At 36.0% G+C, this 144,179-nt stretch overlaps 5 protein-coding genes and 3 long non-coding RNA genes across 13 annotated transcripts; 4 read left to right on the top strand and 4 right to left on the bottom strand.

Annotated features, from left to right (window-relative positions):
• Positions 1 to 23,936: 23,936 nt before the first annotated feature.
• On the bottom strand, positions 23,937 to 53,467 carry LOC127876392 (uncharacterized). Of its 3 annotated transcripts, XM_052421586.1 has the most exons (9): positions 51,325 to 53,467; positions 43,264 to 43,560; positions 42,500 to 42,750; positions 42,165 to 42,301; positions 41,655 to 41,775; positions 31,176 to 31,235; positions 29,017 to 29,130; positions 26,696 to 28,521; positions 23,937 to 26,508 (listed from the first exon to the last, which is right to left on the bottom strand). In XM_052421586.1, exons 2-7 carry the CDS (start codon positions 43,308 to 43,310, stop codon positions 29,060 to 29,062), a joined length of 687 nt encoding a protein of 228 aa, XP_052277546.1. In that variant the 5' UTR covers positions 43,311 to 43,560; positions 51,325 to 53,467; the 3' UTR covers positions 23,937 to 26,508; positions 26,696 to 28,521; positions 29,017 to 29,059. The 3 variants fall into 3 exon arrangements, with proteins under 3 accessions (XP_052277546.1, XP_052277544.1, XP_052277545.1); XM_052421584.1 differs by having other exon boundaries at positions 26,696 to 29,130; XM_052421585.1 differs by lacking the exon at positions 51,325 to 53,467 and adding an exon at positions 45,223 to 45,573 and having other exon boundaries at positions 26,696 to 29,130.
• On the top strand, positions 31,403 to 35,534 carry LOC127876393 (uncharacterized). The gene is made up of 4 exons (XR_008047846.1): positions 31,403 to 31,617; positions 32,010 to 32,096; positions 32,602 to 32,775; positions 33,555 to 35,534. It is a non-coding gene; the product is annotated as an uncharacterized LOC127876393 (long non-coding RNA).
• Positions 36,374 to 39,869, bottom strand: LOC127876394 (uncharacterized). Its single transcript, XR_008047847.1, has 4 exons — positions 39,463 to 39,869; positions 39,231 to 39,302; positions 38,406 to 38,488; positions 36,374 to 37,767 (listed from the first exon to the last, which is right to left on the bottom strand). It is a non-coding gene; the product is annotated as an uncharacterized LOC127876394 (long non-coding RNA).
• On the top strand, positions 46,454 to 49,786 carry LOC127876390 (homeobox protein AKR-like). The gene is made up of 2 exons (XM_052421581.1): positions 46,454 to 46,628; positions 47,880 to 49,786. Exons 1-2 carry the CDS (start codon positions 46,610 to 46,612, stop codon positions 48,731 to 48,733), a joined length of 873 nt encoding a protein of 290 aa, XP_052277541.1. The 5' UTR covers positions 46,454 to 46,609; the 3' UTR covers positions 48,734 to 49,786.
• Positions 53,468 to 53,611: 144 nt separating the features above from the next.
• LOC127876391 (ATP-dependent Clp protease proteolytic subunit-like) lies at positions 53,612 to 68,594 on the bottom strand. The gene is made up of 6 exons (XM_052421582.1): positions 68,471 to 68,594; positions 67,681 to 67,845; positions 66,906 to 67,002; positions 61,498 to 61,685; positions 57,663 to 57,768; positions 53,612 to 53,802 (listed from the first exon to the last, which is right to left on the bottom strand). Exons 1-6 carry the CDS (start codon positions 68,501 to 68,503, stop codon positions 53,693 to 53,695), a joined length of 699 nt encoding a protein of 232 aa, XP_052277542.1. The 5' UTR covers positions 68,504 to 68,594; the 3' UTR covers positions 53,612 to 53,692.
• Positions 68,563 to 111,555, top strand: LOC127876389 (amyloid protein-binding protein 2-like). 4 transcript variants are annotated; one of them, XM_052421577.1, is made up of 14 exons: positions 68,563 to 68,707; positions 70,141 to 70,349; positions 71,297 to 71,594; positions 72,531 to 72,666; positions 74,066 to 74,758; positions 81,443 to 81,567; positions 94,112 to 94,217; positions 95,462 to 95,666; positions 96,621 to 96,801; positions 97,159 to 97,188; positions 102,575 to 102,747; positions 103,420 to 103,440; positions 107,743 to 107,828; positions 109,134 to 111,555. In XM_052421577.1, exons 1-14 carry the CDS (start codon positions 68,664 to 68,666, stop codon positions 109,329 to 109,331), a joined length of 2,505 nt encoding a protein of 834 aa, XP_052277537.1. In that variant the 5' UTR covers positions 68,563 to 68,663; the 3' UTR covers positions 109,332 to 111,555. The 4 variants fall into 4 exon arrangements, with proteins under 4 accessions (XP_052277537.1, XP_052277539.1, XP_052277538.1 ...); XM_052421579.1 differs by lacking the exon at positions 97,159 to 97,188; XM_052421578.1 differs by lacking the exon at positions 103,420 to 103,440.
• Positions 111,556 to 120,722: 9,167 nt separating this feature from the next.
• Positions 120,723 to 132,085, top strand: LOC127877919 (uncharacterized). Its single transcript, XM_052424239.1, has 10 exons — positions 120,723 to 121,078; positions 123,232 to 123,454; positions 124,280 to 124,566; positions 125,236 to 125,373; positions 125,890 to 125,991; positions 127,070 to 127,290; positions 127,588 to 127,833; positions 127,967 to 128,911; positions 129,163 to 129,424; positions 130,865 to 132,085. The coding sequence occupies exons 1-10, from the start codon at positions 120,917 to 120,919 to the stop codon at positions 131,432 to 131,434; spliced, it is 3,156 nt and encodes a 1,051-aa protein (XP_052280199.1). The 5' UTR covers positions 120,723 to 120,916; the 3' UTR covers positions 131,435 to 132,085.
• Positions 132,086 to 132,499: 414 nt separating this feature from the next.
• LOC127878000 (uncharacterized) lies at positions 132,500 to 136,667 on the bottom strand. Its single transcript, XR_008048707.1, has 2 exons — positions 136,016 to 136,667; positions 132,500 to 135,866 (listed from the first exon to the last, which is right to left on the bottom strand). It is a non-coding gene; the product is annotated as an uncharacterized LOC127878000 (long non-coding RNA).
• Positions 136,668 to 144,179: the final 7,512 nt, after the last annotated feature.

Raw genomic sequence — 144,179 nt, 5'->3', positions numbered from 1 at the left:
TCCTGAACATGAGCTATAGTGACTTGTTTGTGTGTGCGTAATTTATGTTCGAATAGTTGGTAGTTTGAAGACAGTGTTCAATGAGGCAAATGAGCATAAACTAGTTAAATACTAGATTGAATTGTGTTGATATGCTGATTTTTACTTTAAACTTTCGTAAAATGTGTTGTGTTGTCCTCTTAAATGTTAGTGTGAAGGTCAGAGTAAATTACGCTGTTAGCTGTAGATTTTGTATCTTAAAGTTATGTTTACAGTTAATGCTTGCTTCTTTGAAACATAAAATATAAGTGACTAAAATGTATGTCGTTATATCTTATTAACTTCTATAAATATAATGGCAACCACTTTAATGACTTTATTACAGTTTTGTTATCTTTTTACTCTTTTTTTAACTCGAAGATTGTATACAACATGTTATATTGTACTCAATACAATAAACTATAGAGTCGATTACATGTGAGCATGAACAGAAGAACGTGTGAAAACTGCGACCTGGACAGAAAAAAAAGTTCGAGCCATCCGGTAATCACGGCCGTTAATCACGGGAGCCATCTCTTTTTGCGATGCATTGATAAATGAGCGCATGTTACTTCCGCGGTGGCGCTAATGACCGGATGTTTTGAAATGTCACGGATACTTCTACAGAGTGTGGAGGTTTAAATGTTTTGACTTTTGTTCAACAATGTAGTGCGATCCAGCGAAGATTTATTCATCCACACATGTACCGAAACATATAATAATAACCCATTTTGGAAATGGGATGACCTTCAACAGTTGTTGCATAGTGAAGTTTTTAACAGAAAATCGATGTATTTTGCCTGTGTGACGCGCACATTTTTTACGTATTGAAATCACTAAAATTATTGCTTTGAACATATATAAGTTGTTCCATACACGCAAACATTGGCTTCTTTACGATCTAATAGATAATTCGGCATTGTTTCAAAAGAGAAGGAGCCAATGCCAAGGAGGTGACGCTAATGACAGGAGGTGGAGTCAACGCACATTTTCAGCTATTTTAATTTTCGGTTCCCACCACACACGTTGTGTGCCGTATTCCAGGTTGAGCTTGATAGTTTTTTCTTGATTCCACCATAATGAAATATAATTAATAAGTAAAGTCTACATAATTATGAAACAAAATATGTTGAAAAGAGATTTTGAGGAATTATGTCACTGAATATACTATAAAACTGGAAAGAAACTTTAGTAAAATAAAACAAAGTTTCACTTTTAAAACCAGAGCTATCCTATTTTTTCAAATGTAAGTAGGAACAAACTATCTATTTAAGCCTAATTAAGATTCGTTGATCTCTTTCTGTTATTGAATTAATTAAGCGATTTGAATAGGGGATAAAACTAACCGTTTCAAGAAGACGTAACATCTTTTAATTATTTCGTGAATTATGTTACTACATAAACACACTTGTTGTAGAAAACATTTTTTTGAAACTGTTGAGAATTATGTTACCGGTATTTGATTTATTTAATTATTCACATTTTGGGTTAATATCGTACACAATGTGTTTTTTTTTGTTATTTACTTCTTAATTGAGTTGGTTACTTATAAATGTATATATTTGCCTTTTTTTGAGAACGTGTATATATTATGTATAGAATTTGGTTAAATTATTTACGTTGAACAATAAAAAAATATTAAAAAGGAACATTATTTATCAAATGTAAGTCATGTTATCATTCATATATCGCGCAATAGCGCCACCTCATAGTCTAAGCTGCACCTCCTTGGCATTGGCTTCAACTCTTTTGCAAAAATGGAAAATAATTGTATCAGATCTTCAATAGGCCATTTTTTGCATGCAGCAACTAGCATATGTCGAACGCAATCGTTTGATGTAGTTAGCGAATTCATCGGGTAAAAAGAATGCTCGTCACACAGGCAAACGACATCTATTTGCTTTCAACAACTCCACCATGGCACAACATATGAAGGTCCTCACGTTTCCGAAATGATTGTGATTGTAAGTGTATGTACATTTGTGCATGAATTAAACTTCGCTAAATCGGACTACATTGTTTGATTTTTTTTAAATAATGCGAAATATGTTGGAAAACATATAAAACTTGTCCCCCCCCCCCCCTGAAGAATTATCCGTGAAATTTTAAAACATCCTTCCGTAACACCATCTTGGAAGAAGCGTTGTCTCATTTACTAATGCATTGAAAAAAAGAGGTTGCGCCCGTGATTAACGGCCGTGATAATGCGACCGCCGCGAGTACGAGCCATCGGACAGAAATTTTTATGAAAACATAGCAATAAAAAAATCGGTTCTTCGAGGAGAGTTCGAGCCAACCGGACATTCGAGCCAAACGAGTACGAGCCATCGTGTCTCGACTATTACATTAAAGTATCTGCCATACGGAAATGAAACCGTGAATACGAATGATTCTGAGAGGTTGCGTTGCGACATTTTAATACTTTGTCTAAATGAACTTCACGTTTTATACATAAAAACCATATGAATGTATTTTAAATTCAATCCAGTTACTTAAATATAATCGAAATTAAATAATTATATTTATATTGATACATAGTGCTGCGACAAAAATAAGGCATCTATTTTTAGCAAAATTTTACAAATACATGAACGTAAAATAAAACATTTCCCCTAAATGATGATACTTCTCATTTTCTTCAAATAACGGGGAATAAAGAAGGATTTCTAGACGTATGCGTCCATTTCGACAAACGCGATTATTTTTAAGTTTTAAATCGCAAAAAAGACGGATTTCAACCAGAAATATTCTAATTGGCATAGATAAAATATGTTTCTTATTTATACTTAAATTTAGTATGCCATGTAGTTCATTTCAAGGTGTGTGGCTTTATCGTCACTTAGTTATGTAAGTAAAGTAAGAACACAACGCGGAAAGACGTACAGGAATATATCAAACTGAATCATAATCAAATATATAAACAATGTGAAACTTCAGCGGCACCAGCCGGATATAAACCTTATTCAAGCTAGTGTTCATTTGTTTATCTTATGTAAGACAAGTGATTATTTGCACAACATTATGACACAGCATAAAAAACGCAAAGAACTAATAATCAAAGTACTGGCAGTACTGGTGTGACGATGCTTTTGAAGAGGATGGATATAAAACATCAATTTAAGTTTATCTATATCACCACAATTGTGTATGTTGATACGAACATTTGGGTACGATAAAAAAATTTGGTACGAAAATTTTGGGTACGAAAAAATATTTGGTACGAAAAAAATTTGCGTACGAAACATTTTTGGTACGAAAAAAAGTTTAGTGGTACGGGAAAGTAGTACCCGTGGGTAACTTGACCCATTGAGCGAAACTGGGAGGCGGGTCACATTCTTGTTCATTAAGTATGGCAATACATTCATGATGATTCTCGAAAGTAGGTATGAGCACATAGCCGGACCATGTGAGCTCAATCGTATGAGCACTTGACTATCCGAGTTCGCCCACGAACATATGGATAAGTTAACTAATAGCGAAATGACCTTATACATGTATATGCTGAAATCTAACAATATGAAACATGGTATGTACACTTAGGTGGTTGTGTAATTTCTGTTAGAATATCGTATTCAATATGTAAATTTTAAATGATTGTGCCCGCACTTGAGTTTGTTGCCTTGTTTGAGTCTATACGCGCCTAGGCTGCACCCAGTGTGTGTATTTGTGTTTTTTCAAGGTAATGAGTTACCTCCGCGCTGAGGCTGCATAATGTTGGGACCCGGAGTGTGTCCAGCACTCCTACCTAATAAGATTAGATTGACGACAGTTGGGACGAATTTTGAATGAAAGCTGCAATTTCCAGCTATTTGTTTTGTACTGAAATACTTTTTAATTTTTTATATGGTCAAATGCTGCGGGGGGGGGGGGGTGAGATTTTCCGGAAAAAAAAACTGTCACCACAAAACATACAAAATATAACATTGCGCCGGGAGCGGGAATCGAACCGGTGTCGTAAAGGTGAAAAAGCGAACGTCCTTACCACTGCGCTAGCGGGACGGATTACGCAAAGAAATGTTGTTTTATCTATATATATCATAGCAGTGCCGCGTTTACAATTTGCAGGTTCGAAATCGTTCGCATTCTTTAGTTTTGTGATCACGTAAAAAGTTAATTTTACATGTTTTTATTCGCAATTTATTTACTAAATCGAAATCAAATATCAAACAAAATAGAGAAAATATATAGTTGTTTCATTTGTCCATAAAAATAAAATGGATGTAAAATTACTAATTTGAAATTAACGTTCTGATACACTTATTGAATCTGTTTCCCCAGGATATGCTGTTCTATTAATATTAACCTTTATCAACACGAACGACAACTCTGCTAGGAGAATGTTATCAATGAAAATCAACGAGCAATCTCATACGCAGTGGCGAATGCCAAGGGAAGTAACTGAAAAATCGAGTTATCTCAATCGGACTGGCTCGGTCTTTTACATAGGGCGCCATTGTGAAGATTTTTTTTACTGGTTATCAAACCTTGGACGCTGCTGTTCCAGCATCGTCAAAAAGCTTGTATGGTGTAACATGTTGAAGATTACACCTTCATGTCTTTTTCGTTTTGTTGCGTAGATTGTTTTAATTTTTATATGTAAGACTATGTTTGTAACCAAAGAGTGTGACGAGTTTTGAGGACAAGCATATGATTTGAAAAAAACACAATTCACACCAAATATTTAACCCCTTTAAAGACGTCGTTTGAAGCTTTATGTTGACAAAACACAACACAATTAAAGGGGCCTTTTCATGTTTGGGTAAACTGACAAAATAAAAAAAAGGTGTTTCAGATCCGCAAATTTTCGTTTTAGTTATGATATTTGTGAGGAAATAGTAAAACTGAACATTTCCCATAATCTAAAAATTCCATTATATATGCATCTTTTGACGATTTGAACACCTGAAAATTATAAAGCGTTGCAACGCGAAACAGTTTAGTAATTTGGAAAGTTCTGTTGTTGTCGTTATATTTTGGGAAACTACGAGGATTGCTTATATAAGTAAAAATTACATCCGCTCATAGCATGAGCACGAATGGTCGAGTGGTCAGAGCGGGAGACTTTTTACTCCAGGACTCCAGGGGTCAGTGGTTCGAGCCCAGTTGAGGGTAACTTTTTTTCTTTTTTTTATTAGTATTTTTGTTTTGTTTTTACAGGAGATTTTGGGGTCCAATGTTTTAATTTATCCATTAAAAACATTTAATGACAAGCTTCAATATATGCCAAAATCTGTGAAAATGCCCCTTTAAGGCTTCTGACTCCGGAGGGCCACCTACCACAAAGGCCAGCCATCATCTCTTGCTCAGTTAAATTATAAAATACCAATGCACCTGTGGACTATACCAGGCACCTATGATGGTCTTCGTGATTGCATCAGCTAATGACATGTATGATTCTGGCAAAACTTGACTAGAAAAGGCATTATACTGGTTATTTTAAGCCACAAAACTCTTGCCAAAAGGTATTCACTAACTTTTACATCATAATGACCGTGTTCTCTTCTGCAACAGCTTGTACGGGCAGTAGCTATGCAGGAATTGAATCTCGATTGTAAAAAAACACACTATCAAGCATTAACAAGAACCTCTCAAAAAATGCATATTGAGCATTTGACGTAAAAAGAAACCGATTATATACATTATTTATTTGCGGTATGTAAATGTCCCGAATAAGCCTGAACGGAAGTATCTTTCGCTCGAATAAATTTGTCCAATATATAATCAACGCTGTTGTACTTCTGTTGGATTATCAAGAGAACAACGCTCTACAGACCAAATACATTTGTGCTCTGCAGTCGCAAGGAGAGCACTGTGTTTCCAATATAGTTGCCAGTAACACGTTCGCAGATCCATTCTTCCACTAGCGCCAAGCTCGGACGTTTAATAAGAGCTACTGGGCGATGAAAACGTTTGATCATATGTGTGATTCGGCATAATTGACTTGAAATAATGGCCACCACGGTTATTGACGATTAAATATCACATTACAAGTTTTATTTATGGACATGATAGCATTGCGTCACTGACGTATTCTACTGGACATAATATCTCCCAGGCACTTGTTTAAAGTCATGAAATAAGTCATTTTGAACGTGAAAGATGCAGAATGAAACGGTCTTCAACACAACAAAATCTTCTGAATACTCTGGTCATTTCCATAGATTTTCGTACCTTAGGACTACCGACATAATTATATTGATAGCGTGTTTTGGATTTTGTGCAATCTTGACCATGCTTGTGATCGGACAGAAGAAAAAGAACCGCGGATACATGGAGTCCATTGAGGTCGAGGAGTCGTGGAGAAGCACCGGAAGTCTGCCCTAACTCCCCGTGTTTCTCAAATGGACAGGTCCTGAACATGAGCTATAGTGACTTGTTTGTGTGTGCGTAATTTATGTTCGAATAGTTGGTAGTTTGAAGACAGTGTTCAATGAGGCAAATGAGCATAAACTAGTTAAATACTAGATTGAATTGTGTTGATATGCTGATTTTTACTTTAAACTTTCGTAAAATGTGTTGTGTTGTCCTCTTAAATGTTAGTGTTAAGGTCAGAGTAAATTACGCTGTTAGCTGTAGATTTTGTATCTTAAAGTTATGTTTACAGTTAATGCTTGCTTCTTTGAAACATAAAATATAAGTGACTAAAATGTATGTCGTTATATCTTATTAACTTCTATAAATATAATGGCAACCACTTTAATGACTTTATTACAGTTTTGTTATCTTTTTACTCTTTTTTTAACTCGAAGATTGTATACAACATGTTATATTGTACTCAATACAATAAACAATAGAGTCGATTACATGTGAGCATGAACAGAAGAACGTGTGGAAACTGCGACCTGGACAGAAAAAAAAGTTCGAGCCATCCGGTAATCACGGCCGTTAATCACGGGAGCCATCTCTTTTTGCGATGCATTGATAAATGAGCGCATGTTACTTCCACGGTGGCGCTAATGACCGGATGTTTTGAAATGTCACGGATACTTCTACAGAGTGTGGAGGTTTAAATGTTTTGACTTTTGTTCAACAATGTAGTGCGCTCCAGCGAAGATTTATTCATCCACACATGTACCGAAACATATAATAATAACCCATTTTGGAAATGGGATGACCTTCAACAGTTGTTGCATAGTGAAGTTTTTAACAGAAAATCGATGTATTTTGCCTGTGTGACGCGCACATTTTTTACGTATTGAAATCACTAAAATTATTGCTTTGAACATATATAAGTTGTTCCATACACGCAAACATTGGCTTCTTTACGATCTAATAGATAATTCGGCATTGTTTCAAAAGAGATGGAGCCAATGCCAAGGAGGTGACGCTAATGACAGGAGGTGGAGTCAACGCACATTTTCAGCTATTTTAATTTTCGGTTCCCACCACACACGTTTTGTGCCGTATTCCAGGTTGAGCTTGATAGTTTTTTCTTGATTCCACCATAATGAAATATAATTAATAAGTAAAGTCTACATAATTATGAAACAAAATATGTTGAAAAGAGATTTTGAGGAATTATGTCACTGAATATACTATAAAACTGGAAAGAAACTTTAGTAAAATAAAACAAAGTTTCACTTTTAAAACCAGAGCTATCCTATTTTTTCAAATGTAAGTAGGAACAAACTATCTATTTAAGCCTAATTAAGATTCGTTGATCTCTTTCTGTTATTGAATTAATTAAGCGATTTGAATAGGGGATAAAACTAACCGTTTCAAGAAGACGTAACATCTTTTAATTATTTCGTGAATTATGTTACTACATAAACACACTTGTTGTAGAAAACATTTTTTTGAAACTGTTGAGAATTATGTTACCGGTATTTGATTTATTTAATTATTCACATTTTGGGTTAATATCGTACACAATGTGTTTTTTTTTTTGTTATTTACTTCTTAATTGAGTTGGTTACTTATAAATGTATATATTTGCCTTTTTTTGAGAACGTGTATATATTATGTATAGAATTTGGTTAAATTATTTACGTTGAACAATAAAAAAAATATTAAAAAGGAACATTATTTATCAAATGTAAGTCATGTTATCATTCATATATCGCGCAATAGCGCCACCTCATAGTCTAAGCTGCACCTCCTTGGCATTGGCTTCAACTCTTTTGCAAAAATGGAAAATAATTGTATCAGATCTTCAATAGGCCATTTTTTGCATGCAGCAACTAGCATATGTCGAACGCAATCGTTTGATGTAGTTAGCGAATTCATCGGGTAAAAAGAATGCTCGTCACACAGGCAAACGACATCTATTTGCTTTCAACAACTCCACCATGGCACAACATATGAAGGTCCTCACGTTTCCGAAATGATTGTGATTGTAAGTGTATGTACATTTGTGCATGAATTAAACTTCGCTAAATCGGACTACATTGTTTGATTTTTTTTAAATAATGCGAAATATGTTGGAAAACATATAAAACTTGTCCCCCCCCCCCCCCTGAAGAATTATCCGTGAAATTTTAAAACATCCTGTCCGTAACACCATCTTGGAAGAAGCGTTGTCTCATTTACTAATGCATTGAAAAAAAGAGGTTGCGCCCGTGATTAACGGCCGTGATAATGCGACCCGCCGCGAGTACGAGCCATCGGACAGAAATTTTTATGAAAACATAGCAATAAAAAAATCGGTTCTTCGAGGAGAGTTCGAGCCAACCGGACATTCGAGCCAAACGAGTACGAGCCATCGTGTCTCGACTATTACATTAAAGTATCTGCCATACGGAAATGAAACCGTGAATACGAATGATTCTGAGAGGTTGCGTTGCGACATTTTAATACTTTGTCTAAATGAACTTCACGTTTTATACATAAAAACCATATGAATGTATTTTAAATTCAATCCAGTTACTTAAATATAATCGAAATTAAATAATTATATTTATATTGATACATAGTGCTGCGACAAAAATAAGGCATCTATTTTTAGCAAAATTTTACAAATACATGAACGTAAAATAAAACATTTCCCCTAAATGATGATACTTCTCATTTTCTTCAAATAACGGGGAATAAAGAAGGATTTCTAGACGTATGCGTCCATTTCGACAAACGCGATTATTTTTAAGTTTTAAATCGCAAAAAAGACGGATTTCAACCAGAAATATTCTAATTGGCATAGATAAAATATGTTTCTTATTTATACTTAAATTTAGTATGCCATGTAGTTCATTTCAAGGTGTGTGGCTTTATCGTCACTTAGTTATGTAAGTAAAGTAAGAACACAACGCGGAAAGACGTACAGGAATATATCAAACTGAATCATAATCAAATATATAAACAATGTGAAACTTCAGCGGCACCAGCCGGATATAAACCTTATTCAAGCTAGTGTTCATTTGTTTATCTTATGTAAGACAAGTGATTATTTGCACAACATTATGACACAGCATAAAAAACGCAAAGAACTTATAATCAAAGTACTGGCAGTACTGGTGTGACGATGCTTTTGAAAAGGATGGATATAAAACATCAATTTAAGTTTATCTATATCACCACAATTGTGTATGTTGATACGAACATTTGGGTACGATAAAAAATTTTGGTACGAAAATTTTGGGTACGAAAAAATATTTGGTACGAAAAAAATTTGCGTACGAAACATTTTTGGTACGAAAAAAAGTTTAGTGGTACGGGAAAGTAGTACCCGAGGGTAACTTGACCCATTGAGCGAAACTGGGAGGCGGGTCACATTCTTGTTCATTAAGTATGGTAATACCTTCATGATGATTCTCGAAAGTAGGTATGAGCACATAGCCGGACCATGTGAGCTCAATCGTATGAGCACTTGACTATCCGAGTTCGCCCACGAACATATGGATAAGTTAACTAATAGCGAAATGACCTTATACATGTATATGCTGAAATCTAACAATATGAAACATGGTATGTACACTTAGGTGGTTGTGTAATTTCTGTTAGAATATCGTATTCAATATGTAAATTTTAAATGATTGTGCCCGCACTTGAGTTTGTTGCCTTGTTTGAGTCTATACGCGCCTAGGCTGCACCCAGTGTGTATTTGTGTTTTTCCAAGGAAATGAGTTACCTCCGCGCTGAGGCTGCATAATGTTGGGACCCGGAGTGTGTCCAGCACTCCTACCTAATAAGATTAGATTGACGACAGTTGGGGCGAATTTTGAATGATAGCTGCAATTTCCAGCTATTTTTTGTTTTGTACTGAAATACTTTTTAATTTTTTATATGGTCAAATGCTGCGGGGGGGGATAAGATTATCCAGAAAAAACCACCTGTCCGGAATGGTGATCACAAAACAGACAAAATATAACATTGCGCCGGGAGCGGGAATCGAACCGGTGACGTAAAGGTGAAAAAGCGATCGTCCTTACCACTGCGCTAGCGGGACGGACATTTACGACAAGAAATGTCGTTTTATCTATATATATCATAGCAGTGCAGCGTTTACAATTTGCAGGTTCGAAATTGTTCGCATTCTTTAGTTTTGTGATCACGTAAAAAGTTAATTTTACATGTTTTTATTCGCAATTTATTTACTAAATCGAGAACAAATATCAAACAAAATAGAGAAAATATATAGTTGTTTCATTGGTCCATAAAAATAAAATGGATGTAAAATTACTAATTTGAAATTAACGTTATTGTATCTGTTTCCCCAGGATATGCTGTTCTATTAATATTTACCTTTATCAACACGAACGACAACTCTGCTAGGAGAATGTTATCAATGAAAATCAACGAGCAATCTCCTACGCAGTGGCGAATGCCAAGGGAAGTAACTAAAAAATCGAGTTATCTCAATCGGACTGGCTCGGTCTTTTACATAGGTCGCCATTGTGAAGATTTTTTTTACTGGTTATCATACCTTACGTCAAAAATAAACATACAAAATAAAATATGAAAAGAAAGATGCCGTTTGCATCCGTATGTTATTTTCTCTTAATTAATTCCGCAGGGTATAAACAGTTTAAGTATTTTATACTTTATATAAGCAATCTTCGTAGTTTCGTAAATTTAAACGACAACAAGAGAACTCTCCAAATTATTCAATCGTTTCGCGTTGCAACGCTTTATAATTTTTAGGTTTTCAAATCGTCAAAAGATACATATAACGGCTATATTGGACTATGGTAAATGTTCAGTAATACTGTTTCCTCACAAATATCATAACTAAAACGAAAATTTCCGAATCTGACACAACTTTTTTCAATTTTGTCAATTTACCAAACCGTGAAAAGGTCCCTTTAAACAGTGAAAAATAATAGTGAAAATATCGCTATTTTTCGCTGTTTTTCTGGGAAAATCGATATTCCACCGAATCCAACAAATATCCATATATCCATTCTCTTCAAAAGCATCGTCAAACCAGTACTTTCAGTACTTTGATTTGTTGAATTAGATCTACAGGATAATATAAAATATCGTAAATGTCCCCATGGTTACTTCCCTTAGGTTTTAAGTAAAACTAACGGCCAACCCGCTGACATCCTCACTCTCGGAGCGGTAGCCTCCCTTATATTGTGACGATGACAAACATCTTGAATTGGTTAATTTCTAGTGTTTCAGTTTTTACAGGGACCTATACAATTTGTTTGTATAGGTATCTGGTTTTTACCGTATTTAATGCAAATTAAATCATTGCCATTAAGTAGATTATGGCCTATACATAAAATACATATAAAATATTATATAATGTGTTTTATATGTACCTGTCTATATATCTGAAGATTTTGTATATGGTTTGGAGTCAAACCTTCAATGAGAATAGAAAATTATAATCCAATATCATTTGAATATTTTTTCAGCATGATGTGGTTTGTTAAGAAGAAAGTGATTCGATCAGATAGTGGTCTGAACAAGCGTCTGTGACAAGGCTGATCTCATTCAGGAACCAATAAAAGTGTACTAGTGTGTCCCTGCTGGGCTGTCCGGTAAGCGCAGTCATTGGTACACGCGTCTCTCACCTAAGCCACATGAGGGAATCCCGTATTATTTTTTTATCAATCGCCATAGGCGTAGGGATATTGTTTTGGCGTTGTCCCTCCGTCTTTCCTTCCGTCCGTCTTTCCGTCCGTCCGGAGCCATATCTTGGAAGTGCTCTGGCGGATTTCATTGAAACTTGGTATGAGTATATATATGGATAAGATGATGATGCACGCCAAATGGCATTCTAAATTATCTGTAATTAACGGAGTTATGCCCTTTGTATCTTGAAAAAAATGCTTTTTTGAGTGTAAAATATAACACTTTTGTGTCCAGAAGCATATTCAGTCAAGCGTAAAACATGAAACAATTCGAGCTCAATAGTGGATAAAAAGACAAACAGAAATAATTATGCAAAACTTATCGGACTTAAAATTCCTTCCGTTACGATCATTTATAACGGTCATTCAGCTGTGAAAGTCTGAGTTAAATCCTTTTAGCTAATAAAGAGAGGTTGAAAATACAAGCTTATTAAAGAGAGGTTGAAAATACAAGCTTATTAAAGAGAGGTTGAAAATACAAGCTTCCTCGCTTACGTACGCAGGTACGGACGGGCAATGACGTGCTATGCCTAATGTGGCATTAAGTGAAATCAAACAAGCAATATCCCTGAATATGAACTGTTTGACAATCACCTTACCAGAATTAAATAGTTTAGAAGTCATTTTACTGATGAAGTGATTGACAGAAAAATGCAAAGTATAAATCACAGATAGTTCGCAATGATGACCTACTCAGACGTATTGTAAATGATTGCGTATTATATATGATCATAACCTTGTCTCTGTGCCTTTCTCGTCGATGCAATAACTTTGCTAAACTTAACTACCAATTTATATCTACACGCACTTTTAGAGTAAAAAAATGAAAAAAAAAGGTTGTTGTTTAAAACTGAATGCTTTCACCGAGACTCGAATTTGTATCTTTAAGTCGATATGTAAATACCCATACACAGTATATATTTTTATACCTCTTGCACAACTTGTATGGCATTTTGGACGAAACATGTATATAAAAAATTTGAATACAAATAAGAGAGACATTTGTTTGTTTGTTAATGTTATGTAATAGTTTCAATTATATAATCATAGACACTCGCATATGATGAGTGATAAAAACCGATTTTATTTGTGTTGGAAAACGCATGGTGGCTATAACAGCGTAGAATATTATACATACATAGATCACATGAACATAGGTCAACTTCATAAACGCGCAGCCATTTTGGACAATGCCAGGACGCGGTGGGAAAGAAACAAGCTCAATATATAATACACTGTTTATTAGCGACAAATATTCCATATCAATATTACTTATACAGATGTAGTCTGAAAACTATTTGACCTTATGGTCTTAATGGTAAAACAACGTCATGATAACTTGTCAATCATATAATCATCTAAGTTAGAGAAACAGCAAATAAATCGAAAACACAAATATAAAACAATAATTACAAAAGTAAGATTTCCTTGGAGTTGAATTTGCATTTTACAAATTCGTAAAAGATGTAACTGCATGTTTCTATACAATCACCGTTTCGCATGCAGACTCTGAAGATTGTTCAACGGATGGTTGCTGTTTGACATCCGTTTCAGACAGGCAAGTGCTCATGTCTGGTTTAGATCGAAGGCATCTATTAAGATGCAGGAGTTCAACAATACTCTATCTGAACTGCCTTGAACCTACGACATACATGATGAAATTCGTGGAATAGTTCAGCAGCTCGAGCAGCTGGACGGCCTCGATCATCACGAAATAGCCGAGAGATTCGGCTTCGTGAATAGATTGGTTTTTGCTGGAATTCGTGGCCAAATGGACCACCGTTACGGGCATTATACAAACAACGTACGCAACCACACCGGCCACAGGCATGGCGGAAACTCTTAATGTTTCCTTGTCCGCACGGTCGTTTGTGTAGGCGCCGCCTTTGCGCATGTTTCGTTTCTTCGCTTGCTGTTTGTAGAGTCGATATACAATGACAGGCGTCAACGTAAGCATGATTGCCAGGGGTATGATTGAAAAGATAATTTTACAAATCTGCTTCAACGCTTGATGAAGTTCTGTGTTTTCCGGACTGGGGACGTTTTGCTTGCAGATGTGTCTCTCTACTGTTGTGGACACGGTCGACAGCCCGTTATATGATGTGTTAAAAACGTAGTTAACAATTATAGCAATGATTACTGTTTTGTTTGTTATCAGAGCGTTTCTTTTGAATGGCAAAACGACCGAAATGAACCTCTCCACGCATACCATAACTACTCACGAGGATGACGTCATCTTCATCGTCCTATAGACAATAAAGAACATCTTGCAACCTACAACGGATAACGCTCGAACATCACTTCCGAACAGCTTCATTGTGAAACTTTTATTGAATGTATGCGTGACGATAAAAGTTGATCCGATATTGCCAGCGCTACTAAGACGAACCGAATTTGCATATTTGCAAATTCTTTGGACGTCATTACCACCATCGTTAAGATATTCCCAAAGAGACCCATCAACATTAAAGTTACTGTGAGGGCAGCAGTGATCTTTATTATGCGTTCCTGAATGTCAGTCCACCACACCTCGTCGGGCCCCTGAGGTATTGCCACGGTTGAGTTTGTTAAGCTGGAATCATCTGTCGTATTTGCGGTATAGGATGATCTTAAAAATAAATCAAAACTATTTTATGTCATTAAAAATTGAACCTAGCCTCATACATTGCAAGCACGAAATGACATACACGATCTAATCATAACAATTTAAAATTAAGTTACTTTTTTTGTTTAATACATTTATATGTAAATACACGGCTTTTCTGCGCATATAGGCCTAATCATTGCCCTCAAGCCGTATTGCTAAAAATTCGTAAATATATGACCGAGGTTTTTATCCTGAGTGCTAATTCTTCCAAACGTATACCAATATCATATCGGTGTTATTATATGCCTTCAACGTTATTCACCTCTGCATTTCTTATATGTGAAATACAAAGATAGAATTTCCTTTGTCGAAAAAGGAAGCTCTATCTGCCATTGCACCAATTTGATTTAAATACCTTATTAACTCCCGATTTCGCTTTTCTTGCAAATTATTATTATTTTTCGTAAAGTAAAAAAACTATGGGTATAACGTTTTCGATCGTTGTCTTGAGGGTGTCCGTCTTATTCAAAACAACGATCTGTTATAACTTGAAGCGTTCTGTCTGCGTTACTCATTTGACCGTTACTTATACCCACGTCACTCGGGATCGGCGTCCTCTATACGACTTAAACATTCAGTTTTAGGAAAACGCTATCTTTTTTTTGTGCCACGTCCTTTGCGTTTTCACTAAGTTTATACTGCGTACAACTTGCGTTCAAGCCACGACGCCTTAATAACTTAGAGCGTTTATTTCTTTAAACATCTCCAATTTAGTCACAATAGACAATCCCAGAATCGATAAATTGACCGCCGCCATATTGGCTATTACGTCACCCGCTACTGAAAACGGTACTGAAGAATTAGGCAGATTACAACGTTATCATAGTGTACACCCACTTTATTCCAATTAAAAGTACTTTATGACTTCGTACATTAGGATTGAAAACAAGTGAAACATGAAATCAATTTCGATATGTTTCACATCGTTAATCAATATAACTTAAATAAAAAATATACACGATAGATTCATAAAATATGTGTCTCTGCAACAATATTCAGTGACAACACGTAATAATTAAGGCCGAGTTGGCATTTTTAAACATAGCTTTCAGTAATGCCTTTGTATAAAATTTAATTATTTCTTTTTGGAATAACATTATTCAAGGATAATTATTAAGGTATAGAAATCTCTAAAGTCTGAAGTAAACGTTGTGATTTTAGCGTAAATAGTGCCGGAGATATTAAAGGGATCTTTTCACGCTTTGGTAAATTGACAAAATTGAAAAAAGTTGTTTCAGATTCGTAAGTTTTCGTTTTAGTTATGATATTTGTGAGGAAACAGTAATACTGAACATTAACCATGCTCTAATATAGCCATTATATGCATCTTTTGACGATTTTAAAACCTAAAAATTATAAAGCGTTGCAACGCGAAACGATTGAATAATTTGGAGAGTTCTGTTTTTGTCGTTAAATTTTGTGAAACTACGAAGATTGCTTATATAAGGTATAAAATACGTCAAGAATGTGTACTCGGCGGAATAGCTCAGTAGGCTAAAGCGTTTTTACTTCAGGACTCTGGCAGGACTCCAGGGGTCACTGGTTCGAAACCTGCTCCGGGCAATGTTCTTTTCCTTTTTTTATTTTTTTTCTTGATTTTTTACTGGAGCTTTTATGATCCAATGTTTACATTTATCAATATAAAGCATTTAATGAATAAGTTAAAAAAAGGCCAAAATATTTGAAAAGGCCCCTTTAACAAAGAGCTATCAATATACAAAGATTGGAAACATCCATTCAGACCATTTTTTTTTGTTATAGATCATTGATATTAATTAGATAGAGACACGGTCGAGGTAGACAATCATATTGAGATCTGCCGATGTTTAAGCCAACATTATTTCTTATTAAATGCCGTACTTTCAATACTTTCCGGAAATACACATTAAGAAACGTTGTAAGATTAAAGACCGAGGACGACTTTTTATTGAATACTAGTAGTACATATCTTTGTTTGTCTTAACATTTACCATTTCGTTATTAATATTTCCCTTGTAAGTGTCATTTTAAAGGTAATATACAAATCTATAGCCGAAATGAAGTTTGTGATTCTAAAATTGGCCCGGAAATATTTATTAGCGAAACTCTGTAAGATTTCAGGTAGAGATTTTTTTTATTAAATTTATGTATCTAGTTTAGTCTAAAACTAAAGTGGTTTTTATCAATCTTTTGTTTAAAAATCGCTCTCAAGCTTATACAAAAATATCTATCCGGAAATGAATTTTGTGATTTTAAATGAACAAGTACCGGAGTTATTCGTTTGCAAAACTGTGTAAGATGTCAGGACATGTCATACTTTTTTTATTGAAAAGAACATATCAGCTTTTGGTTATAACTTTCTTATATTATTATTTAAATAACGTTTTACATGTAAAATCAAAGTTTATTGCCTGAAATAAACGTTGTTTGGGCTGTTCTCAATATTAACTTAACTGATTTCATTATTTATTAAATTTATTAATAACATCTTAATTCACGCTTTGAAATGGTCAACATGAAAAATAATGAGCCTTAAATAAACTTAAATGGTTCCAATTGTGTTCTATAGGTTTCCTAAACGTTTGTCTTTATTAAATTTTTGTAATACGGTCTAAATTAACGATTAAAAAATAAAAACACGACAGAAATAAGTGATTTATTTCTTCGTTAATTACGGATTATTAATGACAGCAACATAAATCTCTTGAAAAAAAAAACATCAGCGATAAAGGCGCGAACGAATTCGCCTAATGGGAGGCGATGTTCCAAGTGTGGATTTAAAGCGTGTATGGGTTTGCCCGTGACACCACATGTCTGCACATGTGTAGATACCGTAATTAAGATAAGATATCACGCGTCAACCTTTAAATAACATGTTTAATGACAATCAAGACCTTATTCATGCCAGGGACCTACACAAATAGATCCATGTCCATGCTGTGTTTTATTACTATTAAAAGAATGCAGATGAACCTTATTTCAATTAATTACGTAATAACTTATATTTAAAAAAACACGAACTATTATGTGGTTGTCAGATCGATAACAGAAACTATTTAAATCTTCAAATATATTCGATAAAACCGTTTCGCTTCCTTGTTTTGCGTAGGGACCTATACAAACATATATAGGTCCATGTTTTTTTCTTCAGTACCGTTTTGGAGGCGCGCGCGAGTATTCAGGTGCGGGTAATCCGGGAGGTATCGATTTCTGGGATTGTCTATAACGTAGTCTGGAGTTCCTTCCCCTGTCAGTACGTATCGTTTCCGCAGTAAAAGAAGCAGGGGACCAGACAAACAATAACGTCGCTGACGTAGGTTATCTTTGCGTTTGGACGCCGTCTTCATGCGTCCTACCGCGTTATTGGGCGACGTAAAAAACATAATAAGAACGCTAGCCCAGCGTGGCGGAATATAACGAATAAGTGTATGATCTGTTAAAGACGAAACGTAAAATGTATCGTGTGCAATGTTTCATGGTACAACAGGAACTAGACACGCAATATCGACACACCTTCTGAGTATACCTGGATTTTTATACATATGAGGTGTTTTATAGCTTCGAAAGTAAAACATTATAATATTTATTTTGGCAGATTAAATGTCTTACCCCGATGTGGACTCCATTATTACTCTTTCTCCTGTGTTGAAATCGCAAATTATGCGTTTAATCTGCAAATACAGAGAAAAATATGCTGCAAAAAACTTAGAAACTAGTGCTGCAAATACGTAAAACATGTGTTGCAATACTTAGAAACATATGCAACAAATACTTAGAAACATATGTTACAAGTACTAAGAAACAAGTGCTACAAATATTTAGAAACATACGTTACAAGTACTTAGAAACAAGTGATGCAAATACAGAGAAAATATGTTGCAAATGCAGAGGATCATTTAATGCAAAACAGCGAAACATGTGCTTCCAAAGCAGAGAAGTATATGCTGCAAAATAAAGAAACATTTGCTGCGAATACAGAGAAATATGCTGCAAATACAAAGAAACAAATGCTGCAGATACAGAGAAACATATGAAACATAAATAACCATCACATTGCTCTTTAGTCCAAATGATTACCTTAACAAAAAAAATTGCTTAGTTACCCATACATTAACGGGGCCCGTTTTCACAAACCTATTCCTATACTTAAGTATCAGGAATAGACTTCGAACCAAGAAATTTTAATGAAGATTTCAAATAAATGCAGGCTATAAATGACGCTTATGTCAAAAATACACTGTTCTAGATGAAAAATGATGTAATTTCAGTTATTAAAAGTTTAGTTAGTGTTCAGAAAAATCATTATTCAAAGACTTAAGTGTAAAAATTGCTTGGTAAATACGGGCCCGGGTCTTGCATATGTTTCAGATTAACACGTAAATCTCTTGACGAAGTAAAAAGTTAGTTGAACCTTATAACGTTTTTCCAGTATTCATTAAATGTGGTGGTAAAAAGCCGAAGTATAATTCAAATTGGAGGCACTCGATAAACCATGGTGTTTTTATTTATCGAAATCAGTGCGCAGTCTTGAAACATTTTTAAGGTTTCAGTACGGTGCATCGTGATTACGTATCTTGCACATTGGAAACGTTCAAGTTTAAATATACACTCTGGTCAATTGATAATACAGACATAAAGGAAACGTGCTGGTTCAGTGTATGATCGTGTTATATTTAATGCGAGGAAATGTGTTGTTGACATTGAATTCATTTTCCAAATTATCGACGAAAAGCGTTTAAATCGGTATATTATTTACCAATTTCAATTGATTATTACCAATCATGGACCGTTGCTTTTTATTCCACGACATGATGCGGATGCCCCGGTATCTAACGATCCGGGAGGCATATGACGATTGGCTCGTGCGTTCGTTCGTCCGTCCGTCTGTCCGTCCGTAGAGATTTACTAAAAAATGACACGTGTCGTATAACATCAATAATGTTTCATACAAAGCGTTGGTACTTGCATGTATGTTGTCGTTGATCACTATCAACACAAACACACACATCACTTTACATTTTGACCTTGCCATTGACCTTATTTTGGACCACTCTTCGGCTACAAAAGTATTTTTGATTGTACATTAATTTAGTATTTATTCGAGGTTATGATTAAACAACATATTTATAGTTATGCTTTTTCTGTTAATAAAACCAACTCATGAATATTATATGTCCAACAAACATTTTAATAATCATAATACAAATTCTTCATTTCCAGAAATTAACATATTGAGATACATGATACGGTATTAAATGTATAAGGACACGACATAAATAAGAAAGCCGTGTTTCATAATAGAGCTAATTAGCTTGTGTTATTTATTTTATAGCACCTGTTCACATAAATATTTATTAATAAAGTAATTATGCGAACAAACATAATCTTTTCATTAAAGTACACATTATGTAACATTAATTGTAAAATAATACAATTCGTTCACCGGTGTTGAATTATAATTTACAATATCTACAACGAGAAAATCTGTATGCTGTTAGTATAATGTGGCTTTTCGTGTTATCGTTTTTTTGTCCATATACCTTCATCGTGATAATGTTTTGTATTTGTTTTTTTTTGAACGTGCGTTTTTACATTATAAACATTTAATAATTAGAGGACTAACACGCATCCATGAATACACACATGCAATTCATTAAAAAAGTGAAATGATGTATTCTTCTTATAATAACCATGGTAACCCATGGTAACATATCGATAATAAACGCTCCTTGTTTCAGTCCGTTGGTAGGTCATCAAATACACATAATATAGTTCAATCAATGTTCATCGGTATTGTGCATGTATTCATAATCAGTTTAAGTATTATTTCTGTTTATCACATAAAAATTCATCACTGACAATTAATAAAGTTGCAATCAATTCAGAACCGTAAGGGTTAAGATTCTTTATAACTTACTTATATTTATATTGAAGATTTTCAGTTTGGAACGTCAGCTATGGTTATTTGAGTTGAAATTAATGAATTCATGTTGGTAGTTAAAGAAGTTATATTCTGACCCTCTTTTTAGAGTTCTTTATTTCATGGCCAAATATTCTGAATATAATATATGGAGAAAAAAACAAGCTATTACAATTGCGTAGATATTTCGAACTTTCGGACAGAGACCAACTATTATTGAAAACAAAACCAATACAACGGTGTTATTCTACCAAACATTCGGTACATTGTTATACTTGTATGAATATACGTATATTGAATTTAAGAAGTATGGTTCATGTGTTTCATGCCATATTGCGCGTGAAGAAGCATGAATTAAATTTTAACAAAATAAGCACGCAATTATTCAATCTTACGGTTCGGCTCCACCTACTTATGAAGTCACCGTCATTCAATGCATCAAATCAAAGACCATTATCTAAACTATACAGGGAAATTAAAAAAAGAAGCACTGACAAAAACATGTAGCATCATTTTACCGAAATGTGTTAATTATTTATTGAGGCCCTTCTATGATATTTCGATACATCATATCTGAAAGAAGTATTATTTCACAGACATAGAGAAGCGAATCAGATAAAATGGAAGAAAAGAACCAGTGTCAAAGAGAACGATATAGAATGGAATCACTAGAGAAGGAAAACCGGAGAGAAGAGGATGCGAAGGGGATGCAATGAGAATGGGATCCAATGAGAAGGGAAACCAAATGGAATGGGAACCTGAGAAAATGGGAACCAGAGAGAAGGGGACTCGGCAAAAAGGACATCTATTCGAATGGCATTTACAGTTAGTTACTTCGGCATTGGTAGATTATAACGGATCTCCGACTGTGATTTTATCAGTTTGACGATAGACAGTCGAACATGACATGACGCCTGATAGCTTATTGGAAATCAGGAGGCTTATGGCACTTGTTCGACTTCCCAACGTGAGTCTGTACTTAACTAGCATAACTATGGAGAGCAATTAAGGATATATTTGAAAATAAACGGAGACATAGACAAAGAAACAATATTTTTCCTAATAAACAGAGCCAAAAAGAACATACAATTGTTTAAGACTAACATGCCCTTAATGCATACAGATTGCAATGAAGTAATATACGTGTCAATAGATGATAAAGACTTACAAAACGCGACGACGACATTATGAAACAAATAAAGCGCAAAAGAATAGGGATTGAAAGTAGTTACTTAAATTCAAACACAGCAAAGATAAACTATTTATTGTGTAAACTATGTTTTTCGTATACAATTCCTTATGGAAATAAATTCGAAACAAAATGATTCGCAAATATAAGCAACTATGATTTTTTCAGGTGCAAACAAACATTATATAAACTTCATGTCCAAGTTAAAGACTTATTTCAAAGCAATACGGTTTACTTTATTTATTAAATTTACTCTCAGAATCGAAATCTCTGTGCAATGCCGTTGCAGAAAAGAAGTTTGATTACAACCCGCTTGCGTATAATACTTTAGAAACCGTATTGAAACCAATTTAATATCATGATTTGAACAAGCTTTGCAATGCACCTATTGTATCATTCCGTACATACGATATTGTGTTTTTTAAAAGTCAGCTTGTAATTTCAGTCTATATAAACAGTTCTAAGGCGGTGTCCCCAGTTTTAATCAGTTGCGTATTTGTGTGTGTTGTGTCTCTTGCTTTTGTGTTGTGGCGCACTGTTTGGCAATAGGTTCCTTGCGAGAAATAAAAGACCACGTGCTTAAATGTGTTTTTTCTGCTAGTGCAGCTGAAGTTTCAATTTGCGTACGCCTAAATATTCGAGCACATTCATGGTTGCATCTAAAAATTGGAACAAATGTATATTTAGTGTCGCAACAACGGTTTGCTGCAAACCGGAGCAATAGCAGTTTTGAGAGCGGGTCATCATTCATTTAAAGAGTCCTGATAATCCGACAAGGAAATGAGAATGGATATACTTGGCAAGGTTTTCGACGGACATTTGGATGAGAGAAGGCTTAGAACGGTTAATCACACAAGCTCGCACTTGCACTCAGATGAGCTAAATAGACATCTAAAAGAAATGAACGTTTTTGAGGACTCGTTATCGCCATTTCAACTTTTATCCCATCATCATACAAGCATTAGCGAGATAACACCCCATTTGATGATAGTTGGTGTTTTTAACCCTGTTGATACAGCACACATGCGAAATATAATGACGTCATTTTGTTTATTATTACGTTATTCGATATTTAGTTTCGCTTATTTTTGAAACGAAGACAAAAACATGCAAAAATTATGGGATCAATATAATTTCACGTAAGTAACACAGGTAAGTTTATTTTCTATGTGCGAATACAACGGAGTAAATTTTCTACAGCTAAAAAGCATGAACCATAGGGGGTTCGAGTAAAGAACCTGTCAAAGGCTTTTCGTCGCTGTGTTTATACAACATATATATTTTACCAAGATGATTATCCATGAATCATTTGGCTATGTATCAGTGCGATTTGATGATAAAAGCGCATAACCTACATTAAATATTGAAAATGTGTTGTTTCAATTCTTTTTTCTAAATAAACTACAATTTTAGGTATAGAAACCATCATTAAATCCGACCATGTGCGGTCACATCCTCTGTATTTTGTATCATTTTTTAATAGCAGAAACGGATTTTCTTTCGTTCTGATTTCAAATACGGTCGTTAAGCTTCCAGATCGTGTAACAAACAAAAAGCATGCATGAGACAACGGTTAACCTAAGTCATCCGACGTAAAACGTGGCATTTAAGATGTGACCACTTTAGTGGTGTTACAGGACATGGACCGAAAAAGCTAAACAACGTAACACTAGCATGATGGACACGCGCATTCTTGTTTATATCATAGATGATAAAACCAACATATGCCAATCTCACAAAGAAAATAAACTTGTATCAGAATATTTTGTTGTAGACTACGCATCGTTTTTTGGTCGCAATGGTCATATTATATTAGATGGTAATTTATGTTTTAAGGTCGAAATAAAGAAAGACATGCTGCTCTATTGAGGCCTTGCATATTATATGTGTGATATGTAAAGCTCTGAAAGATTGTAATATCGGAACCGAATCAGCGCAAGGTTGATTGCAAAGAGAGCCTCGGAAAAAGGACTGGTTAGTCTTACAACATTATTTCTAACTACAACTATGAACGGAAGTCTCTAAACTGTTTTTGATTACGAATAGATCAAACCCTTAAGTCGCAAGAAGTATATTAAGTAGATTTAATGATTATGATACAGTTGGAATAGTTATTTTGACTTAACGAACGTTTTGTTTATGATAAATGCGTTTTAACTAAACAACAACATTTTGTTTTTTATTCAAATGCCTCTTTATCACAGAATATACAAAGACATGGCAAAAACAAAGCACAACCAGTTAACGTGAATATGACATGAAGATATTACAACAAACAGCAACCAAATATATCTACATTGTAAAAAGTCTTTTAGGTAATTGTGGTTTTAACGATGTGTGGCTGAATCAAGGGGTAGGGGATGTAGACATGTTTTCGAAAATCTTTAGAGTAAGAGTCACGGATATGTTTATACAAAATTGGAAAAACGAATTGAATGAATCAACTAGAGCAAAAGCATACATATAAATATCCGATTTTAAATTTCAATCCTATTTAAATGATGTAAACATTCCAAAATACAGAATGGCCCTCTCTAGATTAAGAGTCTCTGCTTAAAGTTGAAACGGGTAGATGGTAAAAACCAATAGCTATTCCTTATGAAGAAAGAAAATGTCTTTTATGCAATATTTTAGAAGATGAGTACCACTTTGTTATGGAGTGTACATTATATACTGATGTCAGAAAAGCTTATTTAAAACCGTATTATTACATAAGACCAAATACGTTAAAGTTTATAGATTTATTGACCTCTCAAAATGGTAATATTGTTAAAAAATTAGCTATGTATATTTATACAGCATGGGAAATAAGAAATACGTATAATACATATTATGATTAGTGTTGGTTGTTGGTATATATTTATGCACCGATTCTCACTGTATATTGTCTTTTCTAAAATACCCAATATTTTTTTTTTAATTGCTCTTTGGACAATGTACCGATCTTTATGTGTGATGCTTATAATTTGAATGACCTGTAACTTTGTTTTATGTATATTGTTTTGACATTTCATGTATACTCATGGACTTATTGTCAACTGTATTATCAAATAAACTCTATATAATGTAAAAATTATTCAAATTTCTAAGAATACTTTTACTGACACACATGTTAATTTCTTTGGCGTTACAATGAAAAGCAAAACATATATAGTACGTGACCGTTGTTTCTTTATAAATTTATGAAAATATAACAATTAAACACGTTAAAACACAACTTGTCACAAGTATAGAGTTTTATATCTAAGCATATTGTATTCAATAGTAAACATTTTAATTACCCATTTAGACTGTTTTATATATCAAAGTCGTATTCAAAAGCATATTAACATTATAAGCGTAATTGGTATATACAGCTATAACTAAATGTGCGTTTTAACTATAATGAGAGAAATATTTGACTCTTTTCAAAGGCGAGCCAAATTAATAGAAGTCCGCTGTTGAATGCTACATTCAAGCGCGCTTCACTAAAAGTTTGAATCCATCCGTGCATATAGGTACCGGGCATCAATTGGTGTGTTCACGCTCAAGCCTACACTCCTTGTGTAGTACCCAAGCCGGACACCTGTGAACATGATATGACATCTAAGATAATCCACAGAGTAAATATAGTTAAAAAAATTGGTATTATACTGTTAACGAAACTATCATTAAAAAAGAATAAAGGTTTCAAAATCAATAAGGTCATACACTATACAAATACTTTTAATACAAAAAATACATTAGGGTGTATGTTTAACGTGAACTATTTTGTTTATAAAATACACAAAACACATATTGTGATGCTAACAATTTAAATATGAACGAAATAAAATGCCACAGGCTTCGAATCGGCATGCGCATTGTTAGATTGATATATCTTAATTGTTAAGTTTAAAATAAAAATCGACAGTGGTTTAAAAAACGAAATGAACGTTCGATCATCAGCTTCTGTCTCCGGTCGTGTGGGGCGTCACGGTGTGAATATCCGCCAGGCAGTAGCCACAGTATCTCCGGCAGTTCTTCTCAGCAAAGCCTCGGTACTCCGAGTTTGTACACAGGTCGGCGTTGAATCCGGGTCGTTTCGCCCTAAATCCCGTTCGCCCCCGAGTCGTTTCGCCCCCCGAGTCGTTTCGCCCTGGGTCGTTTCGCCCTAATTCCTGGGTCGTTTCGCCCTAATTTTTATACGTATAGCGATATTAAAGGATTTATCTTAGACTTGTCAGAAGCTGAATGGGATATTGTTTAATACAGTATTATATTATCTTAATTACTGTTTATTTTGTCTTTTGAAATAAAACAAAGTACAAAGTTAATTATATTGCATATATTTTGATAGCTCTAATATGTTTGATAGCTGTAATATGAATAATAAGAATACACATGTATAAACAAAACATTCAACACAATGTCGAAGCACACATACACAATAATTTGACATACATTTTATTTTATCTAACATAAAACAACTGAGAAAATCACATCGAAATACAGATTTCATTTTATATTTATTAATAAACAAAACATCAGGACACGGACTTTAAGAAATGTGTTGTGGATACTTCATTCCCCATGTATTTGTCCCACAGGGATTGTATCTTTTCCTCCAATTTGGTCTATTTGGTTGCGACATCACGATCCAGGTCGTCGGCAGCTACTGCGATAGCGACGATCTCTGCCTCAGTCATCAAGGTTGGTACAAGAACGTAGATGGAGCAGCCACCATATCTAACGGTAGTGTTCAGCTTGTGGTGCCAACCTGAAATAAAGAAACAAATTATAATGGATAATAATATATGATTTGATATTTTTATACATGCGCATAAGCATCAATTATATTTAATTATATTCATAAGCAATATGGTGTACAAGTAAGAACATCGCATTTCCGTTTTTATGATCAATTTCTCTGAGTGAGCTACACACATTTTAATACTATTATTTACCATCGACATCATTGTTTGTCCGTACTGAACGTCTAAATATGGACCAGTTTTCAGGATTGAACAGCACGTGCTGGAGCCACTGACGATCCATGTATGTCACGAGGGAATCGAGCTGCGGAGTGTTCGCGCGGTCTCTCAACGCTGCAAACGTCTCCCGTATGTGTGCAGCTGGTAGGAAGGGCAACGCCATCAGCTGCCTCATGTAGTTGTACAGTGCCTGTCGACGTCTGTACGTGGTTACTAACCCAAGGTCCTGGACTTTTCGCCAAACAGCCTGTGTCCAGTGAAACACACAACCCTTGATAGTAACGCCAGAAAAAAACGCGCCGTACAGCCAACCAAGCAGCTGTAATTATAATGTATTGTTAATTAACAATACCGTATTTCTCACCACTGAAATTACAATAAACAAATAATCTGTCAGTCATTCAGAGCTGATGAGGGTACTGATTATCGAGAAGTCGATAAGGCTATTACTGATAGGGGTTGTATAGAGGTAAGGCTGTAGTATGGAATACTTAAATAAATATTTTTTTAATTTGTTAATGCTTTACAATTTAATATTTAACTTATTAATGTAGAACCGTAACTCATGTACAAATTTTAAAAATGTTGGTAAATTTTATTAAAGTATTAAATAAATAAACATTTGATTTTTGTAAAAATTGTAATATTGAGAATTATTGTAAAATTAATCATTTTTTCGTACAACCAAATACATGTAGGTATAATAAACATATATGCGCGGTTTACGTTTTTTTCCTATAATTGTGTGCACAATAAGTTTTCCATACGTAACGGGATCTGCGTTTATTGTTTTATGACAAATTATTAACTTCTTAATAATAAATAGTTATTAATAAATATGTGCATGCATTATTTCTTTGTTTATTGATTATATTTTTTATTTACTATTTGTTCATGTATTAAATATTTCTACAACTTCATAAATTACAAGCATGATTTGAACTTCCAATTGGAAAATGTGTTTACAAAATGAGTATTGCTTTGAGAAACCGGGTCTTAACGCAAGTGCGTAAACTTCTATCTTTAAAAAGAATATATAGATGTATGTCTAATTGTGTACATATTGTAAAGCTCTGTTAATGTGTGTAAATATTGAAATAAATATTAAAAGAAAAGTATGTAGCATATATCAAAATAATAACAGTTTTACAAATTGCGTTAAGACCCGGTTTCCATATGCACTACGCATTTTGTAAGCATATTTTCCATTTTAAAGTCACATCATACATTTAATTCATGAAGATGTTACAATCTTTAATACATGAACTAATAATAAAGAGAAGATAGAATCAATAAACAAATAAACATAAAGATGTAAAGGAAAATTACAGTAAACAGAGAATAAAATGGGCTGTTTACATCACCGACTTAATTAATTATTTACATCTTTCATCAAAGAGTGTCAGCGCTTAAAGCTAATTGAAGTTGAAATATGGTAGAAATAATATTTGTTAATACCGCAAATCGAAGAATGGACAGAATGATTAATTATTAAACTATAAAAATTTTATTACACATAAAATTTTATGACAAACGGCGTATTTTATAACGACGACAACATGCAGACAAATAGCGCCGACACGAAATATAAATAAAATAGATAAGCATCTCGTACCTGTATCACATGTCCGATGTTGCCTTCTGTCACATAAATCACATGTGATGGCATGTTGGCGAGGTGAGATTATCCGATCACACGAAATACACAATTCGTCTGCCATAAGAACGTGTCGAAATATAAATTCACGACTGACGCTGCCATGGCCAAGTTGCTTTTTATATACACTTTCGGCGAATATCTTGAGATCAAAAGATGCAAACTGGCTTAAAGTTTATAAAAACAATATCACGCCTTTATAATGTCTCCTTTTGATGTTTCTGTGCTAGTAATTAGTCAATCATCTGATCACACGTCTTCCGATCTAAGTGTGTTTGATAATTGTTAAATTGATCCCGAAATTATTTAAATTGGCAAATCAATGCATCATACCTCTGCCAAACTAATTAATCGTAATACTTTACGTTTGTAACACAATGAATCATAACGTTTCCGTTAATTAATTGCAATTAAAATCAAACGGATAATTGAGCAAACATCAAATTTGTAATAATTAAATAATCTTAATTTCCCATATATGATAAACAAGTACTAAATTAAAATTGCAATTAATAATAAAATTTGTATTAAAAATCTTAATTTTCCATATATTTTAAACAAATACTATTCGGAGCGAAAGAATCCTTTACAAAAGCCTAATATTACATAATAATTAAATAAGGGCGAAACAACCCACTTGTAAGGGCGAAACGACCCGGGGTGACAGAGGGCGAACGGGATTAAGGGCGAAATGACCCGAGACCGTCGGCGTTATACTCCCGACAAGTTAATAAATCAGCACACTGTGTCTCTGAAGGTAAGAAGTTTCAAATTATATGTGAGCTAAAAAAAGTTGGACATATACTGCATGTTTTCGGCAGTATGAGTAAAACATTCATGAACGTGTCGCTTCTGAGGTTGTTAAAATTTTGTTATAATCAGTAAGAAATACTCTTAAATGAGCTATAGACGAGTTAACGCGTGACGTCACACGCACTTGCAAAGTTAAGACTCCGCCCACTGGTTGGCAAAAAGAGGTGGAATTCATATAAGCGCATATAGAGAAGGTTGACATTATCATCGTTTTTACTGATAATCATGAACTGTATCAAATATAATTTTACTATTTATGTCTGAATAAAACATAAGCATGCGTGGAAATTCATTTTTTTTTAACGATTATATTGTTGTTATTATTTGTTTTTACTAAAAACGAGCTCTGGAGTGGAACGTACACTATCTACGAGCTCGGTATGTGGTTACCACAAAAATCTCTACTAACCGCATTTTCACGTCCATTTTAGATACAAAATTTCAGAAATGTAAATTCGTTTAGAATAAATTAAATTTAATGAAAGAACACAAATAAGGATGGAAACAAACAACAAGTAGATCGCTTTTTGTTCGCAACATATAGTAACTGATTTTAATCTTAATATATCTGTACAAACTTACCTTGTTACACAACAAATAAATTCATAAATCTAATTGTTTTATTTAATTGTGCACACCAATTTTGACACTTGTTTCAGCATTTCTAACCTGGTGTTTAATTGAACCGTTGTTCGTCACAAGCATATTATCTCGTTATGATCGGAGACTGCCCAGACAATTACACAGAAAACATGCCGGCGTCATAAACATAGGGACCTATACTTTAATTGGGTCCTTGCATAGACCACATGTGGCAGACTTTATGATACTTCCATGTCATCTCTTGGCATATTGAGCAAGCCAAATATTAAAGCCAAAATACGTAACATTTGCTTTAATAAATAATTTAACATATTAAAAAAAGAAGATATTTGTCCGAAACGGATTAACAGGAACATGTGTATTTATTTGTTAGCCAGTTTAATCATAATAATACAGTGCTTTATGTCTTTAAAGTTAAAATATTGTTCAATATTACTGCTACACAATTGATGTATTTACCGCGGGTACCGGCAAATGTAAACTCGTCAATTTAGTGTAAAGATTATACGTTCTTGCATTGCACGTAACACCATCATGAAAACAAGCAATCACAATGGATAAACAGTATTTGCGTAAAATAAATTAAATAAATACATATATTTATCATAAAATGCTAGATTGTTAAATGTTTCACTCCTTATTACTTGTTAAGAGATTTCAATATACATGCAAAGACAGTTCAATTTGCACAAGATGCAGGTTTTATTTTCATTTGTATATTAAAATGTATTAATATTGTTATTCAATGGAAACGAAACGAAAATTCATTCTATGGAAAAGAAAATTACAACAACATTTAACGATTGTTAATGTATTCCGTTTTTTATGGCTTTGTTTTATAATTGATTAAATGCGCCTCTTATAATACACTTTCGGTCGCTGATGAGCAATAACAATATCCACACCGTTTATAGTTATAATCAAATTAATATATGTTTTATAAGTTTTGAAATATCATTTTTTAAAGTCTTACTATAAAAAAGAATACGGCTAATGTATTGTTTTGTTGTGTGGTATTGTCAGTATTTAGTCTTCCGACCACGTTTACTCTGATACTAATAACTAATTTGTATTTTTATAAAGAGGAAATTATATATATGATGATACATTTATTAGTACTAAATATGATATATTTGCACTATTGTTTAAGACTTGTTATGTTTATTTCGGATTTTTTATCGTTTAATTGACTAAACAAAAGCCCTTTATACATGTTTTACGTGACTGTAACCAGTGTTTTTGCCAACCAGTCAGTGCGCATGCGCGGAAAATCCCGAATGTAAACAATAACAATTAACTCGTCTATATCATGAAATGAAGTCAAATATGACGATGAGACGCTTTTCAAGTTGTATTGCATTGTTAAGTGAAATGACTCACGAGTGGTAATAACGGGAGTTGTAACCGTGGATGACTCGATCAGAACCTCTGTCTTGTTGCCTGCAATGGAAAACATGCTAGTGGTTTATCTTTACAAACGAACACAGTCATAGACAGGACTTAACTTGTACCAAAATGTGTCTTTACCCACAGATCGTACAACCAATTAGTTTTGTTAAAGGGACTGTCCAATGGATTATTTTCCTGAATTTAGCAGGCTATTATTTTGATATTCATTAATAACATTCGTTAATTTGAACCATATCCAACTCAACCTTTTGCTAAAAACTACAAAACTAAAGAGCAACAGCCAAATTGTATTACGACTTTTGCGTCTACCTTGGGAAATCCCTTTCTATTTGTATTTCGCGCTTCGTGTCACGTGATTCACACACAAACAAACAAAATGGCGGAGGCTTCGAAATCTACAATGAGCGTACCAGTAAGAAAATATGTTTTTTTTATTTAATCAAATATAATATATTAAGATTCCGATCTTATTTTATTTAATTCAACAAGATGAGTTTATCTGCCGTTGAATGTTAGCGGATTGTTGGTCTTTACCTTGCAATTCGACGCTAAATGTCGCTGGTTTACAAATTAGACGATAGTAGACGACTCCAATGCATGAAAATGAGAATCAATTTAACGTATTTTGATTTTATGATTTTCTCGTTTTGACTTTTGAATTTTGTGTTGTTTATTTTGCAATGTACGTTTTACATTAACTTTTAAATTTTGCTAATAGAAGCCAGTGGATTCTTCCACAGTAAATTCGTGCCCAGATCCTAGAGCACAAATAAGTCAGTGCATTATTTATGTTTTTTTATTTAGGCCAAAACAGAGGGAGAGATGAGAAGAAGTAAATGCGTGAGACAGCCATCTAAGAGAATGTTGTTGTATTCTCAGGACACAGATTCAGTAAGTTTATTTTAATGCTCTTGTGTGTACACATTTTAATTATGTGCCAGTTATTCGATAAATTCTCCCACCTGGTCAACCGGAGGGGTATAGTGAATTATGTATATCTATTTGTGACCAGACGAACTAAGAAGAAATAATAATATCACCCTTGTCCGCTCTGTGTTGATAAATGCAGGTTTGACTATAACCCATTATGATTTACAAGTTAGAACTATTATTGTAAAGGCCTGAGAGTTGAACAGTCACCTTGGCTAAGAATAGTAGGACTTTTTGCTTTTTTTTTCACAATATTTACCGGTAGGTCCGAAATCTGTGGATGTAGGCTGTGGTTGCAAATAACATGTAGTAAATCAAGAAATGCACTATAACTCATGTGATTAGGTCATGACATTGACATCATGATTTTGTCATTTTAGGGTTACTCTTTTTGCTATTATTTATTAGATTTTCTGCATTACTTGGTTTTTTATCAAATGCATGATGTTTTATTTGTTACACTCAGGATTCAAGTCTACAGAAGAGTTAAGGAAAACGTCCTGCCAGAAAGATCCAGAAAGTTGATACATTAGCAACAATAACTAAGTGGTGCTCTTGTCACAGATGCCCACAATACGAGAGAGTGGAAGATCGAGTTTGCTGTGGGATGGTCCCAGAATTATGCTCAAGTCACAGACCTGTGAGTAAGATTCATGTATTATGAGTTTCTGTAACTGAATATCTTAAGTTTTGCAGCGTCATATTGTGTTATAACAAGGACTAAGAAATGGGTCAATAATGTTCTACCATGCAAACCTATTAAATATCCCATCTTAAAAATTAATCCTGCTATAAAGGCAATTTTGTCATGTGGGAAAATCATTTACTGAATCATTATTGGCTTATTAAAATGAATTTCAGCTAATGCCAACAAAGATGCTAAGTTCTAAGACATTGTGTAGTTGTTTGTCATCTTGCTATTTTATTCAATGCAATTTATGTTTTTACACGAGTAAAGAAAGGATTACTCTTTTTTTGCTTAAAAATTGTTAAGTTTGCATACCATTTCAATATTTTGTACTCCATTGATCCATTGCATTGATACCATCAACACCTTTCCACCCCTTTATATGAGTCGCGTCCTTAGAAAATTGGGCATAATGCATGTGCGTAAAGTGTCGTCCCTGATTAGCCTGTGCAGTCTGTACAGGCTAATCAGGGATGACACTTTCCGCCTAAATGGGATTTTTGCTAAGAAGAGACATTTTAACGAAAAATGTCATAAAAGCGGAAGGTGTTGCCCCTGATGAGCCTGTGTGGACTGCACAGGCTAATCTGGGACGACACTTTACGCACATGCATTATGTCCAGTTTTCTCAGAACAAGGCTCATATAATCTAGTGTGCTGTCTCACTGACTGCTGATTGGAGTTACATTTGCAAGAAGTTTATTGTAAAATCTGTTACAATTTCTTTGTAGGAGATGACTCTTTCGGTGCTGGATAGGATGACCATCTACAGTCAGCAGCAGTATCAACAAGATGTGTTTTCCTTTTATGCAGAGACACTAGAAGATGTCAATAAATCTTTCAGACATGCTGCATACAGACAATTTACCATCTTAATGCATGAGAATAACTGTCCCAGCATGTTGTGTTAAATTAATAAGGGAGAAGTTTCCTAGTCCTTAAGGCCAGTATACAGGCTTCGTACCAGGTGAAGGCCCAGTGTTCTAATAATTTTGCATATTTATGCCCCCCTTCGAAGAAGAGGGGGTATATAGTTTTGCACATGTCGGTCCGTCCACCAGATGGTTTCGGGATGATAACTTAAGAACGCTTAGGCCTAGGATCATGAAACTTCATAGGTACATTGATCATGACTGGCAAATAACCCCTATTGATTTTCAGGTCACTAGGTCAAAGGTCAGTGACTCGAAACAGTAAAGCGGTTTCCGGATGATAACTCAAGAATGCATACGCCTAGGATCTTGAAACTTCATAGGTACATTGATCACGACTGGCAGAGGACCCCTTTAGATTTTCCGGTCACAAGGTCAAGGTCACAGTGACTCAAAACAATAAAATGGTTTCCAGCTGATAACTCAAGAATGCTTACGCCTTTTGATCATGAAACTTCATAGCTACATTGATAATGACTGGCAGATGACCCCTTTTGATTTTCAGGTCACTAGGTCAAGGTCACAGTGACTCGAAATAGTAAAATGGTTTCCTGATGATAACTCAAGAATAATTAGGCCTAGGATCAGGAAACTTCATAGGTACATTGATCATGACTGACAGATGACCCCTATTAATTTTCAGGTCACTATGTCAAAGGTCAAGGTCACAGTGACAAAAAACGTATTCACACAATAGCTGCCACTACAACTGACAGCCCATATGGGGGACATGCATGTTTTACAAACAGCCCTTGTTGCTATTCTTTTTCATTTATCAGACATAGAACTTTTCTTAGTTTTGATTATTTTTTGTTCTGGCTCCTTTTTTGAAACATTTATATTTATGCAAATCATTTGAGTTATGCTTAATCATTTGGATTTTTCAGTTCTATGCATTTTGTTTTGAAAAATCAATTTGTGTGAAATGTGCTAGTTTATTATTAAAACTTGCACAGCAGTTTTTACATTTGTATGCTTACTTTGGTGTCATTTGAATGAAATGCCACGAGTACTCTGGATTGTAAGATGAAAGAAATAAAAGAAGCAATGACATATTTCTTAAGAATACTATGTAGATAAACTAATTGAAAATCAAAATTCATTTCTTGTATACTTATTTTATTTTCTTGTTTGAACTTAATAGTTTGATTTTTACACTTTTTAGCTCACCTGAACACAATGTGCTCATGGTGAGCTTTTGTGATCGCCTTTTGTCCGTCGTGCGGCGTCTACATTTGCCTTGTTAACACTCTACAGCCGTAAAATAAAGATTGGTCTCAAGGATATTTTGGATGAGTTCAAAAATGGTAACGTTTGCTTGAAAAGACCGTTCATAAAAAAACAGTCAATAGTGTATTACCTGTTTTTATTTTTATTTTTTATATCTTTTGCTTTTATTCAATTTTAAGTTTGCATTTTGATTTTTTTATTATGCCCCCCTTCGAAGAAGAGGAGGTATGTTGTTCGCTCATGTCGGTCAGTCGGTCCGTCCGTCCACCGAATGGTTTCCGGATTATAACTCAAAAACACTTACGCCTAGGATCATGAAACTTCATAGGTACATTGATCATGACTGGCAGATGACCCCTATTGATTTTTAGGTCACTAGGTCAAAGGTCAAGGTTACGGTGACTCGCACAGAAAAATGGTTTCCGGATGATAACTCAAGAACGCTTAAGCCTAGGATCATGAAACTTCATAGGTACATTGATCATGACTCGCAGATGACCCCTATTGATTTTCAGGTCACTAGGTCAAAGGTCAAGGTGACTCGACACAGTAAAATAATTTCCGGATGATAACTCAAGAAAGCTTACGCCTAGGATCATGAAACTTCATAAGTTCATTGATCACGACTCGCAGATGACCCCTATTGATTTTCAGGTGACTAGGTCAAAGGTCAATGTCACAGTGACAAAAAACGTATTCACACAATGGCTGCCACTACAACTGACAGCCCATATGGGGGGCATGCATGTTTTACAAACAGCCCTTGTTTATTTTTATTTGGAGTCATTTTGTTTCACACTTGATATTTGTTAGATTAGGTTTCTTAAAATACATTTTAAACATGACATATGCTAATGCATGATTAAACATTTCGAAATCAATAAAAAAGCAACAAGTTGCTGTTGAAATTAAAAAAAATAGTATCTTATTATTGTTCAACCATGTTTTGTATATTGTGTGCTTTCTTTATGTAGTAACCTGTGCAGACCGTCTACATTTTAGCTCAGCCGATTTTTTCCTATCTATTAAATTGATATACAATTGAGGTATTTTATTCAGTGTGATATGCACTTGATCCATGCATTGAAGTTTGATTTTTTTTTACAAATTTTGTATTATATTCATCTGGTGTCAGAAAATGGATCGAACTCAATACATGCACATAGAAATGTGACAGGAGTTGAGAACTCATTGAAGTTGGTTCGAGTGTATGATGCTGGCATTTAATTATTTGGGTGATTTGCATTTCAAATGAGTATGGCCATTAAAAAGTATTAAATGTTGATGTGTAAATAGAACACTGAGGCATATCTGGATACACTATCACATTCATAGTATCGATAATTAAAGAGGAAACTACTCTCAAGGTCAATTATAAGAGGCTTAGAGACATTGACTACAATGGTTTATTAAATACAGGTAATAAAGAAGGCAATGAAAAACACAAATCGATAATCAAACAAAAAACTAAACATTTTGTAAGAAAAATTGTGTTTTTAACATGTGTAACAAGAAACCGGTGTAGACTGGTGATGCTCCCCAAAAGTGTTTTTTTGTCACAATATTGTACTATATATTCAGATAAAAGGAAACGTCTTAAGGGGCATAACTGTGGACAAAATTATACGATGGATGGATTAAAGCTTCATTGAATTCCGGTCAGTAGTTGGGGAGAAATAGCCTGGACAAGAATTGCACTATATGTACAGTTTATAGAAAATTTCAAAGGGCCATAACTCTGTGAAAAATCATCCGACCAGAACCGGCTGATAATATGCACATCTCCTGTTGGTAGTGAAGCTTCCCATGAAGTTTCATTGAATTACTGTAATAAGTTGCTGAGAAATAGCTCGGACAAGCATTGCACTATATGTGCAATGGAAAATTTCAAAGGGCCATAACTCTGTGAAAAATCATCGGATGAGAACCGGCTGATAATATGCACATCTCCTCTTGGTAGTGAAGCTTCCCATAAAGTTTCATAGAATTCCAGTCATTAGTTGCTGAGAAATAGCCCGGACAAGAATTGCACTATATGTACAATGGAAAATTTAAAAGGGCCATAACTCTGTGAAAAATCATCTGAAGAGAACCGGCTGATAATATGCACATCTCCTCTTGGTAGTGAAGCTTCCCATAAAGTTTCATTGAATTCCGGTCATTACTTTCTGAGAAATAGCCTGGACAAAAATTGTGCACAGACGGACACACGGACGGACAGACGAAGCGGCAACTATATGCTCCCCCCAAAATAAATTTTGGGGGAGCATAAAAATGTATTGATAAAAAACGCACAAAATATAACATAAAAATTTTTTTTTATGCTAAATTCAATATTAAAAATTCCTAAAAAATGTAATTGCATTGTACAACCAAGAGCATTCATTATTTTTAACATAATGTAAGATTGTACATTTTCAAAACACTTCTAAAATTATATTTACACTAAAGATGTGAAACTTAATAGTTATCTAACAAAGATAACTTCTGCGTCAACTTCAAATGAATATCAAACACGTCTTGGGCAACAATTCATTTTTTCGCTTTTCTCAATCTAGAGACATGCTGATCTCCAAGTATTGATGTAGGTGGAGGGATGACGGGGGCTATAGATGACCTAATTCTTTTGGAGTCTTCAGGCAGCTGTTCACATTTGCCACTTATTCTTTTCTTGCCTATGGTGAATTCATTTATAACTTCAGTGATCAAACCGGTTATGTATGTTTTTTTCACAGGCCTTGTGCTCCAATTACAAGCAGCTTTTGAGTACACCTTTTTTCTCCTGAAAGATTGTTTTATAACTGACATGATGTTTAAAAAAATGAAATGACAATTGCTAAAACAAAACAAAAGAATAAAGATCTATAGACAATATATATGCCATAATATAAATTTACTGATGCAGTGCATACTTTGCTGCAGTAGTTCTTTTATGACAGGAGCATTGTTTGCAAAATGTATACTTATTATTCATATCACATGAATGTGTCAAATTTGAGCTTAAATACATCATGTTTGTAAATTCAATTTAATTATTAATAATAAAAACTTTCAATAAGTAATCATAAATCTGTAAATTGATCCTTACAATTCAAAATTTAATAAAAACAGGAAATGTGTTTGTCAGAAACACTATCTCCCCTACTGCGCCACTTTGATTTTTTTTTTTTATCATTTGGTAGGTTCAGATGAACTCTTTAAAGCTTATTACTTCTCTTGAATTTGTTTTTTTTTTTCCCTTGACCTTGAAGGATTATCTTGACCTTTCACCACGCAAAATGTGCAGCTCCATGAGATACACATGCATGCCAAATATGAAGTTACTATCTTCAATATTGCAAAAGTTATGGCAAAATGTTAAAGTTTGACGCAAACAAACACACAAACCAACATACAGGGCGAAAACAATAATATAAATACCTCTCATTTCCTTCTTTGTCCAACAAAACAGGACGATTCAAGTGTTTTGAATAATCTATTGCTGCTAACTGACACCTGCACAGCTGAAAAAAATAATTTTAGAAATGAAACTCAGAAAATATCATGCAACTCATCATGTGAAAATCTGCCTTTAGGACTTTGATGATGTTACACTAGATATGAACTAATTCAACACCAATGACTTGACATATTCATAATCAGAATTCATTTCTTGATTAACTACTAGTTGTTTAAACATCCTGTGAACAAAAATACAAAAATCCTGTTCATAAATAATTTTACTATCACATGATGAAACAAGAGCACCGTGTTACGGGTGCCACGCTAGGCTTCGAAAGCTTGTCATAATTTTTTTTTAGAGGTCACAGGGACATTGACCTTTGACCTTGTGACCGAAAAATGGGTGTGGCGTGTAGAACTCATCAAGGTGAATCCACATTTGAAGTTTCAAAGTTGTAGGTGGAATCACTTTGATTGTAGAGCAAAATGTAAAAGTTTTAGCACGACGCCGGCGGACAACACGACAACGAGCAGCTGGCTGACGACACAACAACGACGAGCTGGCTATGACAATACCTCGGGTTTTCTCCGAAAACAGCCGAGCTAAAAATATATTCATATTTTAGTCATTCAGGCAGTTTATTACGAGACTTGTCACAAAGGGTACATCATTTTTACACTATTAAAATGTAAATTCTCAAAAAGAAAGAGCATAAATTCCTTTGTTCAATGAATGAGCATGTGTTCATAAAAAAAGAAACACTTTAACAAGTGTATTTTTTAAACATTTAACTTTTTATTTACCTGAAAACATTTCGCTTTGGTTTGGAGCGTATCAAAAGATGATTGTTGAAGCTCTCTAGTTCAGAAGTAGTTCTGAAATTTAAAAGCATTGTACATTTCTAAAACAAATCTTTTATACTTATAAGGGTTTGTGTGTGTGTAAGTCAAATCGTGTTCATTATATAGCAAAATAATTAAAGGAATTTATAGAAAAGTAGCTATGAAACACAAACTGAAAATGAAGAAGACTTACGCATCGATCAATATTTCCATCATTTTCTCGTCCTTTTCAATCCCAGTAGCTTCTTTAACTCTTCTCCATCGATCACACTGAATACCAATGTCTATTATCCTTTCCCTTTTATTACGCCTGTACCTTGCATCTCTTGTTTTTTTTAGTCTTAGCGCTAGCACTTGTTTTTGTCCGAACCATCTTGAATTCTTTTCGACCGCATATTCGTATTTGTGAAAAGTGATTTTCCAATAAAAATATTGATTTAAATATGAAGTATATTTTATTGGTTTATCAAAAATATTCAATGAAAATCAATTATTTGCTCAACAAGCTAAATCTCTTTCTTTAGAAATAATGTAATTTCTATGCCAAAAATAAATGACAGTACCATGTACCACGTGACTTGTCAGCTGATTTTCAGCTACATTTATTTTTAGGTCAAAAACGTCGAGCGGCGTTTTTCGGCGTAAGCTGCATAAGCCAGCTTTTCACCCTGACTTGACCTTTGTAAGTGTCCAATAAAATTCAAATAAAATTTCCCGCGGCTAGGTACGAATGAATACACTTCATTTACTCCATTGGCTGATTTGAGTATACCACCAGAACATTGGAAACATATCCGCGTCTTTGTACCACTGTTTTACTGTATGAAACAATTTTATCTCTAATGAAAAGGCTTAATAGGTAGAACAGTTTTACACTCAATTCTCGACATCAATACAGTTTGTGCGTACACCTTTTATTTTCAGAGTATTACCAGCGCAAAAGCGTTTATACTTAAAAGGCTATTTTCTCATATTTAGAACTTACTTCCATATTCCTGTCAACATGTTAACATGTAAAAGTATAAAGAGCAGTGGAAGCTAGGCCTCACTTTAAAGAATTGCATTTCAACCCGCGAGGTTTCGGGTCAAATCGCGGACATTCAGAGTTTATATACAGGTCATCACCGGAGTTCGCGGTCAGTAAAATAATCGTTATATAATAAAGACGCTATCCGTGAACTAGGTTACCTGGAATTTTCTTTAGACCAGAAATATGTTAAAAGAAGATATTCATCAATATAATTATGGTATGTCAATAATAGATTCTTAATGTGTTTTCAACAATACAATGATAAATATTATTTTTAATAAATTTAACAATAATTATTCCACCATATTGCCTAATGTACTAAAGTGATATTATGAGCATGTAACAGTTTATAGGTGTCTATCGCAACCGTTGATTATTTTTGATGTTTCTACTTCATATACACTTATAGTAATTAATGCAGCATCAACATACTAAAACAATATACCAGAAAGAGAAAAATAATGCATTTGAATATTAACCGTACTTTCGTTTGACAACTGATCATGCGTTTACGAGTTGAACCTAAATTTAGTTTTAGTGCAGATTTGTTCATACGACACAAAGACACAATATTGTTTTACGGATCATTTCGGCTTACAGGACTGGGTGGGTCACGTAAGAATATCGAACATAAAATATATTTTTATAAACAACTGGTAGCAAGGTGAGTTGCAGATAATTGATCAGTAACCACATTTTAACTAACTATTTTGACCTGTTAATTCTTTTCAGCTCAATTCAACAGTGCAAAATGACCATAATATCACTTTAAGCATGAGCACGATGATTCTCGATACTGTTAATAATCGAATCAAATAGCAATGCCCGACAGACCACTAAAACAGGTTTGTTCTCGTGTGGCCGGTTGACTCATATGTTTAAATTTCACTTCCATTCTTCTTTTGGTTTTCTGTTTTGTATCTATAGGTTTATGACCAGCAATATGTTATAATGTAAAATAAGCCGCGAAAACTCCCCGTAACATCCCGTACTGCGTGTGATGCAGCTAAGAACTGCACAGAAAAAGACATTCGGTATCCTTGATCTCAGTCATTAAACTATTTACGCCGTATATCTTTTTTAAAGATATTTCTTGTTGAAATATAATATGGAATTCCCATCCGCTTGGGCTTATGTGTTGGTTTGTGTTATACTTCCTTTAGTCTGCTTTGAGTTTTTATATCCTTAAATCAAAGGCGATAATCGTTTTTAATATCTAAAACAATAATTTTACATTTTGTTCAGACCATAATCCATTGGACAGTCCCTTTAAGTACATCTGCTTGTTTTGCCTATGTTTTATTTAATCTCCGGCTTAGCTTGACTAGTTTTAATCATTTACAAGAATGGCTTACCACAAAAACCGCAGAATTTTCGGCAGTTCTTGTCCACCCATTGATACTGGCTGATATCGAAGCACATGTAGGTTCCGTAAGATCCACAGTTCGTAATCGCGTCCTTGCAGGGACTTTCAACCTATACATAAAGTAAAATATCATGAATAAGGTATGGTACAACAACCTATGGCAAACACAACAGAGCACACGAATGGTCTGTAATATGTTTATTCATTATGCGATTTGTTTCGGGGCCAACACAAACATTTTCTTGATGCCTATTGAACACGGGTTTCAATGATTAATTCATGTTGTTTTTTTTAACTTTTTTAAGCGTTTCGCTCAGTTTACAGTCAGAGAGTGAAAATAACGTATGAGCTTCAAATGTTGATCGTATTATCAGTCTGGTCAAATTGACTTAACTCGTGCGCTTTATGCTATCAAGATAACATATATATCATGTCATGTCAAGGCTCTATAAAGTGTTTCTGTCAATGTCAATCAATGACGCAAGCAAGACGCTCTCACCTCAGTTCCACAGAAGCCACATGTCTTGGCACAGTGCCCGCGGGCGTATGGCCCAAAGTCGGAGCAAGAATCCTTGTAGTATCCAGAGCAGTCGACCTGGTCCACACAGCCGGCGGGCGTCGGCGTCATTGTGGTAGCTAAACGAATGTATGGGTTCGTCGGAAAATAACTGTGGCGTAATTATTGTCGTATATGAATAATCAGAACTATCTTATAACCTCAAATTAAAAATAAATAATTATTGAAATATTTGACCTTCCAAGAGAAATTGCGCTTTACATATACAACACACGACAAAAGCAGGGACATTTGATAATGACAAAACATGGTCGTACCTCCGCAAGCCAAATTCGCGAGGACATTGTCGATTTTCGAGAGAGCCCAAAACTCTTCGACTTGGAACTGGAACTGCGGTCCGCTGGCGAGTCCCGTTAGTTCCGTCGGATCCGTCTGGTTCCCGATACCAATGGAGAACATCGTGATGCTGTCCACCTTGGCCCGGTCCGCCTGGATCTTCGTTATTGACGGGTATTTTGAAAGCCCGTCGGTGATCACGATGCTTATGTCTGGTGCACCGGGCCGCTCTCTGAAAGAATTGGTATGCTATAGAGTCGAATTTTATGTCATGGACTTGTAAAAGCTCATTTTTATCATAAACATGCATGTAAAATGTGGGGTTTTTTTTACCAATGATCAACAGCGTGTTTTTTAATAAAACAAAATCCATTAGAATGTGTATATATATTAAGAGAGGTGCAACCCCTAATTGTACCAAATCACCTGAAGATTTTATCCGTGTTATTATGATACTATTTGCAAAAAAACGTCGAAGTTTGACACTGTAGTATTCGCATAAAAAATAATAATGATTCAAGTAACGCAAACAAAATTAAGCGTTTGACAGAAATATAGAACGGTCAACAGAATTTTCATTTGAACTGAGCGCACATGAAGGAATGCGTTTGACCCAGAATCATAATCTGGCTGTAAAAGAACCGAATCTGGCTGTAAAAGAACCGGTGATGATTAAAACAATTTTACGAGACACTTGAAACAATCTAGATATTAAGTGCAACCAGAAACTGGTTTAAAATATTACCCTTCATATCCCGGACCTCGCATCAACTCCAGAGCGTCTGACGTCATAGTGCCGCCCCCAGAGTAGTGGATGTTGTCTATTGGGGCTATGAGATCCGTAAAGTTGGAATGTTCATTTATATTATTTTCTGGCGTTAGTGCTGAATTCAACCATAGCCACTTGCGTGTACCGAGGATCTACATCATATGTCCTGACGATGTGTTTAATGAAGCCCCTTCACCTTATCGAAGTTGTCGATGCCTATACTTCCCGATGTATCCACCACGAATACCACATCGGCTTCCTTAGCGACACACGCTGAAAAATAATATTCACGTGACGTTAACAATATATATATATATATATATATGCATATATGCGTCGTTTATTTAACGCCTCATACAATGAAATATATAGCAACATTAATTGCGAGGTATACAAAAATTTAATTTCAGACGTGATTGTGGTTTTCGATTTAAGACCTTATTGAGACATTTGATTACATTACCTCCCCTACACACCTCTCGTAGTAGTTAAAGGTGCCTAGAACGCGGGGTTGTATACAGACCCCGTTTTTTTAAACTGACCCCTTAAGTTTAGTCTGAAAACTACCGAGACCGCGTAACTGGCACTGTGTATTAGTATATATATATATATATATATATATATATATATATATATATATATATATCCTCCTGTGACCAAGCGATTACAGCTCCCAGCTCACGTGCGCGTCGTAAGTGGTAGCAATAACGGACGGTTTGGTTTCGACAGACAGGTTGCTCCGGTTTTGCACCTCATCAAAAGATCAAACTTTAATAACTTACAGTAAAAGTCAGAAAGCTGTAAATTGCAGATATTATTTTAAACAAGAAATATCTTTAAAAAGATATACGGCGTTGATTGTGGTCGGTGTTGATGAACGATAAAACGGTGTATCTATGAGATCAAAAAGGCCCCTTTTCTGCGCAGTTCTTAGCTGCATTACACGCAGATCTATTACGGTGTGTTGTGCCAGATATCGTGGTTTATTTCGCTTCATTAAATATTATTGATCAGATATCTATATTTACAGAATAGAACAACACAAGAAGAATGAAAATAAATGAAAGCATATAGGTAAGCCGGCAACACACGAATAAGTCGTACATATTCGTAATATTTATACGCGCGTTTTCGAACAGTCTTGTTTTTGTGGTTTGTCGGACATTAATTGTTAGTTGATTCCATTATCGAAGAAGTATCGTGAATCATCGTGAATCATAAATTGGTCTATATGGTTGAAAATTTCTTATAAAATAAATCAAAACAGGCACTTATCAAGCAATTGTTGAAAACACATGAAGAATCTATATGATTGACATTCCATAATAATATCGCCGAATATCTTCATTTAATATCTTTCTTTTTAGTTTAATTAAAGAGGCATTTTCACAGATTTTTTGCATGTTTGGAAGTTTGTCATTAAATGCTTTATATTGATAAATGTAAACATTAAATTTTAAAAGCTCCAGTAAAAAAACAAAAATAAAATTTCAAAAAGGAAAAAAAGCAGCCCGCAGCAGGGCTCGAACCAGTGACCCCCGGAATCCTGAAGTAAACACGCATAAGCCAACTGAGCTATCCTGTCTAGCATACACATGTTGCGTATTTTATACGTTATATAAGCAATCTTCGTAGTTTCACAAATTTAAACGATAACAACAGAACTCTCCAAATTATTCAATCGTTTCGCGTTGCAACGCTTTATAATTTTTAGGTTTTTAAATCGTCAAAAGATGCATATAATAGCTTTATTAAACCATGGCAAATGTTCAGTATACTGTTTCCTCACAAATATCATAACTAAACAGAAAATTTGCGAATCTGAAACAACTTTTTTCAATTTTGTCAATTTACCAAACCGTGGAAAGATCCCTTTTTAAACGATAGCGTTGATATAACGATTCCGTAACTTAATTACCGGTACCGCGAACTGACCTTGATACCTTCCCAGTGGGCATCAACGTTTTGCGAACATTGCTGCAACCACATGTGGTTAGCGTGTTGCTATGATATTAATTAGTGAAAACATCATTTTGAATGATAAATAATCATATTATAACGAAAAATTATCTTTTCTGAAAAAAAATCACTATCAAATATATATATGTCCATGAACAACAAATGCGAGACCCCTCAACAAGACAGATGCCTTTAAGTAAACATTTAAATGAATGTTCACATAATGAACCAAAATTTAAAATATTTCCATTTTATAAGCTATTTTCGAACAATATTTCAGCTAGGTTAGCGAAAGAACAACATTTTATACATGTATTTAAACCCAAATTAAATTTCATTTAATATTTATTGACGTTATGACGTCATAATTGATATGACGTTATCTCCATGACATTTTGACGTTGTAATATATTGTATTATGCCCTGATGAGCTATGCGAAACGCGTTGGCTAAATCAATATATATTTAAAATCCCAGACACGTGTTTTTACTTTTATTATACATATATATATATATATATATATATATATATATATATATATATATATATATATATATATATATATATATATATATATATATATATATATATATATATATATATATATATATATATATTAGTGAATATTTTTTCATACAATTGAATTTTTCGTTATAATATGATTATATATCATTCAAAATGATGTTTTCACTAATTAATATCGTAGCCACACGCTAACCACCTATGGCTGCAACGTAATATTTAGGTCGCAACGTCGGCAACCAATACCGAACGTTGCCACAACGTTGCATACAAAACATTACCCGGACGTTTCATCAAACGTTGCAGTTTGGTTGTCACAATGGTGTATATGAAAGTTTTCCCAACGTTTTTTTTTTCCAACGTTGCTGCAGCGTTGTATTTAGGTTGCATTCAAACGTTGCAGTTTCCCAGTGGGCATACACATACACATTCACACACACTGTAATCGACCAATTCAGTACTACAAACAAAACAGTAGAGTCTAACCCCTTTAAAATAGTAACAATTATACGCCAATTAAAAACCGCCCATAAAATTTCATGATATGTTTGATTGCTATATTAAATTAAATTCATTTTACAATTTTCAATTAGCCAACTGGAGTACGATCTTTGACATTTGGTGGGAAAAGCTTAACCTTGCGGGAATGTCGGTAATAAACCAATCAATGTTGACTATCAGGACCACGTGGTTAGGTCACGTGGTGAAGCGCGCCTGTCAAACAAGAAAGGCTTCGACATCTTGAATACCTCGTGGTTGTCAATTTTACTTCAAAACATTGTTTTAGAGCATTAAAACGAGCAAATTATTAAGTATTTGTGTGAAGGATATTCTCAAACGATGATCAGAACAAAGAGAGGTAAGGATATGTACATTTTGTTGTTATATCGGCTGTTTAACTGACACTTGTTGATCTGCAACTGTCAGACCACGTGGTGTTGAAATTTATAATTGTTTTTGTGCATTGAATGAACACGAACGCTCATGGCAATATTAAAATTGTGCTTAATGATAGATAAATATTATACGAGCATATTAACAGATAAATATTGTCCATATTGACGGTGATATGAGCGGTTTTCTATTTTGACAGTTTTCCGCGCGACCATGTTTCTTTTGTTGACAAATACAGTTTTGTTCACTGCATTGCTAAGTCGACATAAGACCTTGCAATTTACACCATTACTTAATATTATTTGTAAAATCAACTTTGGAATACATAATGTGCAAAGGAAACATGTTTTAATATAATACATGCACTGTTATCAGCGAACAAAAGACTTTACTACTTGACCTAGTTTGACAGCTTGACAGCGCGGTGTGGATACACGGTATTTCCCGCGCAACGTAGATGTCTATTTTTAGAAACAACACATTGACTGATATACGCTAAAGTTTAGTGAACAATGTTATAGTTTTTCGCTAATGCGAATCGGAATGTTTCCGAAGAATCTTAACAAGCCATCATAAAACAAATATAATTATACACTAGATCTATATTTTAATAATGATAAAAATAATTAAGTTTGACAAGTTTTTAAGTTTTACATTCGGAAAGAAGCCATTATACAAATGTAATAGTAAAATTGCACAACAGCTTTGAAATCAAGGTAGACTTGAAATATGCTGATTTGACAATCCCAAATTATGGTTTGACTCATGTGTATGGACAATTTGAAAATATAATGTTTCATGTATGAAAACAATTTTTATGACTATGTGTACAAACACAATTTGAATGTCATGTAGTTTTATTGATAATTCTTCAAATTTTGCCAATAAGTTGGCATCTCTTCCATGATTAGGTACATTCCACTGCAGAGATATGGGTTGAAATGTCACTTATAATTATAAGGCAGTTATTTATATGAATTTGAGAGTTGTTCCATGATTCCAACTTGGATTGTTGATGCTGTTCTGAATAATGTAAAGATGAAAGATTACTTTTTAATGTCTCACTTATCGATATGTGTCCATTACATTTCATTAAAATGATGGTTTCACATGCAATTGACAATCTTCATTCAAGTTTATGCATTTTAAATGCTGTAATTGCAAAACTTTTAGATCTTTGTTTAAAAAAACATAATTTTATCTTTGTTATTTTTAGTGAGAGATATTGAGAAACCCTGGACCATGTATGACTCTGGAGAACAGAAGTCTGATGATGCTGACATGCCAGGATCAAAGAGGAGGAATCTGTCTAAGGAAAGTGTCCGCATCTTAAAGCAGTGGTTGTATGACCACCGGTACAACGCCTATCCCACAGACCAGGAGAAGGTGTATCTGTCCAATGCAGCTAACTTGACGGTCTTGCAGGTGTGCAACTGGTTCATCAACGCCAGGAGACGCATACTGCCAGAGATGATCAAAGAAGATGGTCATGACCCTCAGCAGTACATGATCACTCGAAAACACAAACAATCCCTGCTTGACAGGTTCGAGGTGTCTATGTTAGACAAATCAAACAACAATGTGAGACGGCAGAAAATGACGCTTGGAGAAGTGTATGACAATCAAATGGACACCGCCAACAACAATGCAGATATAGACAGCAGCTATCATTCTGCTCTGAAAATAAGACGTTTTGATCACAATGACATTGCATCCCAGGAAACTGTAACTACATCAGAAATAGATGGGTATATGTCAGATTATGAGGGTACTTCAAGTGACAATTTTTCTGAGAGTGAAGGCTCAGATTCTCTTCATGGGGTGCCGTTCCATAAACCAACCCTGCTAAACCCTGCCAGATTTTTGGGCTTCGATCACGAGGATGCCTCACAGTCTGATGGCCAGAGTGTCTGCTCAAATGGCAACAGCCCTCCACCTTCACCCCCGCAGCCAAATGTCATTGTCCGTCCAGTTGAAGAAGACAGATTCAGGCCATTTTTCATGCTCGTTGATGTTGCCATGAATGAGTTAGAGAAGCAGAAAGAAAGTGAATCAAACTCGGATAATTGACTGTCCATTTACAACGCCATTTTAATTAAAAACGTAAACTATGCAGAGCCATTCCGTGTGATACACAGTTGTATTCAGGTGTTTGTAGCAAGATTTCTTGCAAAATGTGCAGAATTTTAACTTTAAGAATTGTTTTTATGTATGGAATCTCTCGGTTAATGTAATCAATGTACACCAACATTGTGTTCAATTCAGAAACCTTTTTAGCAATATCAAAATCAGCATCACGTGTTTTTCCTTGTAAAAAATAAATGTTCATTTCATAAAAGATTTGAACATTGGATTTCTATCACAATTAGTTGAAAATTGATTCCATGTATCATTTGTGTTAATATCTTTATTTTTCCTCATCATTTCTTGCTTTCTAATGAGCGTACCATTTAAAACTTTTAATGAATATTGTTTTAAAAATGGTGATAATTGTGTTACTATCTATAATTGAAAGATTCAAACAATGTGTGTTAAGTGTGAGAAACAAAATGTTCAGGAATGACGGGTGACTCCGCTTAAAATCTGCATCAATTTTGATTTACCATTTATGTCTTGATTTTTATGCTGTGATTTTATCTAAAGTTTCAAAAACTTCCAGTGAATTATAGCCTTAAAACTTTCGTCAGTTCCTTAGACTGCAACAAAAGGACAAACAACCTGGATCAACTCTTATGTTTTTTGTTGATTAAAATAACTTGTTAATTATGTTAGTTAAAAATTGGAGTAAATGAAATAGTATTTGTTCAAATTTATATTCAATTTAAATTTAATTAGGTATGTGGTTTACTTCTTTTCTGCCATATTTCATTGTTTTATTTCTCTACTATTTTGTATGCTAAGTCTGGTTGACAATTGTTTTCATGTTAAACCTATCATGTACTTAAACAAGTTGACTGAATATTAAAGTTTTTCAGGTTTGATGTTGCTTTTTTACAGGCTTTGATACATTGGTAGTGTAGTCTTTTGAAATTGTGCCTTAAACTTTATTGATATCTGATGCAATATATCATGAACATTTGCATCCGAGTATTGTTATACAGACAGTAAATGTGTTAATATCAACCGCTCTTGTTGTCTTATGGTGGTACTAATGAAACATGAAACAAGCATTATTTGGATATTAATGTATCACATATGATATTAATTATCTTGATGTTCATATCTTCAACTTTGATACCTCCCCTAGCATTTTACCCTATTACACATCTTGTGCAAAACAGGAGATTCATTAAGTTTTGAAAAAGGTGGGTGCTTTCAAAAAGATAAGGGAAATTAAAGCGTGTTTTGTCAAAAGCTTGAAAAAATTGCCTGAGTATTGTTTATTTTTCCCTACTGGTGAAACCGGAGGGGACCTATGGTTTGCGCTGTGTGCGTCAGTCTGTCAGTTTGTCACACTTTTCTGGATCCTGCAATAACTTTTAAGTTCTTCATAATTTTTTTATTGAAACTTGAAACATGAACAGGTGGCAATATGGAGATTATGCACGTCAAGAACTCTGGTTGCAATGGTAACAAGTAAAAAAAAATTACTGACAATGGTGGAGTTTCAACAGTAGGGGACCATATTACTTGGCAATCTCTTGTTAATTTTGTTCAAGCCGCTAAGCTAATTTACCAGCCTCCTGGGTCTAAATGAAACCTCCACATGAATTGGTGTATTCAGAATGAGCTAGTATTTGGAAAACCCACTACCGGTAATCATCTTGTACAAACAAGTAGGACCCATTGATAGCCCTTAAAAAATCACATTAAATATGAACTAAAAAAGGATTGCTGCTAACGTGCTGAAACTGAACAAACGATGAACCAGCATGTGAATTTGCACCCTTGCATATTTTGGACATGTATCTTATTTAACTCTTGTTGCACGTTTATAAAAAAAAAACCTGTTGAAACTCCACAACTTAATGCCCCTATTTTCAGTGTGTGTTTTCAATATATGAGGAGTTTTCAGACCAAAGCAAAAATGGGGATAGCCATTCTCAATTCACATGTATCTAGTCCTGGTACAAGGAATATTGTCTTGGTATTAAAATGCTTGTGCACGAAACTCACTAATTCACAGAGTTCTGAGTTGATGCATTTAATCAAACCAGCAGTAAATTTTAAAATTAAACACATTCAATAAAATTTTGGTTTAATTAATCCTGATTACATTGTGGTAATTTTCATGAAGTCATTAAATGATCTCTATTATTATAAAGGTTAATGGCTTGAGCGGTCTTCATAGCCCTTTTCTCTTGTTTACTTTCATAATGAAAACAGACCCAAGAAATGTGCAGGAGACATCGATGCATAGATTAATGACGTAGTTAACTAGTTAAAAAGAATTTGAACACCGCATTTTAGGACTATATTATCAAGTGGAAAAACAGAGCAAGGGAAATATTTCTGCCAATACTAAAGTGACATGAAAACAAAAAAAAATACGAATAAATTCTTTTACTGAAAAAATGGACAAAAGTACAATATCCTTCCTGAATTCGTTGAGGCAAAAATTCCTTTCTTTTCAAGCCATCAACCATCAAAAAGTGATTTGCTTGGCAGAAAAGTTGAATTGCTCTCCAAGGGACCTGGTTAAGGTTTTCTAAACTAATTACCTAGACTTCCCATACAGCTACTCTTGTGTCGATGACATTGAAGGTTGTAATTTAATCCCTTGAGAAATTGAAGTAAACAGTGCTAGATAATTTTAACATGTTTATTTCCCCCACTACTATAGTGGAGGACATGTAGTTTTTGCCCTGTCTGTTGGTTTGCGCCAACTTTAACATTTGCCATATTGAAGATAGCAACTTCATATTTGGCATGCATGTGTATCTCATTGAGCTGCACATTTTGAGTGGTGAAAGGTCAAGGTCATCCTTCAATGTCAAATATATGGTGACATAGAGTTTCACAAACACATCTTGTTTGTATATTAATTGAATGACATTCAAGAGTTGCTCCAACAAACCCTGCCCTGAATTGGGTATTCACATGCCTAGTGCACAATTCACAGCAGGTTAATTGCATTATTTCATGTTTGATTTAAGATTGGGCTGCTAATAATGTTCCTCCTCACAAATCGCCACATGTTAATGGGTCCAGTGAGAGACGAGCAAAAGAAATTTTAATATCTTTGCAGCAAAGACTGCACTTCTGCAGGAAAATATTAACGGTCAACAGGAGTTTCCATGAATTAACTAACACCAGGGACCAATACAAACAAGCTTGTTTGTATAGGTCCCTGCTAATACATGTGTTTTAAGAATACCATGCAGAGTACTTGATGTGCACAAAACTCTAATAAAAACTACATGATGCGAATGTGCAGTACAGTAATGCGCAATCACCAAATAGGGAACAAATAACAAACACTTTAAAATTGATGTAAAATACGGATGTATTTAAAAGATTAATGTCTTTCATATTTCAATTTCATTCTGAAGTGGTATTATAAGGATGACGGTAAGACAAAAACAGTACAATGTAGTCTCAAAAAGCTATATGCCCTGTGGAGATTTTTTTAACCTTGAAGTTTTGACCTAAATTTTGAGCCAGCGTGATCGACTCATGACTTCTGGACACCTTTTAAAGACACAAATTTTCCATGACAATCTTATAATTGGTATTAGGGATATGAGGCATATCTAAAAACAATTTACATTGTCATATTGAGGGTAACACTGCAGCCAAGTTTCATGAAAATCCTTCAAGGGGAGTAGAAGATTAAAACTTGCATACAATTTGAAGCTCAAACATTCAACATAATAGTATGACCTTAACCTTGAATCAGCATGACTAACATAACTTTTGCACACAGTCCCAATGACTTTATCATTGTGCCCAAGTTGAAAATCCTTCAAAGGGTATGGCAGCTAAGAAGTGCACCCCGGAATTGAGGCGATTACATTCGACATTCTGCAGCAACCTAGACATTGATCTGGCATTAAAGACTTGTGCCTTCAGTACATTGTCTCAATGACCTGAACAGTGTTGCCAAGTTTCATGTATATCTTTGAATAGGTACAGAAGATCAAAATGGGAAACAAATATAAAGGCACTAACTTTTGACATTGAAGTGTGACCTTGACCCTGCATGTATGATTCATGCATTCCCAAATCATCGAAATGACCTTAACATGTGAGGCATGTTTCAGAATGAGGCTAAAACCTTTGGCCTTGAAGGAAGACCTTGAGCCAGCATGACTGAATAATGTCGTCTGCAAAGCGTCTCAATGCCTGTTTCATTTGAGGCAAGTTTCATGTAAAAACAAGAGATGTGTTTGTCAGAAACACAATGCCTCCTATTGTGCCGCTTTGAAGCCATATATTTGACCTTTCACCACTCAAAATGTGCAGCTCCATGAGATACACATGCATGCCAAATATCAAGTTTCTATCTTCAATATGCAAAAGTTATGACCAAGGTTAAAGTTTTGGGACACACACAATGAATGAATGATTGACTAACGGACTGACAGACAGACAGGCCAAAAACAATATACCCCCGATCATTCGATCCGGGGGCATTAAAATGTATAGGGTATAGCAGATATGGAGCATAAATGATAGTATTACAGAAAGACAGACGGATAAACTGACAGATGGACCAAAGGCATTCCTTTAATACTCCACCCACTTTGCGCCCCTACAGGCTTTGCACCTTCACACTCTTGGCCGGAGATTTACAATTGTGTACAAAACAGGTCATTCACACTTGTATGAAAGCATATTTCAATGTTAATTTACAAGTTAAAATAGTGTGATTAAAATATTTCCGTTTTTGCTTTTGACCTTCTGACTCTTAACATCTATTATCATGTTTTTATTCTGAGAGGCACAGATGCAGGCAGCATACTGAACTTGCCAAATACTAGCAATCCTTAACAAGAATACACAATGCTCTGTAAAACAAGAGTTTAATACAATGTATACTGCAACAACAGAACAATGAAGGACACATGATGGCACATTTCCTCGTGGTCAGTTAGGGCTGCTCTGGGGTGGGGGTGCCGTGCCCACTACATGATCTATCAGTCCGAATTCCTTCGCCTTCTCCGGTGACATGTAGTTGTCACGATCCAATGCTGCCTCTACAAGGTACAGAGAATCTAGTTAACCCTTTGCATGCTGGAAAATTTGTTGTCTGCTAAAATGTTGTCTACTGAATTTGTAAAATTAAAATTTTCTTCGATTTTTTTCAAAGAATACTATAAGAATAGCAAACAGTTTGGATCCTGATGAGACGCCATGTTCTGTGGCGTCTCATCTGGATCCAAACTGTTTGCAAAGGCCTTCATAATTCGGTTCCAGCAAGGAAAGAGTTAAATACATGTCATTTATAAAAACTAGTACCATGTTCCAACAAATGTTCTAATAACCAGATACTTTTATTTCAAACACAAGGGTATTTTTGCATCACAGCCAAAGTAAAAAAAGTAATGAATTGTCTATTATAAAGGCTTAAAAATGTTCAAAGATTTTAGGAAAAAAATATTTGAAATTCCACAACAGTAAAATTGGTATGTAAATTTATTTCTATGTATTTTTTTAAACTCAATTTTATTAGCTTAAAAATCCACTATTGTATCTGTTAAGATTTCCGATGCTTATGACAGTCATTTGCAGCCGCTTTTTTAATATTAAATATTTTTTTAATACAACTTTCAAAAAATATTTCACTATTGTTATTTGCACAGTGCACAATAAAAATGTGTTTCCATTAGCTGAAGAGAGACGTCACACAAGTAACCAATGGCCAGGTGAAGCCTGCATTTTGATATCTGTGTGCTATCTACTAAGAGGATTTGCCATCTGATAAAACCAGTATAATAGTCATAATACAAGATCCTGTACTGTTACTGTACATATCTGACACTTTGGTCTCAGTGATAACTGTATCTGAAACAGTTGCTTCTTCCCATAGAAGATGAACATTGCTATGATAAGGCATTATCCCTCTTCAAGCACACAGCAATATAACCTTTATTAATCACGCTGATAGTCTAGGGTGTATGATCAATAATTTCAATGACATGCCTAGGTCTATACAATACTTAACTTAGGTTCTAATCTCACTTCAGACTGCAGGAGACCATGGTATTGCAAATATAAAAAAAGCTGCAAGATCTCTTTAGAGAAATAATGTGTAAGATTTCGTTCAAATATTAATGGAATTATATTCTAGTGAGTGTTAAAACTGCCCTTCCTTAGCATTACAAAACTAGATTTGTGTTACTAATGCGACTAAAAATACCCCCATACCACTTTGTCACAGGAGTAGCATCCATGCCTATGGCTAGGTTCAAGGGCACATGAGTAGCATCCATGCCTATGGCTAGGTTCAAGGGCACATAACTCAGAAATAGATGTATCACTGAGCATGAAAATAGTGTGTTGATGATACATGTCAAGTTTCAATAATTTCGCTTGAGAAATGCGGATGAGTAAAAAGTTTGCTCAGTGGCACAGTACCATGGAGCATGTCGATAACTTGGAATGAACAAAAATGTCTGGCCCATATAAATGTCATGGTAATTATTAATTTAAGTTTAAATTCAATTGCATCTACTTAACAAACTGACAACAATTAATGCAGACAGTCCGAAAAACAAACTGACCGACCAGCATATTTACTACAAAATATGCATGGTAAAACTTTGTTTTCAGGGATATAATCAAATTAAAATGTACTAACACAATTTTAACAACTTGCAGTTTAAGTAATTAAGAATGTCCAAAAATGAAAAGTTAACAAGAGCTGTCTCCAACGGAATACATATGCCCCCAAAAAACGCTTTTTCGAAAACTAAACGCAGATTTCGAAACCTAAACGCTGACCCTAAGTTCAAGTTCAAGTCAAAGGGGTCAAAATTTGTGTGCGTATGAAAAGGCCTTGTCCATATACACATGCATACCAAATATGAAGGTCTGAATCAACATAGAAGTTACAAGCATTTTTCAAAACGGAAACGCAAAAGTGCGACAGACGGCCAGAAAGACGGACGGACAGTGTGACTGCTTTATGCCATCCTACAGGGGGGGCATAAAAAAAGTAAAGTTTTGATATAGGACAATAACAATTCAACATGCACAACTTCATAACATAAGGAAAAAAACTAAATTTTTCGATGGTTCAAGGGCCATAACTCAGGAGTGTCTTAGTCAATTTGGCTGATTATCAAACTTGACCTAGATCTTATGACCTTACACATTTTCATGAAGTGTGGCAGAGATCCTATGACATTGGCTCGTGTTATTGAGCGGAAACGAGAAAAAACACAATTTTTCAATGATTCAAGGGCCGTTACTCAGGAGCGTCTGAGTCAATTTGGCCGATTATCAAACTTGACCTAGGTGTTATTGCCCTACACATTTTTATGAAGTGTGGCAAAGATCCTATGACATTTGCTCGAGTTATTGAGCAGAAACGAGAAAAAAAAAAATTTTACGATGATTCAAGGGCAGTAACTCAGGAGTGTCTAAGTCAATTTGGCCGATTATCACACTTGACTTAGATGTTATTGCCTTACACATTTTCTTGAAGTTTTGTGAAGATTTGATGACAATAGCTCGAGTTATTGAGCGGAAACGAGAAAAAACACAATTTTACAATGATTCAAGGGCCGTAACTCAGGAGTGTCTAGGTCAATCTGGCTGATTATCGAACTTGGCCTAGATGTTAGTGCCATACACATTTTCAAAAAGTGTGGCAGAAATCCTCTGACATTTGCTAGAGTTATTGAGCGGAAACGAGAAAAAAAACAATTTTACGATTATTCAAGGGCCGTAACTCAAAGAATGTCTAGGCCAATTCGGCCGATTATCTAAGTTGACCTAGATATTATTGCCTTACACATTTTCATGAAGTTTGGTGAAGATCTGATGACAATTGTTTGAGTTATTGAGCGGAAACAAGAAAAAACAATTTTACAATAATTCAAGGGCCGTAACTCAAGAGTGTCTGGGTCAATTTGGCCGATTATCGAACTTGACCTAGATGTTAATGCCTTACACATTGTCATGAAGTTTGGTGAAGATCTGATGACAATTGCTTGACTTATTGAGCGGAAACTAATCAGGACGGACGGACTGACTGACTGACTGACGGACGGGGCGATTTTAATATGCCCCCAGAACCTATGTTCTGAGGGCATAATAAAATAACATCCAGTAACATATAAACCTAATACACCCCGCTTCTATGGGAGATTATTTTTTTCATACAGTTGGGGATAGCAATTGTGGGTTATCTGTCATACAGTATATAAAGCATCAACTAAATGCAAAATATATTTTGAGCTTAACCAAAACAAACGTCCTGCATCAATTTTGTTTAGTGGAAAATGAGTACCTAAAGGAACTATTTTAGGCAAACAAATTATAGCACTGCTTGAAATGGCATTGAACTTTTCATTACGTGATAGCAGTTTCAATGAAAAACAACTAGATGCTAAATGCTTTCCAACTGCCGCTTTCAGCTCTCTTTTGTTTCAAATTATATGAGAATTACCGATCAAATTATATCACTGTTCAGTTGTCTAAAATTTAACAACCATATTATACATGTATGTCATTTTGGTTCAGAGACGTACCTATTACACTGTACAGCCGTTTGGTTGTCTAAGACTTACCTTCCACATTAAACAAACTGTTTCTTTGTCTGAGACTTGCTTATCAAATTATATGGCTACCGGTATTTGTTTGACTGAGACTTACATGTACCTATCACAACCTATGGCTGTTTTGGTTGTCTGAGACTTAACTATCACATCATATGGCTATTTGCTTGTTTGAGACATACCTATTACACTATATAAATGTTTCCTTTTCTGACTTAACTATCAAACTATATGGCTGTTTGCTTGTCTGACACTTACCTATCAAACCATATGGCTGTTTAGTTGTCTGAGACTTACCTATGACATTAAATGACTGTTTGGCTGACACTTACCTATCACATCGTATGGCTGTTTAGTGTGCTTTACATAGATGTTGTTCAACTGTTCTTTGATTCTCAGCAAATTGTCTACTCGTATTTTAACATCTGTTGCTTGACCCTGATAATAAAGTCAGCAGTTGAATCACATGGATAGGGTCATGAATAACATCTGTGCCAATAGCACACAGCTTAAAGAGTAAATTTTGCTCAACAGCTGTTAACTTTAAGATATTTACTAAGTATGTAAATTTAATATTAAAGAGACTTGTCGACAGATTGTCAAGATGACAATTGTTTAACTTTTTTTAACAGATTAAAAAAAACAACAATAATTATCAGGGAAAATAATTCCATTATGAGGTAGACACATACTAAAACAATGGCTGTTTGTAAAACATGCATGCCCCCTATATGGGCTGTCAGTTGTAGTGGCAGCCAATGTGTGAATATGTTTTTTGTCACTGTGACCTTGACCATTGACCTAGTGACCTGAAAATCAATAGGGGTCATCTGCCAGTCATGATCAATGTACCAATGAAGTTTCATGATCCTAGGCCTCATTATTCTTGAATTATCATCAGGTAACCATTTTACTGTTTCGAGTCACTGTGACCTTGACCTTTGACCTAGTGACCTGAAAATTAATAGGGGTCATCTGCCATTCATGATCAATGTACCTATGAAGTTTCATGATCCTTTGTGTAAGCATTCTTGAGTTATCATCCGGAAACCATTTTACTTTTTTGAGTCACTGTGACCTTGACCTTTGACCTAGTGACCTGAAAATCAATAGGGGTCATCTGCCAGTCATGATCAATATTCCTATGAAGTTTCATCATCTTAGGCGTAAGCAGTCTTGAGTTATCATCCAGAAACTATTTTACTGTTTCGAGTCAGTTACCTAGACCTTTGACCTAGTGACCTGAAAATCAATAGGGGTCATCTGCCAGTCATGATCAATGTACCTATGAAGTTTCATGATCCTAGGCCTAAGCATTCTTAAGTTATCATCCGAAAACCATTTTACTATTTCGAGTCACTGTGACCTTGACCTTTGATCAAGTGACCTGAAAATCAATAGGGGTCATCTGCCAGTCATGATCAATGTACCTATGAAGTTTCATGATCCTAGGCCTAAGCATTCTTGAGTTATCATCCGGAAACCATTTTACTATTTCGAGTCACTGTGACCTTGACCTTTGACCTAGTGACCTGAAAAACAATAGGGGTCATCCGACAGTCATGATCAATGTACCTATGAAGTTTCATGATCCTAGGCCGAAGTGTTCTTGAGTTATGATCCGGAAACCATCTGGTGGACGGACCGACCGACTGACGGACCGACCGACCGACCAACATGTGCAAAACAATATACCCCCTCTTCTTCGAAGGGGGGCATAAAAAGAGCTTTGTTTTGTAGAGTGCTCACAAGGTAAATGTTGACAATGGAGTATGCCTGATTGATGAAAGAAAATAAGGAAATCACTAAAGCTGAGGTGAGCTTATAAACAAAGGGAAAAAACTAACAAGATGGCCTGAAAGGCCCAAAGTCGCTCACCTGAGAATCAAAGGAAATGACCTGTTCTGTGCAGCCCAAGATGTCTTTAGAACAAATGTTCTTACCAACTTTCATGACTAGTAAACACCCTGGCAGCCACGTTTTTCAACAGATCAAAACCATTTGCATACACATCCAAGATATCATTTAAACATATATTCTGACAAAGTTTTATGAAGATTCATGAAGCCATATAAGGAAAAATGCCCCGCCCCGTGGTGGCCATGTTTTTCAAGCAACTGGGACCATTTTTCAACTTGTCCAAGATATCATTGGGACAAATCTTCTGACCAAGTTTCATGATAATCGGATAAAAAATGTGGCTTCTAGAGTGTTAATAAGGTTTTACAATAGCTATATAAGGAAAAATGCCACGCCCCCTTGGCGGTCATGTTTTTCCACCAACCGGAACCATTTTAGAACTCATCCAAGATATTATTGGGATGAATCTCCTGACCAACTTTCATGAAGATTTGACAATTAATGTGGCCTCTAGAGTGTTAATAAGATTAAACTAAAGTCATATATCGCCATTTTAGGAAAAATGCCCCGCCCCCTGGTGGCCATAATTTTTAAGCAACCAAAACCATTTTCGAACTCATCTAAGACATTATTGGGACAAATCTTCTGACCAAGTTTCATGAAGATCGGAAAATAAATGTGGCCTCAAGAGTGTTAACAAGGTTTTACTATAGCCATATAAGGAAAAATGCCCAGACCCCTGGTGGCCATGTTTTTCAGCCAACCGGCATCATTTTTCAACTCATTCGAGATATTATTGGGATGAATCTCCTGACCAAGTTTCATGAAGATCGGACAATAAATGTGGCCTCTAGAGTGTTAATAAGGTTTTACTAAAGCAATATATAGCCATATTAGGAAAAATGCCCCGCCCCCTGGTGGCCATGTTTTGAAAGCAACCAAAATCATTTTCGAACTCATCCAAGATATCATTGGGACAAATCTTCTGACCCAGTTTCATGAGGATCGGAAAATAAATGTGGCCTCTAGAGTGTTAACAAGTTTTTACTATTATAGCCATATAAGGAAAAATGCCCCGCCCCCTGGCGGCCATGTTTTTCAACCAACTGGCATCATTTTTGAACTCATCCAAGATATTATTAAAATGAATCTCCTGACCAAGTTTCGTGAACAGCCAACAATAAATATGGCCATTAGAGTGTTAACAAGATTTTACTATAGCCATTTAAGGAAAAATGCCCCGCCTCTTAGCGGCCATGTTTTTCAAGCAAACGTAACCATTTTCGAACTAATCCAAGATATCATTGAGACTAATCTTCTGACCAAATTTCATGAAGATAGGACAATAAATGTGGCCTCTAGAGTGTTAACAAGGTTATAGTAAGGCCATATTAGGAAAAATGCTCCGCCCCCTGGTGGCCATGTTTTTAAAGCAACCAAAACCATTTTCGGACTTATCCAAGATATAATTGGGACAAATCTTCTGACCTAATTTCATGATGATCGGAAAATAAATGTGGCCTCTAGAGTATTAACAAGGATTTACTATAGCCATATAAGGAAAAATGCCCCGCCCCCTGGCTGCCATGTTTTTCAACCAACTGGCATCACTTTTGAACTCTTCTAAGATATTATTAGGATGAATCTCCTGACCAAGTTTCATCAAGATCGAACAATAAATGTGGCCTCTAATATGTTAACAAGTTTTTACTATAACCATATATAGCCTTATAAGGAAAAATGCCCCGCCCCTTGGCAGCCATGTTTTTCAAGCGAACATAACCATTTTCGAACTCATCCAAGATATCATTGAGACCAATCTTCTGACCAAATTTCAAGAAGATTGGACAATAAATGTGGCCTCTAGAATGTTAACAAGGCAAATGTTGAAGCCGCACGACGCACAACGCACGAAGGACAACTGACAAAAGGTGATCACAAAAGCTCACCATGAGCACATTGTGCTCAGGTGAGCTAAGAATAAGGGAGTAAGAGTTATGATTCTTGTGCCCTGCAAAGCGTCTCAATGAGATCTACATGTATCTACATTTTCAAGCTGAAAACTTTAATATTATTTAGATATTTTCCAGACAAGAGATAAAAAGGACAGACTGACAATCTAAAACCAGTACACTCCCTGCACAACTTTACAGAGTAGGGTAATAAGTTATTATTGGAGTAATTTTCTTGTATAGATGTTTGCAGAGAGGACTTTTTCAATATAAAAACACACACAATATTTTGAACTGGGAGATAATTTGATTTTTAATGGTTATATAAAAATAAAAATAATAAGTTCTGCCATACTGAAGCGCCACCCAGTGGTTGGTGCAGCATGATCTGTGAGTTGGGGAGGGCGTGACGGCGCCCATGTGTGCCTGCGGCCAGTAGGAGGGACCCCATGCTTGCTGCCTGACCCACACACCATGTGGCCACTGGGCAGTTGATTAGCTGCATTGTGTCATAGATCGCCATCCCTGCTGTCACACTGCCGCCTATTGGAAGGGAATCAAAAGCAGAATGTACAGTGGGAGGGAATGAAAAGAGGAATTTAGAATGAACATGACTACTTTGAAGTAGTTGGGAACGTAAACAGTTTCAAAAAGAAAAGTTTAAAATAGAGAATCATCAATCAAATTAAAAATTAATTGTAAAGTGTTCATAAAATGTTTTAGAAATACACATATTACTAACATAGCATTGAAATTCAGATACCTAAAATGGTGCCTATGCAACTCTATTTTTTATATAATAATTCTGTAAAAATAAACAAAACGTATGAAACGTATAAATAATACAAAAGTAAGTGAAATTAATCACTTTTGGAAAACTTCTTTGACGGTCCTATGTAAAATGTACATTATTAATTTAAATGTCCTAATTTGATTTTGTTTTTGTATCAAACTTAAAGTTTGTTTTTAATTTCCTTTATTCCATGTTTTAAGCAATGTTTATTTCTAAGAACTTTGCAAAGCTGTCTTTTTTACAAATTGTGGTAACTTGGAAGTAATTAATTGCCCAGTTATTTGTTTGCGCCTTCCATTCATGCTTTCTAACTTACCAAGTCACTGCTGATTGACACATATGTTAATTAATCAGCATCAATTATATATACAATTGTATGTGCTTCAAAATGATTGTACCAAATGTTTTAAGAACTATTAAAACTATTTTCTTTGAATCTTTGAATACTAGTATATTTTTAGTATGTGCATAAAAACACAATTATTGTAGAGTTTCTTTATATTTACAATCTCTTAAATAGTATTTACTAACTTTCATATCAACATCATAATTATTTCTCCATGTTGTTATTAACTGCATATGTTCCTTGTTATTTTAAAGAATTTTTTAAAAATTGTTTGAAATAACAAGACTATATAAATGATGTTACCTAGTTGAATAGATTTTTTAATCCATGTTTAGCTCTGGTGATTTAACCCTTTACCACTTAGATACGTATTTTTAGGCATTCGTAGTCTCTCAGAAAGTTCAATTTTATTAAAGGTCTTACTTACTAGATTCCAGTTTGAAAGGTTTCAGTTCCAACCCTTAGATACTGCTGAGCAGCAAACAGCTAGCATAAAACCTGAACATACTGCGAGTTACTCGCAGGCTGTTCTGGTTTTATGCTGTTTGCACATAGTCATTTTTACTTTGCCTCAGACCAAAGTGAGTTGAAAGAAGGTCATCCAAAGTTCATTCCTGTAAAGGTTTTATAAAATATACCAAACGGTTCGTGAGGAGAAGTTGATGGAAGAAAAAATTCACTGACAGCCAAATTCTGAACAAACAGTATCCTAAAAACTCCCCGTTAGCACTATGTGCTGAGCTCTGATGAACTAATAAAATACAAGCAGGCAATGATGGCTTTAACATGCTCACTAAAGTTCAAGTTTTACAATAATTGTGCAAGATTTGAGTTTGTGAACTTGTATTTTATTTCCCATGTCTTGTTATTTCAATACTAACATTCATTCTTTGTCTAATTGAAATTGTGTCTCAAATTCCACACTTACAATAACAATATTAATAAGTGTGTTTTTTTTACAGGTTTAAACCTGATGACCTAGTTTTTGACCACACTTGACCCAGACGCAAACTTGTCATAGATATCAAGATATCGATATCAAGATATAGATATCAAGAAATGAAGATAAACATTCTGACCAAGTTTCATCAAAATTAAGTGATTAATGAACCTTCTAAAAAAGTTGTAACAAGATTTTGCTTTGATTGACCTGCTAACAAATTGACCCAGAAACAAACTTGGCCAATATTTGTGGAGGTTAAAACTCTGACCTTTTATCATCAAGTTTGAGCAAAAACAAGGGCTGTTTGTAAAACATGCATGCCCCCCATATGGGCTCTTCGTTGTAGTGACAGCCATTGTGTGAATATGTTTTTTGTCACTGTGACCTTGACCTTTGACCAAGTGACCTGATAATCAATAGGGGTCATCTGCGAGTCATGATAAATGTACTTATGAAGTTTCATGATCCTAGCCATAAGTGTTCTTGAGTTATCATACAGATAACCATTTTACTATTTCGGGTCACAGTGACCTTGACCTTTGACCTGAAAATCAATAGGGGTCATCTGCGAGTCATGATCAATCTACCTATCAAGTTTCATGATCCTAGGCATAAGCTTTCTTCAGTTATCATCTAGAAACCATTTAACTATTTCGGGTCACCGTGACCTTGACCTAGTGACCTGAAAATCAATAGGGGTCATCTGCAAGTCATGATCAATGTACCTATGAAGTTTCATGATCCTAGGCATAAGCGTTCTTGAGTTATCATCCGGAAACCATTTTACTATTTCGGGTCACCATGACCTTGACCTTTGACCTAGTGACCTCAAAATCAAAAGGGGTCATCTGCGAGTCATGATCAATGTACCTATTAAGTTTCATGATCCTTGCCATAAGTGTTCTTGAGTTATCATCCGGAAACCATTTTACTATTTCGGGTCACCGTGACCTTGACCTTTGACCTAGTGACCTCAAAATCAATAGGGGTCATCTGCGAGTCATGATCAATCTACCTATCAAGTTTCATGATCCTAGGAATAAGCGTTCTTGAGTTATCATTCGGAAATCATTTTACTTTTTCGGGTCACCGTGACCTTGACCTTTCACCTAGTGACCTGAAAATCAATAGAGGTCATCTGCGAGTCATGATCAATATACCTATGAAGTTTAATGATCCTAGGCATAAGCGTTCTTGAGTTATCATCCGGAAACCATTTTACTATTTCGGGTCACCGTGACCTTGACCTTTGACCTAGTGACCTGAAAATCAATAGGGGTCATCTGCCAGTTATTATCAATCTACCTATGAAGTTTCATGATCCTAGGCATAAGCGTTCTTGAGTTATCATCCAAAAACTATTTTACTATTTCGGGTCACCGTGACCTTGACCTTTGACCTAGTGACCTGAAAATCAATAGGGGTCATCTGCAAGTCATGATCATTCTACCTATTAAGTTTCATGATCCTAGGCCTAAGCGTTCTTGAGTTATCATCCTGAAACCACCTGGTGGACGAACCGACAGACCGACCGACATGTGCAAAGCAATATACCCCCTCTTCTTCGAAGAGGGGCATAAAAATGTGGCTGATAATAGTGGTAATAGTTAAAAGTTGATAAGGCAGGATGCACACCACACCACTCCAGACGTAGACTAATTACAATTTCTCAACTCGACAACAGATAATAACATATTAATTTAATTGATCAATATAGCCTATAATACAAATTAAGTATGTTTGAAGTCACAGGGCTTGGAGTTTGTTCTCTTTTTATCAAATTTTGCAGAAACAAATGCTTTAGCACTCTCAAAGGAGTCATGTGCAGATTTATTTTTAAGTAACATTTATGACAGTTTTTAAAGTTGATTAAATTACTATATTGACCACATGATGTAGAAGCTTAGTTTAATAATTGCAACAAGTATTACATTATTCTAAGCTTATTGTCTTTGTAAAACATATATAGTTTATAATACATATATAAGACATCTTGCATTTTAAAGCAATTTCAACTAACATGGCTAATTTTCTTATCACTATTTTGTTTCAACTATTTAGTAGTTTGGGCGGGATCTATTATACTTTGGAATGAATGTATTTCCAACATCGGAATTGTAAGGACATTTAAGAACAAAGTAATATTCACCCCCAATATCATTTTGGTTGCATTAAACAAATTCGTGTTGATCTCTGATGATGTTCTGGTGTCTACCAGTTTCAATAAAATAATTTGTGAGACAACAAACGTAATTTAGCAATAATGTTCCTACCTATCTTTTTTATTTTCAACAAAATCAAGATATGCCGATCTTTCGATAAGTGGTTTTGAATTCCTTATATAATATCAGTGAACTCGATTGTGTGACATTTATATTCCAGTTAGTGATATACTGGTCTTGTAATCTGTTTTTAAGTAACAGGATTAATATATTAGAGTTCACAGATTTGGGGAAAAGCCATACATAGTAAAACCGGTTTGATTAAGAATGTCCCATACTTTGGCTGACCAATTGTTAAACAATTAGGTTATTGAAAATATTAATATAGTAATTACAAACTCTGTACCAGTATTTCGTTGCTACATGTAACAATGAGGAAAGACATTAATTCAGTGTTAAGAAATGTTTTTAATGGCATCATCTGTATCAGATTATGTCAAATGTCAGTCACTTGTGATGGGATATTTTCAGACTTGACAGATGTGCAACTCCATTTAGTTGAGTGCAATATTCAGAATATGCACAACATTTTTAATTGACAACCTAAGAAAACCAGGAACATTTTAGAGACTTAGAGAGGCGTGGGGCTTTATTCTACAGCAAATGTAGGAAATATTAGACCACATTACTATCATCACTGTTATGCTCAGCCTTTCAATATTTACATTCATACGTTGCAAGCATTCTCATGGTAAATATTTCAAGTTACCATAAGATACTTATTTTGAGACAGGAACTTTCATTCAATAGTCATGAGGTCAGACAGAAAGATACAAAAATATTTATTTTTTTTATTAAAGAGGCAATTATATGTGGGCTTTGCTTTTGATATGCTTACATTCAGAGAGAAGGTTCCATAGTTTAGGGCTTAAAAAACGTCTGATCATTTAAAACAGGAATCTGTCAAATAAAAGAATGTACACATGGGTTATGCTGTCTTTGATAAATTATTATTATAATTGAATGGTATGAACTGCACAATATTTACAGCTTATATAATCTGTACATAATTCTAGAATATACCATCTAGTTAACATTCACATTTATCAAGTCTAAGCCACATTTTCTTGAAGCAATCTGACTTGGATTCTCAATTGCATTTGAAATTGATTTTCTTTATTCTTCCATGGCTTTTTGTAATTTGGTGTAAACAAACATAAAATGAATATAAATGTTAAAAATTAAAATAAATGTCAACAAAGTGAAAACGAATTGGACATCTTATTAAAAGCCAAATTAAATCAACGTAATTTAATCTTTTTTCAGCACCACCAAATTAAACATCAATGTTCTTGAAATCAATTTTTCATTGTCAAGATATATTAAATTTCAATGTTAATAAAAAGTTGTGTGAATACGGGACCTGATAAAGACGTTACAAAAATCTTATTCACAACCACAACATGTTACCTCTAACCCTTGATGTCAGATATTTTCAGCATCTGGTGTAGGGACTTACCAGGTGAATTAATATACATATTGATTGGTTTCTTGGCATTTTCTGACTGCAAGAACAACAGCTGGGCAACTACCGTGCTGGCTGCCTGGTCATGAATCTAAAAGATAAATAACAACAGCTGGGCAACTACCGTGCTGGCTGCCTAATCATGAATCTAAATACATATGAGCAGCAGTCTGGGAAAACAGGGCTTAATGCATGTACGCTTTAATTGCATTCTTTTAAACAAAGGAAGACTCTTCTTCGTAAAATTCTTGTTTCAGCAGTGTCCCTGATGAGCCTGTACAGACAAATCTGGGAAGACCCTTTATGCACATGTATTAAGTCCAGTTTTCCCAGAACATAGCACATAACACAAATAAAGCATCATACTGCAAATGTTTGATAGTATGAATATACACTTCAGACTTAAATATGTTTAAAGTCTTAGGAGTGAAAGGTTTGTATAAGATATAAAATTAGCTAACCTCTCACATAGATCATTTGCATCGTTTGTGTGAACTAACAACTTTCTGACTAAATATTGCATTACTACAGCTGAGCCTTCGTTAACATTTGGAACATGCCTATATTGCGGTTGCTTATGTACATCACAAGATATTAATTGTTCATCAACACTAAAACAGGTAAACATAAGCTTATTTCATGAAGAGAAATAAGATAACAAGCTGTGGTCTACTTACTTGCTACTGGCTTACATTTGAAAACAAGTATAAAGTGCCATCTTCAATGGCTGCATATTATTGTTAAACTGTCTTTATCCACCCTGACCTACCTCACCCATTAGAAGTACAATGCGTTCATTAAGCAGCCTGGAGTAGATGTCATACGCACGCTCCCCAGACCCTGTGTTCTCCACTACTATTGGAACATGCCACAAGTGTCTGCTTTGGGTCGTGTGGATACAGCTTCGTAATGCCAGGTTTTGGCATGCTGTTACCTACAATGGCAGAGAAATAGTACAATAGCAGAGAAATGATATAGCCCTAAACATCATGATTAACCAATATTGTAAACTGACTTTAAAGTGTAGTACCTTGTAATTAAGTACTTTTCATTGCTATAGTTCAGCTGTTGTAAACAGTCTTGAAGCCAATTGCTACTTTGTTTCATGAAACTAAAATCATCTTGGATTACAAATTCAAGGAGGAACGTTAAAGATTATATTCGAAATATCATGATCATTGAATATGTTGCATAGTTCCATGACTCAGAATGGAAACCGATTCTTCTTTAAATACAGCACTCCTTCTAGACTTAATTAATATAAGATTTTGTACCATATTCCTCATCTTGGGGGGGATAATTTGTAACTGCTTGTAAAATCGATCAACCAATAACAGGGATGTTGTAAATGTCATTGATGCCCAAACATTCATTACAATGTTAAGTAGCGAACTATTTTGGCACATCAGCAATGAATTGTGTAACCATTTCACATCGCGAAAATATATGACAGTTTCAATGTCAGTACGTTCGTTCATATTACCGTGAGTGTTCATTTCATTTATTTGATCAATCTCATTTTTTATAGAAATTTAATAATTTATTTATATTTCACAAACCTTAATTAGAGATTTAATAGTTTTTGAAAGCATTGTATTCGTGTTTACAATGTTGACAGTTGAAATCTATCTTCATAACTTCCAAAGGTATCCGAATGACGAAAAATGGCTGTCTAGCGACGTTTTGATGATTATTTTGTGTTAGGTTATTGTTTGTTTTACAAAGAGGCGTGATAACAAACAATAAGCAAATATGACAGCCGCTGTAAACAGAAAAGGAACATTTGTTCTGTCTGAGTAAGATTTATGTCTATTGTTTATGCTTACATTTCCATCTTCAAAAGCACCTGGTCAATCAATTTTCAATCATAAGTTGCTAGGGAAGCCAAATTAGTAATTTTTATTGTTTGATTACCGCATGTATATGTTGACTTAATATATATATATTTTAAACCAAATGGTCTATTTTTCATTTGAAAAATAATGTAAACTAAGCGAAATGTTACATTAACTTTTAATATCTGCAGTATTTCCATAAAGTAAAACAGGAAAATGAAAATCTTACATGTTTCCACTGTTACAAACATATATTTACATAGCAGCAACATATATGCCAAATTAACTTTTTTTGCTACCTGGTTGTAGTTGGACTGGAACTCATGCCAACAAAAGCTATTGTTATTACTCTAAGATTTCGTACACTTAAAAATAACTTCAGTCCCAAACTGAAGATAAAATAAAATATATAAAAAATATGTGTCCGAAAATTTATGGACAAATTAAAACTATTGCATTGACATTCAGATGTGGGTTTGCAATAAGTAAAACTTTTTTGACCAACGGGTTCAAAGATGAGTACCTATACTCTAGTATGAACCTGAAATTAGGGCACTTAAATATAAATCTGCAAACTATTAATTCTTTGTTTGTTCATCAGCCGTAGTCTAACACCTTAAATTATTTGTATAGTAATAGGGGTGCTTTTTGTTTTGAAGCGTTTATTATTTGTCATAGTTATCTCTCAGGGGTGAATCCATTTTTTATTACCCCTATACATGGTTATTTACCCAATTACGCAATTGGTAGGGCCCTAAGGCAATCATTTGCCAGGTTTTATGACCTTAATCCAGTCATAAATGTTATGTTATGTTGTTTTAACTAGTTATAGTTTGTTTGTTGTGCAATATACATAGTCTTAGTAGTATCACAAAGAAGATAAGGCAATTTATTATAGACAATCATGTCAAGAAAACAAGCGTGCTGTTTCTAAGATGTTTATTTTACAACTGGCAGATAACATGTGCTTGTGCCGCGTGGGCATGCGCATAGAGATAAACATGCAGACATGTGTTCGACATATATAACAATTAAAACAGGTGATGGAAGTGACACCAGATATGCGAAAAGTCAGAGAAGAAATCTGGTAAAATAGCGCTGTAAAATGTACTGAGCTAAAATTTAGAGTAATAAATTATTGAAGAAAACCCTCAGTATGTCCCAAAATTTCTAGGCACAATTTTTTTAATTTTGACCAAAATAGGGGGTGGATAATAGTTTAGAGTGTCCAAAAACTTAGAGTTATAACAGTATGCACTTATATGAAAACATGTATGACCTAGGTACTAGTGAACCATTATTTATGGTTTGCATGAAAATAGCAAAAGTTCACAAATTACCAGTCATATTTCTTACACTGTAATTGCCTTCTTATGAAATAAGATTTTGTCCAGTCCAGAGCCAACAAGAGAATCTGGTATGGACAAGCAAAATGTGATGCGACTGAGGATAAACAGAATCGCTCTTGTCCAGGAGTTGCGAGTGGAACACATCCTCAACCACTTGATTGACACACAAGTCTTGTCTGAGGAAGACTTAAAGAAGATCCATGCTGGCTCCTCTCACTCAGACAAAGCCAGAATACTTGTGGATTTATTGCCAGGTATAAAATACTACATATTCGTGCTATGTATTTGTGTCTGCTGATACAGGTCACTGTGTTATAGAAACAGTGTCCACTGCACTTGGTTCAAAACCATCTTATGCAAAAAGAAAGCCATCACATTGACAATGGTCTCATCATATTGCTTTTGTCAATTAGGGAAAAGTACCTGTACCATACCCATAGGGAAAATAAGCTAGTATAACCCTGAAATCTGGAAAATTCACGTCCTGAACAGAAATCATCAGATTGAGAATTATGGATCTTTAAAATTGTTTGATATAAATTGCTCGAATCAATTCAATTTCAAATCTTCATTAACATGAATTTTAGCTTGAAATGTTTAGTTTCAATGCTCATTTTATTTGTAAACTTTCATATAATGCTCTTTTTCGAACAATGTTTAAGAAATGTTCATTCATTTTGGGAATTTTCTCAGGCGATAATTGGGAATTTTTTATAGTTTGTACTCGATTGGTAAAGTACCTTTTACAGGTACTTTATAAAGAAGGAAAAAAATCGCTATGTGTGAGAATTAATAGGTATTTAATATTCAGTTGCATGCCCCCGGATGGAAAGATCGGGGGTATATTGTTTTTGGCCTGTCTGTCAGTCATTGTATGTTTGTTTCCAAAAACTTTAACCAAAACTTTAAACTTCGTTAAAGTTTGATCATAACTTTTTGAATATTGAAGATAGCAACTTGATATTTTGGCATGCATGTGTATCTCATGAAGCTGCACATTTTGAGTGGTGAAAGGTCAAGGTCATCCTGTAAGGTCAAAAGTAAAAAAATACAATCCAAGGGAAGTAATACGCTTTAAAAGGGAGATAATTTGTAAACTTGCCAAATGATATATTGAAATTTTATTTCAAGGCGGCGCAATAGGGGGCATTGTGTTTCTGACAAACACATCTCTTGTTCATGTCAAGTTATTGTATTCTAGGTAAAGGTCAGCATATTGACTGGTACAGATCATTTCGTGAAGCCCTGCAAAACCCTGAAGCAGCCCAAGACATCAAGAAACGATATAGACTGCTGGTTGATTTCTTAGACAACACTGTCATCCACCGACCAAATTCACAGCAATCCAAATTTTCAGAACTCCCCAATCCAAGAAAGGACTCATTTAAACTACCGAAGTATGACCCTTTGCCAAACATTAAAGCGAATGGGCAGGCTCAGAATGTTCTTATTCTGGATGATGAGAGAAAACAAGATGAGAAAGAAGACAACAGTCTTAGGTAATCATATGAAGCTATACATGAATTCTGTAAACTTGCACTGTCGATTATAACATTTGATTAACAATAAATAATAGAAAAACAAAAGTTAAAAAAAACTACATTTAAATGGGTTGTGCTTAAGGTACTTTTATTCTTTCAATATCAGTTTAGAGAGGGTTTTTTTACAATCAAAAGAATAAATAAAACAGTTACATAAAATACAACTACAAATTCAAGAAAGGGAATAATTGGTGGTCTAATGTTGTATGTAAAATGTTCTGAAGTGTGTTTCTTTATTGGGTGAGATGTTAGAATTAATAAATCATTGTTGTTACATATTTTTATATGCTGCGTGTGTTGCAGAGAGGTGAGAAATTATAATTGTTATTAATGTTATATTTATGTATGCTATGTTTGTTGCTGACAGGTTGTAAATCATTGTTGGTGTGTATGTATGCATGTCGTGTGTGTTGTAAAGAGGTTTGAAATAATTGTTGTCGTATATGAATCTCGCTATGGGAAAAAGGAACTAGATACATGTTTGTAAAGTGTTGTCCCAGATTGACCATTCCTCCTATACTGAATTTTTGTTTAGAAAAAACTTCCTTGAACAAAAAATTCCACAAAAGCGAAAAGTGTCATCTCTGATAAGCTCATGCTGACTGCAGAGGCTAATCTGGTATGACTCTTTACGCACATGCATTTAGTCCCCATTTGACACTTGACGCACATGCATTTAGTCCCCATTTGACACTTTACGCACATGCATTTAGTCCCCATTTGACACTTTACGCACATGCATTTAGTCCCCATTTGACACTTTACGCACATGCATTTAGTCCCCATTTGACACTTTACGCACATGCATTTAGTCCCCATTTGACACTTAACGCACATGCATTTAGTCCCCACGTTCCTAGAGCGAGGAATATATGTATATTTTGTGTGTTGCAGAGAGGTTGATGAGAAGGATGAGAAGATTTCCATGTGGAGTGGAACGTTTGAGAAGACCAATGACTCAGTGACGCTTGTCAAGGGGTACTTTCAGCAGTGGATCCCCACACCAGACAACTTTCGATCCCTGCTCACGGTATGGACTACATTGTTGTGTTAATTTTTGTGAACAGCAGTGAGATAAGCTGACTTATTTATGGTGTTGAATGTGTCTTCAGTATTGGTAAGGGTTGCTGTATAAGTAAATGTTATTAAATTGAGTCATTGTATTTCTCACTTTAGCATGATAATTGTCAAAATGTAGTATGACATTATCAAATTTGAGTATTGTTTAGTCAGTAGTAGCGAAAGAGTCTGAATTAATTATGACATTATTGCACATTATACATTATTAAATTGTAAAATGTAAACAAGGCTTTTGGCTTAAATTTTCTCAAGTTTAAACAGGTGTTTTTTAGCTCATCCGCCGTACTAAAACCTTAAAATTGGCTCTAAAATCAAAGTGCTTCGACATACAACTTTGAAACTTCATATGTAGCTGCACCTTGATGAGTTCTACACGCCATACACATTTTTGGGTCACTTTGTCAAAGGTCAAGGTCACTGTGACCTCTACAAAAAAATGTTGACAAGCTTTCATTTATTCAAAACTGCATCCGCAGCAGAGCATTGGCACCCGCTATGCGGTGCTCTTGTTTAAGATAATATTCTCATTCCCGAAAATTATTATTACATCAAACTAAAAAAGTATTGTTAACATCTTGCTCACAATTTTAATGAATTCTGTTTTTATTCCAACATACTGAATGTGCACTGAATGTTATATGACACTAGAGAGATCAAGCCAATAGTGTTATAACTACTTATTTAAGAAGTTTTAGAGAAATTTCGGCAAGCTGATTAGGTGATAAGTCTTGTGGTTGCATATTGGATAATTTAATGGTGTCTGCCAGCTATTGAGCAGGCGGTTCTATGCTTAATCCCCACACTGTGAGCGCTCACAAGGATCTACACAAGAGAGAGAAATGAGAGTGTCTCAATAAGCCGTAATTTTGAAATGCAAGTAAGCTCAAATAGATACTGAAGATTCATTTATAATAATTTTATTTAGATTTTGTGGATTCATTAAATTCGTGATTTTTTTTAATAAAGTCTGATATTAGACTTTGGACTTGAATGTCAGATGGACTTTTGATTTTGTGATTGAGACGACCCACCTAAATATATGACAGTTAGTGTCAGACAAATACTATTTGTATTACTGAAGGTTTAAACCTTTCCGGCTCGCAAGCAATTGAAAATGGCTATATGCAAACAGCCTAAAACCAGATCAACCTGCGAGTGACTTGCAGTTTGTTCAGGTTTTATGCTGTTTGCAGCTCATCAGTATTAAGGCTTGGAAAAAATGAAGACTTTAAAATTGTATTCTAGTTAGAAAGGTCTTAAATTTAATATGATTTTGTTAGACACTACAAACACGTTAAAATGCGTATCTGAGTTGTAAAGCATAAATCTAAGCCCCTTATTTGTCCCAGGTCCCTCAGGAGCATCTGCACCAGCTGGGCCGGTCCTCAGACCCTGCAGACCGGGAGCAACTGGAGCATGAGACAAGGGCGCTGGAGCGTATCAAGAAACTCGAGATCGTCACTGTACTTGCACGCCGTAAAATGCTGCCGACGGGCTTCGAGCTCTGCATGTGCGATATTGTTCAGGAGATATTTAAAGAACCGCAATATTATCATCTGTATTTTAAATACCTGAAGTCATTGGAAGCCAATGATGTGAATCTTTTGCAAGACATTGTCACCTCTTTCTACTCAGTTTTGAAGAGTAACACCAAACAAGCGAGGAACTCAGAAAGCGTCAAGCACTTCACCTCGCTGGCATTTCAACTCATTGACTTCATGACAGAGTATGGTTACTACACAGACGCTGAGAAGGTCATGTCGGTACTGATGCAGTTCCTGAGCGAGTCCCACCACCTGGATATCTGGATGACCAAGTATAGGGGCTATGTCAAGCTGATGCACCTCCGCAACCGCAACTACAACTTCCTGTCTGCGAGTCAGGCGTACCAGTACGCCGTTGAGATGACATGGCAGATCAAGATGATGTCGTTCGGTCAGAACATCATCAACGAGGGGGAGCTACAGAATGAGCTGAGCCACATGCTCCTAGAGCTTGGCTCAATAAACCCGGCATACTCCTGGGCACAGAGTGCTCTCAAGGTGAGTATACATATGATGCAAATAACAGCCCTTACATTTTCAAATCATTAATTATCAATCCTCCACATCTTAGTCTTGCTCTGAGAAAACAAGTCTAAATGCATGTGTGTAAAGTGTTGACTCTCATCAGCCTGTGAAGTCTGCTCAGTCTAAATGCATGTGTGTAAAGTTTTGACTCTCATCAGCCTGTGAAGTCTGCTCAGTCTAAATGCATGTGTGTAAAGTTTTGACTCTCATCAGCCTGTGAAGTCTGCTCAGTCTAAATGCATGTGTGTAAAGTTTTGACTCTCATCAGCCTGTGAAGTCTGCTCAGTCTAAATGCATGTGTGTAAAGTGTTGACTTTCATCAGCCTGTGAAGTCTGCTCAGTCTAAATGCATGTGTGTAAAGTGTTGACTTTCATCAGCCTGTGAAGTCTGCTCAGTCTAAATGCATGTGTGTAAAGTGTTGACTCTCATCAGCCTGTGAAGTCTGCTCAGTCTAAATGCATGTGTGTAAAGTGTTGACTTTCATCAGCCTGTGAAGTCTGCTCAGTCTAAATGCATGTGTGTAAAGTGTTGACTCTCATCAGCCTGTTAAGTCTGCTCAGTCTAAATGCATGTGTGTAAAGTGTTGACTCTCATCAGCCTGTGAAGTCTGCTCAGTCTAAATGCATGTGTGTAAAGTGTTGACTCTCATTAGCCTGTGAAGTCTGCTCAGTCTAAATGCATGTGTGTAAAGTGTTGACTCTCATTAGCCTGTGAAGTCTGCTCAGTCTAAATGCATGTGTGTAAAGTGTTGACTCTCATTAGCCTGTGAAGTCTGCTCAGTCTAAATGCATGTGTGTAAAGTGTTGACTCTCATCAGCCTGTGAAGTCTGCTCAGTCTAAATGCATGTGTGTAAAGTGTTGACTCTCATTAGCCTGTGAAGTCTGCTCAGTCTTAATGCATGTGTGTAAAGTGTTGACTCTCATCAGCCTGTGAAGTCTGCTCAGTCTAAATGCATGTGTGTAAAGTGTTGACTCTCATCAGCCTGTGAAGTCTAAATGCATGTGTGTAAAGTGTTGACTCTCATCAGCCTGTGAAGTCTGCTCAGTCTAAATGCATGTGTGTAAAGTGTTGACTCTCATCAGCCTGTGAAGTCTGCTCAGTCTAAATGCATGTGTGTAAAGTGTTGACTCTCATTAGCCTGTGAAGTCTGCTCAGTCTAAATGCATGTGTGTAAAGTGTTGACTTTCATCAGCCTGTGAAGTCTAAATGCATGTGTGTAAAGTGTTGACTCTCATCAGCCTGTGAAGTCTAAATGCATGTGTGTAAAGTGTTGACTCTCATCAGCCTGTGAAGTCTAAATGCATGTGTGTAAAGTGTTGACTCTCATTAGCCTGTGAAGTCTGCTCAGTCTAAATGCATGTGTGTAAAGTGTTGACTCTCATTAGCCTGTGAAGTCTGCTCAGTCTAAATGCATGTGTGTAAAGTGTTGACTCTCATTAGCCTGTGAAGTCTGCTCAGTCTAAATGCATGTGTGTAAAGTGTTGACTCTCATCAGCCTGTGAAGTCTGCTCAGTCTAAATGCATGTGTGTAAAGTGTTGACTCTCATTAGCCTGTGAAGTCTGCTCAGTCTAAATGCATGTGTGTAAAGTGTTGACTTTCATCAGCCTGTGAAGTCTGCTCAGTCTAAATGCATGTGTGTAAAGTGTTGACTTTCATCAGCCTGTGAAGTCTAAATGCATGTGTGTAAAGTGTTGACTCTCATCAGCCTGTGAAGTCTGCTCAGTCTAAATGCATGTGTGTAAAGTGTTGACTTTCATCAGCCTGTGAAGTCTAAATGCATGTGTGTACAGTGTTGACTCTCATCAGCCTGTGAAGTCTGCTCAGTCTAAATGCATGTGTGTAAAGTGTTGACTCTCATTAGCCTGTGAAGTCTGCTCAGTCTAGATGCATGTGTGTAAAGTGTTGACTCTCATCAGCCTGTGAAGTCTGCTCAGTCTAAATGCATGTGTGTAAAGTGTTGACTCTCATTAGCCTGTGAAGTCTGCTCAGTCTAAATGCATGTGTGTAAAGTGTTGACTTTCATCAGCCTGTGAAGTCTGCTCAGTCTAAATGCATGTGTGTAAAGTGTTGACTCTCATTAGCCTGTGAAGTCTGCTCAGTCTAAATGCATGTGTGTAAAGTGTTGACTTTCATCAGCCTGTGAAGTCTAAATGCATGTGTGTAAAGTGTTGACTCTCATCAGCCTGTGAAGTCTGCTCAGTCTAAATGCATGTGTGTAAAGTGTTGACTTTCATCAGCCTGTGAAGTCTGCTCAGTCTAAATGCATGTGTGTAAAGTGTTGACTCTCATTAGCCTGTGAAGTCTGCTCAGTCTAAATGCATGTGTGTAAAGTGTTGACTTTCATCAGCCGCCTGTGAAGTCTGCTCAGTCTAAATGCATGTGTGTAAAGTGTTGACTCTCATTAGCCTGTGAAGTCTGCTCAGTCTAAATGCATGTGTGTAAAGTGTTGACTCTCATCAGCCTGTGAAGTCTGCTCAGTCTAAATGCATGTGTGTAAAGTGTTGACTCTCATTAGCCTGTGAAGTCTAAATGCATGTGTGTAAAGTGTTGACTCTCATTAGCCTGTGAAGTCTGCTCAGTCTAAATGCATGTGTGTAAAGTGTTGACTCTCATTAGCCTGTGAAGTCTGCTCAGTCTAAATGCATGTGTGTAAAGTGTTGACTTTCATCAGCCTGTGAAGTCTGCTCAGTCTAAATGCATGTGTGTAAAGTGTTGACTCTCATTAGCCTGTGAAGTCTGCTCAGTCTAAATGCATGTGTGTAAAGTGTTGACTTTCATCAGCCTGTGAAGTCTAAATGCATGTGTTTAAAGTGTTGACTCTCATCAGCCTGTGAAGTCTGCTCAGTCTAAATGCATGTGTGTAAAGTGTTGACTTTCATCAGCCTGTGAAGTCTAAATGCATGTGTGTAAAGTGTTGACTCTCATCAGCCTAAGAAGTCTGCTCAGTCTAAATGCATGTGTGTAAAGTGTTGACTTTCATTAGCCTGTGAAGTCTAAATGCATGTGTGTAAAGTGTAGACTCTCATCAGCCTGTGAAGTCTGCTCAGTCTAAATGCATGTGTGTAAAGTGTTGACTCTCATCAGCCTGTGAAGTCTGCTCAGTCTAAATGCATGTGTGTAAAGTGTTGACTCTCATTAGCCTGTGAAGTCTGCTCAGTCTAAATGCATGTGTGTAAAGTGTTGACTTTCATCAGCCTGTGAAGTCTAAATGCATGTGTGTAAAGTGTTGACTCTCATCAGCCTGTGAAGTCTGCTCAGTCTAAATGCATGTGTGTAAAGTGTTGACTTTCATCAGCCTGTGAAGTCTAAATGCATATGTGTAAAGTGTTGACTCTCATCAGCCTAAGAAGTCTGCTCAGTCTAAATGCATGTGTGTAAAGTGTTGACTTTCATTAGCCTGTGAAGTCTAAATGCATGTGTGTAAAGTGTTGACTCTCATCAGCCTGTGAAGTCTGCTCAGTCTAAATGCATGTGTGTAAAGTGTTGACTCTCATCAGCCTGTGAAGTCTGCTCAGTCTAAATGCATGTGTGTAAAGTGTTGACTCTCATTAGCCTGTGAAGTCTGCTCAGTCTAAATGCATGTGTGTAAAGTGTTGACTTTCATCAGCCTGTGAAGTCTAAATGCATGTGTGTAAAGTGTTGACTCTCATCAGCCTGTGAAGTCTGCTCAGTCTAAATGCATGTGTGTAAAGTGTTGACTCTCATTAGCCTGTGAAGTCTGCTCAGTCTAAATGCATGTGTGTAAAGTGTTGACTCTCATTAGCCTGTGAAGTCTGCTCAGTCTAAATGCATGTGTGTAAAGTGTTGACTCTCATCAGCCTGTGAAGTCTGCTCAGTCTAAATGCATGTGTGTAAAGTGTTGACTCTCATTAGCCTGTGAAGTCTGCTCAGTCTAAATGCATGTGTGTAAAGTGTTGACTTTCATCAGCCTGCTCAGTCTAAATGCATGTGTGTAAAGTGTTGACTCTCATCAGCCTGTGAAGTCTGCTCAGTCTAAATGCATGTGTGTAAAGTGTTGACTTTCATCAGCCTCTGAAGTCTAAATGCATGTGTGTAAAGTGTTGACTCTCATCAGCCTGTGAAGTCTGCTCAGTCTAAATGCATGTGTGTAAAGTGTTGACTCTCATTAGCCTGTGAAGTCTGCTCAGTCTAAATGCATGTGTGTAAAGTGTTGACTTTCATCAGCCTGTGAAGTCTGCTCAGTCTAAATGCATGTGTGTAAAGTGTTGACTCTCATTAGCCTGTGAAGTCTGCTCAGTCTAAATGCATGTGTGTAAAGTGTTGACTTTCATCAGCCTGTGAAGTCTAAATGCATGTGTGTAAAGTGTTGACTCTCATCAGCCTGTGAAGTCTGCTCAGTCTAAATGCATGTGTGTAAAGAGTTGACTTTCATTAGCCTGTGAAGTCTGCTCAGTCTAAATGCATGTGTGTAAAGTGTTGACTCTCATTAGCCTGTGAAGTCTGCTCAGTCTAAATGCATGTGTGTAAAGTGTTGACTCTCATCAGCCTGTGAAGTCTGCTCAGTCTAAATGCATGTGTGTAAAGTGTTGACTCTCATTAGCCTGTGAAGTCTGCTCAGTCTAAATGCATGTGTGTAAAGTGTTGACTTTCATCAGCCTGTGAAGTCTAAATGCATGTGTGTAAAGTGTTGACTCTCATCAGCCTGTGAAGTCTGCTCAGTCTAAATGCATGTGTGTAAAGTGTTGACTTTCATCAGCCTGTGAAGTCTAAATGCATGTGTGTAAAGTGTTGACTCTCATCAGCCTGTGAAGTCTGCTCAGTCTAAATGCATGTGTGTAAAGTGTTGACTCTCATTAGCCTGTGAAGTCTAAATGCATGTGTGTAAAGTGTTGACTCTCATCAGCCTGTGAAGTCTGCTCAGTCTAAATGCATGTGTGTAAAGTGTTGACTTTCATCAGCCTGTGAAGTCTGCTCAGTCTAAATGCATGTGTGTAAAGTGTTGACTCTCATTAGCCTGTGAAGTCTGCTCAGTCTAAATGCATGTGTGTAAAGTGTTGACTCTCATTAGCCTGTGAAGTCTGCTCAGTCTAAATGCATGTGTGTAAAGTGTTGACTCTCATCAGCCTGTGAAGTCTGCTCAGTCTAAATGCATGTGTGTAAAGTGTTGACTCTCATTAGCCTGTGAAGTCTGCTCAGTCTAAATGCATGTGTGTAAAGTGTTGACTTTCATTAGCCTGTGAAGTCTGCTCAGTCTAAATGCATGTGTGTAAAGTGTTGACTCTCATCAGCCTGTGAAGTCTGCTCAGTCTAAATGCATGTGTGTAAAGTGTTGACTCTCATCAGCCTGTGAAGTCTGCTCAGTCTAAATGCATGTGTGTAAAGTGTTGACTTTCATCAGCCTGTGAAGTCTGCTCAGTCTAAATGCATGTGTGTAAAGTGTTGACTTTCATCAGCCTGTGAAGTCTGCTCAGTCTAAATGCATGTGTGTAAAGTGTTGACTCTCATCAGCCTGTGAAGTCTGCTCAGTCTAAATGCATGTGTGTAAAGTGTTGACTTTCATCAGCCTGTGAAGTCTGCTCAGTCTAAATGCATGTGTGTAAAGTGTTGACTCTCATTAGCCTGTGAAGTCTAAATGCATGTGTGTAAAGTGTTGACTCTCATTAGCCTGTGAAGTCTAAATGCATGTGTGTAAAGTGTTGACTCTCATCAGCCTGTGAAGTCTGCTCAGTCTAAATGCATGTGTGTAAAGTGTTGACTCTCATTAGCCTGTGAAGTCTGCTCAGTCTAAATGCATGTGTGTAAAGTGTTGACTCTCATTAGCCTGTAAAGTCTGCTCAGTCTAAATGCATGTGTGTAAAGTGTTGACTCTCATTAGCCTGTGAAGTCTGCTCAGTCTAAATGCATGTGTGTAAAGTGTTGACTTTCATCAGCCTGTGAAGTCTGCTCAGTCTAAATGCATGTGTGTAAAGTGTTGACTCTCATTAGCCTGTGAAGTCTGCTCAGTCTAAATGCATGTGTGTAAAGTGTTGACTCTCATTAGCCTGTGAAGTCTAAATGCATGTGTGTAAAGTGTTGACTCTCATTAGCCTGTGAAGTCTGCTCAGTCTAAATGCATGTGTGTAAAGTGTTGACTCTCATTAGCCTGTGAAGTCTGCTCAGGCTTATCTGGGACAACTCTTTATGTCTAAATTGAGAAGAGAATTCCGTTAAACAAAAAATGCCATTTAAAGGGAAGGTGTCGTCCCTGATAAGCAGGTGCGGACTGCACTGGCAAATCTGTGACGTCACTTAATGCACAATCGTTAATCCCTGTTTTCTCAGAGTTCCGTTCCTATGTACATGATTGAATATTTATTATTTGGATATGTAAGGTCTCTTTTGTTTGTTTCCATTGATTAATGGTGAGGGATTGGCTTCCTGTTATTCTGTAGTGAATGATGTTTTGCTGGTATGCTGTTACATCAAGGAATGTCTATTTTTCACTTGTTTTTTTTCAATTGTTTATACATTACATGGAACTTTATGAAGTTTACTTGCAGATAAAACCATCTATCTCATTTCATGCTGTGTTATATTTCCAGCATTTCCAGCAATGTGCAGTAAGGCATTTATATATTTTTTTGTTTCACTCCAATAAGACTAGTATGTATGTAAATAGAACATGTCAAATTGACTTTGATGTTCCTGTTACAGGCTATTCAGGAGACGGACAAAGTAGTCGTGGTGAATACTCTGTGTAACGCTGTTATGGCTTTCTGTGCACGTTGGCAGGTGAAGAAGGCTGAGAAACTGGCCATATATGCCACACAGTTTGCACAGTAAGTACCAGTAGTTTTAACTTCAATTTAATGCCAAAAGATGTAATTGACATAGCTCTGTACTTTAACATGAATGTGCATAACCTAGGGTCAAAACAGCTTTCAGATGCTTTAATAAGGTTTTGATTAGTTTTATAAGTGACTTTTGGTCACCTTTTAACACAGGATTGCTGAGTATATTTACTATTAGCAAACATAAACATATAAAAACTATATCAAAAAATATAAAATTACAAATGAAATCCTGTATGAGGACTTCAATAATAAGCTTTGTGATCAATCAGAGTGTGGATCCTTTTTTAAGTTGTCTGAATGCAGCAGCTATCACTTTAGTAAGAAGTATCTGCTATGACTGAAGGCACTACTGCTCCACAGAGTTTAACATTGTCTATATCTACTATAACTGCAGGCACTACTGCTCCACAAAGTTTAACGTTGTCTATATCGGCTATAACTGAAGGCACTACTGCTCCACAGAGTTTAACATTGTCTATATCTGCTATAACTGAAGGCACTACTGCTCCACAGAGTGTAACGTTGTCTATATCGGCTATAACTGAAGGCACTACTACTCCACAGAGTTTAACGTTGTCTATATCTGCTATAACTGAAGGCACTACTACTCCACAGAGTTTAATGTTGTCTATATCAGCTATAACTGAAGGCACTACTGCTCCACAGAGTTTAACGTTGTCTATATCGGCTATAACTGAAGGCACTACTGCTCCACAGAGTTTAACGTTGTCTATATCTGCTATAACTGAAGGCACTACTACTCCACAGAGTTTAACGTTGTCTATATCTGCTATAACTGAAGGCACTACTGCTACACAGAGTTTAATGTTGTCTATATCGGCTATAACTGAAGGCACTACTGCTCCACAGAGTTTAATGTTGTCTATATCGGCTATAACTGAAGGCACTACTGCTCCACAGAGTTTAACGTTGTCTATATCTACTATAACTGAAGGCACTACTGCTTCACAGAGTTTAATGTTGTCTATATCGGCTATAACTGAAGGCACTACTGCTCCACAGAGTTTAACGTTGTCTATATCTACTATAACTGAAGGCACTACTGCTCCACAGAGTTTAATGTTGTCTATATCTGCTATAACTGAAGGCACTACTGCTCCACAGAGTTTAATGTTGTCTATATCGGCTATAACTGAAGGCACTACTGCTCCACAGAGTTTAACGTTGTCTATATCTACTATAACTGAAGGCACTACTGCTTCACAGAGTTTAATGTTGTCTATATCTGCTATGACTGAAGGCACTACTGCTCCACAGAGTTTAACGTTGTCTATATCGGCTATAACTGAAGGCACTATTACTCCACAGAGTTTAATGTTGTCTATATCGGCTATAACTGAAGGCACTACTGCTTCACAGAGTTTAATGTTGTCTATATCGTCTATAACTGAAGGCACTACTGCTCCACAGAGTTTAATGTTGTCTATATCGGCTATAACTGAAGGCACTACTGCTCCACAGAGTTTAACGTTGTCTATATCTACTATAACTGAAGGCACTACTGCTTCACAGAGTTTAATGTTGTCTATATCGGCTATAACTGAAGGCACTACTGCTCCACAGAGTTTAACGTTGTCTATATCTACTATAACTGAAGGCACTACTGCTCCACAGAGTTTAATGTTGTCTATATCTGCTATAACTGAAGGCACTACTGCTCCACAGAGTTTAATGTTGTCTATATCGGCTATAACTGAAGGCACTACTGCTCCACAGAGTTTAACGTTGTCTATATCTGCTATCACTGAAGGCACTACTGCTCCACAGAGTTTAACGTTGTCTATATCTGCTATAACTGAAGGCACTACTGCTCCACAGAGTTTAACGTTGTCTATATCTGCTATCACTGAAGGCACTACTGCTCCACAGAGTTTAACGTTGTCTATATCTGCTATAACTGAAGGCACTACTGCTACACAGAGTTTAACGTTGTCTATATCTGCTATAACTGAAGGCACTACTGCTCCACAGAGTTTAACGTTGTCTATATCTGCTATAACTGAAGGCACTACTGCTTCACAGAGTTTAATGTTGTCTATATCTGCTATGACTGAAGGCACTACTGCTCCACAGAGTTTAACGTTGTCTATATCGGCTATAACTGAAGGCACTATTACTCCACAGAGTTTAATGTTGTCTATATCTGCTATAACTGAAGGCACTACTGCTTCACAGAGTTTAACGTTGTCTATATCTGCTATAACTGAAGGCACTACTGCTCCACAGAGTGTAACGTTGTCTATATCTGCTATAACTGAAGGCACTACTGCTCAACAGAGTTTAACGTTGTCTATATCTGCTATAACTGAAGGCACTACTGCTTCACAGAGTTTAACGTTGTCTATATCGGCTATAACTGAAGGCACTACTGCTCCACAGAGTTTAACGTTGTCTATATCTGCTATAACTGAAGGCACTACTGCTTCACAGAGTTTAATGTTGTCTATATCTGCTATAACTGAAGGCACTACTGCTTCACAGAGTTTAACGTTGTCTATATCTGCTATAACTGAAGGCACTACTGCTCCACAGAGTTTAATGTTGTCTATATCTGCTATAACTGAAGGCACTACTGCTTCACAGAGTTTAACGTTGTCTATATCTGCTATAACTGAAGGCACTACTGCTCCAAAGAGTGTAACGTTGTCTATATCTACTATAACTGAAGGCACTACTGCTCCACAGAGTTTGATGTTGTCTATATCTGCTATGACTGAAGGCACTACTGCTCCACAGAGTTTAATGTTGTCTATATCTGCTATAACTGAAGGCACTACTGCTCCACAGAGTTTAACGTTGTCTATATCTGCTATAACTGAAGGCACTACTGCTCCACAGAGTGTAACGTTGTCTATATCTGCTATAACTGAAGGCACTACTGCTTCACAGAGTTTAACGTTGTCTATATCTGCTATAACTGAAGGCACTACTGCTCCACAGAGTTTAATGTTGTCTATATCGGCTATAACTGAAGGCACTACTGCTCCACAGAGTTTAATGTTGTCTATATCTACTATAACTGAAGGCACTACTGCTTCACAGAGTTTAACGTTGTCTATATCTACTATAACTGAAGGCACTACTGCTCCACAGAGTTTAATGTTGTCTATATCGGCTATAACTGAAGGCACTACTGCTCCACAGAGTTTAACGTTGTCTATATCTGCTATAACTGAAGGCACTATTGCTCTACAGAGTTTACCGTTGTCTATATCTGCTATAACTGAAGGCACTACTGCTTCACAGAGTTTAACGTTGTCTATATCGGCTATAACTGAAGGCACTACTGCTCCACAGAGTTTAACGTTGTCTATATCGGCTATAACTGAAGGCACTACTGCTCCACAGAGTTTAATGTTGTCTATATCGGCTATAACTGAAGGCACTACTGCTCCACAGAGTTTAATGTTGTCTATATCTACTATAACTGAAGGCACTACTGCTTCACAGAGTTTAACGTTGTCTATATCGGCTATAATTGAAGGCACTACTGCTCCACAGAGTTTAATGTTGTCTATATCTACTATAACTGAAGGCACTACTGCTTCACAGAGTTTAACGTTGTCTATATCGGCTATAACTGAAGGCACTACTGCTCCACAGAGTTTAACGTTGTCTATATCGGCTATAACTGAAGGCACTACTGCTCCACAGAGTTTAACATTGTCTATATCTGCTATAACTGAAGGCACTACTGCTCCACAGAGTTTAATGTTGTCTATATCGGCTATAACTGAAGGCACTACTGCTCCACAGAGTTTAACGTTGTCTATATCGGCTATAACTGAAGGCACTACTACTCCACAGAGTTTAACGTTGTCTATATCTGCTATAACTGAAGGCACTACTGCTCCACAGAGTTTAACGTTGTCTATATCTACTATAACTGAAGGCACTACTGCTCCACAGAGTTTAACGTTTTCTATATCTGCTATAACTGAAGGCACTACTGCTCCACAGAGTTTAACGTTGTCTACATCTGCTATGACTGAAGGCACTACTGCTTCACAGAGTTTAACGTTGTCTACATCTGCTATGACTGAAGGCACTACTGCTCCACAGAGTTTAACGTTGTCTATATCTACTATAATTGAAGGCACTACTGCTACACAGAGTTTAATGTTGTCTATATCTACTATAACTGAAGGCACTACTGCTACACAGAGTTTAACGTTGTCTATATCTGCTATAACTGAAGGCACTACTGCTACACAGAGTTTAATGTTGTCTATATCTACTATAATTGAAGGCACTACTGCTCCACAGAGTTTAACGTTGTCTATATCTACTATAATTGAAGGCACTACTGCTCCACAGAGTTTAATGTTGTCTATATCTACTATAATTGAAGGCACTACTGCTACACAGAGTTTAATGTTGTCTATATCTACTATAACTGAAGGCACTACTGCTACACAGAGTTTAATGTTGTCTATATCTGCTATAACTGAAGGCACTACTGCTCCACAGAGTTTAACGTTGTCTATATCTGCTATGACTGAAGGCACTACTGCTCCACAGAGTTTAACGTTGTCTATATCTGCTATAACTGAAGGCACTACTGCTCCACAGAGTGTAACGTTGTCTATATCTGCTATAACTGAAGGCACTACTGCTCCACTGAGTTTAATGTTGTCTATATCTGCTATCACTGAAGGCACTACTGCTCCACAGAGTTTAACGTTGTCTATATCGGCTATAACTGAAGGCACTACTGCTCCACAGAGTTTAACGTTGTCTATATCTACTATAACTGAAGGCACTACTGCTCCACAGAGTTTAATGTTGTCTATATCTGCTATAACTGAAGGCACTACTGCTCCACAGAGTTTAATGTTGTCTATATCTGCTATAACTGAAGGCACTACTGCTCCACAGAGTTTAATGTTGTCTATATCGTCTATGACTGAAGGCACTACTGCTCCACAGAGTTTAACGTTGTCTATATCTGCTATGACTGAAGGCACTACTGCTCCACAGAGTTTAATGTTGTCTATATCTACTATAACTGAAGGCACTACTGCTCCACAGAGTTTAACGTTGTCTATATCGGCTATAACTGAAGGCACTACTGCTCCACAGAGTTTAACGTTGTCTATATCTGCTATAACTGAAGGCACTACTGCTCCACAGAGTTTGATGTCGTCTATATCTGCTATCACTGAAGGCACTACTGCTCCACAGAGTTTAACGTTGTCTATATCTGCTATAACTGAAGGCACTACTGCTCCACAGAGTTTAACGTTGTCTATATCTGCTATAACTGAAGGCACTACTGCTCCACAGAGTTTAACGTTGTCTATATCGGCTATAACTGAAGGCACTACTGCTCCACAGAGTTTAATGTTGTCTATATTGGCTATAACTGAAGGCACTACTGCTCCACAGAGTTTAATGTTGTCTATATCGGCTATAACTGAAGGCACTATTGCTCCACAGAGTTTAATGTTGTCTATATCGGCTATAATTGAAGGCACTACTGCTCCACAGAGTTTAATGTTGTCTATATCTGCTATAACTGAAGGCACTACTGCTTCACAGAGTTTAATGTTGTCTATATCTGCTATCACTGAAGGCACTATTGCTCCACAGAGTTTAACGTTGTCTATATCTGCTATAACTGAAGGCACTACTGCTCCACAGAGTTTAACGTTGTCTATATCTGCTATAACTGAAGGCACTACTGCTCCACAGAGTTTAATGTTGTCTATATCTACTATAACTGCAGGCACTACTGCTCCACAGAGTTTAACGTTGTCTATATCTGCTATAACTGAAGGCACTACTGCTCCACAGAGTGTAACGTTGTCTATATCTGCTATAACTGAAGGCACTACTGCTCCACAGAGTTTAACGTTGTCTATATCTACTATAACTGAAGGCACTACTGCTCCACAGAGTTTAATGTTGTCTATATCTGCTATCACTGAAGGCACTACTGCTCCACAGAGTTTAACGTTGTCTATATCTACTATAACTGAAGGCACTACTGCTCCACAGAGTTTAACGTTGTCTATATCTACTATAACTGAAGGCACTACTGCTCCACAGAGTTTAACGTTGTCTATATCTACTATAACTGAAGGCACTACTGCTCCACAGAGTTTAATGTTGTCTATATCTACTTTAACTGAAGGCACTACTGCTCCACAGAGTTTAACGTTGTCTATATCTACTATAACTGAAGGCACTACTGCTCCACAGAGTTTAACGTTGTCTATATCTACTATAACTGAAGGCACTACTGCTCCACAGAGTTTAATGTTGTCTATATCTGCTATGACTGAAGGCACTACTGCTCCACAGAGTTTAACGTTGTCTATATCGGCTATAACTGAAGGCACTACTGCTCCACAGAGTTTAATGTTGTCTATATCTACTATAACTGAAGGCACTACTGCTCCACAGAGTTTAACGTTGTCTATATCTGCTATAACTGAAGGCACTACTGCTCCACAGAGTTTAATGTTGTCTATATCTGCTATGACTGAAGGCACTACTGCTCCACAGAGTTTAACGTTGTCTATATCTGCTATAACTGAAGGCACTACTGCTTCACAGAGTTTAACGTTGTCTATATCGGCTATAAGTGAAGGCACTACTGCTCCACAGAGTTTAATGTTGTCTTTATCTGCTATAACTGAAGGCACTACTGCTCCACAGAGTTTAACGTTGTCTATATCTACTATAACTGAAGGCACTACTGCTCCACAGAGTTTAATGTTGTCTATATCTGCTATGACTGAAGGCACTACTGCTCCACAGAGTTTAACGTTGTCTCTATCGGCTATAACTGAAGGCACTACTGCTCCACAGAGTTTAACGTTGTCTATATCTACTATAACTGAAGGCACTACTGCTTCACAGAGTTTAACGTTGTCTATATCTGCTATAACTGAAGGCACTACTGCTCCACAGAGTGTAACGTTGTCTATATCGGCTATAACTGAAGGCACTACTGCTCCACAGAGTTTAACGTTGTCTATATCTGCTATGACTGAAGGCACTACTGCTCCACAGAGTTTAATGTTGTCTATATCTGCTATGACTGAAGGCACTACTGCTCCACAGAGTGTAAAGTTGTCTATATCTACTATAACTGAAGGCACTACTGCTCCACAGAGTTTAATGTTGTCTATATCGGCTATGACTGAAGGCACTACTGCTCCACAGAGTTTAACGTTGTCTATATCTACTATAACTGAAGGCACTACTGCTTCACAGAGTTTAACGTTGTCTATATCTACTATAACTGAAGGCACTACTGCTTCACAGAGTTTAACGTTGTCTATATCTGCTATAACTGAAGGCACTACTGCTCCACAGAGTGTAACGTTGTCTATATCTACTATAACTGAAGGCACTACTGCTTCACAGAGTTTAACGTTGTCTATATCTGCTATAACTGAAGGCACTACTGCTCCACAGAGTTTAAAGTTGTCTATATCTGCTATAACTGAAGGCACTACTGCTTCACAGAGTTTAATGTTGTCTATATCGGCTATAACTGAAGGCACTACTGCTCCACAGAGTTTAATGTTGTCTATATCTGCTATAACTGAAGGCACTACTGCTCCACAGAGTTTAATGTTGTCTATATCGGCTATAACTGAAGGCACTACTGCTCCACAGAGTTTAATGTTGTCTATATCTGCTATAACTGAAGGCACTACTACTCCACAGAGTTTAACGTTGTCTATATCTGCTATAACTGAAGGCACTACTGCTTCACAGAGTTTAACGTTGTCTATATCTACTATAACTGAAGGCACTACTGCTCCACAGAGTTTAATGTTGTCTATATCTGCTATAACTGAAGGCACTACTGCTCCACAGAGTTTAATGTTGTCTATATCTACTATAACTGAAGGCACTACTGCTTCACAGAGTTTAACGTTGTCTATATCTGCTATGACTGAAGGCACTACTGCTCCACAGAGTTTAACGTTGTCTATATCTGCTATAACTGAAGGCACTACTGCTCCACAGAGTTTAATGTTGTCTATATCTGCTATAACTGAAGGCACTACTGCTCCACAGAGTGTAACGTTGTCTATATCTACTATAACTGAAGGCACTACTGCTTCACAGAGTTTAACGTTGTCTATATCTACTATAACTGAAGGCACTACTGCTCCACAGAGTTTAACGTTGTCTATATCTACTATAACTGAAGGCACTACTGCTTCACAGAGTTTAACGTTGTCTATATCTGCTATAACTGAAGGCACTACTGCTCCACAGAGTGTAACGTTGTCTATATCTGCTATAACTGAAGGCACTACTGCTCCACAGAGTGTAACGTTGTCTATATCTACTATAACTGAAGGCACTACTGCTTCACAGAGTTTAATGTTGTCTACATCTGCTATAACTGAAGGCACTACTGCTCCACAGAGTTTAACGTTGTCTATATCTGCTATAACTGAAGGCACTACTGCTCCACAGAGTTTAACGTTGTCTATATCTGCTATAACTGAAGGCACTACTGCTCCACAGAGTTTAACGTTGTCTATATCGGCTATAACTGAAGGCACTACTGCTCCACAGAGTTTAATGTTGTCTATATCGGCTATAACTGAAGGCACTACTGCTCCACAGAGTTTAATGTTGTCTTTATCGGCTATAACTGAAGGCACTATTGCTCCACAGAGTTTAATGTTGTCTATATCGGCTATAATTGAAGGCACTACTGCTCCACAGAGTTTAATGTTGTCTATATCTGCTATAACTAAAGGCACTACTGCTTCACAGAGTTTAATGTTGTCTATATCTGCTATCACTGAAGGCACTACTGCTCCACAGAGTTTAACGTTGTCTATATCTGCTATAACTGAAGGCACTACTGCTCCACAGAGTGTAACGTTGTCTATATCTGCTATAACTGAAGGCACTACTGCTCCACAGAGTTTAATGTTGTCTATATCTGCTATCACTGATGGCACTACTGCTCCACAGAGTTTAACGTTGTCTATATCTACTATAACTGAAGGCACTACTGCTCCACAGAGTTTAACGTTGTCTATATCTACTATAACTGAAGGCACTACTGCTCCACAGAGTTTAACGTTGTCTATATCTACTATAACTGAAGGCACTACTGCTCCACAGAGTTTAATGTTGTCTATATCTACTATAACTGAAGGCACTACTGCTCCACAGAGTTTAACGTTGTCTATATCTACTATAACTGAAGGCACTACTGCTCCACAGAGTTTAACGTTGTCTATATCTACTATAACTGAAGGCACTACTGCTCCACAGAGTTTAATGTTGTCTATATCTGCTATGACTGAAGGCACTACTGCTCCACAGAGTTTAACGTTGTCTATATCTACTATAACTGAAGGCACTACTGCTTCACAGAGTTTAACGTTGTCTATATCGGCTATAACTGAAGGCACTACTGCTCCACAGAGTGTAACGTTGTCTATATCGGCTATAACTGAAGGCACTACTGCTCCACAGAGTTTAACGTTGTCTATATCTGCTATAACTGAAGGCACTACTGCTCCACAGAGTGTAACGTTGTCTATATCGGCTATAACTGAAGGCACTACTGCTTCACAGAGTTTAACGTTGTCTATATCTACTATAACTGAAGGCACTACTGCTCCACAGAGTGTAACGTTGTCTATATCGGCTATAACTGAAGGCACTACTGCTCCACAGAGTTTAATGTTGTCTATATCTGCTATAACTGAAGGCACTACTGCTTCACAGAGTTTAATGTTGTCTATATCTGCTATAACTGAAGGCACTACTGCTCCACAGAGTTTAACGTTGTCTATATCGGCTATAACTGAAGGCACTACTGCTCCACAGAGTTTAATGTTGTCTATATCTACTATAACTGAAGGCACTACTGCTCCACAGAGTTTAACGTTGTCTATATCTACTATAACTGAAGGCACTACTGCTCCACAGAGTTTAATGTTGTCTATATCTGCTATGACTGAAGGCACTACTGCTCCACAGAGTTTAACGTTGTCTATATCTACTATAACTGAAGGCACTACTGCTCAACAGAGTTTAACGTTGTCTATATCTGCTATAACTGAAGGCACTACTGCTTCACAGAGTTTAATGTTCTCTATATCTACTATAACTGAAGGCACTACTGCTCCACAGAGTTTAATGTTGTCTATATCTGCTATAACTGAAGGCACTACTGCTCCACAGAGTTTAATGTTGTCTATATCGGCCATAACTGAAGGCACTACTGCTCCACAGAGTTTAATGTTGTCTATATCGGCTATAACTGAAGGCACTACTGCTCCACAGAGTTTAACGTTGTCTATATCTGCTATAACTGAAGGCACTACTGCTCCACAGAGTTTAACGTTGTCTATATCTGCTATAACTGAAGGCACTACTACTCCACAGAGTTTAACGTTGTCTATATCTGCTATAACTGAAGGCACTACTGCTTCACAGAGTTTAACGTTGTCTATATCGGCTATAACTGAAGGCACTACTGCTTCACAGAGTTTAATGTTGTCTATATCTGCTATGACTGAAGGCACTACTGCTTCACAGAGTTTAACGTTGTCTATATCGGCTATAACTGAAGGCACTACTGCTCCACAGAGTTTAATGTTGTCTATATCTGCTATAACTGAAGGCACTACTGCTCCACAGAGTTTAATGTTGTCTATATCTGCTATAACTGAAGGCACTACTGCTCCACAGAGTTTAATGTTGTCTATATCGGCTATAACTGAAGGCACTACTGCTTCACAGAGTTTAATGTTGTCTATATCTACTATAACTGAAGGCACTACTGCTTCACAGAGTTTAATGTTGTCTATATCTGCTATAACTGAAGGCACTACTGCTCCACAGAGTTTAATGTTGTCTATATCTACTATAACTGAAGGCACTACTGCTTCACAGAGTTTAATGTTGTCTATATCTGCTATAACTGAAGGCACTACTGCTCCACAGAGTTTAATGTTGTCTATATCAGCTATAACTGAAGGCACTACTGCTCCACAGAGTTTAACGTTGTCTATATCTGCTATGACTGAAGGCACTACTGCTCCACAGAGTTTAATGTTGTCTATATCGGCTATGACTGAAGGCACTACTGCTACACAGAGTTTAACGTTGTCTACATCTGCTATGACTGAAGGCACTACTGCTCCACAGAGTTTAATGTTGTCTATATCGTCTATGACTGAAGGCACTACTGCTCCACAGAGTGTAACGTTGTCTATATCTACTATAACTGAAGGCACTACTGCTTCACAGAGTTTAATGTTGTCTATATCGTCTATGACTGAAGGCACTACTGCTCCACAGAGTGTAACGTTGTCTATATCTACTATTACTGAAGGCACTACTGCTCCACAGAGTTTAATGTTGTCTATATCGTCTATGACTGAAGGCACTACTGCTCCACAGAGTGTAACGTTGTCTATATCTACTATAACTGAAGGCACTACTACTCCACAGAGTTTAATGTTGTCTATATCGTCTATAACTGAAGGCACTACTGCTCCACAGAGTTTAATGTTGTCTATATCGGCTATAACTGAAGGCACTACTGCTCCACAGAGTTTAATGTTGTCTATATCGTCTATGACTGAAGGCACTACTGCTACACAGAGTTTAATGTTGTCTATATCTGCTATAACTGAAGGCACTACTGCTCCACAGAGTTTAATGTTGTCTATATCGTCTATGACTGAAGGCACTACTGCTACACAGAGTTTAATGTTGTCTATATCTACTATAACTGAAGGCACTACTGCTCCACAGAGTTTAATGTTGTCTATATCGTCTATGACTGAAGGCACTACTGCTTCACAGAGTTTAACGTTGTCTATATCGTCTATAACTGAAGGCACTACTGCTCCACAGAGTTTAATGTTGTCTATATCGTCTATGACTGAAGGCACTACTGCTACACAGAGTTTAATGTTGTCTATATCGGCTATAACTGAAGGCACTACTGCTCCACAGAGTTTAATGTTGTCTATATCTGCTATAACTGAAGGCACTACTGCTCCACAGAGTTTAACGTTGTCTATATCGGCTATAACTGAAGGCACTACTGCTCCACAGAGTTTAATGTTGTCTATATCTGCTATAACTGAAGGCACTATTGCTCCACAGAGTTTAATGTTGTCTATATCGGCTATAACTGAAGGCACTACTGCTCCACAGAGTTTAATGTTGTCTATATCGTCTATGACTGAAGGCACTACTGCTACACAGAGTTTAATGTTGTCTATATCTACTATAACTGAAGGCACTACTGCTTCACAGAGTTTAACGTTGTCTATATCTGCTATAACTGAAGGCACTACTGCTCCACAGAGTTTAATGTTGTCTATATCTGCTATAACTGAAGGCACTACTGCTCCACAGAGTTTAACGTTGTCTATATCTGCTATAACTGAAGGCACTACTGCTCCACAGAGTTTAACGTTGTCTACATCTGCTATAACTGAAGGCACTATTGCTCCACAGAGTTTAACGTTGTCTATATCTGTTTTTGCAGTCATCACTTTGGCAAGAGGAATCCTCTCTACCTAAAGGCCTTGCTACATCTGTGCCACTTCTCTACGGAGTTTAAGCAGGATGAGTCAGGGTTGCAGCTTGCAATGGTACGTCCACATTGAAATTGGGGCTAGAACTTGTGTTGTAATAAGATGAGCAGTTATATCCAAAATATATAGGTATTGAGGAAATATATATTTTTTGTTGAAGTTTGTATGTTTTGCTTATTGTATTCTTTTCTCACACAGCGATAGCTTTTTTGTGAAATAATTCTGGTACATATAAATTAATGACATGGCTATAATGTCATTTCACAGTATTGTGTCTTATATTGTTGAAGCATATTTTTGGCCCATCATTTACATCTCCAGGCCTGTCTACTATTCTCTCCATCTGTACCTGGTTAACCCTAGTAGACACTTTTAACGCCATCAATACTTTTGGCCAAACAATTTTGATACTTGCATGAATGTTGCATTTGAACTTGATATTAATCTGATTTAGGACTTAAACTAATTCAGAAGGTTCAAATTCTTTGTAATTCCAAATGACGCGTTTTGTCTAACACCATTACCCATTGCTACAAAGCTTTAATACTTGCATGTTAGTTATCTACGAACACTTTCAACACACATGCATCACCTGACGTAATTTTTAGCGAGGCTGTTTTCCGAGAAAACCCGAGGTATTGTCATAGCCTGCTCGTCGTCCGACGTCCACCGGCGTCTTGCTGAAACCTTAACATAGGCTCTAAAATCATAGTGCTTCCACATACAACTTTGAAACTTCATATGTAGATGCTCCTTGATGAGTTTTACATGCCACACCCATTTTGGGTCACTAGGTCAAAGGTCAAGGTCACTGTGACCTCTTAAAAAAAATAATTAAAAAAATTCTGACAAGCTTTCGCAGCTGAGCGTGGCAACCATTATGCTGTGTTCTTGTTATCTTTATATTGACCTACTTGTAATTTTTCAAATTCATAAGCTTCAAATACTTTGTTTACCCAAAATGATGTGTTTTCATCTTACATCAATAGTGTATCTGCAAAGCTTTTCTACTTGCATGCATGATGCCTTTGAACTCTACAAATACGTCCACTTTATCCGACTTCATTTTGATAATGGCATTGACCTCCCTTTGGACTTTGAAGGAATGGAAAACTATGCATATGCATATACTAGTAATTAGTACACAGATGTGTTTAGTTAAGTGCTTAAAACTCATATTTTGATAATAAATTGTAATAGGTAACCAATGTGATATTCATAAATTCAGTGATTTCATTTACAATTTATGTGCATTATTTCCATATGTTTATAATTTAATTAAATGTATTCTGGTGTTTCAGTACACCCTATCGACTGCCAAGAAGATTTACTGCTGTGACACCATTGAGCTGGCGTTTGCCCACCGTGCGGCCAGCAAGGCGCTGATGGTGTGTCAGAGGTTTGACACAGAGAAGTATTACTATCACGCATATGAGGGGCTGCGTATCGCCAGGAGGATACTCACAGAGGACCATCCCATGCTCTACCTCTTCCTCCATACATCCGGTAAAACATAGAGAGCACTATTATGATGTTAAAACTAGACATTTAACATAACAATAACTTACACATTAAATTACAATAAAATTTGCTGTGTCAACAATGCTTTGTTTTCATGAATTTGGTTGAATAATCCAGGTGTAGAATTGCTTTTTTAAAACGGATTTTACCGCAAATATTTTGTTTTGATTAGAATAAAATCCTTAAAAATGAAATTGTGTCCATGCATCCATGAATTTGGTTAAAAAATACTATTCAAATGCTCTAAAACATAGTCCATGTTAATAAGAAATTCAAGGAAATAGCTTATTATATCTAAATTATCTATATGAAATTCATGAATTCACAGTTTTGTGTGAGAAAAGCACCATATATATTTCCATTATAGTTTGATGTCTTATTCAAATTTCACATTTCACAGTGTTTCTTGTACTTGGTGAAAAATAAGAAAGAACGTGAAATGAGAGAGATTGCAAAAACAAATAATTTTGTATTTGAATTCTTTTGCATACTCATTAAGGTTATCTAGTATTTTTGCCAACTGACTTTGTAATCTGCTCTCCAATGCCTGTAGGAGGCATCTGAGACAGGGACTTTTAAAATCTTATTTATATTCTTGAAAACTGACTATGCCTGGTAATGTTTATAAAATGAGAAGGCATTGATATCCATACACAGTCCTTAAAAAGGTTCTCCTATAACATTGACGTTTTTCTGAAATTCATAAAGTGAACAAGTTTACCCTTTGCATGCTGGAAAATTTGTTGTCTGCAAAAATGTTGTCTGCTGAATTTCTAAAATTAGCATTTTCTTCGATTTTTTTCAAAGAATACTATCAGAATAGCAAACAGTTTGGATCCTGATGAGACGCCACATTCTGTGGCGTCTCATCTGGATCCAAACTGTTTGCAAAGGCCTTCAAAATTCGGTTCCAGCTTTGAAAGATTTAATTCATTTCAGCGTCTGCTCTGCAGTGGAAGGCGTTCCACGCTAGCAAGGAGTCCCAAGACCGGACCCTGGCCCTGGCTGAGGGCGAGGCACGCAAGGCCCTGGAGCTGGTCATTCAGCACTACGGGGAGGTCAGCCTGCGCACTGCACAGGTCTACTCACTGCTCGGGCAGGTCTACTCTAAAATGGACAGGTAAGATAGGCCCGGAAACAGAGGTCCTTTCCAGGGTTTTTTACGAGTAATGTCGTCATCATTCCTAAGTTTTTGTTTTTTTGTTGTTTTTCAACAAAGTGAATAAGCTGATGTGTTTTTTGTTTTTATAGGTATTTAGATAATATCAGAAAATTTAACTTTAAAAATTTATTGAAATTATCTTTATAAAGAGAGATTGCTGGGGTTTTTTAAATATAAAAAACACATATTCAAATGCTGCAGGGTTATACTTTGTTATCAATAACTAAAGGCTGAGTCTGAAGTAATTTGAGTTGATGATGTTGTTTTAAGACTTATCTTTGTATGTTTTCATTGCTGTGTATGATTGATCTTCAGAAATACAATGCCCGAACTGGCGAAACATCCGTAAGTTCCAAATTCCCTCCCCTAGCCCTGATTTCTTTCCCCAGTTCCCTCCCCTGATCCTTATGGCTACATTATCTTACCAACCATATGCTCCTTTCATGAAGGATTATGATCAGCTGCTGGTATATTCTGATTATCTGACTTAAAGCTACCAGTTTGTTCTTATTTACTTTTATGTTCTATTTGACTGAAAGCTCAGTTGTCTTTATTATCCCCCTACCAGTTTCACCGGAGGGGACTTATGGTTTGCGCTCTGTGCGTCTGTGAGTCTGTCTGTTTGTCTGTCACACTTTTCTGGATCCTGCGATAACTTTAAAAGTTTGTCCTATTTTTTTTATGAAACTTAAAACATGGATAGATGGCAATATGGACATTATGCACGTCATTTTATTTTGTTCCTACGCCAAAAATTCTGGTTGCTATGGCAACAAATAGACTAAAAATACTGCTGAAAAAGGTGGTTTTCGTGATCCTGCGATAACTTTAAAAGTTCTTAATATTTTGTCACGAAACTTGAAAAATGGATCGATGGCAATATGGACATTATGAACGTCATTTCATTTTGGTCCTACTTCAAAAATTCTGGTTGCTATGGCAACAAATATATAAACAAATCTGACAATGGTGGAATTTCTGACAATGGTGGAGCCGGTAGGGGACATAATAAATTATATTGCTTGGTAATAGTCTTGTTCTATTTATTTTAAAAAATAAATTGTTTTGACATGTTGAAATTTAGAAATCTTATAGGCCTACTACATTGTTATTAATTAATTCCTCTTTAAGACATTTTATTTGCATGGTTTAATAATAATGGAGATAATATATTCTATAAATTATTAATAATATAAAAATTAATATGCAACAGGGAGCATGGAAAGTGCCCTTTTAACAAAATACTGCACGCTAGAAAGTGCCCTTTTGACAAAATAGCCCCCCCCCCCTGCCCTTTTCAAATCCTAGCTGGAGAACTGCTTAAGCATATTTCATATTAAGATTTCATTTAAATCAGACTGGCATGAAATACATCTGTTTAAGATCAGTAAGATCAGCTTGTTTTATGCTTAAACAATATTTTTACACTACTGCCTATTGGTCATTGCTAGTTTTTAGTCATTTTGCTACATACATTCAGTGGGATTTGTTTGCTGCATTTAGTTTTTATTTGTCTAATGTAAATGCTTATTTTAAGTTTTTAATTTCAATTTAATTGAGAGGCCTTTTCCTGTCGTATCTATAGGTCCTTTAACGAACTCATTCCCAAAACGAATATGAAAAAAATGCAGAAAAAATCATCAGAATTTCCAAAAATAGATCAATTTTTTTTAGAAAGAAGTGTGATTATAATGATTATTATATCTCAATTTTATTTTAATTACATCTTTCAAATTATAATTATTATTAATTTTGTTGTGTTCTTTTAATATTAGTTATAATAAAGAGTTATATTAAATTAGTTTTCCCAAATCAGTGGACTTTTTGCACACACAAATTCCCAATCACAAACTTTCATGTTTTCCCAAAATGGTCAGGAAAATGCCTGATTGATGTTAAATGTTTAGATTGCAAATTGGATTAAATAATTATTTAAAAAAATTGTTGTGTTTCTATTACAATTGAAAAACTTAAAATATCAGACACTGATATAAAATTGTCATTTTTCATTTGCCTGTGCCATCAACCTCGTCATTCCATGTTTTGCAATATGTTATCGCTGAGACAATATTTTAAAATTATCCCTTGTTATTTGTTTTATAATATCTCACACACTATATGAACCAAGTCATGCAAAAATGGGTCTTATGCCATATGCAGCCAAAGAAGCTACATCCAAGACTGTGTATCTACGGAATCTAGTCCATAGCTATCCTGTCTGCTTATGACAAACCTTGCAATTGGGCAAGCTTGTCTGGACCTACACTGGCTGCACATGAATTAAGACCCATTTTCTCATGATGTGACTCATATTTATCTTGGTAAAATAAGCTATATATTATCCTCATAGCCTATATCATTGGTAAAATTGGATCTTTCATTATTGATCAATTAGACTGTCATGAAACAGACCTGTTTTAGATGGATGAATTGATAAGTTTCAAAGATTTGAAAAAAAAGTGTACCAGTATTTAAGTCAGCAAAGTCACGTAACTGACATAATACACTGTACATATCGTTTTGTTTATGAGTATCCCTTATTTCTCTGTCGCTTTCTTCAAAAATGAAGTAGCATGTGGATCAATCACATTACAAAATAATTATAAATGTTTTAATGGCAAATCATTAAGATGAAAGCCTTTTAATCCATGTTGAAACACTGGTTGAGGGCGCCATGTGTTCATTTCCTAAATAATTTTTGTAACAATACTTTTGCGCTTTACTTCTGATGCTATAATATGTCAAGTTCAACCATTTCATAGTACAAGCAAAAAAATAAATAAAATGTCTGAACAAGTCTTAAGCTAATATTCCTGCCAAATGGGGTTCATCATATGAAATAATGCTTTAGCATTGTTTTAGTTATGCTCTTTATGCCCCCCTTCGAAGAAGAGGGGGTATATTGTTTTGCACGTTGGTAGGTCGGTCAGTCAGTCCGTCCGCCCACCAGATAGTTTCCGGATCATAACTCAAGAACGCTTAGGCCTAGATCATGAAACTTAATAGGTAGATTGATCATGATTGGCAGATGACCCCTATTGATTTTGAGGTCACTGGGTCAAAGGTCAAGGTCACAGTGACTCGAAACAGTAAAATGGTTTCCTGATGATAACTCAAGAATGCTTACGCCTAGGATCATAAAACTTAATAGGTACATTGATCATGACTCGCAGATGACCCCTATTGATTTTTAGGTCACTATGTCAAAGGTCAAGGTCACGGTGACTCAAAACAGAAAAATGGTTTCCGGATGATAACTCAAGAACCCTTACGCCTATGATCACTAAACTTCATAGGTACATTGATCATGACTGGCAAATGACCCCTATTGATTTTCAGGTCACTAGGTCAAAAATCAAGGTCACGATGACTCGAAACAGTAAAATGGTTTCCTGATGATAACTCAAGAATGCTTACGCCTAGGATCATGAAACTTCATAGGTATATTGATCATTACTGGCAGATGACCCCTATTGATTTTCAGGTCACTAGGTCAAATGTCAAGGTCACAGTGACTCGAAAAAGTAAAATGGTTTCCAAATGAGAACTCAAGAATGCATAGGCCTAGGATCAAGAAACTTCATAGGTACATTGATCATGACTGGCAGATGACCCCTATTGATATTTCAGGTCACTAGGTCAAAGGATAAGGTCACAGTGACTTGAAACAGTAAAATGGTTTCCGGATGATTACTCAAGAATACTTAGGCCTCGGATCATGAAACTTCATAGGTACATTTATCATGACTGGTAGATGACCCCTATTGATTTTCAGGTCACTAAGTCAAAGGTCAAGGTCACAGTGAAACACTGACAGCCCATATTGGGGGCATGCATGTTTTACAAACAGCCCTTGTTTTAGTTTGTTTTTGGTTAAGTTATGCATTTGCTGCAGGACAGGCTATTTATGCTTAAGCATTTGTTACTATTTATCAGTAAGTTGATAGATTTTAACATTTGTGAAATACCCTTGATTTATTAGTGCAGCTGTTTTTGGAGAAAACCCAAGGTATTGTCATAGCCAGCTCGTTGTGTCGTCCGCTGTCCACCGTAGGCAACGCGCTAAAACCTTGACATTTTGCTCTAAAATCAAAATGTTTCCACCTACAACTTTGAATCTTCATATGTAGATGAACCTTGATAAGTTCTACACGCCACACCCATTTTTGGGTCACTAGGTCAAAGGTCAAGGTCACTGTGACCTTTAAAAAAAAAAGACAAGTTTTCATTTATTCAAAACTGCCCCGCAGCCGAGCCTTGGCACCTGTTATGCGGTGCTCTTGTTAGGCTTACCATTGGTTTATTTATATTATAGAGATAGCTAAGTTTATTGTGTTTTTTAAGTTTAAGATTTGCCATTTTCTTGAGTCTTTGCATCCACAGACAGAGGGGGTAATCACGTGACAAGATGGCGATGTCCATGCAGAGACTGGTATTTTTACCGCCGTGTTTTACCCTTTATTACTTGTATTGATTGTTAAATGGCACTCACTTTCCAGCCATACCAACAAGAAAGTGTTAAGTGTCTATTTCGTATTAATATTTACTCTTTATCCCAACTTCACTTGTTGCGATTTTATTCAAAGCGAGAGCTTTAATTAAGTAACCTGCAAAGAAATTTTGCAGCAAATAAAGTCGAGATGTAGAGCGAGTATCAATACAATATAAACGCTAATCACTTTCTTGCCTATATGGCTGGAAAGTGAGCAGAATTTTAACATAAATACAGTAATATAAGGTATAAAACGGCAAAAAAAACATGTCTAGGCATGGAGATCGCCATCTTGTTTGTCACATGATTACCCCCTCTGACAGAGTGGCAGGCATAAAACATGGCCTTTGACAGTCGATCCCTCTGTATGGCCGTCCATATGTGTTCTAAACATCCTTTAACTGCTTGGTGGATCTCACTCAAATTTTAAACTTTTAAACATTAAAACTTTAAATAACATTTTTGATACGTCTATTATGTTTGGATATGTTGACCTTTGATTAATATGCATTATACTATTGAATACATGTTCTGACACATTTACCAGTAGTCTGTTTTACAGTGCTTTATATGAGCCTTGTTCTGAGAAAACTGGGCTTATTGCGTGTGCGTAAAGTGTCATCCCAGATTAGCCTGTGCAGTATGCACAGGCTAATCAGGGATGACACTTTCCGCCTTAACTTTATTTTCAGTAAGGAGGGACTTCCTTGAAACTAAAATTACCATAAAAGCGGAAAGTGTCGTCCCAGATTAGCCTGTGCGGACTGCAGAGGCTAATCTGGGACGACGCTTTATGCACATGCATTGAGCCCAGTTTTCTCAGAACGCGACTCATATAATGTCAATAAAATTGGTTAATGAATTTCTGCAGTGTATAGTTGGTTGTGCATGGAAAATATTGAACTGCTTTATGTAGGCATGTATTTTGCTAAATTGTTTTATTATATCAGAAGATATGTGACATAAAATTAATGTTAAAATATTGTAGTGAATTATCTATGTTAAGGCTATAATGTCTATAAATAAAAATGTGATTAACCCTTCCTGCTCCGATGCAAATTGTAAATGGCTATATGCAACCAGCATAAAACCAGAACAGCCTATAAGGAACAGCCTTCAAGTCACTTGCAGTCTGTTCAGGTTTTATGCTGTTTGATGCTATTGGTATCTTAGGGTTGGAAATGAGGCTATTAAAAAAAGAGACTTGAAGCTGACATTTCGCCGTTGCCATGGTTGCAGGCTGCAGGTGGCAGAAGACATGCTTCAGACGAGTGTGGCGCTGATGAAGCTGTGTCAGCCCAGTACCAGCTACTTCCGTCTGCTCGCAGCAGCAACGCTCGGCACCTTCTATAAGATCACAGAAAAACCTAAAGAGTGTATCATGATCCTGAGAGTTGTGGTCGACAGCATAGGTGAGTTGCTCTATGTGGTAAAGCTGCACCAAGACTCTACTTTGCACTGTTAAGTAACCATTAGGCAGCAATTTTATATCCCCACCACTATAGTGGGGGACATATTGTTGTTGCCCTGTCTGTTGGTTTGTTGCTTTGTTTGCTCCAACTTTAACATTTTGCTATAACTTTTGCAATATTGAAGATAGCAACTTCATATTTGGCATGCATGTGTATCTCATGATGGAGCTGCACATTTTGAGTGGTGAAAGGTCACAGTAAAGGTCATCCTTCAAGGCCAAAGGTCAAATATATGGGTCAAAATTGCTCATTTAATGCACACTTTTGCAATATTGAACATAGCAACTTGATATTTGGCATGCATAAATATCTCATGGGGCTGCACATTTTGCGTAGTGAAAGGTCAAGGTCGTCCTTCAAGGTCAAAGGTCAAATATATGGGGACATTTGTTAAACTTTGTATATTCTACAATGTTTAATATACATTTGAATAATTGTAGATTATTAGTTCTAGTAATGCATTCTGAAGATTTCAGATTTTTAAGAAAAGAAGCTTTTTTGTAAATTAACTCATTTAATGATGTTATTACCTAAAAAAGGAGATTTTAAGGTTTTAGAAGAGAAATAGATGATGCACAATAATAGTACCATTTTATATTGCCTTCATTTTAGCAAGCATGCTTTATACCCAAGGTAAACCATCAAGCTTAAAGAGCAGTCATAGACGTAGTGCAGTACTTTATATATTAAATTAATTTTGCTGTAACGCTGAATGTTTATACAGAAATGCGTATCTAGAGTAGGACGCCTTTCTGTTGTAGTTTTGAAATGCATGGCATCAATTAGTATTGCTAGGACTATAGTGATGGTAGGCTTCATTCTGCCTGTGCTGCTAGCCTACTCGTATGCTTGCTTCTGTACCAATCTTCTTTCTGCATCTTCATTAAAGTTTGCATTTAATTGTCATGAAACTTTCACAGATACATTATCTCCAAGACCATACTGTCAAGGCTTTGTGATTTAGTTTATTTTAAAGAAGTTATTGCCCTTTGTTTTAAATGACAAAGAAAGGCTTTTTTGAGCATATATTCCTACATTTTGCGGTCAATGTTCATAAAACTTTAACTGAATTATAATCTCCAATTGCTACAGTTTATATTATCAAGGTTTTGCAATAAAGCTATTTTTAGCTTGTTTGAGTACAAAGTGCTCAAAATAAGCTATTTTGGTCAACCTATGTCCTGCATCATTGCTTGTGTGGTGTGCAACGTCAACTTTTAGCTCGTTACCACTAAAAAGGCCATATTGGTCATCCAATCTTTATGAAACTTGGTAAGAATGTTAACCTTGGCAATCTATAGAATAAATCTGGTCTGGTGCCTCCAAATAGGGGGTAATGAGGTCAATTCTTCGAAAACCTGTGTCACTACATCATTAGCAACATTTATGACTCAATCTTGATGAAACTTGGTCAGAAAGTAATTATCGACATTATCTAGGCTAAGCTTGAATATAGGTTATGTGTTTTTAAAAACTAGGTCAACGTACAGGTCAAATCTTACAAAATATTGTTACCACTCTAGATGCACCATTTCTGACTCAATCTCGATAGATCTCCAAAAATAAGGTCACCGGGATAAATCTTAAACAATGTTACTGCTTTGAGGGTACATTTTTGACTCAGTCCTGATGAACCTAATTGGGAAGAATGTTTATTTTGGCAATATGAAGGCCATTTTTTTATTTGGGTCAAGTGAGGTTAATACCTAGATCATAAGGTCAAGTCTTCAACAACTGGCGTTGGCAAACTCAGGTGAGCACTAAAAGGCCATCATGACCCTCTGTTTTTTAGTGAGTTTTTGTCAAATTTTGCCAAATTAAAAATTATGTTTGCCAAATGTGTTTTTATTAGTTATTGGCCATTTTGTTAAATTACATAATTATAAAAGCCTCTGTGAGCAAATTATATTTTGCTTGCCTTGTTTTCCAATCATTCTCAGTATAGTATTACATGTATCCTGAAGCTACAATGCTTTTTGTCATGGTATTTGTAATTGTCCTTTGTTTCAAAGTACATAATGCCAGGGCCTAGCTTGTGATTGCAGGTTTTCTTTTATTATCAATTGCAAATTAATACTGAACCCTTTCATTAATAATGCACCCTTGACATAGAATATACCATCTTTAACAGCAATTTATTATATTTAATTTTATTTTGCTTCTTATTGTGCATGTTCTTAAAAAAAACGCGTATGTCATATTTGATCATTTTTAACAAGACAAAATACTTGTTATCCAGGAGAATTTAAGTAATGTTATACAAGATGAGGTTTTATTGCTGATCGATATAATTGAGGTTTATGAATCAATTATAAAAGCATGTTTGTCATAAAATACTTGCCTATTTGTATGTTTTGAAATGAGTTTGATACTATTGTAATCTGTTCAGTGTAAAATGCAAAGTGTTCACAAAGTTCCAGGCACAACTGGTGTTTGACTTAACGTTATGCAGTTTTCGCAGTTACATTTTTCACCAATGGTTGTCTGGCATTTTCTTAGAGACTATAATAAAGCTTTTTGATAGGATGTCATATCCAGCAGATAATGTTTTAAAATACATTTTTTCTTTAATGCACCAAAATGTATGTACGCTATTTTTCTAGAACATGAACGTTACCTTCACTTTGACACTCAATAATAAATAACAACCTTCGCAACATTGATAGTGTTCAGATAATGTCAGTTAATTATATTAATTGCATTAACATTTGCAGAATCTTACTTTAACAGAAAAGGAAAGATATGTAATGTATATATGGCAACATTTTTGTTTGTCTCTTTTATATACTACATATCGCAAAATGTTATTTGATAATGTTCAATATATTTCAAAGGATTTTAATGTAGCAGTATTTGCTGAGCAAATTTGAAAGTATTCTATTATAACAATCAAAACAATATTGCCAAGACTAAGACCACATTTAAAACCTGTTGGATCCAAAATGGTGAAACTTGAGAATTCAAGAATTAAAAGTTGTTGTTTTTTTGTAGAGCTTAAGAATACCTCCTTGAAGCTTTAGTTTTCCCGAACAGTTCACAATATTTTATTGTGTTCTTTGCGTAGGTGCATCAAAATAATATTTCCATACTTCTCACGTCACTGTATAGACCATGGTGAGTTTATCAAATTAAACAATGTGAACAGAGTCATATGTTCCGTAGACCCAAAGTTCTAGAGTACACGATTGTTAACTGGTTTTATTTGTTACTAAGATTTTTTTCATGTAATAATTTTAATTTCTAACAATACGCATAAGTGTCTCCCTTATCAAGACATGACATCTTCCTTAAAGCCGGCCGAGTTGATATTGGTATATTTACCCATTTTTGTTATGTGTCGAAAAAAAGTGATTATGAGTCAAACTTTGATGGTATTTATGTCAGATGTGCAAAAAATTTGGTAAAAATCGGTCAAGAAATGCCAAAATTCAGTACAAAGATAGGGCTTTTCAATTTCTGTCCATGGACAGAAATGATCTTAATTTAAACACACGTGGGTCACATGTAAAACTACGTGACCATGTTCACAACGCCATTTGCATGAATGATGAATAATAATGACATTACCAGTTTAAATATATGCTAACTTACACATGAAGATTTCGTTTAAATAATGTTCTCATTATGTTGTTTTATAGTGCCGATTTAATTCATAAATACACTCCGTCTGCTTTATGTCTACATTTTCAATACTTGTATAACCCGCCCCATGTTAACGTTACTATCAACCGCTTGTTTTCACGTAGTTTAAATCTCTACTGATACACGTTTTATCGTCTGCTATGATTTATTTTTACCTTGTCAATATAAAATGCCCGTTAACGTTTAATTCATGGGCGCAGCCATCTTTATTTGTACATGTAATTAACTTGATTATTTTAAGCTCGTGTATAGTTTGTCGTGTATCTACAGTTGTAATGTATTTTTTACACATGCAGTCATGTTTGTTTCGTATTGATATCGTATTTGTATAAGGGTAGATAACTTTCTACTGTACAGGAAAAAACTTAAAATATGTCTTTAAACGTACTAAGTATTAACATTAATGGATATAGATCCAAACACAAACCAACTGATTGTGTTATTAAGTAGTTCTTCTTTGTTTTGACATGCGCGGAAGTAGACATCACGTGAAATTGGTGCTCACGTGACCCATAGGGTGTATACGTCACAGGTTAATAATAGTCTTGAGGATTCCGTTAAGTACACAATTAGGTTTCGTATTTTTATGCTTCGGGTATTTTTTGGCACAATTTTTGCAAAACTCAGTATGAAAGAGTTAAGCTTTAGAATGTATCTGACGAATACTAATCAATTCTGGTAAGTTGAGAAAACCAGATTGTTTTGAGAAATATCAACTCGGGTGGCTTTAAGCTGCACTGTGGCAAGTGCAGTACATATTACACTAAACCATCTCAATATATATCTTAGGAACACTTTGATTAAGGTCCAGTTGTACACATAGAAAATACAAATATTTTGTGACCATTACCATTTTGCATAACTATTTTAATTCTATATAATGATATTGTTTTCCATGTTAAAGTATTGATATGATATCTAAGTCATAATGAAGTGATAAAATAAATAATTTCAATTATGTATTTCACCTGTTGGTCTACATTAGTTCATGTGAATGTTTCAAAGTTTATAAGGTCCGTCCACACCGTAGCTTGCATTATATGAGGACCAAGAGGGTTTCCCATGCACTCCTCCCGTATTAACCAACTAGGCTCACAAAAGTTGGGACAAACTTTGAATTATTTTATTTTGCTGTTTGTTTACAAAAAGATATTTAATGTGGTCTTTGCGGGGGGGGGGGGGGGGGAGGTTTTTTCCTGAATAGCCTGTGCATACTGATTTTAAGATGAGTTTTCCAATAACAAGGCTCAGATATCAATATATCGTATGTAAGCATGGCGGTCTCTGTTTCAGACTCCCCAGGGGTGTACATGAAGTGGGTGCACACTTGCTTTGAGAACCTCATACATACCTTGCAGTCTCTCAATATCAACAAACAGGTAACATGGCTTATTTGTCATTTATATATGGTGTGAGTATTGATACCTTCATTCATACTGATATTTGTTGTGAATAATGGATACCCTCACTCATGATTACATGTATACATGTTGTGAACAGTTTATTCCATCACTCACTATGAAACAGCTTGTGAACTCTGCATATTGAGTGCATGATATACATCCATGATTTATACATTTGCAAATATTGCCTGTTTAGATTTCTTTTTAAGTTGTGTTTGGAGAGTATCGTGAAACTAATAAGCTTGAAACTTTATAGGTAACTAGATCTAATTATGCAGCACACAGGAATTATAACTCTTGCTTTTATTTTTTAAGAGTTATTTCCCTTTTGTATTTTAATTAAAATTTTGTATGGAGGACATCTTTACAATTATAAGAGACATGATCTTAAAACTTATTAGTTAGGTAGATATCAATGATGTGTATTGCACAGGAACCATAAGCCTTGCTTCAGTATTTTGAGAGTCTTTGTCCTTAGTTAATTTATTATATCAAATTTTGAATGAGGCATATCTTACAAACTAAGGTGGTATAAACTTTTCATTATAGTTAAATAGAATCTGAATGATGAAAATTGCAGTGTTCAACAGCTATAACTTTTGCTTTTATATTTTCACAGTAATTTTCCTTGTGAATTTTTCTGCTATAGTTTTGTGAAGGGCACATTTTGAATACAACATAAATAATAAAGTAAAATCTTTATATGTATGAAGATTGTTATGTCGGGAAAACAGTTCTTAAAAGTGAACTGCATATGCCCTCTGACAAAGCAACATCAGTGACGTATTTCAGCCATGACAGTAACAACTCTTATTGTTTTGTATGTCAGCTTCATATCTCCTGTACCCATTGAAGTATATTTTTATAAAGTCAATGTAAAACAGATGATTTCAAGTAGTCACGGGTCATAAATCATGCTGACTGAAAGTCCTGGTCACCAATTTAAGTATTCTTTCTCTTACTCTGCCTTTAAAAAAAAAGAGTAAAGATATCAATAATGAAGAAATTTTATGTTTATCTTATAATTCTTACAATTTCATCTTGACAATGCTTTCTTTGTGTCTTCAAACCTGATTTATAAACCCAGAAGTGCTCGTGTTTGGAACAAACAAGACAAAAACTATGAGATATGTTTGGACTATTACATGAGAGATGTTGTTACTCGTATTAATGCATGTGTGTAAAGGGTCTTCCCAGATAAGCCTGTGCAGTTTGCGCAGGCTAATCACTGTAATCAGCAACAATACTTTCCTCCATAACTGTCACTGTCTCTGTTGCCAGGTGGATGCAACTCAGATCCAGCTCTCCCACTGGCTGCGTGACAACCCCCGCTTGGAGACCGTGGTTTCCATGACAACGCTGCATGAGGCCCCCTGCAGTCTGGAGGTATTCATGGGGGAGTTCAACTCCTGGGAGAAACGCACCAAGAAAGCACTAAACTTTGTGAAGGAGGCAAAAACTGGTGACAATCAACAGTAGAGACCAGGAAATTATACATGAAGAGAGCATCCATATTTTAGCTGGGAAGAAAAGCCTTAATGCATGTGCATAAAGTGTCTAATCAGGGACAACACTTTACGCTTTTTATGCCCCCGGATTGAATGATCGGGGTAAATTGTTTTTGGCCTGTCTGTCTGTCATTGTGTGTGTCTGTCTAAAACTGTAATCTTGGTCTGAACTTTTGCAATATTAAAGATGGCAACTTGATATTTGGCATGCATGTGTATCTCATGGAGCTGCACATTTTGAGTGGTGAAAGGTCATCCTTCAAGGTCAAAAGTCAAATATATGGCTTCAAAGGGCAGTAGGGGGCATTGTGTTTCACAAACACAGCTCTTGTTTTGTACATGTATTTTTCATTAAAAAGGAAGTCACTTCTTAGTGAAATCCAGTTTAGGTGGAAAGAGTTATCCCTTATCAGTCTATGGGAACTACTCAGGGTAATCTGGGACAATGCTTTATACACTTGCATTAAGCCCCATTTTCCCTGAGAAAGGCCAATATGTTGGTTTGACATGCATGATCTTACTAGGAGCCATGTCATGTTGGGGTACCTCTGTATTTTTGGGAATAAGGCTTGTATATGTTGAGTTTCTTTGGGAAATCTTAACTCGATATGTACTTAAATAAAAAATGTCTACATGAAAGCAACAAAATATTTAAAAAAAACAACATAGAATTAGTATTCACTAGTTTAGATAATTTAATTTCAAAACAACGTTATATGGAATTGTATTTATTAAGTTATATCTTTCCAAAGGATCTTTGTGACTGTAGATGTGATCATTTGCTCAGTCTGTTAACCCTTTGCATGCTGGGAAATTTGTTGTCTGCTAAAATGTTGTCTGCTGACTTTTTATAATTAGCATTTTCTTAAAAAAAAATTAAAAGAATACTATCAGAATAGCAAACAGTTTGGATCCTGATGAGACGCCACGTTTTGTGGCGTCTCGTCTGGATCCAAACTGTTTGCAAAGGCCTTTAAAATTCGGTTCCAGCACTGAAAGGGTATAGTCTCTCCTATCATTTCTGGCATGTTTGACTTTATAGCCATAGTTTAGTTACTTTTTCTTCCAAGCAATACTAATAATAGCTCATTTTTTTGCACTTTGTATATTGTCTAATATCAGACTTCCATATCTTTCGGCATGTATGCATTGAATGTAATGTAACATAGAAAAAACACCTTCTACCTATGAATGATTACCTTAAATAATTATTCACAGATGCTTGCATCACAAAGACTGTACACTCTGGCTTTATTTATTTAACCCTTTACCACTTAGATATGTCTTTTGATGCATTTGTATTACCACTTAGATAGGTCTTTTGATGCATTTGTATTACCACTTAGATAGGTCTTTTTATGCATTTGTCGTCACATAGAAAGTTGAATTTAGTTAAAGACCTTTCTTACTAGAGACAAGTTTTAAAGGCTTCATTTCCAACCCTTAGTTAATGAAGAGCAGCAAACAGCATAAAACCTGAACAGACTGCAAGTTACTTGCATCAATCTATTTTCCGAAATTGAAGTGCTCTCAGAAATATTTTGTTTTGTGTTTGACATGTGGTTCTGTAACCTCTGGGTACATGTAAGTGTTAAAACTGTACAACATAACGTTTCTGCTGATTTTTTTTCTGCTTTCATGCTTTAACTTTGTAAGCATTTAGCTGTTTATTGATGTTTATATTTCTTTTACATCTTGAACATTCACAAGGATAACAAGGACTTGCCCTTACAACCTGTGTATTCACTTGAAGGTGTTCACATGTCTGTAGATTAAAAAATTTGCTTTCTCTTTTGCTGTGATAAATGCAACTGTGGTAGATTTTGTTAACCATTAAAAGTGAAGTTGTGTGATGCAATTATCATATGTTATTATGTTGTATTTACACTCAGCAAAACATAATGTTGGTAAAAACCAACTCAATTGAAGCATATTTGTAAACTAAATTCAGCATACATGTACTGTACTATAATCTGTTAACTGTGAATTTAATAAAACTGTTATGACCAATACTTTAGCTGCATTTCTAGGTGCTTTGTTTAGAGAAAATTGACCATGATTTTATTTCCTTTCAATAATTGTGTTTGTTATTTATTTATAATATTATATGCAAAAATAACATGTTATGCATTCTCATAAAATGTTTCAGATGTTATACTCCTTTTGTGATAAATGGATTAAATCGTTTAATACTTTTACTAACTTTTTTATTAGTGTTAGTTCCATATTTTTCCATCAAAATCAAATGCAAATAACACTTTAGTATATTTGTTGTGCAATTGTTATGTAGTATATGGAATAAAATGTTCTTTGTAAATGTATTTTTGTTTGATGATGGTGAACGAGTAAACAATATAGTATTTTAAATAGTTTGAAAGTGAATTTTAAAAAGTACTTTTGAAATTATTACATATGAACTCATTTAATATTTGTATATATTGCAATTGGCTTCGGTTTAACTGCTAACCGTTAGCATTAACATTGGGCACATAAACACTCTGTGTTTCGGTTTTAATCACAATATTATTATGCCGATTTTAAAGGCCAAATTCTTGGCAAGAAGGAAGGTACATTATAAAATCCGCCCAGAGCTTGCATTCATGATAATATGTTGACTGAAAAGTATTTCTCATTTCTTACTCAAGAACTAGATTTTGCTTTTATAATAAGAGGTGATTCACTTTCCATTAATTGAGCCGCATCATATCAAAATGGTTTGTATGCCATGATTACGGCCTGTTAACCATTTGCATGCTGGGAAATTTGTCGTCTGCTAAAATGTTGTCTGCTGAAGTTCTAAAATAAGCATTTTCTTCGAATTATTTTCAAAGAATACTATCAGAATAGCAAACAGTTTATATCCTGATGAGATGCCATGTTCTGTGGCGTCTCATCTTGATCCAAACTGTTTGCAAAGGCCATCAAAATTCGGTCCCAGCACTGAAAGAGTTAAGCTCCATACCAGCCTGCGCATTTGCTCAGTCTGATCAGACCCTGTCTGCTATAAAGTCATGCACTATTTCGTAGTCTCAGTGTCAGGTAAGTTAGCTCGCTGGCAGCATATGGGATAGGACCCGTTTTTGCACGACGGGCATAGGACCCGTTTTTGCACGACGTTCCTAAATTCTACAGTTATCTGATGGCATCAAGTGAAATGGTAGACCGTAATATTGGTGGTTGTAAAGGTTACACAGTTTAGCACAATACTTAAGTTTGGTGATTTTGTAAGTAAAATGTATGATATAAATTGAGATACATAATTTGTTTCAAACATCGGGTTACGGAAAGCATAAAAATCGTGCTCAGTTTCCTTCTTTCCTATTTGTATAGATGGACAGGAAACAAAGGTGCATAATTGATTATAGTACTTTTATTACATTTGGTTAACAATGTAGAAATTGTAACATAATAATTATTTTTTAATTATAATAATATAATTATTGATAACAATAATGGTAACATAAACTTACAATCATAATATTAGCATAAGTGTGTATAAATAAATAATTCAAAATATATGCAACAGAATACATGTAAAAGTTGAATTTCTTTAACAAAAATGAATTTCAAAATACACCATTTATACATGAAGATAAATAACATGGAACTAAGGTAATACTTGAGATTTGGTATGAACTTAGAGAAATAATGAACAGCCGTTCGTACATAACTCGTTCGTACTTAACTCGTAAATAACACTATACAATTACATAATACAGTATACGTTTACTGTAAAATAACAAAGAAATCTACATTGAATAGAAGGTGTAAATGATCGAGTATCCCACAACCTCTTAAAAGGCTCATGTATGCTTTATAGATGTATATACCGGTATATTCTGTATATTTTGATGTCTATATTTATTAACACTAATGCGATTAGTATAAAAGGATAAATAAACAGAACTTTCTTGTGTTTTAAAGAATATTTAAGGGTTAAATTATATTCTTAATAGTAATTGACATCAACAGTGTCATCATAAACCACAGAAAAACCTAGCATAACAGGAATAACTTGAGCACTTTCATGTCACAAACAAATGAACCTTGTTGTGGTAAAACTGGGCTTAATGCATGTGCGTAAAATGTCGTCTCACATTAGCCTCTGCAGCCCGCATAGACTTATCTGTGAGAACACTTTCCGTCTAAACTGGATTTGTGTTGAGAAGAGATCTCCTTTAATCGAACATTACCGTAAAAGCGTAGTGTTGCCCCTGATTAGCCTGTGCAGACTTCACAGGCTAATCTTGAACGACACAACGCACATGCATGAAGCCCACTTTTCACAGAACGAGGTGCAATTTATTATATGCCGAATGACTGGAGCTGTATACCGGTAGTTCTAGTTACATTTCCAAAACACATTTGATAAAAGTCATTCAATCTACATATTAATCATTTTTGAAACCTTGGATTGAATATTGAGTTTAGCACTTATTCGTTCACTTTCGTTAGCGTCAACTATACCATTGGTATGGACCTCATTAATTGATCTGTTTAACAAAACCCACAAAAGCGCACGGGCCCTGCGTGGTTGCATCTGGTATAAGCATCTGATGCAGAATCAAAACATTGGTTGACGCGAATGCTGGAAATGGTTTTCAACTGTTATGGAGCACTCAACAGTTTAAACAATAATATTTACCTATTATTTTCTAAAGTTCTTATTCTAGTCAGTGTTTTTTCACTGTTTGAAAATGGGCCCGGGTCCCTATGAATTGGGAACAATCACGTCGTTTTTACAAAAATACGGAAATAACTATGTTCGTTTTTTTGCAAAAAAAATACTTTAAGATTGATAATTTAAGTTATATTAATATTACATTTACTATGTTTAAATTATATAACTATATAGTAGATGAACTAAATGTTGGTACTTATACACAAAAGTGAAAGTATATATTAGGATTTGGTGCACGTGTACTATCTTCTTATTAAGTTTCCAATTGGTTGTATCGAAATTGTTGAACCTTTAAACAAACAAAAAATACATTAATCGCTTGTCTTTATATTTTTCGGCTCACTATTCGTCCAACACGATCTCAATGATTATTGCACAAACTGCGACACCTCCATGTGGGATTTTAGCTCCTGCGCGAAAGTCCATACCTCCCCGAGGCAGCTGACACGGGTTTCCGGCCCCTGCAGGGCGACGAACGCCAGGATCATGACGTTGTCACAGAGATGCGCCACGTAGAGGCTGTCACGTGACACACCTATCATGGTCAGGCTGTCCACTTTGAAACAGATGAATCTCTCGGCGCCGAGAAACAAACCGAACCTGTACTTATGGAAGACGTTAAGCGGAAGTTTAACACAGTTATAAATGGAACGCACGTCTCCGTCCTGGAACTGCAGGTCCGGTGTTCCCGCCAGCGGTTTTCCGCCCTGGTCATAGATGGCGACTCGGGAGATATTGCCCTTACTCACAAAGTAGTTGACACTTTCCTCCCAGTTCATCACTGCGGGCATGCGTGGATGCTTCGGAGGCGCCAGCTGTGGCTGTTGTTGAGGCTCAGATGTTGATGCTGATGCTGTAGCCATGGCAGCGGTGCAAGTATTCCAATGCTGATTGTATCTTAATCAAGTATTCCTTGTGTACCCGAATATCTCCGCATGTGATACCCGACCTACTAAATCCAGTGGAAACCTGATCTTTTTTGCTAATATTTATGAAATTGTTTGCATGCCACAGATGTTTGTTATTTAGCCACCTACGTAAACCTGCATTTATGAGTTTGTAAAGTAGAGGTATGACTTGAAAAGTAATTGCCACTAGTTTAGATATTTAAGAATAAAGCAGTGTACACTCTTCTTCATTCATATCACTAGATTTGTTAACTCCATCAACAACTTGTATGTGACCAGTTCGCAGGCCGTTATGTTTTTACACATATTTGCCTGTGATATGTTAACTTTGTTATTCATGTCTACTCATGCATTAAAAGTGTACCGGTGTTTTAAGACAGGTATACCAAACGTTGTATATACTAGGTGAGTGTATAAAGCGTATAGGTCACAAACTACGGAAGACTTGTGTGCCACAAAGATCTCAGGTTGATATACAACCTGTTCACACCTCGGAGTCGTCTGAGGCATCGACATTCTTGTTACGCAGTATGATTGTCGCACCAATTACTGCGTTGAAACGACTTTTTGATCTGACATAATGCAGTGTCGACTTTCTCAACGGAATCCTGTAAGGTTTATCGTCATTGAAATGAGTTTAATTAAAGTTTTGGCCCTCGACAGTATAATGGCGATAACGCAACGGTACGATGACGAGAACGCGACAAAACGTCAATACGATGACGATAACGCGACGTTGCGATGATGATAATGCGACAGTAGGTAACGAAGACACGATACTACGATTGTACTCTGCTGATAATGCGTTATTATATCGTGCTGTCACCGTCGTGCTGCTGCGTTATCATCGTGTTACTGACATGGAGACGCGTTATCGTCATTTTGATTTATTGTTATCACCATCGTACTGTCGCGTCATTGTCATCGTTTTGGCGCCTTCCTATAAATATCTAACGATAAACACAATGGTCACGTGTTTGAGGTATTTTTACCGTACAAAAAAGAACTGCATCTTCTTGGCTATGTGATTTTTTTTTCAAGGGTTACCATTTTTAAGCTATGACCTTAAAGATACGTTGTATATTCACTGACTTACGTAAGGTTAGTAAGCAGTTATGCAGAGATATCACGTGTCAACTTTACATACCCGTAGCCAGGTTTCGCACCCAACATTTTTTTATCAGTAACTGAGTATGGTCACCAGAATGCATGATTTTAAGTTTCATTTTCAAAATGTTCTAGGGGGACCACCTAAAAATCCCCCGATTGCAGGAGGGGGCCAGCCTCTCCCGCACCTACCTCCTTCGCCACTTCGTTGCTCATTGCTCAATAACACTCGTTGATGGGAAAATTCGCACCCCCCCCCTTTCAAAACCCTGGCTACGGGCCTGAGTCTTATTTTTTGAAAAAAAAACACGCCACTGGCTTATCCATATAAACACACAGAGGCCATAAGCCTATGCAACTTCACGAGAACAACTATTCTCATATAGTTGCATACAAACAAGCAACCATACTTTCCATAATGACCGAATCGCATGCTTCGTAATATCGTGAATGTATAAATCAAGAGACCACGAGACGTGAAACAAAGTTGTGAGTTTCCACGGACCTTATCGACCTCTGTAAGTGCTTACCCTAAACTTTTGTTGATATTCAGTGTTGAGTTTTCGATCAGATGTGCTGCAAATAATAGCATTCGCTGAATGATGTATTACAAATAATGTATAGGAAATATGGTTGAGCTGAATGAAGTATTACAAATAACGTATAGGAAATATGGTTGAGCTGAATGAAGTATTTAAAACTATTCCAAATATTACAACACTCAGTATTGTTTATATATATATATATATATATATATATATATATATATATATATATATATATATATATATATATATATATATATATATATATATATATATATATTCACACATAAGGCAAGTTACGGGGTCTCTGATTTAGAAATAGGTTATGGGGTTCCCACATAAAAAACCTGTATCTCCATACCCTTTTTTATCCGATATTAACACGAATTAAGGTATATAAGGGTACCTTATATATTGTTATTTATGAACACGCCATTTATTTAACGTCTTATACAAGGAAATATATAGCGAACTTATTTGCGAGGTATATACAATTTCAATTTCAGACGTGATTGTGGTTTTCGATTTAAGACCTTATTGTGAGATTTGATTGCATTACCTCCCCTACACCCCCCTCATAGTAATTAAAGGAGCCTAGAATGCGGGGTTGTATATAGACCCCGTTTTTTATATTGACCTCGTAAGTACAGTCTGAAAACTACCGAGACCGCGTAACTGGCACTATATATTGGTATATATATATATATATATATATATATATATATATATTAATTTCATGGTATTAAAAAGTACGGATTTTTGTTAACACTTAAGGTTATATAACGTGTATTATTGCTCTTGCAACAAACACAATTTTAAGAACACATTTTTGGTCGACCTACCTCATTTATCTTGTTTAGACATAAAAGTGAAAATAACTTGTTTGCCCCATGTTTGATCTCTGGTCACATACAATGATAAAGATACGAAAGTCATAAAGCTTCAATCCCTAATGTTCACATGTTAATACAAACAAACCAGACATAGAGTAAGAAACGATCCAACCTGCGTATGTAAAGGACTCACCTCCACACTTTAACACATTTTTGCCTTGTGGACTCTCCCATCCTTCTAAATTGGATCAGTTTATTTCCAAAATTAGGGATGTCTAGTATTTATTTATATATTTAGAATATTTTTTTACAGAAATTTCTTTAAGCAAACAGCGCAGACCCTGATGAGACGCCGCATCATGCGGCGTCTCATCTGGGTTTATGCTATTTGCCAAAGCCTTTTTTCTAGACGCTCTAGGCATAAATGGGTTAAGACGCACAAGTGCCCATTTACGCATGTCAACAAGCTCAAGTAAGCCCAAACACACAGAGGCCATAAGCCTATGCAACTTCACGAGAACAACTATTCTCATATAGTTGCATACAAACAAGCAACCATACTTTCCATAATGACCGAATCGCATGCTTCGTAATATCGTGAATGTATAAATCAAGAGACCACGAGACGTGAAACAAAGTTGTGAGTTTCCACGGACCTTATCGACCTCTGTAAGTGCTTACCCTAAACTTTTGTTGATATTCAGTGTTGAGTTTTCGATCAGATGTGCTGCAAATAATAGCATTCGCTGAATGATGTATTACAAATAATGTATAGGAAATATGGTTGAGCTGAATGAAGTATTACAAATAACGTATAGGAAATATGGTTGAGCTGAATGAAGTATTTAAAACTATTCCAAATATTACAACACTCAGTATTGTTTATATATATATATATATATATATATATATATATATATATATATATATATATATATATATATATATATATATATATATATATATATATATATATATATATATTAATTTCATGGTATTAAAAAGTACGGATTTTTGTTAACACTTAAGGTTATATAACGTGTATTATTGCTCTTGCAACAAACACAATTTTAAGAACACATTTTTGGTCGACCTACCTCATTTATCTTGTTTAGACATAAAAGTGAAAATAACTTGTTTGCCCCATGTTTGATCTCTGGTCACATACAATGATAAAGATACGAAAGTCATAAAGCTTCAATCCCTAATGTTCACATGTTAATACAAACAAACCAGACATAGAGTAAGAAACGATCCAACCTGCGTATGTAAAGGACTCACCTCCACACTTTAACACATTTTTGCCTTGTGGACTCTCCCATCCTTCTAAATTGGATCAGTTTATTTCCAAAATTAGGGATGTCTAGTATTTATTTATATATTTAGAATATTTTTTACAGAAATTTCTTTAAGCAAACAGCGCAGACCCTGATGAGACGCCGCATCATGCGGCGTCTCATCTGGGTTTATGCTATTTGCCAAAGCCTTTTTTCTAGACGCTCTAGGCATAAATGGGTTAAGACGCACAAGTGCCCATTTACGCATGTCAACAAGCTCAAGTAAGCCCAAACAGTTATGTTTACGGTTGATCAGTTTTTCGAGCTCAAGTTAATGGCTACGAAAAATAAGTTAAATGGTATGTTATGTCAAAATTTTCGAAGGACCATAATTCGGCCCCTAATCTTCAGATAAAACGCTTCTGATGATAAACCCTGCTAGGAATGATAATAACCAACCATAAGAACTTTCATTTTTATCCAGCTAAGGGTGAATAGAAGAAAAAAGAGCATTACCATTATCTCAGCAAGCACATTATTTGGGCCCTATAAGAACAACCCATGTTGGTCCTATATGGGTTTCGCATCCAATACGAAAGACATGGGAGCTCAAGACGGTGAGGGACGGACTAAATATGTCATGGTAAAAAAGCTAGTCAAAATTTCTGCCTCAATCACCGTGTGCCTGAAATGTTTTTGTTAAATAAATTATGAAGTTTTGCTATCGATCTGTATATTTATAAGTAATATGCCACATACGGTAGATCCAATTAAAATGTATATGTATATTTGCAGGATTATATTTTGCTTGCTGGGCCACACCGGGTCTCAAATCTGAACTCGATCTTGCGTTAATAGGGACTTGTTCACAGTTTTGCAAAGTGACAATTTTCTTTAAAAATGATTCCAAATGTATTATATATACTTAAACAAACAAATTATTACTCCTTTTTAAAGGGGCCTTTTCACGTTTTGGTAAATTGACTAAATAAAAAAAATGTTTCAGATTCGCAAATTTTCGTTTTAGTTATAATATTTGTGAAGCAAACAGTAATACTGAACATTTATCATGCTCTACAAAAGTCATTATATGCATCTTTTGACGATTTAAAACCCAGAAAATTATAAAGCGTTCCAACGCGAAACGATTGAATAATTTGGAGAGTTCTATTGTTGTCGTTTTATTTTGTGAAACTACGAGGATTGCTTATATAAATATAAAATACATCCTTCATTGCATGTCAGCTGGGCCCGTATTCACCAACCGATTCTTAAACTTAAGAATAAACAATAGACTTGGAACCAAGAAAAATGTGTTCAGTGTTTGAATATATACAGGCCTCCACTGGTGATTATGTCATTAACAAAATGTTCTATATGAAGAATAATATAAATTGAGATGTTTACTGTAGAGTTTGGCTCAAAATTAAAGACATTCTTGAATATTCTAATTTAAAGAATTTTCTTTATTCTTAGACTTACGTCTAAGAATTGTTTGGTGAATACGGGCCCTGGTCAGCACATAAGGTAGTCGTGAAGACTCAGCGATGACCTGTAAATAAACTCTGACATACACACACTTATTGCATGTGCAAGGATGGCCGACTGGTTTAAATGGTAGATTTTTTTACTCCAGTGGTGAGTAGTTTGAGCCCTGTTGAGGGTAACTTTTGTTTTGTTTTTTTTTAATTTTATTCTTGATTTTTTACTGGAGCTTTTTAGATCCAATGTTTATATTTATCAATATAAAGATTTTAATGACAGACTTCAATACATGCCAAAATCTGTGAAAAGGCCCCTTAAAGAAGTGTATATTAAAAATCCGTTCGTTGATTTCCCTGGGAAATGCACGTTTTTAACATCATTTTTCGTGCAATTATAATTATTTTAAACTATTCCAAATATCAGGGTTTTTTTGTTTTTAGTACATTAATTTTATGATAGTAAAAAAAACGCACCCTGTAATCAAGTCCATTAAAAAAGTTTTATTTTTACTTCCTGTTGAGTCGATTTCAACGTTTATCATCACAGTGAGTTCAATTAAACCTCGTATACTTGCGGCATCAGCTGATTGCTGAGGTCAATACATGTCATGTATCTGATAAACTATGGCGATTTATCTGAAAGTGGGTTTTACACTACTTGCTTTACAGTGGATATCTAGCTTCATAGCAGGGAGAAATAGCGGGATTAAGGGAAGACACAATGGATGAAGACGAAATCGATCGAATAAGTAACATGAAAATGGCAATCACAGCATGTCGGAACCAAAAAGTGGCTTATCAGGAAATAAAGCCTCAAGATGTGGCGAGATTAAAGTTGGAATTGAAGTTTCAACTTCACTGTACAGGAAAATCACGAAAACAGGTCAGTACTTTCGCTTTCAGTGTTATAAATTATAAGCGCAACGGGATCAGTTATCATGAAAATTCTCGTTGTTTTTCAAACTAAACTCGGATGATGATATTTGAGTAATCTCTTGGCTGAATACCAGTCAGCTCACGAACACTCTCAAATCTCAGCTATAATAATGTACTCACATCCCAGTGTGTTTTTCACCATTTTTGTGACTGGGGCCAGGTCTCTTTGGCTTGGGAATTATCGCATACTTGCGCATATAATTGCGCAATTAAAGTTGTTAATTTTATGCTTACAAATACTTTTAAATAAAAGTGATATCAATAGTATATTTTCTAAGGTTCAATTTATATAGCTAGTGTTTCATATTTGATGTTATGCGTAGTTGTTCTTTAACTCATGTGAAAAGTCTTTGTAATAACAAACACAAATGTGCGCTATACTCTTTAATGATGTTACTACGTTGGTGGCTCAAGTGAGACTGGCTTATCAGCTCACTGTACAATGTAATAGTAAGGTTATTCAAGCATGCAGCCATGTATAGTCTGTTTCTAGTTACACTATGCAACAGCTAGATTTGGAGATAATTTTACATGTTTAGGATTATTAAAAAATTCTTTGGACACCTTTAAAGGGATCTTTTCACGCTTTGGTAAATTGACAAAATTGAAAAAAGTTGTTTCAGATTCGCAAATTTTCGTTATAGTTATGATATTTGTGAGGAAACAGTAATACTGAACATTTACCATGGTCTAATATAGCCATTATATGCATCTTTTGACGATTTTAAAGCCTAAAAATTATAAAGCGTTGCAACGCGAAACGATTGAATAATTTGGAGAGTTCTGTTTTTGTCGTTAAATTTTGTGAAACTACGAAGATTGCTTATATAACGTATAAAATAATCATGTACAAGTACACGGTGGAATAGCTCAGTAGGCTAAAGCGTTTTTACTTCAGGACTCTGGCAGGACTGCAGGGGTCACTGGTTCGAAACCTGATCCGGGCAATGTTCTTTTCCTTTTTTTAATGTTATTCTTGATTTTTTTACTGGAGCTTTTACGATCCAATGTTTACATTTATCGATATAAAGCATTTAATGAATAAGTTAACAAATGCCAAAATCTGTGAAAAGGCCCCTTTAATTGGGAATTTTGGGGTTCCATTTGGGAAAATATATACCTTTTTCCCATTGGGAATGGGTCCCCCTACTGGACCAAAATTTGAACGAAAGAAACAACAACATGTTGTATTCCTCCTAAAACTTAGGGTTGAGTCGGACTCAAAATAAGCTTTTGTGAATACAAAATTGAGCATGATATACAAATTCATATCAACAATTGAAAAAAAAGCTCGAAGCTGAGTAAGAATATTGACTTTAGTATGTTCGATTGTTCGTGATAATAAGCCCATGGTATACGATAGGTTTAACATGGCCTGCATGCTTATTCCGTCAAAATCCGTCGATAATCGTAGCAGTTTCTTTGAGATTAAAAAAAAACGTTGATGATTTTTTTTTTAATATTTGAAGAGAAGTGTATCCACGTATTGGAGCCATACACCGTCCACTCCATAAGCGGATGTAAACGGTCTTATTTATTTTAATGAAGCGTGTGTGTTGTGCTGAATTAATAACTAAGCGAATTTGATCAGTATGACGTCAGTGTTGCCTTTATCATTGGTGTGATTACACCATTGTTCGTACCTACATATTACATAGAACAGAACAGAAAGTTTATTTTCGACTTAAGCATGTACAGCTCATCGTCACATGAGCATAATATTTGTTGTATTTTTTCCAACAATGATGATGTCCAGATACCATTTATTAATCACGTACTTGTTTAGTAATAAATATTGTAAAGAAGCCATTATTATTTGTCCAAAATGTAGCACCGCGTCTAATATTGACATTTTATTTATAAGCAAAAACGAAAAATTAATAAACCCATATAATCGCAATAAAATTAAATTTAGCAATAATACAATGAAATGAAATATTGTTCGGTTTCAATGCTATTAAATTAACAAGTGGTATTAAAACTAAGCAGAATAGCATTATCGCAACACTTTGACCGAGGTTCAATTTAATGCGAAGATCTATCAATAAACATTGATAGATCTTGGATTAATGACATGAAACAAAACGCCCCCTTTTGCAGACTGAAGCGTTCTTGGATGCCGCAAAACGCTATGAACAGCCTCGCATGGAGGCCCTTGCAGACATTTACAGCAAGGCGATGGACTTCACCCATACTCTGCAACTGAGCTCAGCGGACAACAGCGCCATTGCTGATATCTTCAAACACTTCCCCGACACCTATGCGGACCTGTCGAAGGAACGAGACAATCTGCTCAACAACGTCGCCCGGATTTTGGTCTTAGGTAATGATGGTTCTCAGAAAAAAACCTCTATTTGAGTCGTGTTCTGAGAAAACGGGGCTTTATGCATGTGCGTAAAGTGTCGTCCCAGATTAGCCTGTGCACAGGCTAATCAGGGACGACACTTTCCGCTCTTATAGTATTTTTAGTTTCAAGGAAGTGCCTCCTTAAGTACTGAAAATCAAGTTTAGGCGGAAAGTGTCGTCCCTGATAAGCCCGTGCGGACTGCACAGGCTAATCTGGGACGACACTTTACGCACATGCATTATGCCCAGTTTTTTTCAGAACGCGACTCATTTTATCGTGCTAGCCTTCAGGCTTACTTGAGCCTAGCGATAATCGAATGCTAATGTTCAATGGATTGTTTTTTATAAAGCTGCATGTATGTGCAGAACATTTGCAATTTAGATCGTACTCAACGTGTTAAGCCATTAATGAGCGATGTGCTTAATTAACTTCTTCGCAATGTTCAATATATTCTAACAAATAGACATAAAATTCGATTCCCTTATATTTTTATTTTGACTGTTTTATGAAGCATCATATGGATGTTGAATATCTGATGTAAAATAGCTCAAACCATTTTTGATTTAACTAAAACTATTAAATACAAAGCGGTTCATACATTTCTGCCCGTAGAGTTATCCAGAAAATTACAAGCTTATCTTGTCTAATAAATTGGGAGCAAACTGCCTTGTTAAACTCGAGTTATCATTCAAATTGTAAATCAGAGTATCTCATTTGTTTAGTAATTAGTAGTCAGATATTACCCTTTTGCTTAATACACTTATACGTGATAACAAGAAAAAAACATTTTATTTATATCAGGCGAGACTGGGGCTGGGAAAACAACATTCATCAACTTGTTGCTAGGTGACCACTTCCTGCCCTGCAGTTTGCTCAGTAACACACACACTATATGTGAGCTGCACTACTGCAGCACGGGTCACTACAGGGCGGTATTCCACGCGGCAGACGGTACTTTCGAGCAGATCGAAGCGTCTAGTGAGGACGGAGTGGCAAAGGATACTTTAAAGAAAGATCTGGAGAAAAAGATTGAGGATCCGAAAGGCTATAAGAAGATACAGATATTTGGTCCTTTCGAAATTCTCAAAGTATGTCTAGTTTACATTTTGATTTTATTACGCGTCGGTTGAGTTGATTGTATTAGCGTGTGTCGTTACGGCCGTTGAACATTTGTATTAAACGGTTAATTCAATTGACGTATTATATTATTATTTCTTAGAAGAGAGCATATCATATTTAAAAAACGTTGCTATCATAAGAGAGAGCTTTCGAAGCTCAGGCGGCGATGTCATTGGCGCTCGCAATTGGCGATCATTACTGTGACGGGAAGGCTCAGCACCCAAATTCTACTGCGGAGACCTCAGTTTCCCAAAGTCCGTAAAAGTTTTTTTGTCCCCAAATACTAGTAAGACGTGAAATTCCTCAAGCAATAACTCCAATGAAATATCCAATGATATTTTAATGGCACCTGCACAATGAGACCGTGTTTGAAAGGAGAATTATATGGTATTTCCTCTTAGAATTGCAGTTATTCACAATGTCTTACTCATCTCGCACTGCTTGTTTTATAGGAGCATGCTAATTGTCGATGAGGTTTAAGCCTTTTCTAACGGAGCGAATGAACTAACAGCTGTCTGTAGTGGTTATAAAAGCTACTTTGCATTTCACGAATATCTGGCAGTGAACGTCTGATGTTAATATTAACATCGGTCTGCAAACGGATTACGTCTGTAATAATGCGGTTGTGTTCTCACCAGAGCGGTGTAGTGATCGTGGACAGCCCCGGGGTGGGTGAGTCCGAGGAGATGAACGCGATGGTTCTGGACTATGTTTGTACAGCGGCAGCGTTCATCTACGTCATCGACATCACAAACGCCGGCGGGGTGCAGGAACGGGTAGGTTTCACGTGATGAATTATATTTCTTGTGTAAAATGGTTTAGCAAATATAGTTCAACAAGTGTCCCGTGTTGTAATGATTTAACCGTGCAGTGATTGGATTGAGCAATTAAGTTACGGTTACGTTTCAGTTGGTTATGTGATGGTTGAACGTTGACTGTCATTTTTTGGCAATAAATGTGCTGCTGTTGTGTTAGTGTGACACAACATAACTTCAGAAATCGCCACACAACCTTACAAAATCGATTTATTTCCAACTGATCGTATATAATAAGTAACAAAAGAGGCTTAACGCATCTGCGTAAACTGTCGTCCCAGAAGAGCAAGTGCAGTCCGCATGAGCTTATCACAAACGATCATTTCCGCCTTAACTTTTTTGGTCGATATTAACAGATTTCCTTTTTCCGAAAAATAAATAAAGCGAAAAGTGTCGTCCCGATTAGCCTGTGCAAACATGTGCATTAAGCCCAGTTTTCCAAGAAAATTCAGATGAATTTCAGAAACTCAATTGCAGATGAAGGCCCTGATCAGCCATATATGCCGCAAAGTTCTCGATACGATGGAGGAAATGCCTGGGGTAGAGACGACACTCTTCATCTGCAACAAGTGGGACGAGGTAACTACATCGCTCTTGTGATACACGTGTTTTACAGCGGATGGTTTATGTTTTATATTTTCGTTACCTTAATGCACTTGTACACAGATTGAAAAATGACACTTTAAACATGAAATATATATATATATATATATATATATATATATATATATATATATATATATATATATATATATATATATATATATATATATATATATATATCTATATATATATATATATATATATATATATATATATATATATATATATTAAAGTTTACGTTGTATTGGAGCAAGCGAATATATATATATATATATATATATATATATATATATATATATATATATATATATATATATATATTAAAGTTTACGTTGTATTGGAGCAAGCGAACTAACACTTCCGACTAACAATAAAGCATAAACTACGATGGTTGATCATCAATCAAAATCAATTAAATAAAAAATCGTATGTAACGCTTTTCAGCTATAATTTGCAAAACACGTGTACACGTGTACTATATACGCAGTGTTAAAAATGGTCAAATTGTACAGATTGGATGGTATTGTGGCCGAGCGTTAGCTTTACTCCTAAAGGTCTCAGGTTCGAATTCCGCTGAAATAAAAAAATCTGATATCTTTTTCTTGCCTAGGGATAGATATATTCTTGCTCTTACAATACAAAAAGGTATCTATTAGTTCAGGTGCAATTATCTATACATCACACAGCTGTATCGGCAATTCAATTTCAAAACACTTCCGTCCGATATTGTGATAACTTACAGTCAGTGAGCTAATCGTGCGCAGAAATATAACAGCTTCGTTCTGGGAACACTGGGCTTGATGCATGTGCGTAAAGTGTCATCCCATATTAGCCTCTGCAGTCCTCACAGGCTTATCAGCGACGACGCTTTCCGCTTTTATGGAATTTTTCATTTATATGAAGTCTCTTTTAAACGAAAATCAAGTCTTGGCGATACGTGTTGTCTCTCATTAGCATGTGCGGACTGCACAGGCTAATCTTGGACGACACTTTAACCACGTGCATTAAGCCCAGTTTTTCCAGAACGAGGCTCAATATTCTCTACACTGCACAGGTACAACAGCGAGACAAGCACGAGGTACTGACGGACACGACCCGGAAGATCCAGGAGCTCTGGAAGGGGTGCCAGGAGAGCCAGGTTATACCATTCTCTACTCGGGAGGCGCAGCTTATTCAGGACCGGGGCTGCGTCAGTCCCAAGTTCAGCCGCGTATTCGACAGGCTCAAGGAGCTGATTCCCGCCTCTCAAGTCATGAGCACGTACAAAGCAATGCGGTAGGTGATACGTGTATGTATATATATATATATATATATATACATAAAATTTATGTAGCGAGCATTACAATATTATAAAGTGTATACAATGATTAATTGGACTTGGTGCTCGCTTCTGATCTTCAAACCCTTGACGAGACATTTAAAAATATCTTGTTATTTGAAACTGTATTAAGCGGTTCTTTCGTATTAAAAAACTACATGATAATGTTTTTATCCACAGGTAGTAAACTGTACTGTGGCTAAGGGATACATTAGACGTTGCTTGTATGCGAGTTAAGTCTCCGTGTATTACAGGTTCTTACAGAAGTATCTGGAAGGTGGCGAGAGTATCATTAGCACACATCTTCGCTACTGTAGACTGAATGCCGAGGAGCGAAAGCGAAAGACAGAAGAAGCAAATGTGCGGTTGAACGAACTGCTGACAAATATGGAGACGTTTTTTGAGGATCAGATAACAATGTTAGACAAAGCCGTTGAAGATGTGTCCAAAGAACTGCGTATTCATTTACTTGATACAAAGATAAAAGAGCATGTCTGCAGGTAGATTTTGGTGTATATATTTTTAAGTATTTGTGATGCATGTTTGGATAAAAACTAAGTAAATCTACTGCAGTAAGTAAATGTTCGAGCGTGTGACATTTTGGCGTTTTATCAACCTTTATTTTATCTTTAGGTTTTCAATAACGGAATTGCCAAAAGAGAATACATGGGAGAAGGCGGCAGTAGAAGTTCGGATCAAAGTTTACGAACACTTGAGGGAAACGATTGCACAATGGGAAGCCACTGGAAAAATAACGGAGGCGGTCTTAGAAAAAATTAAAGGTGACATGAACAGATCCTTTCCAAGGTTTCAAGCGGAATTGGATAATTTAAAACGTGGTTTAGCTGGAAAGCCAGTGAAATTGGGTGAAAATATTTCGCTTGATGAGGAAGGCACAGATATACTTCCCCAGTTTGTTAAGAATATTTTCCATAAAAAATTCGACAGGTTAGTTCTATATGCCCCGCTGTTACCGTTCGTGTTTGTCACTGTTGTTGGTCGTTTGCCCTACGTGGGTATAAGGCGCTTGCAACATACCTTCCACGTTTATGGAATGGAAAAGGAGTTCGAAAAGGCGAGGGGGAACACCGAAGCACTTACAAGTGTAGCAGAATTGTACGCGGCGAAAGTGTTTACCAACATCACAGAAAAACTCGGTGTGCACGAAATAGTAAAGACCGACATGCAGATTTTGTACGATCTGCTAAATACTCAGCAGCAGCGGATGAAAGCACAGATCGAGGTCGACAAAAACTTCGTCAATCTTCTTCCAGAAGAGACAAAGACCGTTGAAAACGTGCTGAAGCTTTGTGAGCCGATATCGGCGGAGTTTCAGATCATAACATACATGGTGGAACATTTTTGTATGTTGTACTTTCCTTCCCGCAATGTGCTGGATCCAAATGCCATATCAGTGGAAGTAACGTGTATTTGCTCTGGACTGTTGGCGGACATAAAGACAGGTACCATGGCAGAATCGGTTACAGGTCACAGAAGGACAGTTTGTATAAGACGACCGACGCAAAAAGTCGAGCCCTGTGAAATAAGGAGATACAAAAAAATATTAGCAGCCTACTGGTAAATTTTGATGTATATATTTCTTTAACAGCTTAGGTTCTAAAAGTGACTATATGTAATGCGTCCGTTTTTAATACAATGGTAGTGCTAATTGGTCTCGCTTGTGGAATTATTTTGGTCGACCTTTAGTTTCATTATGGAGCCAATCTACACATTTTCATTCAGAGGAATGATAGCAGTGTTTTAACTTAGCGTTTTAGACGTGCACGCTCGATGGCGATTTTCTTACTACGAATGTCGTTTTATTTCAGTGACGGGGACCTAGTTAATTTTGCTCAACTGAAAGGGTTTTGGATACCTGATCCAAAAGAATGCCGAGTGTATCAAGTATTCGAGCCACTGAAATATAGTTTACGCGAACATTTGAGATCGCGAAGAGGCGATCCAGATTTCATCCGCAACCTACACAACCACAGTCTGTCCCTGATCCGTGCTGTCGTCCGCGGGCTGGAATACCTGCACTATCGGAAGGAGTCGTGCGTGCACTTTGACCTCTCGCTGGACTCTGTGGCTGTGAGTTAATAAGACGCGCTATGGGAAGACTGGGCTTAGTGCATATGCGTGCAGTGTCGGCCTAGATTAGCCCGTGTTGTCCGCACAAGCTGATCAGGGACGACACTTTCCGCCTGGACTGGATTTGCGTTTAGAAGAGTCTTCTCTTAAAGCGAACATTCCATAAAAGCGGAAAGCGTTTCCCCTGATTAGCCTGTGCTGACTGCACAAGTGAATCTGAGACGACACTTTACGCTTATGCATTAAGCCTAGTTTTCACAGAACGAGGCTATGATAACCGCGGGCAAACAGAACTTAAGCAATATTTATATTCCGAATGTGTTTGGCTTAATTGATAATTGGTCCGGTCAGATTCGCGTTCATGTGTCATAACTTGGTCCGGTCAAATTCACGTTCGTATGTCATAACTCGCTTTCTATCATCTCCGCATGAAACGTTACATTTTAATAAGCGTCAATTTCTCGAACACTTTCTCAACGGTACCCGAAAAGGACGAGAATTCCCGTTGAAACCTTTAATACTTATTGAATTTTAAAAGGTTATTCATCACAAGGGAAGATCACATTAAGGGCTGTTTTCGTGTTCTCTTGCATTGGTTTGCATTGCAACTTTTTGGTCCATACCAAGTTTCCAAATGTTAATCAAAGACATTAACGTCTTACAATAAGAACTACATAACATGCCTGTCAACGTTCTAAAGTGATGGACAATAAACGACAACCAGTGACTTTCTTAGAAACAAGTGACTTTCCCTAATATCCGTATATTTTCTTTGGAATCAATGACTTTTAAAATACCAATTGACTATATATATGTGAAACATGAGTTATTAGAATTAGCTTACCATAACAACAAATTAATAAGCAACAAGTCGATTTTGTGGTAACAAATGTTATTACAAAGCATCAAATGACATTTTTAGAAACACGAAACTTTCGTGGAAGCCATTTATTACTTAATTTAGTATCTACGTTAGCGACAATTGACTTTATATTATCCAATTGTTTCCTCTATCAACAGTTAATAGCACTTGTATCACGTTACTTCAAAAGCAAACAATTAATGGCTTCCTTAATGTCATCTTACTCGCTGTTGCATCAAGTGACATACGGAACAATTAATTCCGTTAGCAACTTTCTTATTTGTATTTCATTACCGCACCAGTATGCACTTTTCGGAAGCATTACCCATATTTCTATTTGCTATTAGAATAATTGTATATCTATTTTGGAATGTAAATTTGATAGTTTGAAACACTAATTTCAAGTTTTGATATTTTTTTCAGTTTAGAATGTAATAACTAATAGTTGTATGAACCAAATCTTCATATAATGGATTTAACAGAAAAAAGAAGAAACCATATAAAAGACAAAGCACTTAGTGGTGTTTTATAAATATTTCAAAAACGTGTCGTATCTAAACTTCATACATTTATTTTAGGTGGACATGCGAGGTGAAATCAAACTTAATAATATTTGCCTTGTTCGACCTGTTCATATTCGTCTTCGAAGTAATGACGGGAAACTCAACGTAATAAAATACGTTCATCTCGCGCCTAATCTTCTTGACGGCAAATGCATAACGCGTTGTGACGCAGACGTTGGCGAGGTCAGTCTTGTTTCCAGTGCCAGCTACGGGACTAGAGAAGACATGTACAGCGTTGGGATTATTATGTGGGAGATGTGGAGAGGCGAAGAGTTCGCTGGAGAATGTGGAACCATAGAGGTAAAGAACAACCAGGATCAGGAGACCGGTTCGAACATACAGAACCTCACCGAGCAGCTGTCCGATAAACTGCGGAGCATGGCACCAAAGAGAGCTGATTTCTTCAATGATAATGTTGAACCTCTGTTGCCGGGTACTTGGTGGACGACGATGTCGAACTGTCTGAATATGTGGAAGAACTTAAGTGCAATGAGCTGGCTGAAAGACTGGCATGGAGTTGTCGACTACCCGCTGGTCACTATCGCATCCATACCCAGCAAGGATTACCAATGCGAACATTTGTGAACGCACATTAACTGGTGGTTAACTTTTAAACCTTTTAACGTCATACATTTTCGTATGTGTTAAACAATGCCTATTTTGTTAACGCGTTAATTCGCCGATCTCTGATGTAGGAAAAAAAAGAAATGTGCGTGGCCCATTTTCCGATTTGTATGTTATACTACCAGGGGAGAGGGGGTCATTTGTGAGTCCCTTGCAGGAAATGGATCCTGTTTATCAGCAACAATTAGCGAAAGTATGATTATTATGGGTTATATTTAGTACATCCGTATCGACCTGACTCCATTTATTCCATCACAGTTAGGACTATTTCAGTCGCTATATATTACCCGATAATCCATTATAACCATGACAACCATTATTTAAAGCAAATTTTGTGAAACATTGACGATAATGGTGCTTTAGAATTTCATAAAACAACGTTCGCCATTGAAAGTATTAAATGAATTTTGGCATATGTTTCTATTTAAAGATTTAATGAAATAGAAGTCCAATCGGGACCGGGGTATTCCAAATGAAAATGCGTAAATTACCTTACGCGATATATGTGCATTTGTGTACTGTTAATATGACCAATTAAGAACTTATTGTAAATTTCGATTTCATTTAACATGTGCAAGCTATTTTCTGAAAATCGGGACAAAATGATTTTTTTTAGTAAACCCACATTTGAGTGCAAATGGTCGAAATATGTTTGTGATTTTAATGTAAATTTATACATAAAACATAAAATACAAGTTAATGTAGAAAAACACAAACAACAAATACAAATCAATGTGTTTCTACTTGTTTGGAATAAAAAAAACAGAAACAATTTAATTCAGATTTTGATAACATATCTTCATCTTTTATTGCATTTCTTGTCTTTTATCCGCTGTGTGTCGGCTGTTTTCCCTGGGGTATCCCGAAAAACACAATACACACAATGGGTAATATAGTTGATCACACTGAGCGCTAATCCTTATTATTCTCCCTTGACGAAGTCAACGCTATCAATACAGATTTACTGCATTAACGTTTTAAAGAAAATGCCAAGTCTTCACACAACTAAGCACAAAACACAACACGTTTTGCATTGGGCAAGGCTTGCGATCAGTATATTGACAACACACATCCACGAATATTACATATTCGTATCATATAGCAATCAAGTACAATCGTAGTACAACCATGACAGGACAATTTTCGATCTATAAATTATATAACAAATTATAACTATAAAGTGTATACATCACTTTTAGTATTGTGTCCTTAATTGGTGTTTTCAAGGCCAGGGTAAAAACCAGAGATAAAAATTCATCAGAAGCCCAATGTAAAATAACTCTGGAAAACTGTACCTGAAAACAACCAATATTAACATGTAACTAAACATTATGTAACACAAACATTACATGTCATTTGAGCCAATTTACTACTTATGCGGTTCGAATTTAAAAAAGTAAAAGTTTACTGATCGAAGTCTAGCGTAGAACTGACCAAACAATCAACACCCCGTGCAAATTCCCGCCTGTGTCCACCTGAGTGACCATCACTCACGTGACAACCACACGCATGAACGAACCGCACATATACCTGTTTTGTGCGGTGCGTTATGTTTAGACATACGTTCTGTGCTATACTCCGTAACGCACAGAACTGAAAAGTCTTCACACAACTAAGCACAAAACACAACACGTTTTGCATTGGGCAAGGCTTGCGATAGAACAAAAACAAAGGTTAGTAAGGTTTTAAATTCGAACCGCAAATCAATTATAATTTCAATTGTCTAGTGATAAAAAGCTTTTTGTCTAGAGAATCATCAATGTACTCATCTTTAGCCCTATCAGACTTCCATCGACCATGTCGCTTCAAACATCTCTAAAACACGCCCTCGGCGTTAGCTAGTCTAAATAATTACATATATATAACCAATAACTGGTTTGAACAAAAATCATTTGATTCATCTGACCAATTTGCTAATTACATATTTGTTAATAAAACGCCATATGGGAAGTTGTAGTTGTACATTTTGCAATTATAATATCCGAACCATTCGTATACATGCCAGTATTATAATGGCGTACATTAATAACAAAGTGATCAGATTTAAATTGTAGGTCATTACAATGAAACTCACTTAATTTGTTAATATTCATGATACATGTACATGCATAACCCAAAAATGATCAATCAATGAAAACAGAGGAATCTCCTTATATCAAACACAATGTTTGTATCATCTCTAATGAATGCACATGTACATGATACATCTTTCTTGTGAGATGGTTTGAAACACACACGCTTTGAAGCTTCTTATAATAGTTTGTTAAATCTTTCTTTGGATCATGTACACTATTAATAGAATGGATCCATTTAATACTGTAAAACACAGATGTTAAAACGTTATTAGATTTCCTCGACCCATCAATTGAGCCATGTACATTACTACTGATATATGTAAGGCTGGCATGGCGACTACATTTTCTTCACAGTATTTGAAATGTGCACATGAAGAATTCTTTTCTTCACCGTATTGTCTGCTCTTGATTGTTCTAAGTATTTACTTAGCCATTCGGTCCGCCATCTAATCTCTTCGAAGCCCATGCAAGCCCGAGCCCTCTAATCGCTCCTTCAGAGTACCTCTCAAAACATTTCCTGTCAAACATATGTACTATACATCAATAACTGTATTGTGATATGCATCTTAACGCTATCTTATTTAATGATAATCTAGTGTTACCAAAACAACCTGGAATCATACAGTCTCTACCAAACTTTTTGCAATATTTCACAATGTGTCCGTATGACAAATCAACATTAGCCAATAAGGCGAACTGCCCCTTTTCGGAACAACAAGGATGCATTTTGCTTTCTCCGATATCATCTTATTGATACAGATTGATACCAACCTAGTTTCTGAACTAACCAGTTTACATTGTTTCCCCATATTGAACTAAGGCACCCACTGCCTCTTTTCATTGAATCCAGTATCCACACTACATATTTAAATCTAAAGCTATTTCTTATGACTACCATTCAATAATATAGATTTTACATTTTATTGTCTGAATACACTTTGATGGACGAATTTTGCAAAGCATTTAAAACATTTCATATAACATAACATCCGGGGACCATAGCATACTCTCTGCTCTCTTCATGGAGCATCTCTGCTCACTTCCGGGAGCAATCTACTGGGCTCTATGTCCACTTCCGGGGACCATAGCCTACAAATTCTGCTCACTTCCGGGAGCAATCTACTGGGCTCTATGTCCACTTCCGGGGACCATAGCAAACTCTTTCTGCTCACTTCCTGGAGCAAAAACATACCTTTTCTAGCCGTATGCAAGGCATTTTCTTGATCATAAGAATTTTTACTTACGTCATATTGAACGACGGAATACTTATCCGGTTTATCTTGAAAACCAACTTCCGGTGGCTTAATGTATTGACTTCATATTAAATCACAATATGCATTACCTGTTTCGTTTATAAAAACACTGGCAGTGTACCTCCTTGATTTTAACAGTGTAATAAAGTAATCACTTCCAGGAATAACTTTTCTCTTTTCGTCAATAATCTGTTCACTTCCGGGAACAGGTTGCTCTTTTTATTAAGATCATGTACATTCCAATTTTCTCATTTTCGGGTCTCAAAGACCACGAGTACATACCTTTACTCTCTTCGTCATTGGAATAAAACAAATTGAAAATAAATTTGCTTTTTTATTTTTATGAAAATCGTTAGCTTGACAGTCATTTCGCCTATATCTACATTAAAGCTACAACTTTCTATAAAACCTCCATAAACCATAACGTGTGGTACTTGCATCAGCAAATATATTACACAAAAACAACTGATTGTGTTTGAAATCTTTTCCACCGTTGATTAACTGCCTAGTGCTTTCTTTCCATAATCTAAGTTTGGAAATAGCTTGCAACGTTACAATAACGGGAGCTTTCCAACTAGCTCTGGTATATATGCAATTGTATATATGCATTGTTATCACAAACTTTATTTACAATCACACTCTAAAAGGAAATTATCTGCCCTACAAGACTAGCTATTAATTTATCTTTTGGTACTACTTTTTCTTTCGTTTGATAAATTAGATAGATCATCGAATCATTACTTTTTTCTAGCCTAGCTACTCAATTTTTAATTATGAAAAACTGCATTTTATGCATATCGATCACATGCCCGAGCCATTCTACTCTCTGAGAAGGAATCAAAATACTGTTTCTTCAGCCAGTTAACATCCAAACTCGTCTAGTCACTAGCATATAATGTTTTTTTTTTCATATTCTACACTGTGATGTATGCCATCATCACAAAAGCAAATAACTATTTTAAGTCAATTTGACGTAAGAATGCTAGTACACCTCATTTTAGTTTTAACGAGTTTTAGTAAATATATGATCGGCTGTTATCGTGCCAAATATAAGCTAATAACAACCTAACACTGCCTGCTATTCTCTTGATAGCTCAAACCACACCGTTCGTGAATGTATCAATATCATGATATGCTCCTCTAATATCGAAAGTAGAACAAATAAATAAATATATGATCGGCCGTTATCGTGCCAAATATAAGCTTATAACAACCTAACACTGCCTGCTATTCTCTTGATAGCTCAAACCACACCGTTCGTGAATGTATCAATATCATGATACGCCCCTCTAATATCGAAAGTAGAACAAATAAATAAATAATAATTTTAAATATATCGAGGCCTCCCATTCTTATTAAATACGACTATAAACGTATTAACGGGCGTATTAACAACATGATAAATGTCACGTGGGTTTTCAGTCTACTAACCGACAAACTTCCGGTAACAATATTTTTTAATTTTTTTTTTCCATGATTTTTTCCATGATTTTTTCCTTTTTGATAAATTTCTATTCTATGATCCTTTTGATCAATTGCTCCTTTTATCTCTTTCTGTACGTTACCGTTTTCCGACGGAAAAGGAAACATATAACCGCAATTTACTACATCTAAAATGTAACAACCATCCGTAGCCTGCTACAGTTTGGCTACATGGGCTTTCGTTCTTTTTACCGGAGAGCTTCTAGCATCAATTTCTATAATATGATCCTTTTGATCCAGTTTTATAATAAGATCCTTTTGATACATTGAGACAGATCTTTTTGTACGTTACCGTTTTCCGACGGAAAAAAATAAACTTATAACCGCCATTTACTACATCGAAAATGTACTTACTATCAGTAGTCTCATGCTACTTAACCGCGAGGGGCCTTCCTTCAACTTACCGGCGAACTATACATGGATCCTTTTGATCACGTTCGACTTTAGGAACTTTCTGTACGTTACGTTTTCCGACGAACACGAAACTACCCATTTTCTGATAACGGGGTTCTATGCATAATTAACTTAACTTATTGGTCGAGCTGTTTGCTGAACATCCAGCTGCTCCTCTCCGATGACCCGGTTCGCCACATGCGAAACATAGTCCTGTGCGTCTCAATGGTAATTGAGTTTCAGCCCCTTGTGTTGCGATGTTAGATGAAGCTTCCGGCTTCTGATATGACCCGTCAAGAGCGCCGCGTGGCGTTATGTTTCCGCCTTTTTATATGCCATCGCCTCTACCTTGTATTTTTCTGCAAATAACATTACGTCATCAGACTCGCAAAACATTTACACATATACATATAGAATGTATACAACACCACAAAGAATAGCAATTTATTCCCCAGTAAGTTCGAAAGCTTTTGTCGTGTTCTACCATTAATGACCTGTGAATTTTCGGTCACGTGCCATCAATATTTTTATTTGTAAATTGATCGGCTTTCTCTTGTGCTGAAATTGTTACTTGAAATATACATCGTTTCAACTCTGTTACTACTTCGTTACACTCGATACTATGCTCGAGATTCAGTATAACGGATTTAACAGATTTACGTTTCTTTTAGCATTTATCTTTTCTATGATGCGTTCCAAATCTTGCAGCATAGACACCTGTGTTCTGCTAAGGTCGACAACACGATGTAGGATTTGTACACGAAGACAAGTTTACTGATCGAAGTCTAGCGTAGAACTGACCAAACAATCAACACCCCGTGCAAATTCCCGCCTGTGTCCACCTGAGTGACCATCACTCACGTGACAACCACACGCATGAACGAACCGCACATATACCTGTTTTGTGCGGTGCGTTATGTTTAGACATACGTTCTGTGCTATACTCCGTAACGCACAGAACTGAAAAGTGTCGGTTAAGTGTAGACTGTAATTTATACCTCTTTGTGTCAAAGCTGGGTTTATTTTGAGTGCCAAACACACTCAAGATGTATGCGTTTATTACATTGGATATTTATGTATTTATGCATCCGGTAATTCAGTCTTTTTTATAGTAGGCATAATTATTCGTTACAAACTTGAAATTTTGACCAGCTATACGAAAATCAATGTGTGGCGAATAGTAAGGTGTAAGATTATTTCTTTTACAATTATTCGGAAGATTTGTTGAAATAGCTTTAGCAGCACGATACTACGAATTATTATTTCATTCATATATACACTTATATGAATAAGCACCATGACATTTACGGACAGATTGTATTTCATTTAATGACTCACACTCAATACTTTCTCGAACATGTACGCGCATATTTCAAATAACATCATAACATAAGATAACATAACATATTAAAGAAGCTTGAACTGTTCATTCATGTTTCATTACGAGTTCACATTGTCAGATACACAGCAGTACGGAACCGTGCCGACACATGGGCCATTTTTATCACATTACGCGCAATATGTTATGCAATGTGAGAGGAACACATAAGAGCACTTACTAAAGACTGTTGTAACAGGCATGGCTGTAAAAGATTTTTTCTTGTAAAATATCCTGTTTTTTCATTTTTTGTCAATTTCTGTGAAAGTTTTCAGTCTCCGGTTTAACAAGATATATCAATAAACAATAAATCTTTGGGAGGGGACAACGTTCCTTCCAGGCTGATTAATCAAGGAGGAGAAGCAAAAACTGCAGCAATGACGGAACCATGCCCCCCGAAATCTGAAAGGAAAAGAAGTGGCTCAATAAGTTGAACCAGTCATTGGTCACCCCCTTACAGAAAAGGGCAACCTAAACCTGGGCAAGCTTTACCGCAATATAAGGACCAATCAGACAAAACGAATAAAATGTTATGCAGAAAAAATGCTGGCAGAAGAGCAGACTTGATTCGAAGCTGGTCGGAGCACAGTGGAACAGACCTTCAACTGAAGAGTCATCGTTAAGAAAGACACGCAAACCCAACGTGAGCTCTTCCACAACTTAACTGACCTTAAAAAAGCTTTTGTCCGCGTGTGGCATGATTTTTTACGGCATGTTCCGAGAGGTTTCAACATGCACGAAGGGATGATTGAAATCACGGACAGAAGGGTGACCTTTGCGGGATATCAGTTGGAGATGTCTGATCTCATCCGTCCTGTTTAATGTTTCCTTGATAAGATAATACAGGAGACCTTCAAAGACCACAACACGTCTCCACTTTGGCAGACCCATCTGCAACTTGAGATTCGCTTATGACATTGATCTAATGGGTGGCACCAGAAGTGAACTCCACGAACTGACCAACAGACTCTTTGAAAGAGCATGAGTATACGAGATAGGGTCAGATGAAGTCGAAAATATGGTGAACAGCACAAACAACACCAGTTCAGAAATCCCATAGAAGCTTTAAGAAGTGACTAGAAGTTACCAGCTTCAAGTACTTGGGAGCATCCATGTCCATGGATGGTTTATGTACCGATTAGGTCCGAATAAGAATTGCAATAGCGACTGCAGCGTTGGCCGGACTAAGCAGGTTGCGGACAAGCAGCTAAATCATCTTCCCAACCAAGTACAGGCTCAGGCCTGACACAGGATACGCAGGATACAGGCATTTGAACACAAATACTGCTTTGCATCTCCTACATAGAGCACAAGAGCAAGGATTAAGTCCAAAACCTGACAGCAGCTATTTTTGGCCCATTAGAGCCCCACTGGCGATCGTCAAACTACGAAAGCTGGCTCGGTTTTTGACAGGTCACCAGGCACGACTCTCTGTGTGAGACCAGAACACACTAGAGGGAGGTCGCCGTAGTGGTCCTCAAAAGATAAGCTGGATGGACAGTGTGAAAGATTAAACATCCCTACCCATAGATGAGTTACTCTCAGCAGCTCACAGCAGACCTGACTGGCGGATGATCTCTGTGTCGTTGTCCCTCATTTCCACCAAACGGCAAGACCGGTCAAGAGAATTATGAGGAGGCTAACAAAACGCATAACTGACCACTAATTATAATTGTTTATATTAAATATGTTCATCATGTCATTGCCTTATATTGAAATCTGATGGGCAGTAAGGCAAATGTATAATAAATATACGCCTAATTTCCACAGCTCTCTTTTTGCTGTGCTCTCCCCCTCTGCTTTTACAAGGGCTTGGGACCTTCAAGTTTGACTCAGTGCTCACTGCTACTGGAGCTGGTGTCCTACTCAAGCTTGGCAGAATAAGAAGGCTTTACTTGGTGGACTGGATGGAAGATACTCAGCACACAACTGAAATAGATGGACTGGGAGGAAAGTGTGTGCCTTTCATTTTTACAAGGAACAATCATTTTATAAAATTGTAAAGCCTCAATGCCAATTATAAAAATACTGGCCATCACTCTAAGTAAATTCGACTTACATTGGGATTTTTTATAAATTAGTATAGATCTTCACGAGTAACAAGAAAACCCAATCACGTTTCATTTGAGTGCATAAAATAAGAAAATGCCAAATTTACCTTTTTTACTTCTTCGACCCAAACATGATATTGTTATTTCAAATTACGTATCAATTATAACAAACACATGTCCAAAACTTTTAAATTACAATTCCATATTATACATGATTAGTAGTCTACTAGTATCTGAAGTAAGTGATAATACCAAATAAACCAAAGAGACAGTAGATAATGCAAACTAAAAATAAAGCGGACCAAGATGGCTCTATATCACTCACTCAAGTTATGTCCAAAATGTGAATTGAAACATGAAAAGCATGTTACTGATACAACTTATATTAAGTATTTAAACCCCAGTTTAACCCCGATTTAATCAAAAGGATACACTTTGAACATACCTTTAAGATGAACACTTTTTGGTTGCACATGCAAAACATTACACATAACGTAACAACACAGGAGCTTTGTCTATGTAGCAGGGTTCGGTATAAGGAGAACATAAACTGCCTTGCTATATAAGCTAGCTTGAAAAGGGCCTTTTAACGTTTGGGTAAATTGACACATTGAAAAAAGTTGTTTCAGAATCGCAAATTTTCGTTTTAGTTATGATCTTTGTGAGGAAACAGTTATAATGAACATTTACCATGCTCTTAAATATCCATTATATGCATCTTTTGACGATTTAAAAACCCGAAAATTATAAAGCGTTGCAACGCGAAACGAATTAATAATTTGGAGAGTTCTGTTGTTGATGTTATATTTTGTGAAACTACGAGGATAAGTTATATAAAGTATAAAATACGTCTGGCATTGTATCCGGAAGAATGGCCGAGTGGCCTAAGTGGTAGACTTTTACTCCAGGACTCCGGGGGTCAGTGGTTCGAGTCCTGCTGAGGGTTACCTTTTTTTCTTTTTCTTTTCTTTTATTCTTGATTTTTTTACTGGAGCTTTTTATTTCCAATGTAAACATTTATCAATATAAAGCATTTAATGACAAACTTGAAAACATGTCAAAATCCGTGAACAGGCCCTTTAATAGCGACGCGGTAGTGTGTTTGCCTGATTTGGAACCGGGAGGTCCCGGGTTCGATCCCTATGGTGGTCGGGGATTTTTTTGGCTGGGTTACATTGGCGCCCAACGTAAAAAACCTATATGTGTGTTAGACGTCCCTCAGATGTCGTGCCATGGGGAAATTCATGAAAGAATCTCTCAATTGGAAGTGGTGTAAATAGCAGGGTTCGGTATAAAGAGAACTTATTCTGCCTTGCTATATGAGCTAGATTTAATAACGACGCGGTAGAGTGTCTGCCTGACTTGGAACCGGGCGTCCATGGGTTCGATCCCCATGGTGGTCATGGTGGTCGATTTTTTTGGCTGGGTTACGTCTACAGAAGATGTGCTTAAGCGAATTTATTTTATCTATATTTTTGCAAGAAGAGGACGTATGAAAGATCTATTAATAAACATGTTATTTATAGATATTTAGTTTTAAAGTCTGTAATATTGAATTGTATATCTTCGGCCTACTTTCACAGTAATCCCAAAATCACTGGAATATAGGTAGTCCGTTTACATATGCATTTATATATTTATACATGTGAGTGGAGAGGGGGAGCAAGCGTATGATAATTTAATTTACTCGGATAAATTCAGTGCTCTGAGCGGGATGCAAACCAGGAACCTTGAGATTCATAGACCAGCATCCTACCACTACATCACTGTTCCCTTATGTGCGTAGGTCATTCACTGTTCCGAATGACTTAGATTACCACACATATACATGTACCGATTGTGTGCCATTTAAATCTTCAACTTTTGAAATAAAGCTAATGTCAATCACTTGTCAGTATTACAGCAAGTAAAGACGATTACATATTAAGAATTTACACTTGGTATTCTGTTCACATATTATATATATATATATATATATATATATATATATATATATATATATATATATATATATATATATATTGTTATTTTAACTTTTTGTTCAGTGCTGAATAAAAAAATGCAGTTGTTTGTTCATTTATCAAATAATAAACTTAATAATCCTAAAGTGCATTTGTATTACAAATAACACAATACAAATCCACAGGTGGTATTCAAAAAGATCCTATGACAAATGGTGAGTTGTAAATTCCATGATGCCAATACGTTCTTGTTTAGAGAGGGTACAATAGTAAAACATTTATGACAGGTTGACTAGTGTAACAAGAGGGCCATGATGGCCCTGAATCGCTCACCTGACTAACTTTGCTACATCAACTTAAATTCTATCAGATTATGGCTAGCTATATCATGAAGTACAAATTGGCCAAATTTCAGGACCATAGCTAAAAAATAAGATGGCCCTAGATCGCTCATCCGAGGAAAACTGGTATAATACATGGACAGGAGCTCCTTCAAGCTCTTTATAATATTATGTACATTTTGATTCAAGATGGCTCATATACAAATGAAACCTGATCACATCATATCAATTGCATGGCTATACTCGAATTGACATTCTAGAGCTCAAACAGATATGACCTCTTGACTGTGTTTTGACCCCAGTTGTCTCGTGTGCAATCCAAATTTATACCAAAGACAGACAACACCAGGAGATGTGATAGCTAGTCGAGCTTAGTCAGTTAATGTTAAAATACAACCAATGGTGAAATAATATACACAGATGGACGGATATTTGCAAGAAAATATGCTTTTTACTGTAATTGTGAATCAATTAAATGTCAGAATATTGGCTGGAATAGCCACATATATTTTTGTAGTAATCTTGATAGTAGTGGTCAATAAATACCATGTTTTGGGTCAGTTAATAAAAGTAAGCATCTGAAACTCAATGTTTTTATTAACTTCACATGTATAAATAAGAATCAATAGACGAGAAAACAATGCATGTCGTCTAGAACAGATAAACATTTCTATCAGAGACAAATAAACAATATTGAAGAAAGTAATTTTTTTTTTATCATTGGGTCCCTGAAGCATATTTTTACCACAAAGTTAGGAAAGTAAATTTAAACAAGAGCTGTCACAATATGATGACATATGCCGCCTATAAACGTTTTGATAGAAGGAATGAGCATTTTTGAAACCTAAACGCAGATTTCAAAACCTAAACGCGGACCCTAAGTTCAAGGTCAAGGTCACAGGGGTCAATTTTTTGTGTGTATGGAAAAGCGTTGTCCATATACACATGCATACCAAATTTGAAGGTTATATCTAAAGGGACATAGAAGGTATGAGCATTTTTCGAAATCTAGACGCAAAGTGTGACGGACAGACAAAAGGACCGACAGGCAGACGGACAGTGCGATCACTATATGCCATCCTTCGGGGGCATAAAAGTTGTTATATAGACATGTTTTGATATGTTCTGAGCCAGATTTCATCAATAAATATATTCTGACAAAATTTCATTTAGACGTGATGAAAACTGTGACCTTTTTCATCTACACGTGGTTTTACTAGAATTGGCCCGGTGACCTAATTTTTGACCCCAGATGACCCATTTACGATCTAAAATCAGATATTATCAAGATAAACATTCTGACCATATTTCATTAAGATCAGATGAAAACTATGACCACTATTGTTTACACAATATTTTGTATGATTTGACCCAGTGACCTAGTTTCTGACCCCAGATGACCCAAATACAATCCCAATCCAGATTTCATCACGATAAACATTCTGACAAAATTTCATAAAGATCTGATCATATTTCATTAAGATCAGATGAAAACTATGACCTCTATTGTCTTCACAATTTTTTCTATGATTTGACCCAGTGACCTAGTTTCTAACCCCAGATGACCTTAATACAATTCCAACCCAGATTTCATCAAGATTACCATTCTGGCCAAATTGTATTAAGATTGGTTGAAAACTTTGACCTCTACTGTCTGCGCAATTTTTTAAAACTTTGGCCAAGTGACCTAGTTTTTGCCCCTAGATGCTAACCAAGATTTTAACAAGACAAACATTCTGACCATATTTCATTGAGATCTGTTGAAAACTTTG

Source organism: Dreissena polymorpha, chromosome 4 (genome assembly GCF_020536995.1).
Source record: "Dreissena polymorpha isolate Duluth1 chromosome 4, UMN_Dpol_1.0, whole genome shotgun sequence".
Taxonomy (NCBI): Eukaryota; Metazoa; Mollusca; class Bivalvia; order Myida; family Dreissenidae; genus Dreissena; species Dreissena polymorpha.
The sequence above is the reverse complement of the archived record's forward strand: the minus strand, read 5'-3'. Positions and strand labels throughout refer to the sequence as shown.

What these genes read in the sequence shown, in the direction of transcription:
- LOC127876392 (XM_052421584.1), bottom strand. Translation starts at nt 43,310, where the DNA reads ATGACGTCAGACGCTCTGGAGTTGATGCGAGGTCCGGGATATGAAGG. An exon ending in AAAATTCTGCGGTTTTTGTG is followed by an intron (nt 31,236 to 41,654) that starts GTAAGCCATTCT and finishes TTTCCATTGCAG; the next exon opens with GCAACAAGACAGAGGTTCTG. An exon ending in AACTCCCGTTATTACCACTC is followed by an intron (nt 29,131 to 31,175) that starts GTGAGTCATTTC and finishes TCTTACCTTCAG; the next exon opens with AGACACAGTGTGCTGATTTA.
- LOC127876391 (XM_052421582.1), bottom strand. Translation starts at nt 68,503, where the DNA reads ATGCTTTCAAAAACTATTAAATCTCTAATTAAG. An exon ending in AACCACTGGGTGGCGCTTCA is followed by an intron (nt 57,769 to 61,497) that starts GTATGGCAGAAC and finishes CTTTATTATCAG; the next exon opens with GGTCAAGCAACAGATGTTAA. An exon ending in ACAGCCATACGATGTGATAG is followed by an intron (nt 53,803 to 57,662) that starts GTAAGTGTCAGC and finishes TGTACCTTGTAG; the next exon opens with AGGCAGCATTGGATCGTGAC.
- LOC127876389 (XM_052421577.1), top strand. Translation starts at nt 68,664, where the DNA reads ATGACAGCCGCTGTAAACAGAAAAGGAACATTTGTTCTGTCTGA. An exon ending in GTCTACTCTAAAATGGACAG is followed by an intron (nt 96,802 to 97,158) that starts GTAAGATAGGCC and finishes ATTGATCTTCAG; the next exon opens with AAATACAATGCCCGAACTGG. An exon ending in CCCGAACTGGCGAAACATCC is followed by an intron (nt 97,189 to 102,574) that starts GTAAGTTCCAAA and finishes CCATGGTTGCAG; the next exon opens with GCTGCAGGTGGCAGAAGACA.
- LOC127877919 (XM_052424239.1), top strand. Translation starts at nt 120,917, where the DNA reads ATGGATGAAGACGAAATCGATCGAATAAGTAACATGAAAATGGCAATC. An exon ending in CCGGCGGGGTGCAGGAACGG is followed by an intron (nt 125,374 to 125,889) that starts GTAGGTTTCACG and finishes ACTCAATTGCAG; the next exon opens with ATGAAGGCCCTGATCAGCCA. An exon ending in TCTGCAACAAGTGGGACGAG is followed by an intron (nt 125,992 to 127,069) that starts GTAACTACATCG and finishes TACACTGCACAG; the next exon opens with GTACAACAGCGAGACAAGCA.